The sequence below is a fragment of the Magnolia sinica genome, chromosome 19, assembly GCF_029962835.1.
Source record: "Magnolia sinica isolate HGM2019 chromosome 19, MsV1, whole genome shotgun sequence".
NCBI classification, from domain to species: Eukaryota; Viridiplantae; Streptophyta; class Magnoliopsida; order Magnoliales; family Magnoliaceae; genus Magnolia; species Magnolia sinica.
In genome coordinates this window covers 36,322,240-36,466,418 of record NC_080591.1, presented here as the reverse complement: position 1 = coordinate 36,466,418, position 144,179 = coordinate 36,322,240, and positions in this window count along the sequence as shown.

Here is a 144,179-nt window from a genome sequence, read left to right as displayed (position 1 = left end):
TTTACTAAGTTCCGATCTTGAAATCCTATAAGGAGGATTTTCAACATCAATTTGATTCATAATGAGCATAACCAAAGGCATAACCCACAAACAATAACCAAAAACTCCATCACATTTCCACTATGATAAAAAAAACTTATAAGTATAGTGCACATAAAGGGAAATACAATGATGATAGACAAAAGCTCCAAGATGATCTGTTATGCGCTCCTGCCTCGGTGCTGCAGTGATCCAATGTCACCTGCACACAATGGTCATGCATAAGCTTACGAAAAGCTTAGAGGGTGGTGAAAGTATGTACGCAATGTAGTAATACAATTATGCAACGTCAGAGTAATGCGGAGTATGATGATGAATCCATGAACATTATTGGCTGTACCAAGGCTGTGCAATGCAAGGCATAAATGATGTCGGCCATACTGAGGCCATGCAATACAAGATGCAACTTAAGCATACCAATCCTCATCTGAGTCCACATATCAATACAGCTTAACTCTGAAATATTACCATGGTCTAGTACACTCTAAACCAAATTGCCACCCCATCATGCACAATAAGGTGAGTGGAAGAGACCTAACTATCCACCTGCCAATTCAGGCTCGGCTTGACGATAGCGAACCCATTCCTCAAACTGGTCAAACTCATCCTAGCTTTGCTCCCTCCTCTCAGGCGAGTAAGGCCTTACCCCTTCCAACCGACCACGACATAGTGGAAAGCACAGCCTTTTGGTAATCGACACTCGGTGCTTATGCATCCACTCGGTCTAGACGTTAGAACAACCTCTTAGTACCATAAGGGTTTAGAAAATTTCACCCAGGGACATCTATAGCAACCCATGTAGAACAAGATTTTTAGTGTCTAATCTTACCAACCACGATATGCCTATGGAGGCTACGGCCCTGATGTTACTAGGGTGCACAGTAATCATGTCACACAATGCAAAATGCATGAATCATACTATCCAGTCATGCAGCAATCCTACGCATACCACGCCTCATGTGGGTAACTCCCCCCATCAGAGAGTCCCATAATTGTCTGCCTAATGGTATGTACTATGAACAATCACTCATCTCATTACAAGCATGCAAATGATGCGTATGGGCATGTATCATGATGCTATGTTGTCACATACTCATAATCGACACCAAAAATCAGCATCGATAATCGGCACCGACAATCAGCATCGATAATCGACACCGACAATCAACATATAAACAAGGCGGGGTCTATATATGGACAGTCGATCAACCATAATATAAAGATTAGCCCTCGGCCGTGGCTATATCAAATCCGATAGCACGGAGCCATCCATATGTGGCGAATGGGGCCCACTTATTTAGGTTAATCCATTAAGAGAATGATGAGAATGGGCCTAACAAGGCCTAGGGGAAGGTCATAACGTGGATATTCAACCATCATTGCCCATCAATGTAGTCATTTAACCAACATTGCTCCCAAGGAGTGGTCCACATAGAGCCATACGTATAGTGGACCCATTGCCTCACATAAGGGCCTGATATACATCACCCTGGGCCTCACTCATAGACCACATATGCATCACGTTGGGCCACGCCCATGGGCCTCGAATACATCACAATGGGCCTTGCTCATAGGCTTTGAATACACCATATTGGGCCTCGTCCATGGGCCTCGAATACATCACATTGGGCCTCGCCCATGGGCTTGAATACACCATAATGGGCCTCGCCCATGGGCCTTGAATACATCACAATGGGCCTCGCCCATGGGCTTTGAATACACCATATTGGGCCTTGAATATAAGGCAGGTGGGCACTATCACATGGGCGTTAAATATACATCATGATGGGCCTCATGGATGGGCCGCACCAATGGGCCTCAAGTGGGCTTGGACCACACCAAAAATCATTTCAATAGTTGTAAGTGTAACATGTGTATCACTGTACACTATCATTCCATGGGGCACATGGCCCATTAATGATGATCAGCACTGACCAAACATTGTCCAGATAAATCAGCACCATCCAAACATTTTCCATGCAAGTTAGCACCATCCAGACATTGTCCAGCATGTCTAAACATTGGACAGCACTGCCCAAACATTGTCCAGCACCGTCCAGCATAATCTGGACGGTGTGGATGAAATAAATACATCATGGTGGTGTCCACGTGGTGGCCCACCATAGATTTGAATCTGCCTCAGTTTTAGTCTCAATCCTTAAAACGAGCTTGCCAAATGGATGGACGGTTTGGATGGAACACACCCATCATAGGAGGTGGGTCCCATCAGCAGATATGGATGGACGAAGGGATACAAAACATACAACATGGTGCATCCCACGCACACTGTCCAGTGGCCCACCGTCCCATTCCTGCTGGACGAACAGCTGGATGAAAAACATATACATCTGGTGGGCCCTACACGTGTGGGGTGGGTCCCATGCAAATGGCTGGATGGTTTGATAAAATGCATATTTTTCATGGCAGGGCCCACAGCTTGGACGGTGACAATACAGCAGCCACCTTGTTACTGTAAGATGTACGGATGGCGCCGATGATATCTTGCATCAAGGTGGGCCACAAGCCATCACACAAAAAAAGAGAAAGAGAGAGAGAGAGAGAGAGAGAGAGAGAGAGAGAGAGAGAGGAAAGGGAACGTGTAGGGGAGGGACCCTGCCGCTATTGGGCCCTCCCTTGAACAATACATCCATCAAGTGGGTCCCAAAACAAGTGGGACCTTAAATCACAAAAAAAGTAAAAAAAAATGTGGGTCCGAGGTCACCAACTAATTGCTAATCTTCTTATTCCTTTAGCTTCTTGGCTTCTTCTTTAATGGAAGATGATGAAGTTTGAAGGGTTGAGACGGGAGATGAGAGGGTAGGAAGTGGGCCACACTAAAGCTTCTCCATGAGAGCTTGGGAAGTTCATACGTAGGAGCTTAGATTACTTGGAAGAGAAGTGAGAAATAAGAGAAAGAGGAGATGGGATGGAGTGATGGATGGGAGAGAGGGATGGGTTGTGTAAAGGATTGTTGACTTTTGAGGTTGTTGTGCAAGAGAGGTATGGGTTGTGATGGGGTGAGTGATGTGTTGGGTGATGTGTGTACTTGACATGTACTTGACCCCTGATGGGATTGATTGATTGATTGATGTGACATTAGGGTAGAGATTCTCTTTGGTTTTGCAATGCATGTCATTTTCCTCGAGCTGAACGCAGGCACACATCTCTTGACTTGGGTATTGCCTCGGCGAGCGAGATGCGGCATTGGAACCACGGCAACGGTGCGGTCGCTATGATACAAGTCTCAGGTTGAGTCAACTCAGATTGACAGGGTGCGACTCAGGTTCAGGCGCAAACACCGATTACAGGTCGCGGGTCATCGAAATTCAACAAGGAAGATCGCGGGAATCTACGGAATGGTGCGGACTAAGATACGGGTCTTACAGGAGTGATTACAACAATCCCATCACCCTCATATATACACAAGTAATCTTTTTGTTGTACAATCTGTAGAAACTGACACTTGACTATAATCAATCTATCACCGATTACAGGTCGCGAGTCATCGAAATTCAACAAGGAAGATCGCGGGAATTTACGGAATGGTGCGAACTAAGATACGGGTCTTACAGGGGTGATTACAACAATCCCATCACCCTCATATATACACAAGTAATCTTTTTGTTGTACAATCTGTAGAAACTGACACTTGACTATAATCAATCTATCTGCTTTTATGCCTGACCAAGATGATGGGGTGTCTATCACTTTGACATTCGATTGCCCGCAACCTCTACTAAAGAGCGGCATTTATAGACACGCACTCTGATGAACCTAGCATGGAACCGAATCGTAAACCAAAGACAACCTAAACCCAACAAGTTTTAGAAAACAAATAGCCAAAAAACTTCATTTAAGCATCTGTTTACCCCTAAAAGTCCACCAAACAACCCCATAACCCAATCGAAATTAACCCAAGACTTCTTTAGAACCATTTGAACAATAAAAAGTGGTCAAAATGATCATTATCTACAAACGAAAATCCAAAAAAATTTGGCACCTTTCGATCAATCAAAAGTTGTCAAGGGGCATTTGGGACCATAACAAAACAAGTCATGTATAAAAGTGAGTGTAGCTAAAGTGTGAAAATCTAAGTTCTGTTGCCCTAGCAAAAGTCAACCAAGCTTCTAGAATGTTGTGTGTGGATCCATACGCTAGGTGCATTGAAATTCAAGCACCTTTAAGCATTAATTTTCATTGGATGCCTAGATCACTTTTTACCATTGATTCCTAGTAAAATTAAAAGTTTTACTACCTTCCTAGCTAATCAATCGGTGTCATGTGTCCAACATCCAATCAAACCATGCCACGTGGCATTTTTTCCCTTAAACTTTTCATTATTTGCAAAAATGTCGTTAGCCAACATATAAATTGTTGAGACTCAAATATTGCATATTTGTCCCTTAAATTACATTAGTTTTCCTAGCATTTAATTAATAATTTGATTTAATTATATATGTTTTTGTCATGTAAGGTGATTCGAAAGCTTATGATGAATATGCGCTTAAAATGATGGATTTAGAGCTTAAAAGAATATAGTGAAGAATTGAAGATTTGGAAGTCATTAATGAAGAATTCACATGCAAAGATCCAAGGAAACCAAGTGAGGAATGAAGAGAATCGAAGATTTTAAGTGAAGAAAAAGAATCTTGATAATTGACCTGAAAAAAGATATTCTGAAATTCTAGGGCCAGAAAAACATAATTATGAAATAATTCCAAAATAGACTTCGATTCCATCGAACGAACTTTGATGGTATCGAAGTAAGTTATCGATGCAATCGAGAATTTCAAGATTTTTCAAGCCAAACTTGTTGGACGGTTCTGGACCAATTTTCAATGGTATCGAAGGTGCAATCGAAGAATTTTGATGGCATCGAAGTTTGCCATCAAACGTACGCAAAGTGGGTAAATTCGAGGCAGTTTGTGAATTTTTTCAAGGTGGTACGAAAGTTTGAGTTGGAAAAATATTTAAAGGAGTCCCCAAGCTACTCCAAATCATCTTCTAGGGTTTAGAAAGGGAGAGAAGGCCTATGTGGAGCGCCGACAACATTCTTCCACTTCGATTTCTTCACTGGTTCTCATCGATCTTTTTATTTTTCTTCTAAGATGTTAGTCTTGTTAGGCTAATCTCTTACGTAAGGCTAAGGGATGAAACCTATAGTTTATTTTGATGTTTATCTTACTTTGATTCAAGTTTATGTTGAACTTCATTGATTTCTAGTTTGATTTGAGGAATATTTTCAGTTTTCTATGATTTATTGTGACTTCAATTACAGTAGATTCTGTGGAGGCTTTTGATATCTTCTTAATCTATTTGGAGTTCTAGAAATTGGTAAATCCTGCTATTTACCATTGTCTCCTGGGCATGGTAAGATGATGGAATTCCTTCCAATCAATGCAATGGATCTTCATGTGTGAACTAATCCAATGAAAGTTTAGATTTTGTTTTAACCACTCTAACATCCAATTGGATAAAATAAGACTTCGATTCCAATTGAGTTATCATTGAATCAAGTGGATTGAATATTGAGATTGCTATAGGTAGATTCCTCGATCCTTAGTCTTTTATCTTTATTATTTCAAAACCTTTTTTTCTAAATCGCTGGATTAAAAACCCAGACAAACCAAGTTAGATTTAGATTAGTTTTAAACCGTGTTCTCCATTCCCTGTGGATTTGACCTCGTTCTCATTCTTGGGACATCAACACCCCTGAGAAAAACAGAAACAGCCATAACAATGACACTATAGATAGGACATATATATATATATATATATATATATATATATATATATATATATATATATATATATATATATATATATATATATATATGTAGAGAGAGAGAAGAAGAAGAAGAAGAAGAAGAAAGTGCGGAGCACCCATTCTAGCCAAGTCATCCACCACATTTTAACCATCAAGCTTACATAAGACATTAAAACTAACTATCAATGGTTCAACTCATCAGGAGTAGGGTTGATTTCTAAGATACATGGTTATCTTATATAAGGAGTGTCACGAGTCTTATTTTTCTTCTCAAATCTCCCATGTGCACACATGCTTGGAGTAGTTCTTATAGCTTATTTACATGTTGTAATAATTTTCCTCTCATACACCTCCCTTACTTATCTATGAATGATTAATTAAGTGTATGCTCTATGTTTTGCCAAGTCCTCAAATCTTAACATATTAGAAACCAATAATCTTCTAGTTTTGTGCATTCCTTTAAGTAATCATCTCCTATGTCATGGTTGATGGGAGTAAACCATCACCACGATGGTAGTTGTTGATGTAGAAAATTGGTTAGCCTTCCCTAGACTTTTGAGTGCCTGCACATGAAACGGACAAAGGAGACCCTGGCTTAAACAGGGGACCCTCCAATGCTAAAGTTAGGCCAAGGAATCTGGGTCTAGTCAAAGAAAGGGTTTTTTGGCTATTTATAGTTGAGGAGAAGCAGTGACGTAGAGGGGATCTCCCAATTTAATAGGTGTTTATTGTAGAGTAATTCGGATCCTGAATGAGTGAGAGAATTTTTCGAGATTCTTGGAGAAGATCTCGGGATCCCAAGCATGTCGTGGATACCTTCCGAGTTCTTTGGAGAAGATCTCGGGTGGATCTTTGATCGTTCGGAATCACTGGAGATATGCAATAGGAGACCAATATGGTCTTGGCTAACTGAGCTGGGGGGATGCCAACCTGAGATCCGACCTGATCCTTTCGGCATGTGCTTGGGCTTCCTTTGATATTGTGTAGATCGGCCTATTTTCCGACCTGCTGACGAGAGGCCGAGCTTGAGCCCGGTTGCTGCTTTGTCCAGAGTCAAGTGGTAGATTTCTCATTTAGGTTCGTTGTTGCCCGACTTGGTTAAGTGCACGAGGGTCCGACCTGACCTTAAATTATTGGTTGGCCTATTTTCCCCATAACAGTAGCCATAGCGAGTTTTATTAGTATCTTTTATTTTCCTTTTGGTAATCTTAGTTTCCTTGTTCATCGCCAAAGTTGAGCCATCACATTCTTCTATACTGTGATAAGAATAGTGCTTTTAGTTTTTATTTAGCTTCGGACCATGTCTGCAACCGGGCAAGCAAAAAGACATCTAGAACCTTAAAATCTCCTAAATGCTAAGATTCCACAAAGTAGAGACCGTACTTGGAGAAGTGTATCTAGTCCATTCCTCCTTCCATCACCGGGGTCTTACTTGGAATCTCCAATCATAGACCAATCATAAAAGTCATACAATTCAAGGAGTCTTTGATTCCCTCACGAATTATAATTTTACAGGGTCTAGCCCAACGTAAATTTCAATATTAACGGCTACTACCGGCAACTCCAAGTTAAGCATTATTATTCACGTGCCATTTATCCAACCCACAATTAATCCATCCTACAATTAAACAAAGATATTAAGCTGAAAGAAATCTCCCCTACAATTAAACAAAGATATTAAGCTGAAAGAAAGATTGCGAGTGATTGCGCCGCCTCCCACGAGCTTATCCATACCTTCACGGAATGGTTGCTTAAATCTTCTAAGAAAGTAATAATAATAATAACCAAAAAAAAAAAAAAAAACTAAAAAACTAAAAAACAAAGAACTGGTTATCTAAATGAAATCAAATAACTGTTGAGATCAAAGAACAAATGCCCATTAATCAGAGTTAGAGTTTTAGGATCATCTGATTAATCTACCTTCATTCAATACTCCATTAAAATTGTACACCTAGAATTTAAACCGTTTGATCGAATTACATAGATTCTCCATGTAATATGTGTAAATGTGCCTATATCACAATACTATAGTGTCAACGTTTTTGTCCACATAAAAACTACAGGTAGTGTGTCAGGTCACTGACCATGACACCATGATCAAGCAAAAGAGCAAAGGCCCCACTTCGTCCCATTTTAAGGGCCCGCCTCTCTCTACTCCTTTGGCTTTTTTCTTCGAGAACCAAGGCATAAACCTATTTTATCGCCTCAGCCAGACTCAGGGCTGACCTCATCAAACATAGACGCACAAAGGACTTACCTACTCCCAGCTAACTTACAGTCTTCTAATTGAAATGGACCAGAAATAGAATAATGTTCACATCCATCTCAATCTCAATGGGCCACAGTATTACCATCGGTGAGCCCGTACATCCATTAAAAGGGTAAGCCCCACCTTGAAGATCATGTCGCAGATACCTGTTAAAAGATGGACGACCGGTGGATTTACGTAATCAACGGATCGGCCTGATTTTTGGATTAAACATTCTTCAAGGTAGGCCCTACCTTTTCAGCGGTTTGGATGTTGTACACAGGTTGCATGTTAGTTGTATGCGCTTAACGGATAAACTTTATGGTACAATGATGTGTATGTAAACAATGGGTGAGACTGGGGTTTCAATGGGCCGGGTTCGGGCCCGAAAAATCAGAATTTTGAATAAGGCCGACCGACAGCGCAGCCTGAAACAGTTCAAAACCCAGGCCGAGACCTACTACAGGCCCGGCCCATTGACAGCCCTAAAAGAGATTGCTGCTCGTACCTAGTCAAACCATAGAACTGTTTTTCCATTTATTGTTCATTGCTTTCGGCCAGAACAAAGAATGTAATATGGCCAAGCCAATTATTACAAGGCATCTAGCCTTTATTTTCGAAATGCCCAATATGGTTTAGGTTCCTCCATTGGATAGTACACGTGTAAGAGATCTGGGCTACTCATCATACAGACTACAATGTGAACATCCCCTGTCCCAAAAATAGTGTTGGTCTGCCTATCAGACAGGTCACTCTTTATGGAAACTATAGGGGGTTATGAAAAGAAAGCCAACAGTCTATATTGAATGCACACGTGTGGCTCACTTGATAAGCATACTACACTGGTTTGTGGTACATGGAATGTTTATAGTGCATACTACTTAACGAATGGATCCGATTTATGACATGTGTGCTTTCTAATGGTGGGAACCAGGTTCCATGTGGGGCTCGCATTCTATTGAAATCCAGTGATACAGTGAGGACGTACACACATCATCATGTAAAAGAAGCCTTTTTCAGTTGATAACCTTGGAATTTGGAAATAGGTGCAATGCAAAGTGCACTGCTACCATCGCGCTTCTAAACTGCACTCCCCTCACCACACGTGATAATAAGAAACACTTGTGTAAGGTCGGATCCGCTCATTTGTTGTTCCAATTCCATCCCTTAAGAATCAGGTTGATATGATTATTAGCTTGTCCATACTACAGAAAACAAATGAACGGTTAATAGAAGTCAGTCGACGATGCATGTTAACAGAAACACGTATTGCCAACCTGGTGATAATATCACCCTGAATTTCTTTATACATTACATTAAATATCAGGTTGTGACATAATCAACGGATTGGATCTTGAATATACGTTTCTTGTTTCTCTTTGTAAGGCATTCATCTTTCAAGCGCCCAAAGTGGTAGAGGAAGTCCATTTAGCATTTGAACTATGCAACATGGATAAGAATACATGCATTCAGGAACTTTGAGGCAGCGAGACGGTGAACCACAGAAGGCGTTCTTTTGTACCTTTTTCTCTTTATTTGAGCTTTGTTTTTTGTGCTCTCCATCACCCAAGTAGTGCTTGTTTGGTGGGCCATCATCACTACCACCGTTAATAGATCCAAAGGAATGTTAATGCCCCTACCTTGGTGGAAATGTTAGCAGAGCTTTAAAATGACACATGAAAATATGGAACTGCTACTCATTGATCTTGATTGGTCTTTTGTTGGTGAGACCAGAGGTGAGAATGGTGAAAAGACTAGGCCCAGTGCTGACCGGACAGTCCTAACCATCCAATAAATAAATAAATAAACATCTATTCAACAGTCTATACATGCTAATTGTTTAAAAAAGAGACTTGGTTGGATGATTTAACCATTCCAATTTTCATAAGAAAAATGCAGGCCATGATCTTTTTGCAATATACCTATCTCATTATCCAGAGATCTATAAATAGATGTCAAACATTTAATCAGCCATCCCATGTGGCAGTTAAAGCTTTAGGACTTTGCTTGGTGTTAGTATATTCTTTATTTACATGCATGGAAATCACTTGGGTTTAAGCCTTAAATCTAAATAATTAAGTGTTGATCAAAAATGATATTTTCCATCGAAAATATAGGGCATTGTCTTAAGTGTCCCACGCATTACTAGGAAATGTCTATCTATCAGAGGATCAACCTTGGAGATTGAGTTGGCCTATCCCATGTGTCAATTAAAAGCTTTGGGACCTTGTTTGCTGTCAACACTTTTCTCCATATCTACATGTGTGGAAATTACCTGGGTTTAAGACTCAAATCTAAATAATTAAGTGTTGCCCAAAAATGATATTTCCAAGGAAAATGTATAGCATTCTCTTAAGTGTCCCATGAATTACTAGGCGATGTCTATCTATCAAAGGATTTAAAAAAAATAAAAATAAAAATTTACACATGTACACACCCCCACACACTCACGTCGTAGTGGGATTTCACCACCTATGGTTACTCGAACCCTTGACTGGGTGTTGAAACTCCTGAGAGTCTACCACCGAAGCAGAGTAAGGATCCACCTTGGAGATTAAGTTGACCCATCCAATTGTCAATTAAAAGCTTTGGGACCTTGCTTGTTGTCAACCCTTTTCTCTGTATCTAAATGCATGGAAATCACTTGGGTTTAAGCCTCAAATCTAAATAATTAAGTGTTGATTAAAAATGATATTTTTCAGCGAAAATGTACGGCATTGTCTTAAATGTCCCGTGAATTACTAGGAGATATCAGCCTCTCGAAGGATCAACCTTGGAGATTGAGTTGACCCATCCCATGTGTCAATTAAAAGCTTTGGGACCTTGCTTGCTGTCAACACTTTTCTCTATATCTACATGCATGGAAATTACTTGGGTTTAAGACTCAAATCTAAATAATAAGTGTTGCCCAAAAATGATATTTTCCAAGGAAAATGTACGGCATGTCTTAAGTGTCCCATGAATTACTAGGCGATGTCCATATGTCGGAGGATCAACCTTGGAGATTGAGTTGACCCATCCCATGTGTCAATTAAAAGCTTTCAGACCTTGTTTATGGTCAACACTTTTCTCCATATCTACATGCATGGAAATCACTTGAGTTTAAGCCTCAAATCTTAATAATTAAGTGTTAACCAAAAATGATATTCCCAAGCCAAAAGGCACAAGCATTGTGGTAGGCATCCCATGAATCACGTAGGCAATGTCTATCAAGGATCAATCTTTGAAATCAAGATGACCCATCCCTATGTCCATTAAGAGCTTTGAGACCTTGGTATTGGCATTTTCTAAGTTTACATGCATGGAAATCACTTGAATTTAAGCCTTAAATCCAGATAATGAAGTGTTGACCAAAAATGAGTTTAAGCCTCAAATCTAGATAATTAAGTGTTGACCAAAAATGATATTCCCTAGCCGAAATGCACCAACAATATTTGATGTATCCCATGAAATCACTAAGGGAGCGTTTGGATTGCAAGTTGCTTAAGATAAGTTACTTATGTCACAAGTAACGTATTTTACTTTCTACTTATCAAGCTAAGTACGTTTGGCAAATGACATACTCATCAGCATCTCCTCTCTTTCATCACTCCTATCCCTCTATTCACCAACTTATGAAAAGTAGAAAAGCTAAAACTTTTAACGGAAGTGATCAAATACTTTTTAAGTAAAAAAATAAATTACTTATATAATTATAAACCAAACTTACTTAATTGTAATAAATTGCTTATCTACTACTGTAAGGAGAAAAAGTAACTTATCCGAAAGCACCCTAAGCAACATCTGTCAGAGGATCAATCTGGGAAATCAAGTCAACTCATCCAATGTGTCAATTAAAAACTTTGGGACTTTGCTTGGTGTTATCATTTTCTGTACTTATAAATATAAAAATCACTTGGGTTTAAGCCTCAAGTCCAAATAATTAAGTGTTGAACAAAAATGATATTCCTCAGCTAAAATGCACAAGGCATTATCTGATGTTTCCCCATGCAAGGTCTGCAGGCGCTACTTAAGATTTGGTCTCCCTTGCTATAGAAAAACCAGTTTGATCATCTAGTGGGCTCCATCTAAGATCAACCATACTTCCAAGCCATCAAGTATGCTGGGCCCCACACACACCTATAAAATGTGACTTCTGTATAGATTAACATATTTTATGGTTCTCTCTCCCACCCCTCAAGTCATTTCACATGCCAATAAAATAATACATGGAGAAGGGTTGGTTAACCAACCAAATCACACCCCCTAATATTTTCAATATTCTGAACTGGTATCTTTTGTTTACTTAACCATCCTTCTTGAAAGTTCACCACCATCTTGAAATTGGCAATGACCCGTCCTTCTTGCATATGGCACTCATGCACGGCTATCCAGACGATTCAACTTGTGAGCTTGTTATTGATATGACCATATCTCGAAATCCATACTGATCAAGTAATCCTAACCGTCCAATTAATTGTTTTCAAATGGGTGCTCAGAGTAAAGTTGTGAGCCGGTGTACTTTTTGTTATGCTCCATTCGTGCGTCAACGATTGGACCGTCTGAATAGTTCTGCAACTATGCCATTTGAATATTAAGAATCACAGCCATTTTAAAGATGGTGTTGAAATATCACAGGATAATGTTTTACTAAATTCCATCTATAGGCCGGCCAGAGAGAGATAGAGATGAACTACCACAACAAGTGTGTACTATACTGCAAGTGCAGACATATTGGCCAGAGAGGGAGATGGACTACCACAGCAAGGGAAGCGGCTTCGGTCCATCCCTGACTGTGGGGCCCACCATGATTTATGTGTGGTATATCCACACTGTTCATCCACTTTTTCAGATTACTTTAAGGCATGGGTCCAAAAATGAAGCAGATCCATCATATCTCATGTTGACCACCAATAAAAAAGAATGTTGATTGCTTATTAAAAACATTTTGGAGACCACAAATGCTTTGGATCAAGCTGAAAGTTACTTTTTCTACTTATAGTAATAGATATGTAACATAATTTAGATAAATTTGGTTTGTAATTGGTTATAAGTAACTTTTTTACTTACATTCACTTGATCACTTCATCTAGTTTTTAAGTTGCTCAAGATATGAAGCAAGGGGCCAAAGAGAAGAGAATAATATGTTAGTTACTAAAACATACTTATTTACTTAATAAGTTGACAATAAGATAAGTAACTTACGATCCAAATGCCCCTTCATCCATATCTTTGTGACCTTATCAACAACTTGGATGGCAGATGAACATTCCGGTGGCGTCCAAGAAGTTCTTAATGGTGGGCATTAATCATCACCGCTTCCTGTAATGTGGTCCACTTGAGATTTGGATCTACTGCATTTTTAGGCTTATGCCCTAAAATGAGCTAGCAAAACAGATGGACAACATGGACATAAGACATATTCATCATGGTGGGCCCCAAACTCAGGGTCGATCCACCAAAGCTGCCTCCCACAGCAAGTGTGTAACATAAATCTAATTCACAATTATTGGCATGGCCAGAGAGAGAGAGAGATGAACTACCATAGCACGTGTGTACCATATATTTAGTGCACACTTATTAGCATGGAGAGAGAGAGAGAGAGAGAGAGAGAGAGAGAGATACACAACAAGTGATGTGTACCATACATCTAGTGGGCACTTATTGGAAAGGTGAGAAACAGATATATGAACTACCACAGCAAGTGTATTCCATATATCCATTACACACTCAAGTACATGGGCTCTCTTGTCCACATCTCCAATTTCCTTTCTCTCGTCTAAGCTAAAAGCAAAAAGATTCCCCACCATTTACAAACCTATCTTTAATCCACTCAAAATTAATTAACACTAATCACATTGTTACTCTCCTCGCTTTGCCATACCATCTTTCCACATCACAAGTATCTGGGTTATGTATGATCAATCAGAAACGCCCAACTACTGGGCCCTATCATCTACGAGTAACAAATTCACAAAACCCACACCCATTAGACAATCCCATCCATCAGATTTCTTCAATTTGCCATGATGAGTATTTCACTACTAAACTTTTTGTTTTGCACTGTCTATTTGAAGGACACGAATAAGATGACTAGAATAATCCAATATGAGTATATTTTTACCAGTTTAATTACTATCCATATCAGGGGCAACTAGATGGACGGTATCGATCAATACATAATCGGATCAGATTGATTTTTAAGAAGGATGATTTTTCATGGCGGTTCTACCTTTTTTCATGCTTTAAAACGTACACGTGGCTTTCCGGCCGTAAAGACGTATAGTTCCCTTAGTAGAATCGTAGTCACCTTAAGTATCATGATATTTGTTGCAACTAAAAGAACTCTTTGAGAAATAAATAAATAAATAAATCTCAGCTCAGAATATCACTACATTAATATATATTTCCATATTTGCTGATCATACATGCACCCATATAAATACATATGTGGCACACGTGTGGAAGATCCAACCTGTTCCCTAGAAAGGACTCATCTGTTTTGTACCACTGCGCACTGGTCGCGCCTGATCAACTCAGCAGGTGGGCCACATCTATACTTTATTGCACCATCAGCCATCCATTTTTATATACAAATGACCACATGATTGAGAGAACTGGATCGGATTTTAGGATAGGTGTACATGCATGATGGGGCCCGCCCTTATGATTGGCTTGATTTTCACATAGATATGCCATTTGGCACGTGCGACAGCCGCCCTCACGTAGACATGCAAAAGAAGTAGTCAACAACGATAATTCCGCTGCCGCATAATCTTCATTAGAGGATTTATACCGATAGAGTGCGACTATCCGTACGTGTGAATATAGCAACCGTACACATGGCAATCCTGTAAATCAATCTGAACCGTCAAAATTGTGGATTCCACTGTATCAACGGCAGAGACACAAAATGATATTAATCGTTCATTCCAGTCATCTAATTAATTGATACTTATTTGAATTAGGCTGGTTGTCTTCCACCTGTAACCGTGCATTTGATGACCACCTCCAATCAGAAAGATCGATCATCTATTCAATATAAATTTTTTGGTAATGCCCGTTTTACACTAGGAATGAATGAAGTACACGTCTGACATGTATAGTAGTCATGTGCATGAATGTGGATGAACGTTCTCTGCCCGCACATCTGTCCTTCAGGAAATGAAAGCATTTCGAGAAACACAACCTTCGGGACGTGGACTGGTTATGGGCTCAGTCAAGATCCCTCACCCTGTAATTTGATTGGATGTTAGGATTGACGTTGTCAGAGATGAGCTCCTTTGAAAACATGTTTGAAACGTTATCAGCTTGTGTACTTGATTGGGTTTGTATTCCGCAGCAGTCTATGATCCAATCAAATAGAAATAATACCTAATTTCACCACCACCTCACTTCTCCAAAAGTCAAAACAAGTTGGATTTATGAGTTGCCCATCACAATATATGAGTTTATCCACACCTTCGAGCCACCTTGCCTTATTATTTTAAGGTATAAACTAAAAGATAAAGCTTTTCTAAGGATTAAGCAGACCACGCTATACGAAACAGTGGTCCACTAAACCTTTTCATGAGATTAAGTAGACTTGTATGAAAGCAAAATACAAATATCATCTTAATCCAAAATTAATGCTGGTCTTATGAAATTTTTAATAGTCGACATTTAATCTCCTGTGTAGTCTTACTTGAGACATGTCCATATTTTAACTTTTTAACCTATACATTAAAATGGTATGAAAAAATGTACAGACGGTGTCGATAAATCCATCCATAACAGGGGTCCCCCGGAGCGCTCCAACCCGTTCTGAGCTTGAGACAGGAAAAGATAGTACCTTAAAATCTAGCATTATTTAAGACAGAGGTTTGATGGTTCCACGTGCCTTCAAGAGCCTTTCCTAACACATCTGCTTGATCAGAGCTTTCCATCAGGTGGGCCACAGTATTTAGATTTCTGGCAAAAAATCGCAGCCATTTCCGACGGCCAGAAAATTTGTTTTCTGTTTACTTAGTACATCGTGGCCCACCTGACGAGTGAGATGATCTAAAACGTTTTAGGAATAAGATCTAAGCATTATTTCCCCCCATAAGGAAAGCTCAGATCTCGCACACATGTTCCATATTGGCAAATAGAACCCGTGTGAAATTAGCAAAAGCACAGTATTACGTGACACGTGAGCAAATTACCAAATTACCATCACAGCAATATTTTTCACGTTGTAGAAGATAATTGCTAAATCCGGTTTTCGAATCTTACTCAGTAATTGAAATTATATATTAGCATGAAAGGTAAATGCTAAAATCTTACCGGGCTACAGCCTTATCTTTTTGCGAAAGTATCACATTTGTAGCGCATCTGAGCCATTGAAAAGGTCAGCCCCATCAAGAAGATAGACTGGCATGAAAATCAGCTGATGGGATGGATCAACACCATCTAAATCAAATGGACGGGCAGTGATTTGACCCATCTGAAGATGCTAACCTCTTAGATGGGTCACTTTCGAATTTCCTGAATCGCCGCCTACAATATCTCTCAACTAGACTTCTTGTTTCAAGCCTTTTGGCTGAAATTGTATTATCCGTTCAATTGATAGATTTTGTAGGTTACTTTTTCTCAATCAATTTGGGTTATGAACAATGGTCTATTCAACAAGAGGCAGTTTAATGAACGGACCAGATCAATGAGCACATTCGATGATGAATGTCTATTAAGGGTGGTGAAGGTTAACGCACTTCACCCACACGGTGAGGGTTAGCAAACCCCATCTTTATCTTACTTACCTTCCCAACTAACCTTTCCCCCATTTTTTGCGATTTTATTATGTCAATAGATTAGATATTTTTTTGAACTTTTCTTGAAGAGGAAAAAAGATCGATAGCTTGGTCACCCATGTGAATTGGTACTCATGCAACGTTTATAGTGAGGAACACCTAATGGAGACTAATATGGATGGAACATGACCCAAAGGCCAAAACAATTCGAAGATCCTAACCATCAAATCATCACGTTGGACATTCATACCGACCCATGAAATTACACATGGATGTATGATCAGCGAATCCAGATCTTCCATCTTTGGGAATTTTATTTTTGGCAAAAGATAAAATAGGAAAGGGTAACGGCTTATATATTAAAAGGAGAAAAGTTTCTTTGGAAAGCCAAGATAATTGAATCGGTGTGGTTTTTCGTCTAGCCTCGGTGAGGTATCACCAATTCAAATAATCCTTCAACTACAGAAGCGAAGAGAAAATATCGGCAGGTGGCCGATGCGTTCCTTTCGGGAGCATCAAATTTCAATGCGGGGATAGCCGTGGTTGGTTGCGCAAGGTACGCCCAATCACGTGACTCTCAGCTGCCTTCAAACGTACGCGGACTGGTACTATCCCGCCATGACTTGGCTAGACACGGACGGTCCTGGCAGGGGTTCCGTGGGACCCACCGCGATGTATGTGCTTTATCCACGCCTTCCATACATTTTTAGATATCATTTTGTATCAAAAGGCCGAAAAGGAGGCAGATTGAAGGCTCAACTAGACCACACCACAGGAAGAAGTGTTAACAATGATTTTCACCGTTGAAAATTTTCTTTGGCGCACCTTGATGTTTATTTTCCATCGAATCTGTTCATGAGGTCACATATACATGGATGAAGGGAAAAGATAACTGTTAGCTTGATTCACAACTTCTTTAGCCTTTCAACGGTAGGCTTTCAATCTCCACTGCTTCCTTCGGTGTGGACCACTTGAGCCGTCCATGAATCTGCCTCCTTTAATGCTCATTTGATAAAATAATCCTTAAAAATGGAAGGACTGCGTGGATAAAATACATACATCAGTGTGGGCCCCACAAAGCTCCTACCGTCATGCTCTAGCTAGGTCCTGGAGGGGATGGTACCTAATCCACGTCTCCTTCAAACGCATGGGTACATACGTAATAATAGACTAATTTTGAGGGCATTTCCGTCACTTGAGAAAAGAAGTACGGCATCTGATACAAAGAATCTTTCGGATGCCCGAAGAAAAAGGAAACTACCTAGCGCCATTAACATAACAAACGCAACTCACGAGCGATGTGCATGTGCCAGATAGAAACACTCGTATCGAATCTGGACTATTAATCAGGTTCACCAAAACCATACCGTTATATCAGCCGTTCAGATCATACTTCTAAAGTAAACCTACACATTTGGCATAGTATCGTAATTAAGCGTGACTACGGAAGGGTTTTAAGGCGATAGTTGTTTTGTTTTTATCTAGGGAATGTGATCGGTGATACGCGAGCCATTCAAATTTCAGATCGTTCACACATGTTCCACGTCCGCATGTGTGGGGGCGTTAGCTCATGGGCGCTTGAAAGTGCAATCCTCTCGGTGGAAACTGGAAAGAAAACAACACCCTATCCAAGTGTCAGAGAAGCTTTATTAGCGCATTTGGAGGACAGGAGTTTACCAGCCAAACGCGCGAAATTACAATACGGTAACAATAAAAGCTAAACATAAAGAGGATGAGTTGCGGAGCCGTATGCATCATGAGTTAAATGGGTCCTGATAAAATAAATGGAATTCGTGATGTGATGATCTATACTGTTAATTTTGTGGACCCAACTTCAGATGTGAAGTTACAAATATAAAATTCCAACATACTTTTCATAATAACTCACAATATCTGATACATCTTTTACTGTTGATGTATTTATATTTAACCGTCTATTTCCTTGTCAGATGATTGAAGTTTCATAAACATTTATTTAAAGTATATTTATTTTAATCCTCAAACTGAATTAGAATCCATTAATTCATCAGTTTGGATTACTGAAAAGTGGACCGATTTATAAATCAAATGCACCAGGAGATTGATCACGCGTGACCTACCAGGAGTCTATAGAGAGGAGAGAGGTAAAGCAAGATTCCATCACGTGTCGTAGGCTCGTTTGGAGGGCATACGGTTGTGGGAGACGTGTATGTTTTGTACGTTAGGCGCATGGTTCCAAAACCTCTGACTTTGAGTCAACTCGCTGGTTTTGGAAACCATGAACCTGGCGAGTTGAATCAGTGACTCGAATGCCACACCTGTGGAGATGAATAATCTGACTCGGGAGACGCGTCTTGCTACAGTATGCGCGCGTTCGCGATTCTGATGTGTGGGTCCCAGAGTTCGGTGATCCATTCCTTTCGTGCATTGTAGCCCATCGTGGATAGACCATACCCTTTCAAAGTTGTACCATATTTTGGGGAGCGGATTAGGTGAGACCAAGGATCCACTAAGGTGAGTGGGACCCCTTACCGTTAGGCTCATTGTGATATATGTGCCTTAAATCCACACCGTCCAAACGTTTTGAAAGCTCATTTTAGGCAATTATCCCAAAAATATAGCAGATCAACATCTTATGTGGACTATACCACAAGAAACAGTAGTACTTGGATTCCCACCATTAAAATCATCATGTGGGCCACCCAACTGTTTATTTTCCATCAAACCTGTTAATAAAGTCATAAAGATCATATCAGCTTGATCCAGAACTTTTTTGGCCACTAGAAATTTTTAATGGTCGATTACCACTGTTTCTTATATTATGATCCACTTGAGAATTGGATCTGCTTCCTTTTTTGGATCATGCCCTAAAATGATTTTTCAAAACGGATGGACGGCGTGGATGTAGTCACTTACATCACAGTGGGCCACACAGTCTGGGCGCCACCCACCACAGCGGATCCAAGGTATTACCAAATCCGCTCCCGATATTTTGGGAGATACTAGCGAACGCCGATTGCTTGTGCCCCCGGCTACCGGAAGTTCCTGTCGGTGGACGCTACGTGGGGCCCACAGAGATTCGATGATAAATCTACTACATTAATCAGTCTCTAAAAATCACAATAGGACAGGAACCTAAAAATCAGATAGATCCATAACTCAGGTGGGCCTCACATCATGAAACAGCAGGGATTGAACACCCACCACTGGAAACATTGTGGGGGCACAGGCAATTCGTGTGCGATCCTAGCCACCGATTTGGGGCTTTTTCAGCCTAGTGTCGGCCGTTGGTGCATTTCTCTTCTTAACCATCTATCAACGAATCAAACAGAAAGGACTGCCCTAACAAGCAGATATTCGGGGCAAGTTCTCCAGAACATGGGTCCAGTTATCAGATTTGAATACCCACACGTATGGGTAGGAAGACACAGTCACGTGGACGTAGACATGTAGAGATCCAGACCGTTCATCAAATAGGCTCTACACTTATGAGATGCCTCAAAATCGGTTGGGACAATCTTGGTCAACGTCTAAAGGGCTTGGCCCCATTGCATGTGGACCATGGATTGTACTTTTGTTCTGATTTTGTACTTGTGATCTCAGAAGTCCTAAAATAACTGGTCAGGATAGCACCACCATGTGATATGTCAGAACTAATTTCATATAAACGTGCCCGAGGACCCACGACCTACGGTGGTAGTAATTTTCGGTTTCAGTTTTTACACATGCATGGGTTGGTGGCCCCACTTTGGATGGACCATGTGACGCAGGGTAGAACGTGATGACGTTGATCATTGATCATTGTCTTCCCTAAAGAAAAACTATTTCGAATACACAGAGCTTCTCTGGGCTTCTCACGGTGAAAAGATTAAGAAAGAGATACTAAGGGTCAAAGAAGTTTCGGAATTAAACTACAATTAAAACTCTGATAAGTGACTTACCACAAATAATAAATAGTCATGATTTTGTTGACTTCACATACCCATGTACCAGGTTGGGTGGCTAAAGTAGCTCGTCTTGCCGAAAAACACATCGAATAACTCATTTCAGTTTGTGATCATAGGTAACACATCGAATGACTCGTTTCAGTTTGTGAGATGTCTACGTTTTAATGTCTGGACGGTCCCGATCACTTCTACTTTCAATCGGGCCTTTTCTAATCCATCTTGGCCACAAAATTGTCCACGACCCACTCTACATCACCATGCCAGGAAAATCCCTCCACAAGAGAATCCTAGATGTCCACTTGTTGCTACCAAATATATGATTCAGAAGAGAAGTACATAAATGAATTGATGGATAAGATCTTCAAATGTTGAAGATTTTGAAGGATAACCCTCCATAAAGGGTCCTGGTGGACAGATGATCAGCACCACTCAACGTTTGGCCCCACTTGTATGCACATACAGGCCGACAGACGGCATATCGTGGAGGATATAGTTCCTTGGGTTTGAAAAGTTTCACCCCCTAAAATAGATTGTTCCAACTACACAATAGTTGATTAAAAGCGATTCTCAGCACCAAGTTGTACTAAAGCCTTCCCATGCACCTAGCTGTATTTGAATCAGTTGGCATTCACAACACCTATCCAAACCGTTCACTAGGTCGCCTTTAAAAACCCTAATGATGGGATGATCCAGCTCATCTAATCCGTGGCATGCAAAATGGACAGATAAGATTGCCCATGGAAGACATGTCCAGTCATGGATGTTTGGCATCATCTGATTGCTGTGATTTTTGGAGGGTGGTAATCGAGAGAGAGAGAGAGAGAGAGAGAGAGAGAGAGAGAGGAAAAAGCCATATAACCTAAGGGGGTGTTTGGCGCATGGAATTAGATGCTATTAAGTGGGATGGAATGGCCTTTTGCGGTAAGTGCACTAGTTGGTGGATTGTCACTTAATGCCATGGGAGTCCGCCTATTCACTTCGCTGTTAGGATAATGTAGGATGTATGACCTAAATACATGTTTTGATTCATATAGTGTTTGGTTGTATATAGAAAACAGCTATCAATCTCGAAAATTGTGTTTGAAAATTACAATAAGAAGTAAGGTGGGGCTCACCTTGTTGTTTGTGAGTAATCTGCCTCGTCCATCCATTTTGTGAGATCATTTTAGGATATGCTACCAAAGGTCAAGCAAATCCAAAACTCAAGTGGGCCATGCGAGAGTAAAGAGTGGGGAAAGAATTTCCTACCGTTGAAACCTTCTTGAGCTCCACCTTGATGTTTCTATGTCATCCCGACCGTTTATAAGTTCATTCCTGCTGGGATGAACTGACAACATAGAAAACTTTTTCATTATACAAAACTTTTGTGGCCATATGAATGTTTCAATGGTGGTCACTCAATTCCCACTGTTTTCTCTTGTGTGGCCACTTGAGTTTTAAATCTACCTCATTTTTGGTCGCATACACTAACATGATCTTGTAAATTAAATAGATGGATGGGATGGATTCCTCACAAATATCAAGGTGGGCCCCACCTCCCTTCCCAGCATAAGAACTTTCTATAGCTCATGCTTTTAGGAGGAAATCCGATGGATTCTACAAATCCGGGTGTTGGAAACCTATGATGAACTAAAAATGGATAAATTTTCAAACCAAAAAATTTAAAGTTCCATCTCACTTAATACCATCTAATTACATGCCCCAAACACCCCCTAAAGGATAGTTTAGATAGGTGATAAGGAAGCCCACATGTCTAAAAGTAATAAAATATAACTAGTGCATGAAAATGTTTCATGTGGATTAGGAACAGGGGAAAGGCATGCATGCCTCATGTTATGCACCCACAGGGCCACTTTGAAATTATAGTTTAAAATCTCTAAATTCACATGGAATTGCTAACATAGCTTTGGAATGGAATTATTTGGGAGTAATTCTTTCATCCTCCTAATGTGGCACACATGGATGAATTAGAGGCCTCATATAAAACTAATGGTAAGCGTCCCATCTTAACTTTTTCTAGTGTGGCCTACCTAAGTCGTGAATGGTTATGCTTTTTCGATTCCAAGGTAAACATAAGGTAGTATACCTGATGGTTAGGGTGAATCTCAAAAAGTTCCACCAACCCAGTGGTCTCTGTGCACAAGGTACTTGACACATAAAGGGAGAAAGATTTTTGAGAAAGGTAAACAGTAGAGGAGAAAACAAATAGAAAAAAATAAAATGAGAGAGTGTATATATATTAAAATCTAAGCCTTTGAAGGCATTTTGTGGATAAAATCTAAGCCATTGATCTAACAACAATTATATTTTTTGATTCCTAATTCGTGTGTTTAAAATTATTTTTTTTTAATCTCCTCTCCTTTAAATATTCTATTTTCCACAAAACTACATTCTCTAGTGCAAAAATGTCCTAAACCTACTCTTGTTGTGTATAGTACCATCTTTATTTTATAGTAATAATCTATATTATATAATACGAGGGGGGTGAGGTAGATGCAATACAGTGAAAAGGTAAGAAAGAGAAATTATGTATAGAGAAATTTGGAGGGTTTTACCAAGGTCTGGTGGCCTAGTGCCAAAGTATGGTACATTGGTTGGTTTTTTCCTGTGTTGTATTTGCGCCCCGATACCTAGGTAAGAAGATGCCGATCTGCGTTTATTCCGAGAAACACCGCGTGTTGCGGATTTCGAGGGAATCTCTAGACAATTAGTCCCATCAGTTAACCATAAATGCAACCATACCTCAAGTACTTCATCCATTCCCTCTTTTTCCAAAAGTCCACCATCTTTCCACCTCACCATTCCTCTTTTTCTCATTTTCAACCACAACCATCTCTCTTCTCCACCAATTTCAAACTAAACCATACCTCTCATCACTCCTTTCTTACAACCATCACTCCACCCATCCCTCCATCCATTATTTCTATCTCTCCCTCTCATTCTCTAGCAATTTTTCCAAATCCCATGAGAAATTTCACACATCCAACACACTCTCTCAACTTCAAGTGTGGCCCACCCTCTCATCTCCAATCTCAACCATTCATCTTTCATCAACCTCCATTAAAAGTGAAGGTAAGGAGCTAAGGAGTCCAAGGGAGCAAGGAGAAGGAAGATAAGGTGGGTGATTTTTCATTATTTTAAATTTTAGGGCCCACTTGTTGGTGGGACCCATTTGGATGTATGTGATTTAATCAAGAGGGCCCATAGTGGCGGGGTTCCTCTATCTCACCGTATATCTCTCTCTATCTCTCTCTCTTCCTTTGTAATGGTGTGGATCCCACCAATATGTGCTACATCTGCCCCGTCCATCTACATCAGACGGTGTGGCCCACTCTATTATAGGTGATGATCCACACCATCCACTGTTTGGATGGGCCCAATGCATTTTTTTGTATATATATATATGTTATATTTTATATAATATATATAACATAATGTGTATTATATATATAATATGATATATATATATATATTATAGTATATATATATATATAGTATATATATATATATATATATATATATATATATATATATATATATATATTTGGTGGGCCACGTCCATGTGGGACCCAACACAAGGTATGTGTTTATCCACACTGCCCATCCATTCGGGCGAGCCCCTTTGTGTATTTTATAAAAGAAAAAGAAAAAGAAGGGAGAGGTGGGCCACTCATGCAGCCCCACCTTGATGCTTTCATGCAATCCAAGCCGACCACCCTATTTCTCGATCATTTTAGGCGTTGAGCCAAAAATGATGCTGATCCAAATTTCGGGCCATAGCATAGCGAACGAGTTTCTTACCTTTGATTTACTCCCTAATGCTCCTGTATATCTGAAACAGCCCAATATTGGACTCGATGGGATTATATCGAGCCACAGGGACCAATGGCTGGGATGGATTCGTCTGTAGTGGGCCCATTTTTCAAAAAAATAAAATAAAATGGAATCAGATGCAGCAGCATCTGCTGCTGCCGCTGTCAGAGGACGGGCGGACGGACCGAGCAGGCCCTCACGGCCCAACTGTGGGCCCCACCTTGATGCCTTTCGACCATTCAAACCGTGCATTTGATGGGTCCCCATAGACTGACCGTCCATCCCAAAAATCTGCCTTATACGGAACTCATGTGGGCCATACCATTTAAAATCATGTGAAGACATGCCAAAACATATAAAATTACTTGGTGGGGCCTACCTGAGTTTTGGATGTCGTTGAACTCATATTGGATTCAGACTCTAATTTTAAAAATATCTCCGACTTTACTTCGATCAACGTGATTTCCAATAGAGAACGGAGATCTTAGGGGGTAATACGACGATGATTCTTCTTTCTATTCCGAGGCTGATGCAGGGGAGGACGTGAGGTCGAGCACCGTCTTCCTCAAGAGGATAACTATTCCGAATCCACGGAACTTCTCTGGACTCCTCACAGAGACTTCTCGAATCCACGAGGAAAGAAAGCAGAAAATAGAAATAAATTCTAATAAATTCGAAATTGATTAATGAATGAATAAAAACGAGTTCACAACCCTTTAAATAGGGGTACCAAGCAATGGGAAAGAAATCAGAATCAAACTACAACTAAAACTCCTAGAATTCGCAACTTACTATAAATAGTAAACTTACTATTTATAGACGGTCGTGATGTCTACTAGTGCGCAAGGTTTTCGGCCAAAAATAGTAAGTGTCCTGTTTAGCTTCACCAAACCGTTCTCCTAATTATTCTAAGATCTTTTCGCGTTGGGCGCAACTCCTAAAGCCCGACGGATGAAGAGTTATAATCAAACTAAAACTTACTATTTATAGTAAAAACGAAATTAAAACAGGGAAACGACCATCGATCAAGGGGTTTTTTGCAATTCTAGGATGCATAACCTAGCGTGGCTGGTTTAGTTGGCTAAAGTAGCTCGTTCTACCCCAAAATCATATATTTTACGTCAGATAACTCATTCCAGATTGCGAGACACGCCCAATCTAAGGTCCGATGGTCTGGATCACTGCTGTTGTCGATCGGGCCTTTTCTGATCCATCTTGGCCATGAAACTGTCCCGACCTGCTCTACATCAGAGGCTAAGATCAGCATTCGAGGTCAAGGTTGGTGGTACCTGAGGCTGAGATTAGAATCCGAGGCTGACCTTCAAGATCGATGTCATCTTTTGAGGTCGACAAACAAGGCCGACCTCCAAAGTCATTGGTTAACACCTGAGGTCGGGTTGATACTCCACCATTCTCTGAGGTTTCCTATTATCCATCTGGTTTATTCTTAGTCATTGAGCTAGTTTGATTTTACCTATAACAGTTACCCCCTTACTTCTGAGCCCTATCTCTAAGGGCTCTGGAAGTAAGTAGGTTTGGACTGATGTGAGCTTAACCTGTCGTACGAGTAAGAGGCTTCAAGTATGCGGGAGGTTTGGCATATAGATTTATAGTTGATAATTGAGTGCAGTGATAAGTTGTGCACGGTAGAATCAATAGGTCGACAATGTAGTAGTAGGCCAAGCACTTGGTAGATGAACTTTCTTCTCTTAAATTAAGAGAAGTCCTTATGGTCCGTCATATAGCTCGGATAGTCGGGATAATAATGTTAAAAGAAATTCCCTTCCCCTGACCAACAAAAGTTCTTTCATTGTAAAATTCATAAGAAAAATGATAGTAGTATCACGAGCACATTTTTTCCTTTTACAAAGGTAGGTTACTCACAACCAAACATGTAGATAAAAACGGTAGATAAAACAATGGAAATAAAGGGGAGAACCTTCTTCTGTTTAACTAAGGGAGGTTTCTCATAGTCGAACATGGGTAGCTTCTAATGAGGCGATCAGTTGAGCATAGTCATTTCACTCGTTGGAGTTCCTCATTAGTAATATATCTTTAGATGATGTTCTCGTTCCATAAGTGAGCTTACCCTCCATGTCTTTTAGTCGATATGTCCCTCAGTACTTGAGGTCGAGATTGGGCTTGGTCGATGAGCCTTATTACCAAGCTTGGTTGACTACTTTAACTCGGTTATCAGGTTTCCTTGTTTAGCCTGGCTTCCTTAAGTATATGCTTCAGCTTGGTGTTTAAGGGAGTCTATTGATGGAAGTGACTTTCCAAATGTCGGTTGGTACACTGGCCTCAGTTTTAGTCGTCCTTCTTCTTTCTTTTGGTGTTAGCGGTAGGGGGCTCTCCTTTTTTCCATTCGCTTCTCATCCTTAGCCGAATTGTTTTCTCCTTGAGTAGCTTTTCGTGAACTAAAGATCTCCTCAACATTGGAATATTTTTGAGCTCGGTTAAGTAGGTCGGTGAGGGTAGTTAGGTTTTTTTTTAAAACCAATAGAGAAGATGAACTTTACTTGTTTAAGGCCGACTACCATGGTGGTTAGAGCTATCTGGTCAGAGTAATCATCAACCTGCATTGCTTCCACGTTGAATCAAATGATATAATTCCTTAATAGCTCGTCCTCCCTTTGTGCGATTGTGAGAAGATGAGTTGATGGATTTATTTTGTCTTTCCCACAGATGAACTGTATGATGAAGACTTTGCTAAGTTGACTGAAGGAGCTAATGGACTTCAGCTTTAATTAACTATACCATTTTCGTGTAGTCCTCAACAAAGTCAGGAAAAATGCTATGCACATCATGGACTCTGAGGTGTTGTGAAGTTCCATCCAAGATTTGAAGGATTTCAGGTGTTCGGCTAGGTCCCCAGATCCAGAGTAAGGGGTGCGATCTGGGACATCTGGAACCTAGATGATACCTGCTATTTCATGATTTCATCAGAAAATGGGGGCTTGACTTCCTTGAGCATGGCTTCGACAGAGGATCGAGCTTTTACTCAGCCTACCTGTTGGATGTCGTAGAGTTGATGTCAGATCTCTTTTATCTCTACCGCTCACAGGACCTCGCTATTTGTGACGACCTCATGAGTCTTTCCACACCTTCTCTTCTCTAGAGTGTGGCGTAGGTCAGACTCGCCGAGCTCGGTTATTCTCATTATTTGTGTGGGGACTCGCATACATCATGCTAGTCAGTCCTTTACCGCATGCGAACTGTGAGGTACCTGTTGAGGTTGAGATTGCTCGGTTGTTACCTCCACTTCCATGCCTTGGTCGGAAAATGTTTGTTGTCTCTCCAATATCCATGTTATTCGATCCACATTGTTGGTTAGGGCCTCAACTTGATTATCTAGGGAGATGAGTCGACCATCTTTGTTGTGGGGCCTACCTGAGGCCATCACTGGAATGGGTTCAGTATGATGTTCTGAAGGCATTCTTCAGGTTGCTCATCTGGTGTGGGGATTGGCGCAGTAATGGCAGCCAAAGCCCATTTTTTTCTTTAACCATTGCAGGGTAGATGGAGACATGATAAGTGATGACTTCACTATCGCTTCCCACAGACGGTGCCAAATTATTGATGTTTAAATCTATTCGATGCCCGCATTCTACCTACAATTTAATGGAGAATAAGAGAAGTCATGCCTCACTCTTGCGAGTTGCTAAGTACTTGCAATTTAATGGAGGTACAAGAGAATGCACTGGGGGAGTCGATTAAGGCCGAAGACCCTTCAATGATTAAGTCAGGCGTATGAACTCACAATAGGCATAGTAGAATTAGTGTATTTATGTATACCTTTACCCATGGCAAGGGGTATATTTATAGGCTTTCTAGGCGGTCTGCATATCTAAGTTTATTTAAGGGGCCCGTATTGGAGTTGGACTCTAATTCTAAGAATATCTTCGACTTTATTTTGATTAGCGTGATTTTCGGTGGAGATCTCAAGAGGTAATCCTACCTGTATACAGAGAGGATGGTACCCGAGGTCGACCTCCGAGGTTGAGGTCTATGGTCGAAGTCATCTTTTAAGGTCGGCGAACAAGGCCGACCTCCAAAGTCATTAGTCAATACTTGAGGTCAGGTCGATACTCCGCCCTTCTTTGGGGTTTCATATAATCTCTTTGTTTTATTCTTGGTCATCGAGTCAATCCAATTTTACCTATAACACCGGTGATTTTGTATGAAGCTTAATAATTTATATTCAAATAAAAGATTTGAAGGTTAGGATAATTCATTAAGCATGATTATAAGAGCATAGCTTTTTTAATACCATGTTATAGTGATATTGAGATCATGAATGGTTCAAATCAATGTAAGGATGCAATCTAAGGGTGTAAAGCCACTACTCTACTATGGTACGATGCCACCATACCATAGCAAAATTGCACATACCATAGCAAAACTGCACAATAGGCTTTTGTTCAAAAAATCAAGCCCGCTCCTTGTCTTTGTGGATGAAATATAAATCATTCATCATGCAACAACCATATTTTTCATTACTCAAAATACCCCTACATTTTTAGAAATGTTTTTTTTTTTTTTTGTCCATTGAGTATTTAAGTTCCGGCTCTAAAAAAACTAATTGTGAGGAGAAAATGTCTAAAGGTTATTGCATTATATATAGTACAGATTATAAAGATTTGCAAAGACCAGAAGTGTGTATGAGACAAGTCATGCACACACCACACAAGGGTACATGTGCATGGATGCCCTCACCTAAGAATCATGTCAATCCACTAGTCAAGAGGGTGTAATTTATACAAAGGCAGTTGTGAAAAACTTGAATAGTTTTCTAACCCATTAACCTATATCTATTATCATGACACACTTGCCAAATAGACTAAGGGCCTGTTTGTTAAATCTGAAATCCGAAGTCTGAATGTGAATTTTGAATTTGAAGTCGGAAAACTAATAGTAATCTAGAATAACTTGTTTGTTAACTAATGTCTAAAATGTTTGAAATATATTAATTTAACACATTTATCCATATGAAACAATTGTGATTGAATCCCTACCTTTAAAAACTCCATGAATTTCACTAAAATGTTTATTTGTCATCCAACCTATTGAAAAGGTCACAAATAGCTAGATGAAGAGATGACACAAATATCATCATGATCCAAAGATTTAAAGCTAATTTATTTTTTGGATTATGCCCTAAAATAAGCTTTCAATATAAATGGATGGTATGGATGTAGTCACATATATCATAGTAGGTCCCACAGTCAAGGTCCCACCCACTTCGATGGATCTGGGTCGCACCAAATCCACTCCCCCAGATTGGGGAGGCAGATTGGCTAATTACCCTACCACTAGCTAATGACTATGGATCAGTGTTTTGTGGGGTCCACAATGATGTATTCATTTCATCCGCTCTGTCCCTCCATGTTTACAGGTCATTTTATGGCATGATCCCAAAAAATGAGGTATATCCAAATCTCAAGTAGATCACATTATAGGAAAAAGTGTTGATTGATTGCCAACTGTTAAAAACTTATTAGGCTCACAAAAGTCAAGTTGATATTTATTTTTTCCCTTCAATCCAGGTTTGTATGACCTAATCAACAGGTTTGAGGTCAAATAAACATTATAGTGGTCACTAAGAGATTTTTGATGGTGGGTGCTTAATCACTATTGTTTTCCTTTGCTGTGGTCCACCTGAGATTTATATATGCCTCATTTTTTATATCAATGATCTATTAAATGATCTGGACAATTAGATGAATGGCGTAGATGAAACACATACATCATGGTGGGCCCACAAAGCACTGACGACACCATCACTGGCCAAACCACATCCCTAGGAGTGAGCCGGATTTCATGGGAAAGCCTTTCCCAGCAAGTCCACTGTTGTAAATCTAGGTGGGGCCCACCGTGATGTTTTTGTGAAATCCACCCTGTCCATCCATTTTGTGAGATCATTTTAGGACATAGTGTTAAAAATGAGCCGTATCCAATAGTCAAATGAGCCAAAAAATGTGAGGATTAGACACTCATAATTAAAATATTCGTGGGGCCACAAAAGTTTTCAATCATGCTAATATTTGTGGTTTAATTTCATCTCATTAGGAATGATAGTATGAATGGTATTGATGGCATGTAAACATATTATCGACCCCAGGGAGGTTTCATCGATAGGAATTTTCCTACTCACATTTTCCTTTAATGCAGCCCACCTAAGTCTTGTATCCTCCTCATTTTTTGTTTTGAGTTCTAAAATGATCTCAAAACACGGATGGATAGATTAGATTTATACAAACATAATAGTGGGCTTCACCTAAGATTCCAGCATAGGAACTTTAGAGAAATGCATTTGCACATAATTCGCAACCTAAATCTGGGAGGGGATTGTGTATTACCAAACCAAGATCTACCTAAATATGGATAATTAAGGGCTTTGTGGGGCATACCATGTTATATATGTTTTATCCATACCGTCCATTCAGCTTTTCATATTATTTTAGAAATTAAGATAAAAAAACAAGGCAAATCTAAGGCTTAAGTTGTCATAGGGTAAGTTGCTTAACAATGGATCTATATCAGGATGCGCGTTTTGGTACAATCGGATAAGCTAATTAATCGTGGAGGACCCGTGTCAGATCAACGATCGTATTTACTCAATCGGAGCCACAAATATACGGATATGGGTAGGGAAATTTTCTTTTCTTATAGGTGAAGTTTGGTTAGAAACTGACAGTCTGAAATCCTCAATTTCACGTATGAGCGAATGACCTGATTCACTTAAGTTTCATTTCATTTTCTAAAGATATTCGCGTTTCTTACACACTTCACTTGAGGCTCAAGTTGTGCGTTTCTGGACACCATCTGGGCTTGATTTCCGTGATGGTTGTCAAGCCCAGTAAGACAGACATAATTCTATAATTTCGCGGTCATCAGACTCTCGACGTGCGGTCCAAGTCTAATACGGGGTTTCAATGTACTCCCGAGAGCGATAGACTCTTAGGATTTCTCTTAGGTTTTTAAGGGACGTTGAGTCAATGGTATTAATGGTTTTGGGTCTCGCCATTTGTGAAAATGGTGGTTCGAGTTAAATCCATCATTTATTTAGTTTAGTACTTAACTAAATTTCATCTTAATTTTGACAGGATACGGTCCTTAGGTATTTCTGCTTGAGGTGATATTCGGATCTTTGTACGGATTTTTCTGAGACGTTATATAATTGTTTTCCTGTGGTGTTGTCCACCTAAGATTTTTATCCCTATCATTGTTTCTATCAATCCCTAAAATGATCTGTAAAAATGGATGAACGGAAGGGATGAAACACATACATCATAGTGGGGCCCACAGGGCACTGACCATCAGCCACGGGGCTGGTGTCAGGGGGAGTCGCCAATCCGTCTCCAATCCGTTCGACCAATAGTATGGATTACCGAGCTATGGGGCCCACGGTAGGCTCAGGAAAACATGGCAAAAGATCAAGTTGTAACAATGGTGACTAAGGCCAATGCAGTAGAATCCGATAGTGGATGGTAGCCGAACACTAAGTGGGCTACACTAAAAGAAACCGTGGAAATTGGGTGCCTATCATTGAAAACTTCTTGGGGCCACATAAGGCTCTGATCAAGCTGATTTTTGTATATTTCCTCAATTCAGGTCTATGTGATCTTATAAAGAGATTTGATAGCAATTAAGCTTCACGGTGGACATCAGAAAGGTTTTAACGGTAGTCGTTACTGTCCCACTATTTTATGTGGTGTGATTGACTTGAGCTTTGGATGTGCATCTTTTTTCGGATTATGCTTTAGAATGATATAGAAAAGTTGATAGACGATGTGGATCTAACACATAAATCATGGTGGGATCAAAAAAGTGCCCCATGTTAAAAGTTGGGATGTGTATAACACAAGAGAGAAAATCTTTGTCATAAAAGATAATTTTGGATTTTAAAAAAAAAAATCACGGAGTGCATTCTTGATTCCCCATTAAACTAGACTCTTATCACTGAAAATTTTTGGCGGAAAATGGTGGAATGCTTTCCTTCTTCTACGTTAACAAACACCACTAAATATGGAACATTTTTCAAATTCCACATTAAGTGTAAAAATTTTGTGTTAACAAACAGGCCCTAACTTTACTTTTGAAGAACATCTCCATTAGATGGTTTGGATATTTATACAAGAAATATTGAAATAGTGGGGATGAGAGAAGCTTAAAGCATCTTTCAAACCGAAAGAACCCTAGAATATCCAATCAATGGTCATATTTGCTGTGTTTTTCCTAAGAAAAAATATATTAAAAAGTAGAATATCTTATAAGTTATAAATATTTCATGTTTTGCACGCATTGTTTCAAGGAGCTTGGTTTGATTCAGCCTGTCCTGGTTGAGAAGAGATTCTAATAGAGACTACTACCATCCGGAAATAGATATCTATGTTAACTAGCAAGGGCGGACTTTCATATGGTAGTCCTGCTGCGGCCTGCACTGGAAAAGAATAGGGGTTGATCTATTCTACAGTGAAGCATCCGGAGCATGACTACACACTGACACGGTCTTTGCCGAGAGATGGGAGTATTCACAGCGCATCTACTAAGAAGCTCCCGGCGAATTATATTTTTCAGAAGTGGTTTGGACAACAGACTTGCATAAGGGCCTAATAGAATCTACTGAATGTGTACGGATAGAGTAGCAGGTCTGCCAATGCTGTGGTTTGGGCGCCTGACATGTGCTTGTAGACATGGCCTCGGTGAAACATGCCACACATGCACCGACATTAATTTAATCAGATTTTGATGGTAGTTACATATGTTGCCGTGCAGCAGCATTTTTTATTGTCATGTCAAATGTCTCTATCTAAAGGGTGAGAATTAGGTGCCAACGGAGACTCACCCATGTGCGGCCCTTACTAAGGGGCCCACCTTGATGTTTATATTATGCATCCACGCTGTTCATCTGTTTTTGTAGATTCTTTTAGGTCCTTATATAAAAAATGAAGCAGATCCGATTACCAGGTGGACCATACCATATGAAATAGTGATGATTGACTATTAATGGGTCACAAACATTTTGGATCAAGCTGATATATTTGTTTTTTTTTTTTTTTTTTCCTCCGTTCAAGCTTATGTGAACTTATCAACGGATTAGATGGAAAATAAATACTACTGAAACATTAAAATAGCCTTAAGAAGTTATTAATATTAGGATGTCCAATCACAATTGTTTTCTACCACAAGGTACATCTAATAATTAGGCTTGCTTATTTTTCGGAATAATGCTCTAAAATGATCTTTAAAAATAGCGGACAACAATGATATAGAACACATACATCAAAATGAGATCTACTGTAAAGGCTGCACTGACTTGGGTGAGGCCTCTGTCTCACCTAATCAACGCCCTCTAGAAGAGACAAATGACATGAAAAGTCATTGCCTTTTATAACGGTTTTTTTAAAGGAGTACGGTGTCTTGAACAGGCACCTAGTGTCGGTACGGAAAAGACAACATTTCCTGGCAACTTTTATGTCTCATGCATTTTAGGTTGGAAAAACATCCGGGGCTCTTTTGACATCCCTACTCTACTATATTAAGCAGCTTTTCAAATAAGAGCTACTTTAATAAGTTGTTTTTATTTAAGTTTTTATTTTAAACAAGTTTAATTAGTAAAATTAAATTTCAAAGTAAAAAAAAAAAGCTCCTATTTGAAATAAGCATGTTTGGTAAACTTTCAAATAAGAGCATTTTTAAGGGTAATTATGTCATTTTTAAAGATTATAATAGCTCACTATAAGAGTAATCTAGAGTGTTAGTTTTGGTGGAACTCACCATTGATGGATCGTGGAACAAATGACAAAAGAATGGATTGCTACAATCTTCATATTTTAAGACATTTGAGTCATCCATTATGTCGGACAATAGATGTTGATTGCCCATCATGCGGAGCCCACTTTTGATGTGGACTGTGCATTATTTGAGTATGCAAGGCCCGTCTTGGATGTTGACCATTCATCATTAGGGGTTGACCTTAGATGTGGACTATCCATTATGTGGGGTCCATCTTGATGTTGGTCATCCATCATGTGAGGCCCACCATCAATACTAATTGTCCTTTATGTGGGCTTCAGAATGTTTACTACCCATCACGTGGAGTCCACATTTGATGTTTACATTGTGTGGGCCCTACCTTTAGAGTGGGTTGTCGATCATGTGTGGCCTACTTTTGATGTTCACCATCCATTGTGTGGGGGACACCTTCTCTGTGGAACATCCATCTTGTTGACCCAATTTGGATATGGGTCATCCATCATGCGAGACCTGGGATGTGTACTGTCCATTAGGTGGGGCCCACTTGATGTAGATTGTCCATCATAAGGGGCCACACTTTGATCCAGACATCCATCATCCATTATGTGGGCTTACCTTGATGTGGACCATCATTATGTGAGGCCCACCTTCAATAAGGGTTGTTCATCATGTGAGCTCACCTTTGATGTTGGTTGTCCATCATGTGGGCCCACCTTTAATGTCCATCATCCATCATATGGATCTCATCTTTCATTTAGACTGTCCATCAAGTGGGGCCCACTTGATGTGGATGGTCCATCATTTTGGGCCACACTTTGATGTGGGTCATCCATCATGTGGGGCCCAACTTTAATGCGAACTGTGCATTATGTTGGCCCACCTTGATGTGGACCATTCATCATATGGGGCCTACCTTTAATATGTGTCGTTCATCATGCGGGCCCACCTTTGATGTCCACCATCCATCATTTACGTCCCACCTTTGCTATGGACCGTCCATCATGTGGGGCCAATTTGATTTGGATAGTCCATCATGCAAGGCCACATTTTAATGCGAGCGACCATCATGTAGGACCCATCTTTAATGTCTAGCATCCATCATGTGGGTCCCACCTTTGCTGTGGACCATCCATCTTATGGGGCCCAACCTTCAATATGGGTCGTTCATCATGTGGGCCCACCTTTGATGTCAACATTCCATCATGTGGTCCCACCTTCAATATTTACCATCCACATATGGTCCCACCTTCAATGTTCACCATCCATCATGTGGTCCAACCTTTTATGTGGACCATTTATCATGTGGGGCTCTACCTTCAATATGGGTTGTTTATCATGTGGAGCCCTACCTTCAATATGGGTTACTCATCATGTGGGCCTGCCTCACAGAGATGATAGAGAAAAGATGATGGAAATTATTAAAAATTTTTAAGGACAAACGGACCAAAAAATTAAACAAAGATGTCTACTCACTTATGGCAAAAAAAAAAAAAAAAAAAAATTTCTTAAAAAATAAACGACCTCTTCATCCCTTATTTTTAACTGCTTTTGTTCAAGTTTCTAAAAAGTTAAATGATAAAATTAGAATTTAACCAAACAACATATTTTCAAAATAAGAGTGTAATTTTTTAGAATAAGCAAATAAGCTCTTACAAGTAAAGGTGCCAAGTGACTTCTTTATATTCTCATATCAAGTCATTTATATCCAAGTACTCTAATCTCTACCTCCATTTCTCGTCCATTTGATAGCATTTTGTAAGGCATATGAGCAATAATTCTTGAAGATTGATTGAACACTAAGAAATGTAAATCTTTGTGGTGAAATTCAAATATGTTAGTTCATTGTATCATAAATGTAGTTTATTATTTTCCTTATTTCACACTTATTGAAATATTTTGAAAAAAATGGCAATAAATTTTTCTTGAGATATTGCTATTCAACTAAAGATTTGAACTCTCATTTCTATCACTTTTACATTTCAAATTTTCTTTATTTCTTTCATGGTATGCTACACTTTTTTTTTTTTTCCCAACATTATCTCTATATGGTTTCAACAAATTTCTCCAAACTATTCTCTTGTAGGCCATTGAATGAAAATTGAGAGAGATTTGCACTTCCTGCTGCATAGGGGAGCTCGTTAGATCAACGGTCTAAGTCAAGGGACCATGGGTTCCACTCACATGGACTGTTGAGTAAGGAAACCATTCACATTCTAATGGAAAGGATCATCTTACTACAGGAATAATTCTTTAAGAATCAAGTATTTAAACATAATATCATAACACAGCAAACTTATATCTAATACTTTCTAATAATTTGAATTTTTCTTTTCAACACAAAATAGTTATGGGGGTCCAATGTCTCTTAGCTTCATTTTCGCTTTCTAATGAAGTTAAACATAACATGCAGCTTTCTATTGCATTGAAAATGGAAAAACGTATAAAGTTGGCTTAAACTCTACTTTAAATGTAAAAAGTGGTCCAGTTCTCTCGTGACAATTTGTATCCCAGCCCACTCCTTTTGTGGCCACAAATCAAAGAAGATTTAAGATTTAAGAGATGAAAAGGCTTGCCAGATCAAAAAGGTCTCAGTATGCTTTAACAGGCCTATACAAGCAGACCAAACTAGTGAATTGAAAATGTTGAAGCCCAAAAGGAGCAAATATGCCAATGTTGCACATGTGTATGGGACCACGGTGTTTATAGAGTGGTCCAAATGGGCAATATACTCAGCCGAAAATTCAAGCAGGTCCACTCATAGGTGGACCACATACATCCAAAGAAATGGAGATTTGGAAAATTGGTTAAGTGTTGATCTACATAAAATATTTTAATGTTGCTCAACATTTTATAGACAATTAATAACAAGCTTAGAATTGTTTGATTAGTGAAACTTTTACATGATGGCCCATGAAATGTATGCTATACCTAAGGGATGGTCATAGTGATCATTGGACTGTCCAAGTGTCTCCCAAGGCATTATAATTTACTATGGATATGGCTCGGGCAACACACGTGGAGAGATGACTGATAAAGAGAGTAAAGGTTCGGAGATTTGGAGGGGAGAGAAAAAAGAGAGGCTGAGGGAAAGGGACTACACTGAAGTGCTTACATCCTAACGCTGCCGACTCCATAAATGTATGGAGTAGATGTCACGTAGTTATCAATGGTAGCTTGATAAAGCTTTTGTTGTATGATCTTCTTAAATAAATGTTTCACAAAGGATACATGCAGAGAAGAAGAAAAGATGGTGTGCACTAAATGCATTAAAATTGAAAGGAAGCATGTTTGACCTAGAACCTTCATGGCACCTTGTGGTAAAATCTAAACAATCTCTTGTCAAGAAACTATATACTTTTAATAATACCTTTAATTTCTAATAAGCAAAGTTCTTAAGAGTAATTGCAATGGCAAAGTATTCAAAACTATATATAGATACAGATATAGAGCTTTGCTAAGTCACACATGTATACAATAAGGCTCGTATATGTACATGCCACACTTGTGTAGGAATGGAACGGTAGGTTCGAGATCCAATCCATCCAAAGGCACCTTTATTTTGATCCCCTGGCCCAGGAATGAGGTTGTCCCACTAGTTAAGTGGGCCATATTTTGCAAAGCAAATGTATGGCTTAAATTTTTTTGCTGAAGCTCCATAACCGATTCACCTGTTTCTAATATTGGGTCCCAGATGCTAAGTGGACCGAATTTACTCCTGGGAAAACATGCAGAGGGGGCGTGTACATGAGCTTTATTGTATAGCTTGTGTGCAGTTAGCAAAGCTCTATAGCATATATAATTATATAATAAACTTGAGAGCTCTTGTAAGCATTGCATAAGCAGTGGGGGCCAAATCACCCTTTTTCGTTTTAGAGCACATTTTTGACCCGTTGACCCCTATAATATTGATGTGTAGGGTCCGCCTTGTCCATTGGTGGCCCCTACAAATGCACTTGTTGATGCTGTTTTCGGCTCACCCCTTTGTCGGCACTTGAGCATCTGGTGCTTGCACAAGAAGAGGACAAAAGAGACCCTGGCTAGTTCAGGGGACCCTTCAATGCCTAAGTTAGGCTTGGAATCTGGGTCTAATGGTAAAGATTCAGGGGTGAGAAGTGGATGTATCGACGTACCTTTCATTGTAGATAGGTCCTCTATTTTGTAATGACTCGGAAAATTTTGTGCTAAGACCCAAGTACTACCTCTGTTTTCTTTAGAAGCTTTTTGGGGTAATTAATGCTAAACTCGATTGCTTATGAAATTTGCATCAATCACTTTAAATTGGATCTGCATGACTCTAAACCTGTAGAATAGTTGGCGCTAGGTTACTCTGAAATCTGGGATTCATCGCTAAATCCAGTTGTTCTTGAAAATTTTTGGAAGTTCTGGATCGGACCTGGATCGCGCGTCGAAAGTCCGATAGTGATGATCTTAGGCTGTTGCATTCACCATGTTGGACTTGACCATCACCTCAAAAATTAAGTCCAGATGATGTTCTGGGTCGGTTTGATTGAGTTCGGAGTGAAGAGTGTGAGAATGGTTGGAAATTAAATATGATTTTATGAAATCTGAGTCGTGTCGCTTGCGCGATGATTTTAAGCAATCTGACCGTTGGATTCTGACCCAATTTCACCCTCTGATCAGGGAAGGTGGCCCACGCATGTCCTAGTGCTTGTGGACCTGATCGAGATTCGGTGACTGTTGAATTGGGTGTGGTCTGCCACGGCTAATCTGAAGATCCGATCGGTACGAAAACTCAGCTTGACCTAGAACCATGGTCAGTGAGCTTAAGTCCGACCTGTCGTGCTAATAGGCCCACCGGAAGTGCTTCGTTGGATCGAGAGAGGCTTGTTTTGGTTATACCCTAAGTATACCTTGGCCCTGGGGTTATTTTCAATAATGTTAGGCCTATTTATAGACCTTAAAACCCTAGCTCTCTTTTCCATACGAATTTCCTAACCCTAGCTAAGAAAGAGAGAGGAAAAGAGAGAGAAAGTGAGAGAGAAGTTGGTGAATCATCTTAGATTCTTTCCTGTTCTTCTTCATCCTTAAACCTTCACAATAAAATTGTTATTCCGGCGATTCTGAGTTCATCTTTGGGTAAGTTAACCTAACCCCAATCTGTTTTAGATCTTAGAATAGTCTTTGTGTGTTGTAGCTCATTTCTATTCTTGCCTTAGGTTATCCTGTCGCCGTTGACGAAGACATATCGTTTGAAATCAGTTCGGTGTTCTATTCTGGTTTAAGGTGCGGACTTTAATCATATAGGTTATGGTTTTCAAGGCTTTCAATGCCAGTGAATGGTTTATTCTTGCTATGGATGAGATTTCACATGCCAAATGTTATGTTTATTTTGTGTTCCTGATATGCATGTGTTACATTAACATTTATGTACTCTAGGTGTATGTATAAAGTACTGTATGCGTATAAAATATGAACATATGATTGCCATGATTATTTGTCGTGTACTTATGCTTATTGTATGTGCGGCAACTCCCTAGTAAAAGGAATTGTCCAAATGTGTGTATTTCAACATACATCATGTATGTTGTATTATGTATTCTAAGTGTTTATAGAAATGTCTGAATGATCTAAAGTATGATATATCAACCTAGTATGGGCGTTAAGAAGCGATCCTCAACTCTCCCACTAGTGTGTGTGATTTCCTTCATGCAAGTTACATTCCTTGTTGTTTAAATTCAAGTATTACTTATGCTTAAATCCATGTTAAGTTGATATTCTTCAGATGCTTACATACTATATGATTTGAGTTGTTGTTCCATTACTATTCTAAATTGTGGATATGAATATCTGTTGTAATGGAATGTGTGTGGGACTATGAGTTAGTCCAGAAAATCGGTAATCGACCCTAAGTTCGTGGCTGAGGTTGCTTTCGCCACGTAGGACGTGATTAGACGAATCCGAGTTGTATTAGAGTTGTCGGCAGTGGTTTGGCCACGCGGAGTGTTTGCGCACTCTATGTCGTTCAACCCAACGTGCGCTCGTGCTAGTCGAGTTCGTCAAGTAACCCGATTGTCCGATGTATGTTCACCATGTATGGACGCTACTGTTTGAATCTAGGGTACCAAAATTTTTGATGAAATCCTATTAACCATGGTACCTTGATCCGCTAAGACTCATGAGCCGGACATGGTGGTATGGGACACCATGGTCGAGCTGTCAGCCTACACTGGGGTGACGAGCCTCTCCATAGTGACCAGTGAGCAACTAAACTCGTGAGCCGATTATGGTGGTATGAGACACTATATTCGTGCTATCAGCCTACATTGATTGGTGACGAGCCCTTTGTAGTGACCTCGAGCATACCTGGATACTGCATTGAGGTGACGAGCCTTATTGTAGTAACACAGGTATGATAGGCGTGCATTGATTGGTGACGAGTCCTTTGCAACGACCTGAAAACATATGATCGTATGAGATTGTCTAGGACTGACGACCCTAGAATGGATCCCTGTTTGGATGGTGATATGAGGAAGGTACCTTAGCTTCCCAATCCTGCTGTATGAAAAGGACTAATAACAACTTGGTAATCATGTTCATGCACCGCATTTGCATGTGCTTTGTAGACGTGGCGCACTTTGAGGCGATGTCATGCGTAACGTAAGATGAAGACGCTGAGGGTGTACGCGTGAGGGCACGCATCATTCTTCATACATCCTTGCATTAACAAGAGTACTTAGGACATGTTTAATTATTCTGCTTTATCATTATAGCTTGATTGAACTGATAACATGTTAACCTTTGTTTTATTGTTCCACTGAGTTGATCACTCACTCCCACGTTCTGGGGCGGTGTTAAACACCCACCAGACTCTGTCTTAGTTGCTAATGTTGCAGATGTTGAGGCGACTTCTGAGGCAGAGCGGGAGATTGATGATGATGAGGCTGCTTTCTCTTTATGCAGTTTTCAGACGGGTTCTAGTGAGCCTTGTTCTGATGCGAGGGATGCTGGGATTTCTTTTGGGAATTAAATGATGTAATATAATTTTGATAGCAACACTTTAAATATGACCTGGTATGTATATGTACTTCAGGGATTTGCACATGTACTCACATATTTCTTTAAGTCTTCCGCTTGCTTTCTTCACTTATCCCTGAATTATATTTGCTATTTGGCTTAATCTATTCCATGTTTTATGCGCTAATACATACAACATACATCCATCATTCAATACTTGGGAGCTGAGCTATGCTCGACCCTCGAATTTCAGGGCATTACAAGTTGGTATCAAAGCATGATTTAGATTAAACCAGACCTGGGTTATGGTCACACACCGCACGCTGTCGCCACTTTAGTGTATTTGGGTGCACGTTTATCGTAGGTTGTGTGTTTGTGTTCCGTTGCTTCTATCGGCTAAAGTTTATTGAAAACGATCACCGAGATCGAGTCTGTGCTCTTTCCTGATCACATACAGCAACCTGAAACCTCTCCTAGACTATCTATTAATGAGTATAGATGGTCTATCTGCCCATTTCAACCCTTCAATCTTTAAGAAATCTCTGTTTGTATCAGATTTCTGCCCGAATGGACCGGTAGGCGTCGAACCAAGCAAAGCGGCCGATCGAGGCATTTTCAGTGGGGCCAAGGGGGGGACCCACATCATTTTGAGCATAAGGGACTAAGAGGACCTCGCCCAAACGGTGAGCCATCGCCGGTCGGTCCAGAGACCGGCGATGTCATCGCCGGTTCGGCGAGGGCTCGCCGATTAGCGGGCCAGGCCGGGAGGGCAGGCTCGGGCCGACGAGTTTTTGTCTTAGTGTGGCCCACCCTTCCACGGTTTGTTGATTAAAACCCTTTCTATACCCTACTTCCTTCACAACTCACCCTTCCAAGCTCTCTTTTCCTTCAAGTTCTTCTCCAAACTTCTTCAAATCCTCCCCAAATCTTCTTCTTCTTCCATTTTCGTGCTCACCCTACCTGCCCATCTCAAAACCTCACCTCCCATTGCTGTTTACCTTTCCTTTTCTTCTCATTTGAGCTCTCACATTCTCCTTTAGGATCTCTAGTGTGTGGGAGCTTCTCCTTTTCTTCCTATTTCTCTCTTTCTCTCATTTCTTATGGCCCTCTTTGAGTTAATCACAGCCATCTTTTCCATTTCCTCCCTTCTTTCTTTGATGGGGAAGAAGAGAGCGCCCGTGGATAAAGCCGGGCCTAGCCGCCCAACCCGTGCACGGAGGCAGAGAGGTACCGCCGCGAGCACAACCGCCGCTCGTGAATTCCAGACCAAGCGGGACCTCGATCCTCGAGCTCCCATTGGTAGAACCTTGTTGGCGGAGTTGTCGCATGGAGTCTATAAAGGCCGTAGGGTCTTTTTTGAGGCTCATCTTGATCCGCGGCTATTTGGCGAGTTTTTGTTGTTGGAGCGTCTGGAAGGGGTGGTTGGTGTCCCTTGTTTGAGGGCGAGTATCGCGTGAATGCAAGTATTGTTTGAGCTTTTTATGCCAGTATTCGTGATCCTTCGCTAGAGCCTCTGCAGTTCAAGATTCCTTGTGGCAGCGGTCGAGAGACTACGGTCAACGTCGCTTTGATATCCCGACTTCTGAATGTGCCACTTAGTGAGGTGCATGCCAGTGAGAAGAATTTGAATAGTATGCGCGAGAGGGACCGTCGCACCCGGTTCTTGTGTGGTCGTCTGGTCGAATGGCAGCCTAATAGGAGTCTTTTGGCTACCAACATGACGGACGACTTCCGCTTGCTTCACCACATGTGTACGTTCAATATATATCCAAGGTGGAGCAACCGCAGCGAGTGTACACGCCTGATGGTAAATTTTCTGTATCAGGTGGGGCAAGAAGCGAAGTTGTGTGTGCCGACGTACATTTTACGTCAGATTATCCTTATCGCTTGTTCGACTAGGAGGACCGAATCGCTTCCTTTTGGCCGACTCATTTGTAAACTTGCTCATGAGTTTGGCTATAGGCTTGGAGCAGAGAAGCCGGTTCCTGTTCGTTATCTTAATCTGACGACCCTTAAGCAGATGGAGATTGGTCCTCGTCGTCAGGCCTCAGAGAGTGAGGATGAGTCAGAGAGTGATGAGGATGAGAGTTATGCTGAAGTTGGTGCTGAGATTGAAGAAAAAATAGAGCAGGACGAGGAAGAGGTTGAGGCATAGGATACGAGTGAGAGCTCTCCTCCTGTGGCACTAGAGCAGAGCGCAGATCAGGCTGTCAGGGATGCCCGTATTGCTCGGCTTGAGGAAGGGCAGGCTGTTCTACGCCAGGATATCATGGATCTTCGAGGCCTTATGAAGCATAAGTTTAAGAAGGTGACTCGAACTCTGAAGTCTATCCTGTGTTGCTTGTAGGATAAGGGTGCCCCGCCTCCATCTCCTGATTCCGACGAGTAGTTGTCGTTGTGGTCGTCCTTTGCTTTGTTTGTCGTTTCTTTCTGTGTGTAGCCGTTGTTGGCTTTGTAGTTGGAGTTGTTTGAAGCTGTTTGTTGTTGTTGTTTGAAGTGTTAGATGTTGTAGTTCACATGCTTTCCCTGTCGTGATTCATGTAATGCTGCACTAATTGTATTGCGACGATTTTGTTTAATGGAATGCATGTTGTTTATCTTTGAAGTTGTGCTGTGAATGCTGTGTGGATGGATTATGTGGACGTAGAATCTTACAGGTTGTATCCTCTGTGAATGTAGGGTATGCCTCCTAAGGGTTTGAAGTCTTCGGCCCATCTCTCCTTGGTTGAGTCGCTTGCTGGGGTTCCTCCCTTGAGCGATAGCCAGACGGATCCACAGACTGGCCCGTCTCATGCCGGTGTTGGGCCGACACCTATGGCTCCTCCAGTCACACCTTCGGTTCCTAAGCCGAGCCGTGCATCTTTGTCTGCTTCGCCTACTGATAGGTTTGAGCAGATGATGCTGTTGATGCAGCAGCAGCAGATTTAGCAGCAGTAGCACCAGCAGCAGCAGCAACAGTTCCTATCTTCCATGGCTGGCATCTTTGCTCAGTCAGTGGGGGCGACTCCTCCTGCTTCACCTATGCCCCCATCTGGGAGCGCCAGTGCGAGCGGCACTTTTGAGCGATTCCAACGCTTACGACCTCCTACATTTACGGGTTCTCATAGACCCGAGGAGGCCGAGTATTGGATCGATCGCATCTCTAAGATGATGAGACCGCTGCACTGCTCTGAGGTTGAGCAGGTCGAGCTTGCCTCCTTCATGTTTGAGAAGGAGGCCAGTCTATGGTGGGACAGTGTTCTTCGCACTGTCGAGGAAGGATTTGAGTGGTCGTGGCAGGCATTTGAGGCATGCTTCCACGAGAAGTATTTTCCGGTTACGTACCGACATGAGAAGGAGAGTGAGTTCCTTCGCCTCCGCCAGGGAGGGCTGTCGGTGACGGAGTATGAGAACCAGTTCACTGAGCTAGGTCGGTATGTGCCTTTGATTTTGGACGATCAGCCGATGAGGATGCGGTGCTTTTCTGAGGGATTGAGGCCTGAGATCCGATCGAAGATATGCTATGCTAGCATTTCTTCCTATGCGGAGTTGGTGAGCATGTCCTTGTGAGCAGAGCAGGACGGGGACAGGTCGTCCCGTATGCGAGCACCGATGGTTCCTAGGTCGCGACCGGACTTTCAGGGTCCACCTTTTCTCGGTAAGAGGCCGTGAGTAGATTCTCCTCCTAGGCGTTCAGCGCTGCCCGCTCAGCAGATGAGAGTTGATCTTCGCTGTTCGTATTGTGGGGAGATGGGGCATTTGGATCGTTTTTTCTTTTCGCGTATGCGGGCCAGTGGTTTTACTCCACCGCAGAGGATTAGCCGTCCGATGCCTCAGGTTATTTCACCTTCACCTCTTCGTTCAGCGTCAGCTCATCCATCCTTCAGACCTACAGTACCTAGCTTCAGGCCACCTCAGCGGCCCATGGTTCCTCCGCCGAATCGTCAGCAGTAGGCTCAAGTTCATGCGCTCTCAGCTGAAGCGCCTATGTCTGACTTGGTGCCGAGATCCTTCGAGGTTACAGTGCACATTAAAGGTATTTCTGTTTCTATGTTGGTGGATATAGGGTCCACTACCTCTCTTATATCATATGCGCAGTTAGGCGTTTGGGTTTGAGCACTGTTTCTATGCAAGGGTGACGCTTACTACCGTTATGGGGATTTCCTCTGCTATGAACAAGCGTTGTATGGATTGTTTGGTTGATCTAGGAAGTTGATTGATCTGGGTTGATTTCTTTATCGCACCTCTTTATCATTACGATGTTATTATGGGTATGGATTGGCTCACGAGGATGCGAGCTGAGATTGATTGTGAAGCAAGGTCGGTGACCATCCATGGACTTGAGGGTGAGACAGTTACTTTCCCAGTTCAGGTCAGTTACCCTCTTCGTCTTGATTATTATACTTCTCTGTTGGAGAGTATGGCTGATTCGGCGTTTGTTAGCACGCCGGTAGTTTGGGAGTTTGAAGATGTGTTTGAGTCGTTTCCTGGATTACCTCCTCAGCGCGAGATTGATTTTACTATCGATCTCATGCCTGGTGCGGCGCCCATTTCTTTGCCCACCTATCGTATGCCTCCGAGTGAAATGAAGGAGTTGAGGAAGCAGATATATGGTTTGCTGAATTTGGGTTTTATTCGGCCTAGTGTGTCTCCGTGGGGAGCACCTGTCTTGTTTGTGAAGAAGAAAGATGGTTCCTTGCGATTACGTATTGATTATCGCAGGTTGAATCTGGTAACTGTGAAGAATAAGTACCCTTTGCCCAGGATTGATGATCTGTTTGATCAGTTGAAGGGGGCACGGTACTTTTCGAAGGTTGATCTGCAGTTAGGATATCATCAGTTGTGTGTCAAGGATGAAGACGTGAAGAAGACTGCTTTCAGGACTAGCTTCGGTCACTATGAGTTCCTTGTGATGTCGTTCGGTCTTACGAACGCACCGGCCGTGTTCATGGATCTGATGAACAGGGTGTTTCGACCATTCTTGTTCCGATTCGTCATTGTTTTTATCGATGACATCTTGATATATTCTACGAGTCGGGAAGAACACGAGGAGCACTTAAGAGCGGTTTTGGATACTCTTAGGAAGAATCAGCTTTTTGCGCAGTTCAAGAAGTGTGATTTCTGGAAAGAGGAAGTCAAGTTCCTGAGACATGTGGTGTCCAAGGAAGGGATAGCTGTCGATCTTGCCAAGGTAGCTGCAGTGCAGGATTGGAAGCAGCCTGGTTCAGTTACTGAGGTAAGGAGCTTTCTGGGTCTTGCAGGCTATTATTGACGCTTCATTCAAGACTTCTCGAAGATTGCCAGACCGTTGTCGCAGTTGACACGGAAAGATTTGAAGTTTGCTTGGAATGAGAGGGCGAAAGAAGCTTTTCAAGAGCTGAAGGACAAGTTGACGTCCGCCCCTGTACTAGTATTGCCAAAACATATTATATATACTGACGCCTCTCGCGTTGGTCTGGGTTGTGTCCTTATGCAGAAGGACAGGGTGATTGCTTATGCTTCGCATCAGTTGAGAAAACACGAAGAGAATTACCCTACGCATGACCTGGAGTTAGCAGCTGTCATTTTTGCATTAAAGCTCTGGAGACATTACCTCTATGGTGAGGAGTTCGAGCTCTTTTGCGACCACAAGAACCTTAAGTATATTTTCACGCAGCGTGACTTGAATATGAGGCAGCGCCGATGGATGGAAACATTGAAAGACTTTAAGTTCGATGTTTCTTACCATCCGGGCAAGGCGAACCTTGTGGCAGATGCGTTGAGTCGCAAGAAGGCTATTGAGTTTACGGCTCCGCTGATGATAGCAGAGTGGGATATGTTGGAGTTTGTGCGGGACTTTGAGTAGAAGCTTACGATGGAAGAGCCGTATGAGGTTATTGCACACGTTCGTGTACAGCCCCTTATCGATGAGAAGATCGTTGTAGCTCAGGCAGATGATGAGCTTTTGGTGAAGATGAGAAAGCGAGTTGGTACAGATGAGAACTCCGACTGGAGTGTTAGTTCTAAAGGGGGCCTACGATTTCGTGGCCAGTTATGTGTTCCTGACATCCCTGACTTGAGACGGGAGGTTCTCGAGTTAGCCTATAGTTCTAAGCTTGCGATGCATCTAGGTAGCACGAAGATGTATCAGGATATGAGGAGATCTTATTGGTGGGACAATATGAAGGTCCACATTGCTGAGTTTGTCTCTCGTTGTTTCACGTGCCAGCAGGTCAAGGCAGAGCATCGCCGATCTCCTGGGTTACTGCAGCCCATGCCCATAGCAGAATGGAAGTGGGACTTCATCTCTATGGATTTTATTTCTGGGTTTCTGAGAACGAGGAAGGGATATGACTCTATTTGGGTGATCGTCGACCGATTGACGAAGTCGGCGCATTTCTTACCGATCAAAGTCACAAACTCTGCAGACGAGTTGGCTAGGCTGTATATCAAGGAGATTGTACATCTGCATGGAGTTCCCTTGGAGATTATGTCTGATAGAGACATGCGTTTCACATCTATCTTCTGAACTCGTATTCAGGAAGCGATGGGTGTAAAATTGAAGTTCAGCACCGCGTTTCATCCGCAAACGGATGGGCAGACGGAACGCGTGAATCAGATCCTGGAAGACATGTTGCGAGCTTGTGTTTTGGATTTCAAGGACAGTTGGGATGATTGTCTCCAGTATGCAGAGTTCGCGTATAATAACAGTTTCCAGGCGAGTATCGGCATGGCTCCCTATGAGGCATTGTATGGTCGCCCGTGCAGAGCACCGCATTGCTGGGCAGAAGTTGGCGAGCGTAGTTTGCTTGGCCCGGAGTTGGTGTAGGTGACTTCAGAGAAAGTTGACGTTATTCGACGTCGACTTTGGACAACCCAGAGTAGGCAAAAGAGTTATGCTGATACGAGGCGGCGACCGCTTGAGTTTGAGGTTGGAGACCATGTATTTCTAAAGGTCTCTCCTATGAAGGGAGTTCTGCGGTTCGGTAAGAAGGGAAAGCTTTCGCCGAGATTTATTGGTCCATTTCAATTTCTGGATCGAGTGGGAGCGGTAGCATACCACCTTGCTTTGCCCACACCTCTTGCGGGCGTGTATAACGTATTTCATGTTTTTATGCTGAAGAAGTACGTTCCTGATCCTTCACATATTATCAGTTGGGAGCAGGTGCAGTTGAGTGAGGATGCCACTTATGTACTGCGACCGACGCGTATTCTCGACAGGAAGGAGCAGGTATTGTGTAGCAAGGTCATCCCTCTTGTGAAGGTGCTATGGACGCATCATAGTGAGGAAGAGGCTACTTAGGAATCTGAAGCTGAGGTCAGGAAGAGCTACCCTCAGATCCATGAGGAATATGAGAAGGTATGAATTTCGAGGATGAAATTTTCTTTAAGGGGGGTAGATTGTAATGACCCGAAAAATTTTGTGCCAAGACCCGAGTACTACCTTTGTTTTCCTTAGAAGCTTTTTGGGGTAATTAGCGCTAAACTCGATTGCTTGTGAATTTGCATCAATCACTTTAAATTGGATCTGCATGACCTTAAACCTGTAGAATAATTGACGCTAGGTTACTCTGAGATCTGGGATTCATCGCTAATTCCAGTTGTTCTTGGGTAATTTTTGGAAGTTCTGGATCGGACCTGGACCGCGCGTCGAAAGTCCGATAGTGATGATCTTAGGCTGTTGCGTTCACCATGTTGGACTTGGCCATCACCTCAAAAATCAAGTCCAGATGATGTTCTGGGTCGGTTTGATTGAGTTCGGAGTGAAGAGTGTGAGAACGGTTGGAAATTAAATAAGATTTTATGAAATTTGAGTCGTGTCGCTTGCGCGATGATTTTAAGCAATCTGACCGTTGGATTCTGACCCAATTTCACCCTCTGATGAGGGAAGGTGGCCCATGCGTGTCCTAGTGCTTGTGGACCTGATCGAGATTCGGTGACCGTTGAATTGGGTGTGGTCCGCCACGGCTGATCTGAAGATCCGGTCGGTACGAAAACTCATCTTCACCTAGATCCATGGTCAATGAGCTTAAGTCCGACCTTTCGTGGTAATAGGCCCACCGGAAGTGCTTCGTTGGATCGAGAGAGGCTTGTTTTGGTTATACCCTAAGTATACCTTGGCCCTGGGGTTATTTTCATCAATGTTAGGCCTATTTATAGACCTTAAAATCCTAGCTCTCTTTTCCATACGAATTTCCTAACCCTAGCTAAGAAAGAGAGAGGAAAAGAGAGAAAGTGAGAGAGAAGTTGGTGAATCATCTTAGATTCTTTCCTCCTCTTCTTCATCCTTAAACCTTCACTTTAGAATCGTTATTCCGGCGATTCTGAGTTCATCTTTGGGTAAGTTAACCTAACCCCAATCTGTTTTAGATCTTAGAATAGTGTTTGTGTGTTGTAGCTCATTTCTATTCTTGCCTTAGGTTATCCTGTCGCCGTTGACGAAGACATATCGTCTGAAATCAGTTCGGTGTTCTATTCTGGTTTAAGGTGCGGACTTTAATCGTATAGGTTATGGTTTTCAAGGCTTTCAATGCCAGTGAATGGTTTATTCTTGCTATGGATGAGATTTCACATGCCAAATGTTATGTTTATTTTGTGTTCCTGATATGCATGTGTTACATTAACATTTATGTATTCTAGGTGTATGTATAAAGAACCGTATGCGTATAAAATATGAACATGTGATTGCCATGATTATTTGTCGTGTACTTATGCTTATTGTATATGCGGCAACTCCTTGGTAAAAGGAATTGTCCAAATGTGTGTATTTTGTCATGTATGTTGTATTATGTATTCTAAGTGTTTATAGAAATGTCTGAATGATCTAAAGTATGATATATCAACCTAGTATGGGCGTTGAGAAGCGATCCTCAACTCTCCCACTAGTGTGTGTGATTTCCTTCATGCAAGTTACATTCCTTGTTGTTTAAATTTAAGTATTACTTAGCTTAAATCCATGTTAAGTTGATATTCTTCAGATGCTTACATACCTTATGATTTGAGTTGTTATTCCATTACTATTCTAAATTGTGGATATGAATATCTGTTGTAGTGGAATGTGTGTGGGACTATGAGTTAGTCCAGGAAATCGGTAATCGACCCTAAGTTCGTGGCTGAGGTTGCTTTCGCCACGTAGGACGTGATTAGACGAACCCAAGTCGTATTAGAGTTATTGGCAGTGGTTTGGCCACGCGGAGTGTTTGCGCACTCTATGTCGTTCAACCCAATGTGCGCTCATGCTAGTCGAGTTCGTCAAGTAACCCGATTGTCCGATGTATGTTCACCATGTATGGACGCTACTGTTTGAATCTTGGGTACCAAACTTACCGATGAAATCCTATTAACCATGGTACCTTGATCCGCTAAGACTCATGAGCCGGACATGGTGGTATGGGACACTATGGTCGAGCTGTGAGCCTACGCTGGGGTGACGAGCCTTCCCGTAGTGACCAGTGAGCAACTAAACTCGTGAGCCGATTATGGTGGTATGGGACACTATATTCATGCTGTCGGCCTACATTGATTGGTGACGAGCCCTTTGTAGTGACCTCGAGCATACCTAGATACCGTATTGAGGTGACGAGCCTTATTGTAGTAACAAAGGTATGATAGGCGTGCATTGATTGGTAACGAGCCCTTTGCAACGACCTGAAAATATATGATCGTATGAGATTGTCTAGGACTGACGACCCTAGAATGGGTCCCTGTTTGGATGGTGATATGAGGAAGGTACCTTAGCTTCCTAATCCTGCTGTATGAAAAGGACTAATAACAACTTGGTAATCATGTTCATGCACCGCATTTGCATGTGCTTTGTAGACGTGGCGCACTTTGAGGCGATGTCATGCGTAACGTAAGATGAAGACGCTGAGGGTGTACGCGTAAGGGCATGCATCATTCTTTATACATCCTTGCATTAACAAGAGTACTTAGGACATGTTTAATTGTTCTACTTTATCATTACTGCTTGATTGAACTGATAACATGTTAACCTTTGCTTTATTGTTCCACTGAGTTGATCACTCACTCCTATGTTCTGGGGCGGTGTTAAACACCCACCAGACTTTGTCTTAGTTGCTGATGTTGCAGATGTTGAGGCAGAGCGGGAGATTGATGATGATGAGGCTGCTTTCTCTTTATGCAGTTTTCAGACGGGTTCTAGTGAGCCTTGTTCTGATGCGAGGGATGCCGGGATTTCTTTTGGGAATTAAATGATGTAATTTGATACTTATAATTTTGATAGCAACACTTGAAACACAACCTGGTATGTATATGTACTTCAGGGATTTACACATGTACTCACATATTTCTTTAAGTCTTCCGCTTGCTTTCTTCACTTATCCCTGAATTATATTTGCTATTTGGCTTAATCTATTCCATGTTTTATGCGCTAATACAGATAACATACATCCATCATTCAATATGTTGCATAAGTGATGTTTTGGAACTCGGGAGCTGAGCTATGTTCGACCCCCGAATTTTAGGGCGTTGCATATTTATAGAGGAGATGTGATCCCGTAGTTTCGGGATCTTTCCCTGGAGGGGATTGGTCGTTATCCAAGAAGATCCCGATATCTTTGATCTCCTAGATTTCCGAAATCGAAAGTTACTTTTCGAGGATCTCGGAAGAGGATCTTGATATCGTGCTAACTCCTTCGCTCAGCTCTAAGCATCTAGATGGGAACGACTGACGGAGCTCGGCCGATCGTCAACCAATTTCGGAGTATCGGTATGTTCGGATGGCTTATGCTAGTCGACTCATTCTCCATCAAGCTGTGGTTGACTGTGGATGGCTGGCCTTCGATCGACTATTAGCTGAGGTATGGTTGATCCATAATTGACCTATCGCTGACTGACGGCCGACCCATGGCCAACCGAGAGGATAGGTCGGACTGAGGTTAAGCTAAGGTCTGGTTAGCCTGTACTTGATTAATAGCCGACCCATGAACTGGGTTGGTATGAAGTGGCCTTTGAAGGACGCGTTGAGTGTCCTTAAAGGTGTATCAGCCTCCTTAGAGCTCTTGCCTTGGGGCTCTGGACATGTGGGCCTTGGCCAGACTTGGCGCCTAGTGAGTTCGGGCCATGTTAGTAAAGTTGGTCCATTCCATAAGCCGACTTATTGACTTGTCATATTTTCCCCCTAACAACACCCATGGCTTGCATGGCTCAATCAAACATAACTACACTATTTGGGCAAAGGAATGACCATCGATTGAGTAACATGGTTGATTATCCAAAATTCAAGTTTGATCTCCATCGTAATCATCTGATCATTTTCAAAATTAATTTGTTTTAATGTCAAATAAAAACAAATTCCAATCACGACCATCCGAACATAAAGTGATGGTCGGATTGATTTGAAAAAATCAAACAAAAATGGTAAAAAAATGATTACGTCAATAAAAAAATTTAATGCTGATTGCGACCATTTGATTACAAAACAACAGATTGGATTATTTTAAAAAAAAATCTTTAAAAAATCTAATAAAAATCAATTTTCATCATAACTTTTTGATCGCAAAATGACAGATCATTTTTAGAAAATTAAAAAACAAAATGTGTTAATAAAAACAATCCCAATCACAACCATCCGGTAAAGACATAAGTGATTAGATCATTTTCAAAAAATTGAAAAAAAAATATCTTAATAAAATTTGATCTTAATCACGGCCGTTCAATTACAAAATGATATACCAAATCATTGCAAAAATTCAAAATCACAAAATAAAAGGTTGAATAAAAACTACACGGCCACACCTTTGAGCAAAATTAGATGAATCTCTTCAAAATAAATAGATTGAAAAAATCTTTAAAAAAATATTTTGCAATAATATATATATATATATATATATATATATATATATATAAACTTTTAAAAGTAAAAATACACAATGCGCACCGTGTCCAAGGAACTGAGAAGTCTTCTATACTCCTAGTGGATGTTGACGTAAGATCAATAATTGATTTTAGAATCTTCCTAAGTTCTATATATATATATATATATGTATATATATATATATATATATATATATATATATATATATATATATATATATATATATATATATATATATTCCAAAATCATAAGTGGAATATGCGGCGAGTGGCTTGAACTCTCAGTGTTAGTATGATCACTTTAGAATGCAAGCATGTGTCTAACCAGGTCTGGGTAATTGAATTTCAAACCATGGAAAAAGTTTAAATTGAATGCAAAAGAACAACCCCGGTGGCTCTAGTTAGGGATACCCGTCAAGCCTAATTGGTTGCAATGTGGTAATTGTTCCCCATAAGGCCACAAAAAGTGTAGGGCAACTACTCAGGTCAAATGACCAGTCTTATATGCAATCCTAAGGGATTGTGCAACATCGAAAACTAATTTTCTAGAACTAAGTGTATTAAGGGGATCCCCATACGCCTATATAAATTGCAAGGGCATTAACCCACTAAAATCTAGACTTGCAGGAAAACTCAATACAAAATGCCAATCACAATGTGAAAAGGTTATGATTTTAATACTTGTAATGCTGTAAAAAGCATAGGGAGGAATCAAAATATTTTCCTTACCTTGGGAGAAATCAAAGTTTCTCTTCAGCTAGGCAAGCTTTTTGATAATAACACTCTGGATGGAATAGACCAAACCATATTTATGCTTGATTAGGATGGTAGGGTGTCCACTCTCTTTGGCATACGATTGCATGCAACCTTGACTAAAGAGGGGCTGTAGACACCTCTCACACAATGAGAGAAAATACTTCATGGATTTATTTTTATTTTTTTAATTTTTTATATCGAACATTAGAATTAGCCTCTAATTGACCCAAAAAATGTCGTAATTCCAAATGGGTAAAAAAAAAGAAGACCCTTACAACCTATTAAAACCCACCAATGACTGGGATTGACAGAAAGACACTAGATGAAATCCAGTTCTACCCGATCATCCTAGCTCACTAGAACCATCAATCGATATTGCACAAATTAGTGAATAGATCTGCCTCAAAAAACATGTAAAAAACACTGGCAGAAATTTTATTCTCATTGGTGCCAAAAGGTATCCTGGTAAGCACACATTGCACCTATCAACCGAAAAACACTTATCATCTGCGAAAAAAAATACTAGCAGGAATTCAATTCCTGCTATTGCAGTCTATATAATTCTTCTCATTACATTTGTTCTAGAGCTAGTGAGAGGTAAAGGGGAGGTGGTTGTAGAGAGCAAGGGAGGTATTAGAGGGCTAGAGAGAAGTGAGAAAGCCTATAACGGCAAGAAATCATTTTAGAGGGTTGAGAGGCTACCTGATTCAAGAGAGAAAAAGAGAAAAAATTTCAACAGAAGAAGCTTATTGAAATCTAGAGTACGGTTGGGATCGAAAATATCTAATTATCTCTTTTCCTACAAGAGTGTCTGGTTCGTCCTTTTTCTTATCATATTTTAATCTAATTTGAATTTAACTCCACACAATCCATCTTGCACTACCACTACTTCCTACTTTCTTTTCCTCATTCTTTAGTTCAATTGGATAGACTATTATCGAGCAAAGTGTCTCTATAGACTGATCTCGAATTTAGTATTTCTAAAACTTAACTGAATCCCTAAAAATCTTGAAATCCCATACAGTAGAGACCACACATAGTACATGTGAAAAATGGTGCATAACCCCTTCATTTTTCATCAACAAGACCCTTAACTAGAATATGTAGTTTCTAACCGACCATAGATTCTAAGCATCATTTAGCTAGTGATGACTCCCAATTATATGTATTATTACATCTAAGCCGATACCACGCCACATTAGCATGCACCAACCTGAAAATAGAAACAACTAAGGAATTGGGCCCATCCCGCTCATACGGAAGTGTTCACATTATAACTTATAATCCCCAACACCAAAAAACCTAGCAATCATTCAACCTTACAACTTGAAATAAAACCCCTAGAATCAGCCCTACAAAACTTGTCTAGATCTATAACAACTAACTAGAAACTCTCCTGACCTAATCCGAGCCAACCCAAGGTCCTAACAAAACTATCTGAACACCGAGAAAGAGCTAAATTATCCCTTGTAGATGAGCAAAAATCTAATTCTTGCCCACCCACTTTGGAACAATCAGGACTACCGTGTAGCACTCTAGAGCTCACCAGAGCATCTTCGACTAAAAAAATGAGGGCGATATGGTAGGAAAATTTTGGATTTTTGCCCACCTAGAGAGTGGATCCCTTCGAAGTATGAGTACAAGTGCAATTACATCTAGAGGGGGGGGGGGGGGGGGGGGGGAGTCACAAGCGAAAATTGGATTTCCTCCACAATTGACTACCCCCACACTTCCACCAAATTATATAATGTACCACTCTCACAACCATTGAGAAGGTGTCGATGTCCCTATGGGTGCCAACAACCAATCAATGCTTACCACATGACATTTTGGCCCTCACCTACTCACTTATTACAAGAAAGCCGTTGGCTTCACCTTCTCATTTCACACAACACAACCAAAGGAAGAAGCTAGCACTTTCTATAATAAGGAGAGAAATAGAGGGAAAAAGAGGGGAATGTCTTATAAAAGGTGAGAGAAAAGAATGAGAGAGCATCTAAGCCACCCAAGCCACTCATCCATTCCATATAAGCCACTCATTCATCCCATCCATCCTAACTAGGTGAATCCAACCTGTCCAAAGTTATCATACACCTAACACAAGTGATCGTAATGGTTTGAATTTTATAGAATAGAGTTGGGATCTAAGAAATTTGACCATATCTTCTACAAAGAGTGTCGGGATTCTTCTTCCCTTTGTCTTAGCTCCATTCATCAATCACCTCGTTCGACATCATTTATGCTTTATTTTAGTTGAATTGTAATTATTAATAATATTTTCCTTTCATACACTCACATGCGTTCTAAAAAAAAATATATTGGCATATGCTTTATGCCTTTCTGAATCTTCAAACGCTGAAAAATTAGAAACCTAGAGTTGCTTAATGTTTTCTTCTATTTTAATCACCCACTTCACGGTTATGGTTGATGTGAACAAGCCATCTCCACAATCATAACTGAGTTGAGTGTTATTAGCATCTTTTTACAATTTGTTAAGCATTACGTCTCCAATTAAGCCATTACAGTTTCCTAGTTGGTGGTTGGAGTATAACCTTTAGTCTTTTATTCGATTTCAGATCTTGTGCATAACCGATTAGGTAATAAAATTTATAGTAGAGTTTAAAATCTCAAAAAGTAGAAACTACACATTTGTGCGGGCAGAGAAGGGTGCCTAACACCTTCCTCCGTGATCGAGGCCCCTTACCTAAGATTTTCAATTGTAGACTAACCACATGAGTCATCCTAGTTGGAGTGTCTAGTTAAGCACAAATCTTAAGATTCACTAGTTCGTGGAGACTCCAAGTCAAACTAATATATTCTTGAGTCAATACCACACCCACTACAAACCATAAAAGAGTTAAGAGGGAGAGGGGGAGAGAGAGAGAGAGAGAGGGCGGTGGGCTCATCACACACATAGAGGGCGTGCACAAAACCTAACAATATTTGTGACCTTTCTTATGCCTATGGTTTTTAAGGAATGAGAATGTCTTTCTATAGTTGTTTCTTTTCTTCTTTTGCTTGTTTGTGCTGTAGTGTAATTGTGTTTGCTACAATAACTATTTAGTGTAGACTGATAGATAATTCTCATGCGATGGTGTTAACTGCAATCACATAACATTAAATATTAGGGTGATGGTTGATCACTATATGATGTCGGGTACAACGCTTGGTTGCGATGGTGTGATGCTTACTCATGGCATACTATATCACAAGAACATCATAACTGTTGAGTCTTTTGATGTTAGAGACGTGACCTTAATCGTACCTTAGCAGGACCTAAGATACAAGAGTACGTCTAAAATAAACTCAAAATTTATAAAGAAAAACATAAAAATCTTCTCATTTCTCGAGAATTACCGCATACATGAAAGTGTAAAAGCATCTGTTTGGGGTTGTGGCCTAGCCCTTGAGTAATGGAGTTGTATGCCCTCTTGCATCCGATGGCCATGTGCTTGGTGATTGTCGAAAGGGACCTTGGAGATGTTGAAATTTGCAAGTGATATGTATTTATCTCATGTGGGAAACTAAGATATCCTCTTTGGAGAGCACTAGGGATTAGCTAGGGGTGGTTATAGGTGCCTCTTCTCTGCAACTCACAAGGGAGTGACGGTGGAGATCGTGACTGGCTAAGGTGAGGCTAAGATGATGTCGCTAATATACAATGAGGAATTCAATGAGCACCCAACCACTAGAGAGTAAAATAATGACATGATGATAATTATATTCTCGAACAGACAATAATGACATGACGATGGTTATATTCTCCAACAGTTTAGCTCGTGTAAGGCTTTGGAACATAACATCTATATAAGGGAGCAATGAAAGGTTCTCTGGAGGTCAAGTAATGACTAGGGTGTTGTTAAAGTAGGCGTGTGTATAACTTTGGAGTGTGATGCTATTACATATTTTAGGCTTATAAATTACTAAAGCATACACAATTTAGGCTTGTAAGTTGTTGAAGGATAAACTATTTATTTTTATACATGGTTGAGTACATCATAATTTAGGCTCATAAATTATTGAGTGCATGTAGTTTATTCTCATATGTTGCGGGAGTACATCGCATTTTAGGCTCATAAGTTGTTAGAGCACATGACACTCATAGATAACATCTTTTGAGGAACCATCTGTTGATCGGGAAGTAAACACCAATATCATCTTAGTCAATGGCTTTGTAGCATCTGTTGCAATATACCTCTCGAACCACGAATGGTCAAACCCATTTGGTATTAAATTTTCCACCCATTTTGTGAGTAACAACAATCAGTCGTTTGACTGTGAGTACCATGTCACCCTTCTAAAAGAGGCAGTATCGTATCTCCTTCTTGAAAGTTATGGATACACGAGCTTAGTTTAGGTCAAGGCACCACTTAATGATCCTAAATGTCTATTGAATCGAGGAAGTGTCGGGCTTTGTTGGAAGGTGAATCATGAAAGGCTTTGCCCCTAGACCCCTTATGTTGATCTATCTTCATATATTGGATGTTCTGTCTGAGCTAATTACCCCTAATGGAACCTTGATGCCAGTACCACAGTTCAAACTAATGGATTTTTTTTTTTTTTTTTTGCAGTCACACCCCATCTTCTCCATCATGTACTTACTAATAGGGGTGTAGTACTCGAGTTCAAAGGGATAAAGATCTCCTTAAAAAGTATAGTCATTACTCACAAGAGGCAGTGAGTGATTCTCATAAAAAAGATGGGCCTTTAAGTGTACATTCTTAAAGGCAGACTGAAAGTCTGTGGTATTACTTGGAATGGTTAGATATTTCAAGCTTGTGAAATGGGATCATGAAGTTCATTTACAGAATTTTTAATGTCATTAGTGATATTGGGGCTAGTGGAGGTTGTCATGGTTGTTAGTTTTTAAGAGTGGGGTTAGACTAGAATGACATGCAGTTTCATTATCCCATTCCCAAGCTTTACACATGATCTAAATAGTCGGAAAATCAAATAGCAAGTTTTCCACAATGATTATTGTAACAATTATTTTGAAAGCAATCACATATTTCATATTTTTTAGATCTTTGTCTATAATTAATTCATGTTTTAAAAGTATTAACAATCGTCTACAAGATGTATACCTAAACGTGGATGGATTTGCTAGATCTTTGCCATTGGTGATCTCTCAATGTGAAGAGTATCTCACATATCTATCACAAGTTTAAGAGATGTGAAGAAGTTGATTCCTTTTGGTCGGGGTTAAGGATCAATTAAAGCCATAAGAAAAAGAGGACCACACACCTAGGGCTCGTACACATGGAGAAGGATTATGCAGGATGCTTATACTCTTGTTTCGAACAAGAAACAAATGCATTCGATTTGGGAGATTATCTTATTCAAATATTACAGAGAAAGATTACATTAAGAGCAATCATTGTATTATTAATACTGAGTTCATTTACATCCTCGAGTGTCCCTTGATTCTAAGATAAATTATCTAGAATACGAAAATTGACAAAGTTCAAATGTCGAATCCGGATGTCAAATTCAGCATGACTTCGACTCGTGATTTGATCATCTCTTTAAGAGGAATATTGTGCAGATCCGATCAGTTGTTTTCTCTTCTTGAAGCTTGGACAGAGGAAGAACTAAAGCCTTATCATTTCGACAGCATTTCGACCTCTTGTCATTACTAACTGCATGGCAGTTTGGTTGCGCGGACCCACACAACCGACATGGTTTGCACGGGTCAGTGCAAACCCTGAACTTCTCTGTATTCCTACCTTCAGTCTTCTCTGCTACTCTGCACTTTTTCCAAAATCTTCAATCCTCCCAAATGAGAGGGAGAGGGGGGTATTTATAGACCTCCATACGTGTGAAACCTCGATCTTGGTGCCAAGGGACCCACCTTTCATCGATTATGATCATTCATGGACAATAAGTCCTGAAACCAGTTGCGCGACCCTGCGCAACTGATGTTATTGGTTGCGCGAACCCGCGCAATCAATATGGTTTGCGCGGACTCGCGCAAACCCCCTTAAAGATACTTTTTCTTCTTCATCTTCTGTTTCCTTTAATCTTTTTCACATTTATCTTTTTATTCTTCAATTCTTTCTTCTCTTTTTTACACCTTAACAGATGCCCCCTTGATCCTTTCTTTGTTTCTCCAAAATCAAAGAATCAGGATCAATTCTTTCTCTAAAAGGGTTTGTACGGACCTGTGCAACCGGCGCCCGTGTACTGTACTTGGCCACACGCACTATAAATACCTGGAACTATACTCTTTCTCCACTTGCTTGAGTTTGTAACGAACCTTTGCCTCTCCTCCGAATCCACGCGCAACCACTTTTGCTTGTGCGAAACCATACAACCACTTTTGCTTGCACGAACCTACACAACAGGTCTCCTGTTCATCAAGGCTTTTGGCGAATGCGCTGCCCCACGCAAAGGACTTTGATTACCTGAATCGCGCAACTAGGACTTAGAAAAATTTTCAGTTTTGAACTTTTCTTCTTCAAATACCCTTCAGTCTTTAACCCTTTTCCACCATGGCCCATATTAAGCGAACTTTTCGTGCCATTGATCCACCTACTGCACAGCCCTCTCACCAAGATTTGCCAAACCCATCTTCTTGTCATCGTTCTCCCCCCTCTGACCAGCAACAACCAAAAGCACAAAAACCACCACCCGTCATCCTACTTACTTCAAGGAGCTCGTGCTCCCAACCTTTGATTTTATTGATCGCATTTCTTCACTACCGTCTCCTATTCATCAGACAATTTCAATGGGAGATGTAGAACGACCTCCGAAGCATGGTCGTGAATACGACTAGGATGAGTGGCTGAAATTGATCGCCCACATTCACACCGACAACCAAAGACCTCCTACCCAAGAGGATACACCCCCCACCTCTCGATCAAAGAAAACTCACCGCAATAAGGCAAAAGAATTTGAAGAGAAGATTAATGATCATAATAAAAAGAAGCTTCAAAACTCTTGGGAGATGGTCAAAGTGATTGAAGGCATCCTGAAGTTTGACAACCCGCACTCGAAGGGTATGATTGTGATTCCTCTCAGTCTTCATCACCATCAATCCATGCCTGACTGTGAACCAAGAGATCATATAGATGGAGAGAGGCTGATGTATACTTCTTCTTGAACGTCGAAAGAACCGCCCATTTTCGAGGGGATCTTATTAGCGTACAAGACCTGACAACGCATCGGTGAGGTCTACCCAATGAATTTCCTCATCCCTTCTCACAATCTCCACAACCTATTCCCCACATACTTCTACGAGATGGTCCAACAATGTTTCCAAGACCGTGAGCCGATTTGGGGACCAGAGGAATTTTGGACGAGAGGTCTCTTAACTTCACGTTGTTATTACTCAGATTGGGCAGAAGCCATCTTGACCAAACACGCAAAGATGCTTATCAAGATAGGCTTGTATAATGTCATAGAAGTTTTGTGCCATTGCTTCTACAGAGAGCTGACTGTGATAAAAGGCTTCATCAACTACTGGTCTCCCACCGCCAACTCTTTTCATTTGCCAGTGGGTGAGATGAGCATTACGCTCTAGGATCTTCACCGAATTATGCGCCTTCCATTAATAGGGAAATTCTACGATGAATTTGTCCCGAGTAATAAGGAATTGGCGTTCGTCTCTTCACCTGATCGGAAGCCTTTGATTTCAAAAACCACCATCGAACTTTTTAGGGAAATGTCAAAATTCCCGAACATTCACAAGATTTCTCCTCTACAATGGCTCGCACACTTTTTCAGGGCCCTCAGGTAGTTTTAAGTCCATAAATCAACTGTTTTCTTCAATTGCACCTTTTCTCACCCATTTTTATTTCTCCTGCAGATTTCGCGATTGCCATTCTCTAGAATTAACGGGGCTTCGCAACAACATCAAAGAGAGAGTAGAGTACAGCTTATATGGGAAGCTCACGGCCTTCTTAGCTTATTGGCTAAGCATTTTAGTGCTTCCTAGTTCAAAATGGGCAGATGCCATTCGCCCTACGGTCTTTGTCATTGTTGGTGCCTTGGCGGAAGGCCATAAGCATTCACTTGCACCTCCAGTGTTATGCTCTATTTATAGAGCCCTTGGGAAAATAGCCACTCATGTCAAGAACCCTACCATTAGGGCTTCCTCGACGTACACCCCATGGCATTATATTACTGGCTGGATGGGGGTCTACTTTCCTTGAACTTTTAAAGCCCCAGAGAAAGCATACGTTCATCCTTTGAACCTTCCACTCTGGTTTTTTCAACAAAGGGCATGGCAAAAAGATCATACAACTGGGTAGCTAACAAGATTCGGGACACTGATCAGGTTGATTTCTTTTAATTTCGTCTCTATAGCTACATCAAAGATACTGATATGGTAGACATCACGACACTCACTGTAGGAGAAAGGGCATTCTTTCTCTCCATACGCTCTTGTAGCTTGCCATTGCGGGAAGGAACAGAGTTTTGGAGAGAATCGTACTATCCCAGTCATTTTGCTCGTCAGTTTAGTTTCAATCAAGCCGTTCCAGAAGACTGTGGATTAGTTACTAGAAGAATGCACTCTTATGGCACTGGTCCTTACAATTGGGCCGTGGTATGGAAACAGCTACTAGGCGGTAGTGTTGATTCCATTTTCGTAATTCCAAGTTGTGATCGTATAGTTCGTGCTTCTTATAGTTGGATGCAATGGTGGGATCATCAATCATATTTGGTTAACAATCATTTACCAATAGATGAACCCATCTGGCTTCCCTCGCCCAGGCTAAGAGGTAGGAAGCTCGAAGACGGAATTGGCTATATATCGGAGAAGAGCCGCGCACTTTTCATGGTCAGATTTGCAAAAGAATATCTTTAGAAGATCTAATCCGTGAAAAGAAGGCCATCAATACTTTGGAAGGTTGGATTGCTCATGGGGTCATGGCAGAATTTGAAAAAGTCCCTCGTGACTTCATTGGTTGAGTTGCAGATGATGTTGAAGGAACATCTTCTCCCATTTTGGCAGACACTACTGCAGCTCAAGATGAACCGACTCCTTCTACACAGCCTACTCCTCCTAGTTCATCTTCTCACATGACTAGGTCTCGGGCGCGCTTACAAGTGTCGCTATCCATTCCTCAAGAAGGAGGTAGTCAGGCTTCTTCATCTCCTTCAATTCTAGTTAATAGAAACCCTCGATCAGGAGGTAGCCAAGCTTCTCCCTCTAAAGGGAAATAGTTTATGATCGAAGAAGTTGAAGAAGAAGATTTAGGGGATGAAAGTTTGGCCTCTTCATCGGAAGGTACCGCTTTTGCCAAATACGAAGATGATGAAGATGATGAAAATGATGAAAATGATGATGATTTCGAAGAAGGAGAAGTTGACATCAATGGCGAGGAAGATGTCATTGCAAAAGGTACTGACAAAGAGCATCCCCTACCGACCTCCGAGACTTTTCCTGGTATCAATATTCCTGCAAAATCCCCTGCAGTAATAGAGGAGGAAGAAGATGAGCCTTTGGATTATGGAGAATATAGATATTCACTAAGTAAGGAACTCTCTCTCTCTCTCTCTCTCTCTCTCTCTCTCTTTATTCCATATATGTGTGTGTGTGTGTGTGCGCGCGCATTTTGTAATAGTTATCTCATTATCATTGTTATATCTTTATTTCAGGTGCTCATATTGTTAATGATAGGACGGGTGATACTCCTCCCACCGATCCTTCTTCAACCGCACCGGTGATTTCACTAAGGGCTCCTCTGGTTCCTTTGGTAGCACCAAAAGTGGTAGCTCGTGAAATTATCTTTCAAGTAAAGACCACTGATCTACCACTCCAACTACTAGAGATTCGAGCACGGAGGCCAAAGCGCCTTCTTTTGCCGATATGTTAGGAGCTGGTCCTTCTTCGGTCCAGGAAGTTTCACCTCCTGTCAGTCGTACTTCTGCAGTAGGTATGTATATATATATATATATCTCAAAATTTTTGCATCCTCTAGTCTTGTTATCATTATCCTAACTTCTTTCTTCTTTATACTATAGGAACTCCTTGTAGTGGTGCGGTAAGCTTCGAATCTGTAGCCACTGCGTCTGAACTATTGTCTTTTATGAAGATTCCTACAATAAAATGCTTTTGATGAAGAATTATATGTTTGCAATAGTTCATATTTTCAAGGATCCTGAGTAATGGTTGGATTTGGACATCACCATCGAAATCCTGGAAAGTACTGCAAGGATGGCAAAGATTAACATTTCTGCCCTACCCGACTCTCTTTTTAGATTCTGTGATTCAATAATTTCTCTAGCATCAACGGAAAATGTCACCATTACACCTAAGATATTGGAATATGGGAAACAACTAGCTCTCTCCAAGGAAAAGGCTTCCCTCATCACTTTTGCTAATTCTGAATTCAATCAAGAACAATTGAAGGCTTGTGCTGATGAAAGGACAATTATTTAGAACCGCATTGCTATCCTAAAAGAAGAAATCTTGCAGCTGGAGTTGGAAGATCATTCAAAGGAATTAACCATGAAGGAAATCAAAGAAAAGATGTGAATCAATATCTAATCTGTTGATGCTGAGAAATCTCAATTACTTAGAAGTGAAGAGATAATAGCATCCTTGGAAAATAAGCTAGTTGGAATTCCTGATCAGGCTAAGATCATCCTTGAAGAAATATTAAAGCATGTCGCAGCTCAAATTTAGTTAAAGGAAGACTTGCAAAAACACATGGGGATATTAGGAATCATGGATGAGCTTTAAAGAAGTCATTTCATTTATATATATATATATATATTTTGAACATGTAATTTCTTTTGATTTTCAGCATATATCAATGAAGGCATGATGATATCTTTGAGATATTTTGCTCTTTCATAAATTTCTAAATCATAGATCATTTCAAGCAGGTTCATTTATGCAATAATTTTGACATGATATTTAATGAAGAATTGAGATAAAAACATCAACATATTATGATTGTCAGTATGAGATTTCTTATATGATTTTTTTGTTTGTTTTGATAGGCGGTACTAGATTTCAATTTAGTTAGATGATCACACATAGTTTAAGCTCTTGACTAGTGGAGCAACACAGTTTTTTAGACTCTTGAGTAGTGAAGTCGGGTCTTACGTGATAGTCTCTGTAACTCTCATGAGTTCATTGAACTTCTCACAACCTAGTGAAGCTACCGGGGCCATGAACTCGGTTGGATTTACACACAGGGTTAGTTGTAGTGACTCTTTAAAGTTCACGGGGCGCATAAGGCGACCTTTAGGGTACCAAATCCAGGGCTGTCAGTTCATCAATGAGTTGGTTTAAGCCCTTCCTCATGAGTTACTACTGAAATCAAGCCAACAATCTGGGGGGTCTTATACATGGTTGGCCTATCTATGGACAATGGCTAAAGAGTGCACATTGCAGCTCACGTTTTCTTCATTTGCAAGGTCGAACTCATTCACAGGAGGGCAATATCATCCATTCCCTGTGATGCTGTTAGAAAGATATACAGACAGCATGGGTGTTACGTGTGATTGGCCGTTGAGGATTTTTTGTCCTTTTAGGGCTTTCCATCACTGGCTCTATCCGTTGCCCGCATGGGTATGCTTATGATGACCTTCCTGGGCTTTTTAGGGCCATTGGCTTCTCACCGCTGCCTAAATGGCGATAGTGGTAGGCTTTATGCGTAGTTGGCCATATAGGCTTGGCTAGGCTGCCTTAAATGATGATAAACTGTCATCGTTGTCGTAGTAGTAATAGGTGTCTTGATCGATATATCACCACTGCTGATAATGTTGATGATATTCGCGCTATGCTCATAATAATATATATTAGCCTGGTGATGATACCAATTTCGAGGAGTTTTAGTGAAGCTTATTTGATAAAGACAACAATGGTTACTCTCTTTTAAGAAATCACTGATATGTAATCTTTGACGATACATTTGGAATTCCTCCTTTTTTCAATCATCTGACAAAGAATATATGAACATGACTTCACTTGTCTTTGCCCCCTTTTGATATAGAAGTATTATGGCGATAATCTTCTGGATCAAAATTGGAACCATCTTCAGGGATGATACTTCTTGATGAAGCATGCATTGATTGGTATACTGATACCCTGTCCATCTTGATCAACCACTCTGTATGCTCCTTTTGAATATACTTCTTTTATGATGTACGACCCATCCCATTTAGGCTCAAACTTGCCCCCTGTTCTGTGGGTCACCACTATTAGTCTTTTTAACATTAATACCATGTCCCCTTTCTTGAAAGAACGATATCTTACTCGTTTATCAAAGGCAGCCGATATTCTTGCCTGATACAACTGTAATCGCTGTGGGCTGCCAGACGCTTCTCATCAAGCAGGTCCAGTTCTTTCAATCTTATCTTTGCATTTTCATCATCTGTAATCGACTGATGCACTGCTATTCTGAGCGACATGACCTATGTTTTAATCTGAATGACCGCCTCTACATCGTAAACTAATGAATATGGTGTTGCGCTTGTTGTTGTTCAGTGAGTAGTCCTGTATGCCCATAATGCCTCTTGCAACCTTTCATCCGAGTCGCGCTTGTTTTTGGTCACCTTCTTCTTCAGTATTTTCACAATCAATTTGTTAAATGCCTGTGCTAATTCATTTTCCTGTGGATAGTAAGGTGTTGAAAATGAATGGTGGATACCGAACTTTTGACACAGTTTCTCCATGCCTCGGTTCTTAAAAGGGGTGCCTTTATCTGTAACAATCTTCTTTGGGATGCCATGGCAATATATTATCGCATGTCAAATGAAATTAAGGTGTTGAAAATGAATGGTGGATGTCAAACTTTTGACACAGTTTCTCCATGCCTCGGTTCTTAAAAGGGGTGCCTTTATCTGTAACAATCTTCTTTGGGATGCCATGGCGATATATTATCGCATGTCAAATGAAATTAACCACATCTTTCTCTTTGACATTGTGCAATGTGATCACTTTTATCCACTTAGAGAAGTAGTCTGTTGCTGCCAGAATATATTATTTTTCCTTAGATGAAGGCGGATTTATGGGCCCAATAACATCGAGTCCCCAATCGGTCAAGGGCCAAGAAGCAACCGTTTGATGAAGCTCTTCAGGGGGAATATGCATGATGTCTCCATGGATCTGACATTCATGACATCTTTTTGCATAATCCATTGCATCTTTGAATATTGTGGGCCAATTATACCCCATTTGATGTATCCAATGAAATAAATTTCGTCTAACTTGGTCTGCCACGTATTCCCCAAATGAGCTTCTCGTAGCATCTGACCTGCTTCTTGTTCATTAAGACAATGTAGCAGTATCCCATTATAAGATTTTCTGTAGAGTACTTCACTACAAATGATGAACTTGCTCGATCTCTGCCTCATTTGTTGCCTTTGTGCTGGATCTTTTGGCAAGATATCATATTTGAGGTAATCTACGAATGGTTGTCTCCAATCATCTGCTGTCACTTCTAAAAAAGATATAAGAAGCGCTTCAATGACTTCATTAATAACTTCGGAAGAGTGCAGGAATCTTCTCTCTTCTATAGTTACTTAGAGTGGACTTTGGTTCGGACAGGACAGGGCTGCTGATAGACTAGACGGAGCGTCTGCCTTTGCATTTTCAGATCGAGGTACATGCTTAATTTCGACATGGCAGAATTACTCCAGTAACTGTTGGGCTTTTTGACAATATGGCAAGAATCCTTGCTTTCTTATTTCAAACTCAGTCATAAGCTAATTTATAATTAGATTGGAATCTCCAAAAATCTACAACGTCTTTATTTTCATTTTTTGGACAATTTCCATTCCGATGATGTGAGTTCAATATTTGGCTTCATTATTCGTGCAAGCGGTGTCCAATGTGAAAGAATAGGGTAATAGATCACCCTGAGGAGTGATGAAAATAACTCTTGCCCCTGCTCCTGACGCTCGAGAAGCACCATCGAAATACATTTGCCATTGACCTTGTGACTCAATCATCATTACCTACTCATTGAGAAAATCATTGCTAATTGTTTCACTTTCCGTTACGGGATGTGCTGCTAAGAAATCTATCATTGCTTGTCCTTTACTGCTTTTGCCGGCTCATAGGTAATTATGTATTCCGAAAGTAACAACATCCATTTGCCAATCTTCCTGATAACATCGGCCTTGTCATTAAAAACTTTATCAGATTTGCCCTTGAAATCAAAATTATATCATGAGAGAGGTAATAATGTCTCAATTTCTGTAATGCAAATATTAGTGCCAGACATTCTTTCTCGATCGGAGAGTAGTTACATTCCGCACCTATCAGAGTTCGACTCAGATAATAAAGAGCAGTTTCTTTTCCATCTTCATTCACCTGTGCTAACAAGGCTCCCAACGAGTTTTTAGCTACAAATATGTACAAGATAAGTGGTTTACCTTTTATAGGAGCTGTCAATACTGGAGGCTATCTCAACAATTCTTTTATTAAATCGAACGCGTTCTGAAAGGCTTTATCCCACATGAACTCTGATCATTTCTTCATCAAATGGAAAAATGGCTGACATCTCCCTACCAATTTGAAATAAAATGGCAAATATACGCCAATTTCCCTTGCAAGCTCTTCAGTTCCTTTAATGTTTTCAGAGGCGGCATATCTTGAATGGCCTTGACTTTCCTTGGGTCAATTTCGATACCCCTATGCTTGATGATGAAGCTGAGAAACTTTCCTGACAGCACTCCAAAAGCATATTTAGCCGGGTTCATCTTTTGCTACTTCTTTCTGAGCTGGTGGAAGGCCGATACTAAATGCTCGTGATGTTCCGGATGATTACCCGACCTAACCACTAGGTCATCAACATAATATTCGACATGCTTGTGCATCATATCTTGAAAGATACTTTGCATCGCCCTTTGGTATGTTGCCCCAACATTCTTAAGACTGAACGGCATAACCTTGTAGCAGTAAATTCCTAACGAGGTTCTGAACGCTGTTGCTTCTTCATCTTCAGGAGCCATTCTAATTTGATTATAACTAGCATAGCCATCCATGAAAGACAAAACGACATATTGTGTTGTACTGTCAATCAGCAACTCCGTTATTGGGAGGGGAAAGTCATCCTTCGAGCAAGCCTCATTCAGATCCCTGAAATCTACACACACCCTGTTTGTCTACTTTTCTTTTTTATTGGGATAATATTTGATATCCACTTGGGATATTTGACCTCTTTGATAAATCCAACTTTGATCAGCTTATTCACTTCTTCTTCTATCGAGGGACCAAATCTGGATGAAATTGCCTTTGTGCTTGCTTAATCGGTCTTTTATCCTTAAAAATATTTAATTGATGTACTGCCACTGAGGGTTCCAAACCTGGCATTTCCGCATATGTCTAAGCAAAAACATCTTTATTTTCTTTTAGTAGTTGGATATATTCTTTAGCTTCTTGTTAAGGAAGACCAGCGCTTATGAATGTATTTCTAGGCTCTTCTTCTGTGTCCAAATTTACGTCTTACAAACTGTCAATTGTCGGATGCCTCCCATCTTCTATCTATTTCAGAGCTATCTCAGGATGTTTGACTATTTCGGGATCTGTCTCTAATAGTTGATCAACTATGACCATTTTCATTGAAGACTCTGCCCCCAATCCTTGAAAATTTTCTCTCCTCTTCTGCCCAACTCTGATAGGGACCTGAATTCCTTTCCCATGATTTAAACTAGTCAGTTCTTCATCATCAAAGCTCATTATTTTCATCATTTTCTACTTGTCGGACTATATTTCTTGAGATCACGATATGTCACCTTTTCGTGGTACACATTATTCTCAGCCCTTGCTTCTATCTTTACTTCCGAAGAGGCATAAAATTCAATCGGCTCTGGATATTTTGCATTGGCGTCAATATGAAATTTTCCCAGAACAACCGGGAATGGGTTGTTTCTTTCAGCGTATGGCAATGGTACTATATAATTTGATAGCAGGATTTTTAAATGTTCAGGCGATAGTAACGTTAAGGGCGATTGTCCTGACTGCCTTAGATGTCTCGGCACAAAATAGAACTTCTTTTCTTCTGAAGTTTTGGATGACCTTGCCTTTTCGAATTCCCCATTTATCGCTTTCACATGAGCATTTTTCAGGGTTTTGTTATCATAATTCTTTTTCTCTTCTCCTCTGGTAAATTCGTTGTAATAACTGACATCTGCAAAGAAGGCTTCGACTTATAATTATGGTCTTGCATCAGCCATTACTTTCTACTGTATTCCATCCCTACAGTATTTGAAGCATTGATGAAGGGTAGAAGATATAATACGGTACTGATGTATCCACAGTCTTCCCAAGAGAAGATTATATGTCGTGGCTACACTGATCACATGGTAAACAACATCAGTAGTTAATTCACCTATTTTCAATGTCATTGTAATTTTGCCGAGCACATGCTGCCCATCTTGATTAAAGACCTGTATCATCATTCCACTAGGGCACATATCGGAATGACGGTAACCCAATTTATTCAACATTGTTAACGGTAACAGGTTGACCGCATATTTGTTGTCAAGCATAATCCTTTTTACTTCTTTGCTGAGAATGTGGCCTGCTATCATTAATGGCCTATTATGCCCTGTATCGCAAGCTAGATCATCATCAGAGAAGGAAACGACTGGCATACAGTCCTCCTGCTCTTTACGCTCTTCATTTTCCATTTTCACCAACAACGTTTCTCTGACATTGTGGTCGGATAGCGCTTGAATTAGGCTTTGCCTGAAATCTTCTGATAACTTTAACGCGTCATAAACGCTTAACTGAGCTGGTATACCTTTCAAATGATTCATGACATCATAAGTCACCTTTATCGTTTCATCCTTCTCTTCTTTCTTGTCACTATCGTGCTGATCCTTGATGTTCTCTGTTCTTGTAGTTCTAACTTTCTGCCTTGGGGAACTTGCCATTCTTTTTCCTGATCGTAGCATAATTACCGCGGCCTTTCCTATCATCTTACGATTTTCTTTCTCTACTCTTTCATGTACACTTTCCCAAATTGTCAGTACGTTCACCGTCACCTTTGTGTCCTTTTCCTTTTCTTTTCCAATCACTATTTTGCCCTTGTTTATCATTCTTTATATTATGCACTTTAATGTGTAGCAATTTTTTGTCGGATGCCCTACTAGACGATGGTAGCGGCAAAAATCTCTTTCTATTGATCTTCCTGCATCTTTAGGGCGTTTGGACGTAGGTAATTCTATTGTACTAGCTTTCAACAACTGGTTCATCATAAGGATAACGTCTTCTCTATCGAATGCAAACCCTTCGTGAGAATTAAGCGATTTGGGTCTTTTTTCAGTGAACCTGCTTCTATGACGGCTTGATTCTTCCTTCTGTTCTGTCCTTTTTTCTCCCGAATCCCTTGTGTCCTAACTCCTTTTTTTGTGGTCTATAGCATTTGCGATTAACCTACTGGGTCCTCTTCTAGCAATTTCATAATGAAACGCTGACATTTTTCGGGTCATCAGTTCTAGGGCGTGGGTTTTGGTGGCCAAGTCATGGAAAGTCTTAATATCGGTGCTAGTGAGTCCAAACACAATTCTCTTTTCCATGGAATTTAAGCACATCTTGACTTGTTCTTTTTCTTCCGACAACTGCCTGCACAAGGCTCCTAATGTCTTCCATCTGTCTATAAACTTCTCCACCGGTTTTCCTTCTCTCTGCCGTATTGAAGCCAACTCTGTTATGCTGACATTGTGCTCTAAAGAGAAGAAATTTGACATAAAGGCATCTTGCATCTGCTCCCACGTGCGTATCAATGCTGGAGCCAGACTAGAATACCATCGGAATACTTTACTTGTCAGAGATGATCCGAACAAACATAGGCAGTACTATGGTATCGTTGAGAAATTCCCCATGCTGGTAATAAAGTGCATCAAATGTTCCTCCAGTGACCCCTCTCCATTAAACTTTTAAAAATCCGGGTGCTTGAAGTTAATTGGGAACAGGACGTCCTCTACTTCCCGTGGATATGGTGTCCGATATCTAAACCGACCAACATTCTTGAGTTCCCTTTCCACTCTGACGTCTTCCTCAACAACTTTCCATACTTCCTCTTGAGTTATGGTCCTCACTGCTAGAGCAGATTCGAGTGATCTTGCCCCTTGTGGCTAGAAACCTTTAGGTTGATGTTCTTGTCCGTTCATCGTGCCCATCATTGGAGGAGCTGCTATCTGGGCTATATTATGCGTGAGGGTTGCTAGAGCCTCTCTGAGATTTCTACATTCTTCCATTAATGTCTTCTATGCTTGTGCCATTTCATTCATGCGGTCCTCCGTGGTCAGCATAGTTCCCTGAGCTGTTCCGGCCATGTGTACTGTGGCTTCCCCACCTCCTGATAAAGCTATAGTCGGAGTGGGATAAGAATATGTTGATGTGATGGGGCTTACAAGGAGGGGAGTCCCGTTCGATTTTCCCATACTTCTACTGCAACTGATTGATCGAGATGATACAGAAGTAGGTGATCCTACAAGTAGCGCCTTTCCCTTTTGTTCTTTTGTCCATCGGACTCTTGGAGCAATCAAAGCCAGGAAGTCACGTGATGCTAACTGTAGAACCATTTGCCCAGGATTTATTGTAGGAGGGCCAGTTCAGGATTCTTTTTGGCGGCGTTCCGTGTTATTGGTCCCCTGGTTCGTGGTGAAGGTAGACTTATTTTGAAGCTCCATGCATTTCGAGCTCTCATCCTTCTAGATGTCACGACAGTCTAGTTCTCATCATCTTCTAGTGCCCAAGGAGAAGCAGACATGACTCCAACCGCTATTCGGGTTAAGTCGTTTTTGCTTATGAAAGACTGGGCTTCACACCTCAGAAGTTGATTCGGTGCATATTCCACTGCGAATCTAGTCGCAGTGAAATAAAAGTTTACTTTCATCACTGAGTTTGCCATTTGATCGTAGTTCACAAATTTATCTTTTTACCTTCAAAATGATACACAAAATTATAATTATTATTTAAATAACAATATAATTTATCTGAGAGATGAAGGGAAGGATGTTCCCACTGAGAGTCGCCATTTTGGCATCAGAAAGATGCCAAACTACAATGAAAGTCTTGTAACTATCTTAATGTTAACATTAAATAAGATAAAGTCCCCAGCAGAGTCGCTATTTTGTTTCGAACAAGAAACAAATGCATTCGATTTGGGAGATTATCTTATTCAAATATAACAAAGAAAGAGTATATTAAGAACAATCATCGTATTATTAATACTGAGTTCATTTACAACCTCAGGTGTCCCTTAATTTTAAGATAAATTATCTAGAATACAGAAATTGACATAGTTCAAATGTCAAATCTGGATGTCAAATTCGACAACACTTCAACTCGTGATTTGATCATCTCTTTAAGAGGAATATTTTGCGGATCTAATCATTTATTTTCTCTTCTCGAAGCTTGGACAGAGGAAGAACTGAAGACTGATAATTTCGACAGCATTTCAACCCCTTATCATTATTGACTGCATGATAGTTTGGTTGCGCGGACCCAGACAACTGACATGGTTTGGGCGGGTCCGCGTAAACCCTGGACTTCTCTGCATTACTACCTTCAGTCTTCTCTACTGCTCTGCACTTCTTCTAAAATCTTTAATCCTCCCAAATGAGAGGGGGAGGGGGGTATTTATAGACCTCCACACGTGCAAAACCTCGATCTTGGAGCCAAGGACCCACCTTTCATTGATTCTGACAATTCATGGACAACAGGTCTCGAAACCAGTTGTGTGACCCTGCGCAACTGATGTTACTGGTTGCATGAACCCGGGCAATTAATATGGTTTGTGTGGAACCGCGCAAACCCCCTTAAAGATACTTTTTCTTCTTCATCTTCTGTTTCCTTCCATCTTTTTCATATTTATCTTCTCATTCTTCAATTCTTTCTTCTCTTTTTTATGCCTCAACAACTCTTTTTCTGTCTTTTTTAATTGTTTCTCTCTTTTCCACTCTCTTCTTCTCTCTTAAAATGTGGACATCGGTTTAGATGTCCCTAGGTTTCTCTCTTTTTGTCTCTCTTGGATGGGATCTTAAGTAGGAGGTTAGGGTTTCAAGGGAGTACCATATTACGGTGGCTCACCATCTTTATTTTCTTTTAGTAGTTGGATATATTCTTTAGCTTCTTGTTAAGGAAGACCAGCGCTTATGAATGTATTTCTAGGCTCTTCTTCTGTGTCCAAATTTACGTCTTACAAACTGTCAATTGTCGGATGCCTCCCATCTTCTATCTATTTCAGAGCTATCTCAGGATGTTTGACTATTTCGGGATCTGTCTCTAATAGTTGATCAACTATGACCATTTTCATTGAAGACTCTGCCCCCAATCCTTGAAAATTTTCTCTCCTCTTCTGCCCAACTCTGATAGGGACCTGAATTCCTTTCCCATGATTTAAACTAGTCAGTTCTTCATCATCAAAGCTCATTATTTTCATCATTTTCTACTTGTCGGACTATATTTCTTGAGATCACGAGATGTCACCTTTTCGTGGTACACATTATTCTCAGCCCTTGCTTCTATCTTTACTTCCGAAGAGGCATAAAATTCAATCGGCTCTGGATATTTTGCATTGGCGTCAATATGAAATTTTCCCAGAACAACCGGGAATGGGTTGTTTCTTTCAGCGTATGGCAATGGTACTATATAATTTGATAGCAGGATTTTCAAATGTTCAGGCGATAGTAACGTTAAGGGCGGTTGTCCTGACTGCCTTAGATGTCTCGGCACAAAATAGAACTTCTTTTCTTCTGAAGTTTTGGATGACCTTGCCTTTTCGAATTCCCCATTTATCGCTTTCACATGAGCATTTTTCAGGGTTTTGTTATCATAATTCTTTTTCTCTTCTCCTCTGGTAAATTCGTTGTAATAACTGACATCTGCAAAGAAGGCTTCGACTTATAATTATGGTCTTGCATCAGCCATTACTTTCTACTGTATTCCATCCCTACAGTATTTGAAGCATTGATGAAGGGTAGAAGATATAATACCGTACTGATGTATCCACAGTCTTCCCAAGAGAAGATTATATGTCGTGGCTACACTGATCACATGGTAAACAACATCAGTAGTTAATTCACCTATTTTCAATGTCATTGTAATTTTGCCGAGCACATGCTGCCCATCTTGATTAAAGCCCTGTATCATCATTCCACTAGGGCACATATCGGAATGACGGTAACCCAATTTATTCAACATTGTTAACGGTAACAGGTTGACCGCATATTTGTTGTCAAGCATAATCCTTTTTACTTCTTTGCCGAGAATGTGGCCTGCTATCATTAATGGCCTATTATGCCCTGTATCGCAAGCTAGATCATCATCAGAGAAGGAAACTACTGGCATACAGTCCTCCTGCTCTTTACGCTCTTCATTTTCCATTTTCACCAACAACGTTTCTCTGACATTGTGGTCGGATAGCGCTTGAATTAGGCTTTGCCTGAAATCTTCTGATAACTTTAACGCGTCATAAACGCTTAACTGAGCTAGTATACCTTTCAAATGATTCATGACATCATAAGTCACCTTTATCGTTTCATCCTTCTCTTCTTTCTTGTCACTATCGTGCTGATCCTTGATGTTCTCTGTTCTTGTAGTTCTAACTTTCTGCCTTGGGGAACTTGCCATTCTTTTTCCTGATCGTAGCATAATTACCGCGGCCTTTCCTATCATCTTACGATTTTCTTTCTCTACTCTTTCATGTACACTTTCCCAAATTGTCAGTACGTTCACCGTCACCTTTGTGTCCTTTTCCTTTTCTTTTCCAATCACTATTTTGCCCTTGTTTATCATTCTTTATATTATGCACTTTAATGTGTAGCAATTTTTTGTCGGATGCCCTACTAGACGATGGTAGCGGCAAAAATCTCTTTCTATTGATCTTCCTGCATCTTTAGGGCGTTTGGACGTAGGTAATTCTATTGTACTAGCTTTCAACAACTGGTTCATCATAAGGATAACGTCTTCTCTATCGAATGCAAACCCTTCGTGAGAATTAAGCGATTTGGGTCTTTTTTCAGTGAACCTGCTTCTATGACGGCTTGATTCTTCCTTCTGTTCTATCCTTTTTTCTCCCGAATCCCTTGTGTCCTAACTCCTTTTTTTGTGGTCTATAGCATTTGCGATTAACCTACTGGGTCCTCTTCTAGCAATTTCATAATGAAACGCTGACATTTTTCGGGTCATCAGTTCTAGGGCGTGGGTTTTGGTGGCCAAGTCACGGAAAGTCTTAATATCGGTGCTAGTGAGTCCAAACACAATTCTCTTTTCCATGGAATTTAAGCACATCTTGACTTGTTCTTTTTCTTCCGACAACTGCCTGCACAAGGCTCCTAATGTCTTCCATCTGTCTATAAACTTCTCCACCGGTTTTCCTTCTCTCTGCCGTATTGAAGCCAACTCTGTTATGCTGACATTGTGCTCTAAAGAGAAGAAATTTGACATAAAGGCATCTTGCATCTGCTCCCACGTGCGTATCAATGCTGGAGCCAGACTAGAATACCATCGGAATACTTTACTTGTCAGAGATGATCCGAACAAACATAGGCAGTACTATGGTATCGTTGAGAAATTCCCCATGCTGGTAATAAAGTGCATCAAATGTTCCTCCAGTGACCCCTCTCCATTAAACTTTTAAAAATCCGGGTGCTTGAAGTTAATTGGGAACAGGACGTCCTCTACTTCCCGTGGATATGGTGTCCGATATCTAAACCGACCAACATTCTTGAGTTCCCTTTCCACTCTGACGTCTTCCTCAACAACTTTCCATACTTCCTCTTGAGTTATGGTCCTCACTGCTAGAGCAGATTCGAGTGATCTTGCCCCTTGTGGCTAGAAACCTTTAGGTTGATGTTCTTGTCCGTTCATCGTGCCCATCATTGGAGGAGCTGCTATCTGGGCTATATTATGCGTGAGGGTTGCTAGAGCCTCTCTGAGATTTCTACATTCTTCCATTAATGTCTTCTATGCTTGTGCCATTTCATTCATGCGGTCCTCCGTGGTCAGCATAGTTCCCTGAGCTGTTCCGGCCATGTGTACTGTGGCTTCCCCACCTCCTGATAAAGCTATAGTCGGAGTGGGATAAGAATATGTTGATGTGATGGGGCTTACAAGGAGGGGAGTCCCGTTCGATTTTCCCATACTTCTACTGCAACTGATTGATCGAGATGATACAGAAGTAGGTGATCCTACAAGTAGCGCCTTTCCCTTTTGTTCTTTTGTCCATCGGACTCTTGGAGCAATCAAAGCCAGGAAGTCACGTGATGCTAACTGTAGAACCATTTGCCCAGGATTTATTGTAGGAGGGCCAGTTCAGGATTCTTTTTGGCGGCGTTCCGTGTTATTGGTCCCCTGGTTCGTGGTGAAGGTAGACTTATTTTGAAGCTCCATGCATTTCGAGCTCTCATCCTTCTAGATGTCACGACAGTCTAGTTCTCATCATCTTCTAGTGCCCAAGGAGAAGCAGACATGACTCCAACCGCTATTCGGGTTAAGTCGTTTTTGCTTATGAAAGACTGGGCTTCACACCTCAGAAGTTGATTCGGTGCATATTCCACTGCGAATCTAGTCGCAGTGAAATAAAAGTTTACTTTCATCACTGAGTTTGCCATTTGATCGTAGTTCACAAATTTATCTTTTTACCTTCAAAATGATACACAAACTTATAATTATTATTTAAATAACAATATAATTTATCTGAGAGATGAAGGGAAGGATGTTCCCACTGAGAGTCGCCATTTTGGCATCAGAAAGATGCCAAAATACAATGAAAGTCTTGTAACTATCTTAATGTTAACATTAAATAAGATAAAGTCCCCAGCAGAGTCGCTATTTTGTTTCGAACAAGAAACAAATGCATTCGATTTGGGAGATTATCTTATTCAAATATAACAAAGAAAGAGTATATTAAGAATAATCATCGTATTATTAATACTGAGTTCATTTACAACCTCAGGTGTCCCTTAATTTTAAGATAAATTATCTAGAATACAGAAATTGACATAGTTCAAATGTCAAATCTGGATGTCAAATTCGACAACACTTCAACTCGTGATTTGATCATCTCTTTAAGAGGAATATTTTGCGGATCTAATCATTTATTTTCTCTTCTCGAAGCTTGGACAGAGGAAGAACTGAAGACTGATAATTTCGACAGCATTTCAACCCCTTATCATTATTGACTGCATGATAGTTTGGTTGCGCGGACCCAGACAACTGACATGGTTTGGGCGGGTCCGCGTAAACCCTGGACTTCTCTGCATTACTACCTTCAGTCTTCTCTACTGCTCTGCACTTCTTCTAAAATCTTTAATCCTCCCAAATGAGAGGGGGAGGGGGGTATTTATAGACCTCCACACGTGCAAAACCTCGATCTTGGAGCCAAGGACCCACCTTTCATTGATTCTGACAATTCATGGACAACAGGTCTCGAAACCAGTTGTGTGACCCTGCGCAACTGATGTTACTGGTTGCATGAACCCGGGCAATTAATATGGTTTGTGTGGAACCGCGCAAACCCCCTTAAAGATACTTTTTCTTCTTCATCTTCTGTTTCCTTCCATCTTTTTCATATTTATCTTCTCATTCTTCAATTCTTTCTTCTCTTTTTTATGCCTCAACAACTCTTTTTCTGTCTTTTTTAATTGTTTCTCTCTTTTCCACTCTCTTCTTCTCTCTTAAAATGTGGACATCGGTTTAGATGTCCCTAGGTTTCTCTCTTTTTGTCTCTCTTGGATGGGATCTTAAGTAGGAGGTTAGGGTTTCAAGGGAGTACCATATTACGGTGGCTCACCACCTTAAGGGACTTATGTGTACCATACTATAAATGAAGTCTCTACTTATCTTCCTAATCCATGCACCCCAACTGTCCATTTCCTTCCACCATCCCGGGCATCCAATCTCAATTGCTTCCCATGCTACCTTAAGGCCTAGATTATTAGATCCCAACTATTGAAATCCATAAGGTTTAACTTAAAGTAAATCAATGGTGGAAACTCAAAGTTATGGTTGAAAAAGTCAATTAATCAATTGAAAACCATAGACAACCTTTTAAATACCTTATGGATGTTTCAAATTATAAGATCAATCCATTAAACAATGTTCCATGCAAACTAAGTGGATCCAATGTTGGATCATGTGGTCCTTAATGAACTTGATGAAGATACCCATCATCACCCACTTTTAGTGGCTATGTAATAGCCACACAAAGTAAGCCAAAGCACCTACAGTCAACCCATCTCAACTTACATACCTCATGTCTAAGGATATGGTAAAACTAGTGCATGCCAAGGTACCATCAATGGCACACATACACTCTTGTGTGGGGTAGGGTGAAGGCAAACTGACAACAAGTCAGGATTGATTAAGAAGACTATTTATCTTGACACCAAGTCAATCTCCTCACACAAGACGATAATTTATTATCAATTAAAGGTAAGTCTTATCACCTTTATGGTCATGGACAAGGCTTTAAGATCCATGGACCACATCTATCCCATGGCATATGGCCAATATGTCTAATCTTTGAAGCACTTAAGGACTCAAAGGTGAAACCTCACAAATGCATATCAATAGTATACATGTCCACACACATTAACCATACCACTCGAATAATCAATTCATAAAGTAAGTTAAAGGCAACAAAGTCTAAAAGAGCAAACAAACTTTAGTTTTTTAGGATACAACCCCAATATCGGTTATCACGAATGTTGCGATATGAAGTGGAACTTCTTCTTTGGCCACTCAAACTTTCAGTTAAGACTCATATTCGTAGAAGAATTCAAAAGATTATAGACCCTGGTCTTACTTCTTTTGTGGCCTTAATACTCTTGGGTCTGTTGGTCTTCTTCTTGTTGATGATGACTTTGGCTTTAATCTTCACAATGTCAGAAGAATCATGTATCTTGGTGCCCTTCTCTTCGATAGAAATATACTCATCATAGTACGATCTTTAATGAAATAAGATTCCTTGATGGTGTACGGCTTCATGTCGGCTATGACCATTTTCTAGATACCACTGCCACAATAACCTCATGAAGGGACAATGTCATAGTGATGTATCCATGGGCGATAGAGTAATATGTTATATGTAGTTTCTCTATCGACGATTTGACCGGTGACCTTTATCACTAGTTCACCAATATAAAAAACAAGGCAATTTCCCTTATAACATATTATTTATTCTAATTGAAACCTTGTATCATAATACTATTGGTTTACAGGTTGTGGATCCCATGACATAACTTCTTTAGAATTTTAAGCACCATGAGGTTAAGTGAGGATCCACTATCCATGATGATCAGATTGATACTTACATCTTGAATGTGGACAATGACCATAAGAGGTTTGTTGTATTCCTTATTTTTTTCAAACATTAGATCTTCATCGGTGAAGGTAATGATAACGATGTATTTTGATAGCCTTGGACATTTTTATAGTGTCATTCTCATTAGGGGACTTAACATGATCATGGTCCTCATTTTTGAGCTTAATTAGGCACACATCTCAAGTATCATCATCTAAGAGAGCATGAACCAACACCTGATAGTAAGACTAGGAAAGGTGTAGGTTGTCATAAATACTCAACTTGGTAGGGATAATCTTGAGATGTGTCAGGATGTCATAAGTAATCGAAAGAGCTTCATGGAGAGGATATTTATCTTGAGTAAAAGTCTTATCCTTCATCCTACTGGACTGGTCGAATGTCTGGGCTTCATTGTATTTAGGATAGAGAGGGGTTTGGTTGGCGCTTGCCCCTGCTTGGTCAGGAAGCTTCTTTTAAGACTAGAGAGCTATTTGATCGGATTTGGTTTACACATCGGTGTCTGAATCCTCATCAAAGACTTCATCAACCATAGAGGTCATAACACAAGAAACTTAGAGAATTTGGTAGAGCCTTTTGAGGAAACGACTGAACATATCAAGGAAGGTGGCCTCCATCTAGAGTATCTCCTGCTTGAAGATCATAACAGATAGATACTCCTTGACCATTTCTACCTTAATTACTAGGAGAAGTTAATAGTGGTGGCAGACATTCCACCACTGCTGAACAAAATCGATGATGTCTTCACCATTGTATTAAGTGATCACTCACATACGATCTTTAGTCATCAAGACATCATAGTGGTGAAAATGCACAATGAATACCTCTTGTAGGTCCACCCATGACTGAAGGGAAGGTGTTGGCAAAGAGAGGTATCAGATCGTGCCATGGCTATGTATAGTGAGGGAGATAGGAATCCACTGAAGTAGGCATCCTTCCATCATATTTCCCAAAGTGTGGGTTTCCTTCTTGTAGTTGACAACATGGTCGATTGACGATGAGTCGCCCTCACAGAACAACTTTAAGAGTGACTAGGAGGGATCCTTATAGGCCTTAACCTATGGAAGGCTTTAAGACTATGGTGTAGCGATTAGTAGCCACCTTACATAATTGGCATGAGTTGTCATGTAATAGTAGACATGTGTATCAGACAAGCCAAAAGAGGATTTCTCAACAATTATCTTCTTTAGGAGTTTAAAGAAGGAATGTTAGTTGCTTTTGTCTGAATGTAAATCAGTACTTTATTTGCATACTTCTACCAGCTCATGCTTAGCATGTTTTGCTTGCCTTAGCAGTGTGAGAGCAATTACCCTCCATTTCAAGATGTAATGGTATTGTCTCTTATTGGGGAACCTATTCAAATGGACAAGCTCTTAAATGAAGGATTTGTGCTCTAGTAGAATGAAGTGCATTTGGAAAATGTCTCTCATGTCTTCCCAAGTGTGGACTCTTCTAATGGTGATAAAGTCACAAAATCTTAGGAGGGACCGGTGAGGGGTATAAGCTCTCGAAGAGGGAATGCGAGTCATGTTAGTTACTAGAACACTAATTTATACAATGGAGCAAGGGCTACAAGCATGAGACAACACTTATGAACTGCATAGAAACCTATCTAGGCCCCTTGCACATCCTGCGTCTCTTTGAAGATCATTGGACCTTTAGGCAAGATGAGTGAATGATTTCTCATAGAAGGTCATTGAAATAGTCACCAATGGATGATGGTTGGCAACTAAATAGGTTTACACGTTAGACGCCATTCAACATTAAAGTCTGATGTAATACGCGGTATTTTGGGAGCATTTGGTTTACGGGAAGGCATTACCCAATCACCATTCAACATTAAAGTGACATAATTTACAAGTGATGGTTTGTTTTTCAGAGTTTGACATCTTCTCTGACAATGTGGCGATTGGTATACCATCATCCACAACAACTATGTCCATCAATGCAAAAATAACGTGTAGTGTTATTGTGAATATCTCTTCAACAAATTTAATAAAGAATGTTAAATTCTCAAGTGAAACATACAAATAGAGGCATACATGCCCTGTATAATGGAGCGATAAGCCGTTCCACTCCAACTAAAGATGTGTTCCCATCCAACCTCGGAGAGAATAAGAACAAGACCAAACCTAGCAATGTGGTCTAATTTGACAATTTTTTCTATGATTATGTCTCTTGTGTGAAAGTCCCAAACATAATCTGGATCATTTTTTGAAAACTGTAGGGTCCGTACACCAAGAGGAGTTGATCTATAAGATGAACCGACATGATTCTTGCGAGTCGTTTTCTTGGTTCTATGCTTCATATCAGATTACACAAGAAAAATATCAAAGAAAAAGAGTAGATCAAATTTGAATCAAAACCCACAACAAAAAGGGTTTCAAATGATGAAAAATATACTTAAATATGATTATGTATCATGAGACCACTAAATACTATTGTTGAGGCAGAAAAATGAAGGATTAAGAATACATTAGAAAGAAGAATTAGAAGAAAAAGTATGAGAAGAGAATAAAGAAAATGAGGAAATTCATAGTGTTTGTACAGAATCGGGCAAAGGATCATGTTGATTGCGCGCACCTGCGTGGCACTATTTTCACCAGATCAAGTTGGATGGTTGAGAGCTGATGAAAGGTGGGCCCATGACACAGAGTGTCACGCCCCGAACTCGGAAACCAGGCTCACAAAATTCCCGATCGCCGAATCCGGCGCCGACAGCCTCCGTAGAACCCCATTCTCGGATCCCGGCACCCATTCACCAGGTTCCGATCCTGGAATACTACAAGGAGGATTTCGAGTCATCAGTCTGATTCATAATGAGCATAACAAAAGCATAACCCACAAACAATAACCACAAGAACACCACCACAAAATCCACTAAGATCAAAAACTTTTGAGTACAATGCGATGGAAAAGGAAAATACAATGTGATAAAAGAAACAAAACTCCAGAAGCTCGTCTGCACGGTCCAACTACGGCGAAACTATGGCTGCGACTGCGTCCTGGCGTCACCTGCACGCATCAATCGTGCATAAGCTTATGGAAAGCTTAGAGGGTGGTGTAAGTGTGTGCGCAATATAAACGTGCTCAAAATGCAAGGTCAGAGTGATGCGGAATCATGGTGATGAGCACATGAATGCAGTCATCAAGGCTATGCGGTGCACGATATGAATGCTATCGGCCATACAGACCATGCGATGCAAGATGCAACTCAAGCATGCCAATTCTCAACATGTATCAGTACAGTTCATTTGGATAATCATCAGGGTTCAATACACTCCAAATGGCACTGCCGCTCTCCTAGCCGCATCCCAAATGAGCGTAAGAAACCTCACTATCCGCCGACCAATATTTCGCCAATACCTATCCGGCACGTCGATAGCGGACCCATTCGCGAGCTGGTCAAACTCGGCCTAGTATTGCCCCCTACCCTCGGGCGAGTAAGGCCACACTCCTTCCAACCGACCACGACACAGGTGGAAGACGCGGCCTCCTGGTATTCGGCCCTCATGCGTTCGTATATCCACTCGGTCTCGACGTTGGAGTCATCCTCTGGTACCATCGGGTTTAGGGATTTTCACCCAGGGACATCTATGGTGCCCGTATGCTAGAATCGAATATTTCCGGTCTCCAATCCTGCCATCCACGATGTATCTGTGGAGGCTATGGCCCTGATGTCGCTAGGGCACATAGTAACTATAATCACACAAATGCAAGTGCATGAGTCACATTATCAGTCATGCAACAGTCTGTATGTACCATGCACTTATATGGGGCAACTCCGCCTATCAGGGAGCCCATAAACAGTCTGCCCAAAGGCATATGCTATGATCGGTCACTCCTCATGTCAGGCATACATATGATGCGAATGATCATGAACCATGGATCTATACTAAACATGCATATAGGGATGGGCTCTGCGTATCACAGAAATGGGCCTAGACGGCCTGCAGAGTATAAATATGAACCTATCAGTGGCCTTAAGGAGTGTGACAATGCGGACATTTAACCAACATTGTCCTTACAATGTGGACGTCAAACCAACATTGTTCCCAAGGCTTAGCCCGCCATAAAGCACCATTACACAAACCATAGGAAATCACACATTGCAATGGACTAATATACATCTCATTGGGCCTCGACCCATAGTTCTCAGATACATTAAATGGGCCATCTCCTATGGGCCTTATATAAATCAAGTGGGCCGCATTAGTGGGCCTTATGTACATTGCAATGGGTCATACTCCATGAGCCTTTGAAAACATCACAATGGGTCTCGTAACATGGCCCTTATATATATCAGAGTGGGCCTTGACATCGGGCCACCAATACGTCGAATGGGCCTACCTCATGGGCCTTATATATATATCAAGGTGGGCCTCCCCAATGGCCAGAAATACATCAATATGGCTCCACCACATGGGCCTAGGGCCCACCATAATATTTATTTGAAATCCAACCTATTCATAAGGTCACTTGGACCTTGGGTAAGGCCCACTGAAATGTTCATTTGAAATCCAACTTATTCATAAGGTCACACGGCAGGGTGAAGGGGAACAACAAATTTCAGCTTGATCTGGAACTTCTGTGGACCCAAAAGGGTTTCAATGGTAGAGTTCAATTCACACTGTTTCTTGTGATGTGGGCCGCCCGAGCTTTGGACCTGATATTTGAGGGGGCCCATGTCAAATGGTGGCCCACCAAATGGACGGTGTGGATACAAAATATACATCATGGTGGGGCCCACGGATGGAGCCGTGGGTCCCTGCCTCGTGCTGCTGCTGCTGCTGCTGTTTTGAAATTTTTATTTTTATTTTTTTTTATTTTTTGTTTCGGGGCCCACCGAGATGTGTTTCACAATCCAGCCCATCCAATATGTGAGTCCCATCTAAATGACCGTTCAGACCAAGTTTCAGATTCATCCAAATTTCGGACGGGTCCCACCAAGTGTTTTTATATGTTTAGGAATGTCTTTACATGATTTTTGATGGTATGGCCCGCCTGAGCTTTGTTTATGGCTGATTTTTGGGGTGGACGGCCAGTCCATGGGGAACCATCAAATGTACGGTGTTGATGGTCGAAAGGAATCACGGTTGTGCCCACAATTGGGGCCATAAACCCAGCCCAGCCGTCCGTCCGTGGCAGCGCAGGCGCTGCCTGCGTCTGTCGTCAGCGGCAGCGGCTGCTGCTGCTTCTTTCCTTTTTTTTTTTTTTTTTTTTTTAAATGGTTTTTCTACGGTTTTTCCTAGGTGGGGCCCGCTTTAGTACGATCCACTCCATCCATTGGTCTCTGTGGCTTGATACCAACCCATAGAGTCCAATATTGACCTTTTTCAGATGTACAGGAGCATCAGGGAGCAAATCAAAGGTAGGGATACTGTTTCCTATATCACGGCCCGTCAGAAAACCAAATCAATCTCATTTTTCGGTTCAACGCCTTAAGTGACCTGAGGAAGAGAATGGACGGTTTGGATTGTATAGAAACATTAAGGTGGGGCCTGCATGAGAGGCCCACCACTCCTTCTCTTCTTTTCTTCTTTTTTTTTTGTTCAAAGTTGCAACGTACAGCGTCCAGGGACGCTGGACGGTCTGTATATTTTCACAAAAATGTGGTGGGTCCCACGTGAATGTGGCCCACCAATATATATATATATATACAGATACATTTAATATTTATCTTATATTGTATATATATATAAGTACATATTATATTATATATTATATACATATATATACATATATTATATAAAATATATCATACATATATATATATATATACACATATAAAAGATGCATTGGGCCCATCCCAACAGTGGATGGTGTGGATCATCACCTGTGATAGAGTGGGCCACGCCGTCTGGTGTAGATGGACGGGGTAGACGTAGCACATATTGGTGGGATCCACACCATTACAAAGAGAGAGAAAGAGAGAGATAAAGGGAGGTATACGGTGAGATAGAGGAACCCCGCCACTATGGGCCCTCTTGATTAGATCACATACATCCAAATGGGTCCCACCAACAAGTGGGCCCTGAGATTCAAATTAATGACAAAGCACCCACCTTATCTTCCTTTTCCTTGCTCCCTTGGACTCCTTAGCTCCTAACCTTCACTTTTAATGGAGATTGATGAAGGATGAATGGTTGAGATTGGAGATGAGAGGGTGGGCCACACTTGAAGTTGAGAGGGAGTGTTGGATGAGTGAAATTTCTCATGGGATTTGGAAAATTTGCTAGAGAATGAGAGGGAGAGATAGAAATAATGGATGGAGGGATGGGTGGAGTGGTGGTTGTAAGAAAGAAGTGATGAGGGGTATGGCTTAGTTTGAAATTGGTGGAGAAGAGGGATGGTTGAAGTTGAAAATGAGAAAAAGAGGAATGGTGAGGTGGAAAGATGGTGGACTTTTGGAAAAAGAGGGAATGGGTGAGGTACTTTGAGGTATGGTTGCATTTATGTTTAATTAGTGGGACTAATTGTGTAGAGATTCCCTCGAAATCCGCAACGCGCGGTGTTTCTTCGGAATAAACGCTGATCGGCATCTTCTTACCTGGGTATCGGTTCGGTGCGCAAGTCACGGCGTTAGAACCGCGGCGACGACGCGATCACCAAGACATAAGTTTCGGATCGAGCCGACGTCGGTGTGCGGGACCTTGCTTAAGATCGTGCGCAAACACCAAATACGGTGCGAAGGTTGCCGGAATTTGACCGGAAGGACCGCGGAAGCTAACAGAATGGTACGGATTAGGACATGGGTCTTACAGCTCTCCCCACCAAATAAAAATTTCGTCCTCGAAATTTAAACAATCATCACAAGAAAACATAAATCATAATAGAAGAGGAAGCAAGGCATCGCCATATAAATACCAGAGACAACCTATAACATACAACATACAATCAATCATCAAAGAGATGAGGATAGCGCTCTCGAATCTCAGCCTCGCGCTCCCAAGATGCCTCATCCACGGAATGGTGACCCCACTGAACCTTCACCAAGGGGATGACCTTGGTCCGGAGGACCTGCTCCTTCCGATCAAGGATACGAACTGGCTGCTCAATGTAAGAAGCGTCCTCACGAACCTCCAACGGCTGCCAATCAATAACAGGAACTATGTCTGACCCACACTTCCTCAGCATAGAGACGTGGAAAACATTGTGGACGCCAGACAACTGAGATGGTAAGGCAAGCCGATAGGCCACAGCGCCAATGCGCTCAGTGATCTCGAAAGGTCCTATGAATCTCGGGGCAAGCTTGCCCTTTGCTCCAAATCTAACTACGCCCTTCATAGGCGAGACCTTGAGATACACATGGTCCCCTACATCAAACTCTAAGGGACGACGCCGGCGATCAGCAACACTCTTCTGCCGGCTCTGAGCTGTGCGCATCATATCAATAACCTTTCTGATGTCTCCCGCACAAGCTCGGGACCTAGGAGACGCCGCTCTCCAACCTCGGTCCAACAACTCGGAGATCTGCACGGTCGCCATATAATGCCTCAAAAGGAGCCATGCAATGGTTTCTTGATGCGAACTCACCCAATCGCAGATGCTCATCCCGCTACCACCGAAGTCAATCACGCAGTTCGAAGCATATCCTCAAGGATCTGGTTGACCCTTTGGTCTGCCCATTGGTCTATGGATGATACGACTGAGCTGCAAATCGGTGCCCATAGCTCTCTGAAAGCTTCAAAACTGAGATGTGAATCTCGGATCTCGGTCAAATACGATCGAGACTGGCCGTGCAGCCTCACAATCTCCTCAATGAACAACCTTGCAAGCCGGTCCAAGGGCCAAGTCGCACGAATCGCAAGAAAATGTGCCGACTTTGTCAGACGACGATACCCGAGATGGCGTCATGACCGCATGCCGAGTCCTCGGCAAACCCATAATAAAATCGTGGATACGTGCTCCCACTTCCACATCGGACACTCAATGGCCGCAATAGACCAGGGGTCTCCGATGATCGGCCTTGACACGCCGGCAAGTGTGAGCAGTGCCACAAAGCCAATCTCAGGCGTTCACTCCACCTGAATACCGCCTCCTCATATCACGGTACATCTTCGTCGAGCCGGGTGGATAGAAAATCGCGATCGATGTGCCTCGGTCATAAGATCTCTGCGCAACTCGGAATATCCGGACACACAATCGGCCTCTAAAGCGAAGTCCACCATCGCACCCATCCGCAACTTCGACTCTCAGATGCCGCATCTGCTCGGTAATCCTGTAACGACTCATCTGTCTGCTGAGCCTCGATTACCCTTGCGACAAGAGAGGGTTGAATCGACAGGCTCGATAACTGAACGATAGAAGACTGCAGACCAAAATCAAAGTCGTACTCTGCTATATCCTCGAGCATCTTCCATTCCTGAATCATCATATGTGCCACCAGGCCTCGTGGCTGACGGCTAAGGGCATCCGCCACCACATTCGCCTTGCCTGGGTGGTACTGGAGGTCAAAATCATAATCCTTTAGAAGCTCCATCCAGCGTCTCTGTCTCATGTTCAGCTCAGACTGAGAAAATAGGTACTTCAAGCTCTTGTGGTCAGAGAAGAGCTCGAACCTAACCCCATAGAGATAGTGTCTCCACACCTTCGACTGCTGCCAGCTCCAAATCGTGCGTGGGGTAGTTCAGCTCATGAACCTTGAGCTGACGAGACGCAAATGCTACAGGTCTACCGTGCTGCATCAGGACAGCACCCAATCCAATACGCGAAGCATCGGTAAATACCACGAATCCATCACTCCCAGAGGGAAGAGTGAGGACAGGAGCGGACGTCAGACGGTCCTTCAGCTCCATAAATGCTCGCTCACAGGCATCACTCCAAATAAACTCTGCGCCCTTCCGAGTCAACCTGGTCAACGGGGCTGCAATACGGGAGAAGCCCTCAATGAAACGCCGATAATATCCCGCTAAACCAAGGAAACTGCGGATCTCGGACGCAGTCGTGGGCTGACCCCACTGACGCACTGCCTCAACCTTCGAGGGGTCCACCGCGACACCCTCCCTCGTCACCACGTGGCCGAGGAATCTCACCTCCTCTGCCCGAACTCACACTTCTCCAGCTGCATAGCGGGTGGGCACGGAGGGTCTGCAAGGCGATCTCCGATGCCGCATATGGTCCTCACGGGTCCTCGAATATATCGAATGTCATCGATGAAGACCACAACAAACGATCGAGATATGGACGAAAGACCTCATTCATCAATCGCATGAAGACCGCGGGTGCATTGGTCACCTGAAACATGACCCGAAACTCAAAATGACCATAACGCGTCGAAAGTGTCTTCGGGATGTCCTCCTCTCGGACACGAATCGATGATAACCAACGCAGTCAATCTTCGAAAAGAACTGTGCACCTGCAGCTAATTAAATCGTCTATCCTCGAGAGCGGGTACTTGTTCTTAATTGTGACCCGGTTAAGCTCGCGGTAATCCACGCAGAGCCTCAACGAGCCATCCTTCTTCCTAACGAAGAGTATTGGCGCTCCCCATGGAGAACTGCTAGGATGAATAAATCCCAACTCACGCAACTCGTCCAACTGATGCTGCAGCTCACGCAACTCCATGGGTGCCATACGGTACGGGGCCTTCGAGATAGGCGCAGTACCGGGCACAAGATCGATCTGAAACTCGATATGACGGCGAGGTGGCAATCCTGGAATCTCCTGGAATACGTCGGGGAAGTCGCAAACAACCGGCAACCGATCAATACAAATGGCCATAGGCTCCTCGACTGCACAGGACATCAAGCAAGACATCGGCTCTCCTCTAGGCTCGGCGAACTGAAACTACGTCAAGCCTGGTATGGAGAATGTGACTGTCCTCGCAGCATCCAAGATAGCGTGATACTCGAAGCCAATCCATGCCCAAGATAACGTCGAAATCCATCGGCAAGACAAACAAGTCGGGCAAAAAGATATCACCGACAAGAACCGGCAAGATGGACAGAAACGGCCCAATATTGCGGTCCTCCCCAAGGGCGTCGATACGATCAATCCCTCACTAGTAGACTCTGTCGGCAATCAGTCGATCGGCAGAAACCCTCGGACATGAATGAGTGAGAAGCGCCGAGAATCAAATAATACTCGGGCGATGCATGAAGAGACGGGAAGTATACCTTCGACGACTCCTCCTGATGCCTGATCTGAGCCGCGTAGAACCTAGCTTGAGCTGGCTGGATGTCTGTCTCCTCTGAGGTCCCTGGTGCTGCTGCCGCCTCTGCGGCGGCCTATACTGCTCTTCTGCTGCTGGGGCCTCGGTGGTGAGGTGGGTGGTCGCCGCGATGGGTCTTGTCTTTGGAGGCGCCGAGCATTCTTTGTCTTTGGAGGCGCGTGGTCCTCTCGACGGATGTAGGTGAGGCTGCTGTGATCCTCTCGATTGCTGCAGATGAGGCGAGGGCACTCAGACAAGCGATGCCCTGTCCCACCACATCCAAAACAAGTCCCTGGGGGCTGCCGGTGCTCTAGCAGGTGGGTGGCTCCTGTACCTCTGTGGTCGACGCTGCCGGGAGCTACCGGAGGGGGTCTCGCCTCTTCGACCCCTCCTCGATCTCTGTCGGCTGCGCGCCCCCACTCGCCTCATAAACCGAGCCCTCCGCACTACACAAAGGTCAAGCTCGTGCCCAATCACACGGCCTCGAAGACCGTAACGTAGGCCGCTCTCGAAACGGCGGGCCTTCCGCCCCTCATCATCAATCATATATGGCGCAAACTCGACGCCACGAAACGAGCCCTCGAGCCACGGTCATGTCTCCCGCACCAAAGTCTCAAACTCTAGTGCTCTCTGACGTCGAATATGTCAGGGAAGTACTGTTCCTCGAATCGATCTATAAAATCATCCCATGTCCGGACATAGTCCTGCGACGCGGGTAACCGAGGTCCACCGGTGCTCGGCCTCGCCCGGAAAAAGAAACACCGCAATCGAACTCGCTGCTCGGCCGTACATGACATGGTATCGAAGATCTTCTCCACATCGGAGCGCCACCTCTCAGCTGCGGTCGGATCTGGCTCGCGGAGGGTCAAACTGTCGGAACTCTCGAAGTAGGGCACTCGCGCGCTCCTGCTCTGCCTGGGCCGGTGAAACAACCGGGTGTCTGCTCTGCCCCTGGAGTGCGGCCGTCACAGCCTGCAGCATCTGCTGCAACTGAGATGCACTCACGGATACGGTCGGGTCCGCACCGGTCTCTGGTGGAGGTGTAGTATCCTCAGGATGGACAGTATGAATCTCTGGTAAAGGGGCGACATCCTCAGGCTGAGCGGTAGGAATCTCTGGTGGCGGAGCAGGTGTCGTAGGTGGTAGTGCGGGAGCCGCAGGTGGTGGAGCTGAAGTCTCAGGTGGTGCGGGAGTCGATCGGGTCACTCTCCTACGCGCCATGTCCTACAGGAAAGAGCGAAGGTGCCTATCAACTTAAAGGCTCTCGAAGGCACGCACGTTAAGGGTCTGTAATAAGAGATCGCTAGGCTATCCGAACTTAGGACTTAAATCATTCATAGCAGACATGTGATGTTGTTCGTGGTTATTCCCGAGTTATGCTCTGATACCAACTTCTGTCACGCCCCGAACTCGGAAACCAGGCTCACAAAATTCCCGATCGCCGACAGCCTCCGTAGAACCCCATTTTCGGATCCCGGCACCCATTCACCAGGTTCCGATCCTGGAATACTACAAGGAGGATTTCAAGTCATCAGTCTGATTCATAATGAGCATAACAAAAGCATAACCCACAAACAATAACCACAAGAACACCACCACAAAATCCACTAAGATCAAAAACTTTTGAGTACAATGCGATGGAAAAGGAAAATACAATGTGATAAAAGAAACAAAACTCCAGAAGCTCGTCTGCACGGTCCAACTACGGCGAAACTATGGCTGCGACTGCGTCCTGGCGTCACCTGCACGCATCAATCGTGCATAAGCTTATGGAAAGCTTAGAGGGTGGTGTAAGTGTGTGCGCAATATAAACGTGCTCAAAATGCAAGGTCAGAGTGATGCGGAATCATGGTGATGAGCACATGAATGCGGACCCATTCGCGAGCTGGTCAAACTCAGCCTAGTATTGCCCCCTACCCTCGATGCAAGATGCAACTCAAGCATGCCAATCCTCAACATGTATCAGTACAGTTCTCATTCTGGATAATCACCGGGGTTCAATACACTCCAAATGGCACTGTCGCTCTCCTAGCCGCACAGTCCAAATGAGCGTAAGAAACCTCACTATCCGCCTGACCAATAGTCTGCCAATACCTATCCGGCACGTCGATAGCGGACCCATTCGCGAGCTGGTCAAACTCAGCCTAGTATTGCCCCCTACCCTCGGGCGAGTAAGGCCACACTCCTTTCCAACCGACCACGACACAGTGGGAGACGCGGCCTCCTGGTATTCGGCCCTCATGCGTTCGTATATCCACTCGGTCTCGACGTTGGAGTCATCCTCTGGTACCATCGGGTTTAGGGATTTTCACCCAGGGACATCTATAGCGCCCGTATGTTAGAACCAAGTATTTCCGTCCAATCCTGCCATCCACGATGTATCTGTGGAGGCTATGGCCCTGATGTCGCTAGGGCACATAGTAACTATAATCACACAAATGCAAGTGCATGAGTCACATTATCAGTCATGCAACAGTCTGTATGTACCATGCACTTATATGGGGCAACTCCGCCTATCAGGGAGCCCATCTGCCCAATGGCATATGCTATGATCGGTCACTCCTCATGTCAGGCATACATATGATGCGAATGATCATGAACCATGGATCTATACTAAACATGCATATAGGGATGGGCTCTGCGTATCACAGAAATGGGCCTAGACGGCCTGCAGAGTATAAATATGAACCTATCAGTGGCCTTAAGGAGTGTGACAATGCGGACATTTAACCAACATTGTCCTTACAATGTGGACGTCAAACCAACATTGTTCCCAAGGCTTAGCCCGCCATAAAGCACCATTACACAAACCATAGGAAATCACACATTGCAATGGACTAATATACATCTCATTGGGCCTCGACCCATAGTTTTCAGATACATTAAATGGGCCATCTCCTATGGGCCTTATATAAATCAAGTGGGCCGCATTAGTGGGCCTTATGTACATTGCAATGGGTCATACTCCATGAGCCTTTGAAAACATCACAATGGGTCTCGTAACATGGCCCTTATATATATCAGAGTGGGCCTTGACATCGGGCCACCAATACGTCGAATGGGCCTACCTCATGGGCCTTATATATATATCAAGGTGGGCCTCCCCAATGGCCAGAAATACATCAATATGGCTCCACCACATGGGCCTAGGGCCCACCATAATATTTATTTGAAATCCAACCTATTCATAAGGTCACTTGGACCTTGGGTAAGGCCCACTGAAATTTTTATTTGGAATCCAACTTATTCATAAGGTCACACAGGCAAGGGAGGAGGGGAACAACAATTTTCAGCTTGATCTGAAACTTCTGTGGACCCAGAAAGGGTTTCAATGGTAGAGTTCAATTCACACTGTTTCTTGTGATGTGGGCCGCCCGAGCGCTGGATTGGCCTGATTTTTGAGGGGGGTCCATGTCAAATGGTGGCCCACCAAATGGACGGTGTGGATACAAAATATACATCATGGTGGGGCCCACGGATGGAGCCGTGGGTCCCTGCCTCGTGGCCGCCCGTCAATGCAGCAGCAGCAGCGCTGCTGCTGCTGTTTTGAAATTTTTATTTTAAATTTTTTTCACAATCCAGCCCATCCAATATGTGAGTCCCATCTAAATGACCGTTCAGACCAAGTTTCAGATTCATCCAAATTTCGGACGGGTCCCACCAAGTGTTTTTATATGTTTAGGAATGTCTTTACATGATTTTTGATGGTATGGCCCGCCTGAGCTTTGTTTATGGCTGATTTTTGGGGTGGACGGCCAGCACCAGGAAGGCCTATAGTGGCTCCAAACAGTCCAGTGATTTTCGATGTGAGCTTGGAATACATACCAGGCCTTCTTTCTTTTTTTTTTAACACTTCAGGTTTTTCTACGGTTTTTCCTAGGTGGGGCCCGCTTTAGTACGATCCACTCCATCCATTGGTCTCTGTGGCTTGATACCAACCCATAGAGTCCAATATTGACCTTTTTCAGATGTACAGGAGCATCAGGGAGCAAATCAAAGGTAGAGATACTGTTTCCTATATCACGGCCCGTCAGAAAACCAAATCAATCTCATTTTTCGGTTCAACGCCTTAAGTGACCTGAGGAAGAGAATGGACGGTTTGGATTGTATAGAAACATTAAGGTGGGGCCTGCATGAGTGGCCCACATCTCCCTTCCCTTTTTTCTTTTTTTTTTTTTATAAAGTCCATTGTTGTAACGGACGCTGGACGGTCTGTATATTTTCACAAAAATGTGGTGGGTCCCACGTGAATGTGGCCCACCAATATATATATATATATATATACATATACATTTAATATTTATCATATATTGTATATATATATAAGTACATATTATATTATATATTATATACATATATATACATATATTATATAAAATATATCATACATATATATATATATATATATACACATATAAAAGATGCGTTGGGCCCATCCCAACAGTGGATGGTGTGGATCATCACCTGTGATAGAGTGGGCCACGCCGTCTGGTGTAGATGGACGGGGTAGACGTAGCACATATTGGTGGGATCCACACCATTACAAAGAGAGAGAAAGAGAGAGATAAAGGGAGGTATACGGTGAGATAGAGGAACCCCGCCACTATGGGCCCTCTTGATTAGATCACATACATCCAAATGGGTCCCACCAACAAGTGGGCCCGGAGATTCAAATTAATGACAAAGCACCCACCTTATCTTCCTTTTCCTTGCTCCCTTGGACTCCTTAGCTCCTAACCTTCACTTTTAATGGAGATTGATGAAGGATGAATGGTTGAGATTGGAGATGAGAGGGTGGGCCACACTTGAAGTTGAGAGGGAGTGTTGGATGAGTGAAATTTCTCATGGGATTTGGAAAATTTGCTAGAGAATGAGAGGGAGAGATAGAAATAATGGATGGAGGGATGGGTGGAGTGGTGGTTGTAAGAAAGAAGTGATGAGGGGTATGGCTTAGTTTGAAATTGGTGGAGAAGAGGGATGGTTGAAGTTGAAAATGAGAAAAAGAGGAATGGTGAGGTGGAAAGATGGTGGACTTTTGGAAAAAGAGGGAATGGGTGAGGTACTTTGAGGTATGGTTGCATTTATGTTTAATTAGTGGGACTAATTGTGTAGAGATTCCCTCGAAATCCGCAACGCGCGGTGTTTCTTCGGAATAAACGCTGATCGGCATCTTCTTACCTCGGTATCGGTTCGGTGCGCAAGTCACGGCGTTGGAACCGCGGCGACGACGCGATCACCAAGACATAAGTTTCGGATCGAGCCGACGTCGGTGTGCGGGACCTGGCTTAAGATCGTGCGCAAACACCAAATACGGTGCGAAGGTTGCCGGAATTTGACCGGAAGGACCGCGGAAGCTAACAGAATGGTACGGATTAGGACATGGGTCTTACACAGAGATTGAGGGTTCGCATGTGTGGAGGCCTATAAATACCTCACCCCCTCTCTCATTTGGACACATTGAAGATTCTGGAAGAGATCAGAGCTCCAGAGAAGAAGAGAAGTCTAAAGGTATCAAGAGGAGAAGAGAAGAGAAAGAGAGAGGAGGCTTTGTGTAGGGCCGCACAACAGCATGGTGTTGCGTGGGCCCGTGCAACACCATGATGTTGTGCAGAAATGAATATTTGAAAGTTAGAATTCTGCCGAAATGAATGAAGTGCAATCTGCAGCAATCTTCAATCTTCCTTTTGTTTAAGAACATGAGTTCAAGAAAGAAAGATCAGATCATCAGATCTGCACAACATTCCTCTCAATCTCAAATCTGAACTTCCATTGACCAAATTCTCAATGAAGGAGAACCATGATAATTAGCAGGGATTCCATCACCAAACTATGCCCAAGAGACAATGGCAAACAATAGGATTTACCAATCCCATAATCTCAAAGTAGGAGAATTATGAAGATTAGGAAGGTTTCCATCACCCTACCATGCCCAAGGGACAATGGTGAACAACAGGACTTACTAATTTCACAATCTCAAATTAGGAAAAGAATATACTTAAAGCTATTGCAGATCTACTGTAAATTGAGTCACAATAAACCATTAAAAACTGAAAGTATTCCTTAAATATCAAATTAGAATCAAAGAAGGTTCAACATAAACATGAATCAAAGTAATAAAAATATCCCACCATGCTAAAACCTTCACCCCTTAGCCCTAACTAAGAGGTTTAGCCAACCATAGACATGATTGGACCAAAGTCTTTTAAGAAAATCATGAAAACAACTAAGGAAGAAGAAGAGAAACTCTTGGCAACGGCTTCTCCACCCTTTTGTTCTACTCCTTAAATCCTAGAAGATGCCTAGGAATATCCTAGAAAGTCCCATTTATAGTTGTGGAACTCCAACTTTCGTACCTAGTTGGAAAACTCTAGAAACCGCCTCAAATTTACACAGTTTGCTACAATAGACTCACTCTGTGCACTTTTCCAAAATAGACTTCACTCTGCGCAATTTTACAAAATGACCAAGAATTTCAGAATATGCTTTTTCAGGATGATTTCAGAATTCCTTTTCTTCACTTTAAATCTTTGATTTTCTTCATTCCTCACTTGGTTTTCTTGGATCTTTGGCATATGAATTCTTTAATTTTGGTCTCCTAAGATCCATCTCTTGCCTTGGTGATTCTTGAGCATAAAATTCATGCTTTTAGCACCCTTTTCAATCCACGCTCTTAAATTCACCTTGCAACATAAACTTGAGTAAAATAGAACATTAAGCATTATCATGTTCATAAAACTAAGATATAAATGGGGGATAATATGCAATATTTGACCCTCAACAGCCTTCCTAAATGGTGTACTTAGGAAGAAGTATATGTAGAACAACCAAAGAGATTTGTTGATCCCAAATATCCTCATCGAGTATACAGATTGAGGAAATCAGTTTATAGTTTTAAACAAGCTCCTCATGCATGGTATAAACGATTAAATCAAATCTTGATCAACCACAAGTTCTCTAGGGGGAGTGTGGATAAAAACTCTTTATTCAAAAGTCTAGGGATTTCATTCTTATTGCTCAGATTTATGTGGATGATATAATATGTGGTTTCACATGTGAGAAAATGGCTCATCAATTTGCCCATTTTTTTGCAATTAGAAATTAAAATGAATATGGTGGGAGAAATGAATTTCTTCTTAGGATTATAAGTCAAGAAGCTCTAGAATAGCATTTTTGTGAGCCAGACCTAGTATGCAAAAGAATTGATAAAACATTTTGGGCTTAGTTTGGTCATACCCATCACACGCCTATGATCACTACGCTGATGTTATCTAAGGATATATCCAAAAAAATTATGGATCAACACTTGTATCGAAGCATGCTAGGTAGCCTCCTCAATCTCACAGCTAGTTGGCTTGATAGAGCATTTAGTGTAGAAGCATGTGCTCGATTTCAGGCTAACCCTAAAGAGTTATAGATAAGTGTTATGAAAAGAATCATTCAATATGTGGCTAGGATTACAGATTTTGACCTCTAGTATCTATTTGACACCTCAATAACAATTGTTAGTACTCAAATGCTATTTGGGGTGAAAATATGGAAGATAGGAAATCGACTAGTGGCGAGTGTTTGTACATTTGAAACTGCTTAGTATCTTGTGTAAGTGCTATGGTTTCTAGCTCATATAATTGTCAAATTTTGTAGTGCCAAAACATCTTGGAATTTGTGTCTTGTATAGCGCATCTACATAATGAAGACTGTACATTACTCAAGAACAAAGGTCTTTACTTCAGGAAATGCAAGATTACATGGTCATGTTCAAGTACAACATCAAGTAAGTGTTCACTATTCAAGATTCATAATTTAAGCTCCAAGTCAAGAAAAAGTTCTTTACATTGAACCTCGAGCTCAAGATTCAAGATATTTCAAGTTTAAGCTTCTTAAGGTTACAAATTTAAGTTTGAATATACTTCAAAAGGTCTCAAGCTCAAGCTTCATCATGTGTAATGATCTCAAGCTTCACAAACTTCAAAGAACAACTATCATTTGAAGGAAAAGAAGTTTCAATGTTCATACATCATGTATAAGGTATGAATGACCTTAGATTGACAATTGGGTAGGTCATTTTGAATACATAATTCAATTAGATCATTTTATAAGTGAACAGAATATTTCTCGACTAGTCTTGGACTATGTTCAATTAGTCCTAGCACTGGCTTGGCCAATCCAAGAAATTTCTTGACCAGTCCTAAGTTTGTTACATATTTTTAAATTTTTTTGTTAATCCTCGACTAGTCCTGGAGACTGCTCAACCGGTCGTATGAACAGTGCTCAACTCGTGCTCGACCAGTCCTGCAGCCTTGACTTAAAGTCCAACAACTAAATCAGGTTCCACACGACCAGTCGTGGACAGGTCACGATCAGTTGTGGAGGCCACTCAATCAGTCGTGCAGGTCTTACGACCAGTAGTGGAACAACTTTATCCTATCACGCTCAAAAATTCAAAAATCTGTTGGTCTTATGACCAGTCATGGAGACCTTAGGACCAGTCGAGAGTTCGATTTCTTCACTTATAAATAGAGCATGAATTTCAGAGTTTGGTATTCTATTTAAGCTAAATTAATACGCTACTCTAAGAGATAAGTTAGTCATCTTTTTAAGCTATATTGTGCTCATTTAATATTCTCTTAATTTAGCTTTATTATATTTGATTTTGTATTATTTATTCCAATCATATTTGAAGAAAGGATTGAGACTTGCCCTTTTCTTGGAATCAAAATCAAATAGAGTTAACCCAACTTGATGTAATTTAAAATCAATTTAGAACCTAGAACCATTTCATAAGTGAGTGTGGACATTGAACTTCTACATTATACTTCTACTTTGATTTGGTTCTTCCAGACTACATTAAAAAGAGAATATCTAGGGATTTTACATTATTGTAAATTTTTGTGTTTTGGTTTCATTGAGATTGTGCCAGAAAAATCTCTCTATTTTGGTTTGTCTGAGGTGATCCAGAAAACATAGTGTGGGGTTTTTTGAATTGTGTAAGCCCACTTGAAAGACACAATTGTGAGGCTTTTAGGTGAACCTTGAAAAACCTATTTTCATAGTGAACGCTAATATCCATTGTGTGAGGATATTAGGAGTGGAGTAGTTGTGTGGCTGTTTTTTAAACAGTTGGTGTGCACACAAGCGAACCACTATAATTCTTTGTGTTTTGTGGATTTGTGGTTTATTTACTTTATCTTTTTGTGAATTAAGATTGTGGGATGCATTTGTGGATGTGAATGTTGTAATCTTTGATATTCAGCATTATGTGGTGAATGTTGTAATAGCTTAGTTATTTCCTTTGCTATTCATTTCTCTCATACCCTCTTTAGTTTGAGTTTTTAATACTCACCCACGTTCTAGTAAGGTTGTCCTGCCATAAGCCTTTGGTTTTTAGATGTCAGGTTGTCCTTAGAACTAAGTTTGTATCAACCTCTCAATTCTAGATTTTTGAGATAGTTATACATTCCGCATTGTGGATTGTTTAAGTCCTATCTTTTCTTTATTTGTTTAAATTTCATTGTTAATTATTTTAATTTGGCATAGTCCTATTCACCCCCCCTCTAGGACATATAGCTCAGCCTTTTCAAGTGGTATTAAAGCCTAATAACTCACTTTTAATTATTCTTATTGGATTTATTTCCTTAGCTAATCGATCTGAGCTATTTGACATGTTAAATTTTGATAGCCTCTCAATCACTAGGCCTCCACCATTTGATGACTCCAATTATGCCTATTGGAAAGCCAGAATGAAGATTTTCTTAAAATCCATGGATGAGAGTGTGTGGCAAGCCACAGTGACTGAATGGACCCCTCCTACCACTAAAGTAACTGGTATCGATGGATCCAAATCTATGAAAGTCACACCTTATTTTTCTTGGACTACTCTTCAGAAAAATGGGAGTAGTGCCAATGCAAAGGCTTTAAATGCCATAACTTGTGCACTATCACTGGATGAATTCAAAAGAATTATATCTTGTGATATTGCAAAGCAAACCTGAGATATTTTAGAAATGACACACGAGGGAACGACAATAGTCAAGAAATCTAAAGTCCAAATCCTCACAACCAAATTTGAGGAAATACGAATGAAAGAAAATGAAACCTTCATGGACTTCTATACAAGATTGAATGACATTATGAACTCTATGTGGGGTCTCAGTGATAAAATCCTAGAAAGTAAAGTCTGTGCAAAGATACTACGCTCACTTCTTGAACTGTTCAATTCAAAGGTGACTGCGATCCAGGAACTTTGTGATACAGATAATATGAGGATAGAAGAATTAGTTAGCTCTTTACAAACCTATGAGTTAACTTTTAAAGCTCTTAAAAGTAAATCTATCACTCTTAAATCTTCAAAATGTATTTCTCAGGAAAATAGTAGTAATTCTGATTTAGAAAATTTGAAGATGATATGGCCCTTTTAGCTAAAAAGTTTTATAACATTTTCAAAAGTGAAAAGAGGGTTGATTTTCAAAAACCTAATGAAAAGAAAAGATCTAAATCTAAAACTTAGAAATCTTTAAAAGATAGTCAATGTTACAACTGTCATGAATATGGGCATTAAGCGAACAAGTGTCCTAAAAAGGACAAACCTAAAAAGAAAGGTATGTTGGCTACTTGGGATGCATCTTCTGGCTCTGAAGTCTCTCCTGAATCAGAAGATTCTGAAACTGAGTTGGGTAATGAAGTTAAAGCCCTTATGACTCTAGGCAAGTTCACTTTTTTAGATCATGATGATACAACTAGTGAAGAAAATCTGAATAGTGATCATGAAAATGAAGAAGATCTTTAAGATGCGTATAATGTCCTTTACAAGGAGAGTTGTAAAATTGTCATAAAACTAAAACTTTAAAAAGAGAAATTTTCAAAACTTAAAGAAAATTTTGATTCTCTTATTTTAGAAAAATCTCACATTTCAGACTGTTTTGAAAAAACTAAGTGAGACTTAGGTTTCAAAACCTCCCAAGTTGAAAACTTAAAATCTGAAAATGAAAATCTAATACTTTAAGTCTCTTCACTTTTGAGTTTAAAGGACACATGGAAGTATGCCCAAGGTGATCCTAAGTTAGAAAAACTATTATCCGGATCCAGAAAATGTGGCGACCGATCTGTTTTGAGCTACGACAAAAATATTCTGCCTAAACATAAGAATAATCCTCCTAAGTTTGTAAAAGGAGAGTCTTCAAACTCAAAAGGGAAAAGTCTAAATCAAAATTTTCCTAAAAATGCTAAAACTTTTCAATGCTTAAAACCTAAAAGTAATCATATCAACTATAAAAATCAGAATCATAATCCTTTAGTTGAGAAAATTTTTAATTTACTTAAGGAGCTCTTAAAATCTAACTCAGCAGGTTAGTCTTATATCAACTAAAAACATAAGAAGACCAACTATACTCCTAAACCCAAGACTGTAATGAAATGGGTTCCTAAGGTTACTTGCTTGGTTGCCCACACCGCTTTGAAAGCTTCAAGCCATTCAAAGTGGTACCTAGACAGTGGTTGCTCCAGGCACATGACTGGAGACAAAGGTCTATTCACCAATCTTAATGGTTCAGTCACATTTGGTGATGGTAGTAACTCAGGATTATTGGTCAAGGTACGGTTCAACTTCTTAACCTCCCTTTATTTGAGAATGTTTTATATGTAGAAGGTTTAAAATAGAACTTATTAAGCATTTCTCAAATATGCGATAAAAATCATAGCATAAAATTTTCTAACCTAGGGTGTGAAATTTTAAATAAAAAAGGTTCTGTAATATTAACTGGTCGCAGAACTTCTGAAAACTACACTCTGTAAGTGATTCAAGCTCATCTACTTTATCATGTTATATGGTCCATACCGATGAGACCGAGTTATGGCATAAACACCTTGGACATGTATACTATCGCAACTTGTATAGATTGAGCAAAAGAGAGTTAGTAAGAGGCTTACCCAAAATACAAAAAATAGATAAAATATGTGTAAGTGCTATGGCCTCATGCTCCTTTGGTTGTCAAATTTTGTAGTGCCAAAACATCTATATGTGTCTTATGTAGTTTGTTATTGTATGGATGTTCAAGACACTGCATCAATGCTTCAAGTCAAGTACGGTGATCTACTTCAAGAAATGCAAGGGCATGTACTTGATCCTCTTCTGTAAGCTTCAATGTTCAGAACTACGTCAAGCAGAAGAGTGCTTGTTCAAGTCTAAAGATGATGTTAAAAAATGAAGTACATTCTAAGAAGAAAAATTCAAGCTGTAGAAGATCTCAAGATCAAGCTACATCAAGTAGAGATCTCAAGCTTCATAAGGTTCAAAGGTCAACCTTCATCTGATTGAATGAAGTTTTAATGTTCATACTTCATGTCTCAGGTATGATAGACCTTATATTGACCTTAAGGTAGGTCATTTTGAATATAAAATTGATATTAAATCACTTTATAAGTATTTGCTCTGTTTTAAGACTAGTCCTGGATTTTGTTCGACTAGTCCTAGCACTGGTTCGACCAGTCCTAGAAAATTCAGGACCAGTCCTAAGTTTGTTGCAATCGTTCAGAATTTTCTGTTCATCTACGACCAATCCTGAACTCTATTCGACCGGTCATGTGAATAGTGTCGATAGTCATTCGACTAGTCCTAGTTCTTCGACTCAAACTACAGCAACGAATCCTTAAGTCCTATGACCAGTCGTGGGTTTTCTACGACCAGTCGTAGAGGTCTAATGACTAGTCGTAGACACCCTACGACCGGTCGTGTAACCGTTTGTTTCAATCCCACTTGAAAATTCAAAAAATTGTTTCATCTACGACTAGTCGTGGAGTACTCAAGACCAGTCGTAGGCGTGATTTTTGTATCTATAAATAAACGACAAATTTCAGAGATTGATAACTCAATTCAAGTAAAATCAAGGCATCACTCTGAGATAAGTTTGTGTTTATTTTTAAGCTACATTGTGCTTATTTAATATTCTCTTTTGTTAGCTTATTTTATTTGATTTTGTTTCCATATTCCAATCTAAATTGAAAAGAGGAATTGTTGTATTCCTTCTTCTTGGAATCAAAATCAAATATAGCTAGCCCAACTAGTTTAATTTAAAATCAATTAGAACTTAGAACCATATCAAAGTGAGTATTGGACATTGAACTTTACATTCCAACTTCTACTCCGATTGGTTCTTCCGGGCTTTTACATTAATTGTAAATTCAATGACTTTACCAAATATACTTGCGTAGTCTTCTTAAGAGACATATCAAAAACTCTCGATGAAGTTAAAAGGGTACTTAGACGTATCCAAACTGAAAAAGAGTCTCAAGTCTGTAAGATCCGTAGTGATCATTGATCAGAATTTGAAAATTGCAATTTTGAAAAGTATTGTAGTGATTAGGGAATATCACATGAATTCCAGTGCCCAAAACACCACAACAAAATGGTATAGTAGAAAGAAAAAATAAAGTGCTTCAAGCAATGACAAATGTAATGTTAAATAGTATGAAGCTCCCTAAAAATTTCTGGGCTAAAGTCATAAATACTACATGTTATATAATTAACCACATCTATACTAGAAAATTAAATAATAAAATGGCTTACGAAATGTGGTTTGAGAAAAAGCCTACTGTCAAATACTTTCGAGTTTTTGGCAGCAAGTGCTATATTTTACGTGACTGAGAAAATTTTGGTAAGTTTGACACCAAAAGTGATGAAGAAGTATTTTTAGGGTATGCTCTGAATAGTCGAGTGTATCGGGTTCTTAATAAGAAGACTGGTGTTATTCAAGAGTCCATTAATGTGGTCATTGACGATCACTTGAATACACCTGTCTCCTGTTCAGAAAATGTTCTTCTAATTGATAAACTAGTACTTCATCAAGTCAAAATAACTTTGAACTGAGGACTGTTAAAAATCATCCAACTAATCAGATTCTTGGAAACCCTCTCACTAGTGTGCGTACTTGTAGACAACTTGAAGATATGTGTAATTACGTGTGTTTTACATCTCAGATAGAACCAGCTAACGTAAAAGAAGCTCTTACTGACGAAAACTAAATAGTTGCGATGCAAGAAGAGCTTAATCAATTTATTAGAAATTATGTTTGGTACTTAGTTCTTACACTAAAAGATAAACATGTTATCGGAACTAAGTGGATTTTCAAAAATAAGTCTGATGAACTTGGTAATATAATTAGAAACAAGGCTAGGCTGGTTGTACAAGGGTACACACAAATTGAAGGAATCGATTATGATGAAACCTTTACCCCAGTAGCTCGTCTTGAATCAATCAGACTATTTATATCCATTACATGCTTTAAAAAATTCAAAATATACCAAATGGATATAAAGAGTGCTTTTTTAAATGGTGATTTACATGAAGAAGTGTATGTTGAACAACCAATGGGTTTTGAAGACCCCAAGAATATTGATCATGTCTATTGTCTAAAAATGGCTCTCTACGGTTTAAAACAAGCTCTTAGGGCGTGGTACGAAAAGTTGATTAAGTTTCTACTAAGTCATAACTTTATAATGGGAAGTGTTGATAAGACATTATTTGTAAAGAAACATAATGATTACATTTTAATAGTGCAAATTTATGTTGATGATATTATTTATGGATCTACCTGTGCTAACATGACTATTGAGTTTGCAAATCTTATGAAATCTAAGTTCGAAATGAGCATGGTTGGGAAATTGAATTATTTCTTAGGGTTGCAAGTTAAACAACAACCTGATGGTTTCTTTATTTCTCAAATCAAATATGCTCTGAACTTAGTTAAAAAGTTCAGATTTGAGAATGTGAAATTTTTTGATACTCCTATGAGTACGACCTTAAAACTCTCAAAGGACTCTACAGGTAAGAGAGTTAATCCTAAATTGTATCTCAGTATGATAGGTAGTTTGCTCTATTTAACTGCAAGTTGTCTTGATATTGCATTTAGCGTAGGGATTTGCGCTACATATCAATCTGACCCTAAAGAGTCACATTTATCTGTTGTTAAGTGGATTATGTGATATGTCACAAGTTCAGCTAATATGTTCTTTGGTATCCACATGATACTAGTGTTCAATTAGCTGGTTACACGGATGCTAATTGGGTTGGTAACATTGACAATAGGAAATCAACCAGTGGTTTTTGTTTCTATGTTAGGAACTGTTTAGTTTCTTGGCAAAGTAAGAAATAAAGTTCCGTATCGCTTTTAACTGCTGAAGCGGAATACGTTGTGGTAGTTAATGCATGTACTTAGCTTGTATGGATGAAAAGAATGCTAAGCGATTACGGAACTGCACAGGATTCTATGGTTTTATATTGCGATAATTCTAGTGTAATTAATATATCTAAAAATCCAATCCAGTATTCACGAACCAAGCACATTGACATTAGATATCACTACATTTGTGAATTAGTGGAAGAAAAGTCAATTTCTTTGGAATATATATCAACCGAGACTCAACTTGCTGACATATTTACAAAATCGCTCGATAAAATCAGGTTTTCTAAATTGAAATTTGATCTTAGTATGTGCAATTTGAATTGAATATTCATGCATTTCTGTATTATAATGTATATATTTGTTAATTTAAATGTTTAAATTTCAAAATTATATGAAAATTGCATATTTTGGGTTATGCATGACTAGTCTAGTACGTACTCGACCAGTCGTGGCATGACCGATCGAGCATGTACATGACCAATCGTGTAGAGTAGGTTTGACCTTTATTTGGAGGAAAAATCCCTTTTTCTTCATTGTGGGTTTCTTCTTCAACGAGTCCTAGCACGACCGGTCAAACCCATCTTCGTAGTTCTTCAAGGTTAGTGCTTCATTTATAAATTCCTTGTAGATTCAAGTTCATATCACTCCTTTTTCATGTTTAGTGTGATTTATTTCTTGTTTCATTGAGGTTTTTAGAGTTTTCTTCTTCAAAATCTGATCTTGAGAAAACCCACTATACTTCTCTTCCAACCTCATGCTTCCTTGATTTTCTAATTACAAATGGAAGGTAGAGGTAAAAAAGAAAAGTTCTCATGGTGCTTCATCTTCCAGATCGACACTTATCATAGTGCGCCACCTTCGGTCACCCGAAGATGATCCCCCTTATGTGCGGAATATAAGGTTGTGCAATGTAATAGTTAAACGACTTGTTCATGTTGAACATCTTGCTCCTTTTGAAATCTTTCCTCTTCTCCAATTTGAAGGATGAGATAACATTCTACATTGAGGTGGTGCGGCATACTGGTCTATTACGCAAGCCATGTTTGCATGTATTTTAGATTTTTCTGCTAAAAATCTTACATTTATTATTGCAACTAGAGAAGGTCCATTTGAAGTAGACCGACATCTGATCTCTGGTCTAATGGACATACTTGTCAATGATGAAGGTATTCCCATTAGCACTCTAGTAGGTAAACCATCAGAATCTAAAAAATGAATGCTTACTAGAGAATTGTGCAATATAGATGCGCAATGGAGTACTAATGGCGATGCACTTGCTTCAAAGTATTTGTTACCCAGATACAGGGTCCTTCACAGGATATTCATTTCTAATGTGTATCCCCGTTCTGGTAACAAAATCGAGCTCACTACTTTCATGGTTCGGATTCTTAATTTCGTTGCTTCTGGAACCAATATATGTCTTCCTTTTTTAATCTGTCATTGCATTATTCAATTCCATCTCCATCCTGGACACAGTGGTATCCCTTTCGCTTTCCTTATGACTGTGTTGGCTACCCATATGTTAGTGGCTATGCATGTTGGAGAGGCTCCCATTCAACACCTCATCTTCAACAACTCCAATATAAATAAAATGAATCTGAGGTTGGCCACAGGCCAAATCAATGTGGGTGTTGGTGGAGCTGAAGCAGTAAATGAAGAAGAAGGTGATTTACCTCCAGAAGACATTAACATGGACGATATCTTTGATTAGATTAAATCAGATTCTGAAGTTGACCCTGATTATCAGCCTTCTGATTTCGCTGAGAGGTTGCATACTCTTGAGGAATAGGTAGCTTAGATTCGTGTAACCCAGGATTCTCAATTTGTTTATATGCGTAAATATATGAGGCGCATTAATAAGGGTTTACATCAAATTGATCCATCTACTCCTGCTCCCTCTTCAGGATCTGATTAGTATTTTCTAATCTTGGTTTGTAATAACTTTAATGATGCTTGGATTTCTTTTGTCTTATGAGGTTGTACTTGGCTTATTTTAGCTTAACTTGGTTGTACTTTGTTTAATTTTGGTTATTCTTGAACATGACTTACCTATGGATTTATTATCTTATTATCTTGCTCCATTATTCCTCATCTTTCTTCTTATTTTTCCTTATATATCTATTTCCACTTCTATTTATTGGTTCCTTCCTTTGTCATATTGTGATAAAAAGGGGGAGAAATTTGTCATTGTGTTATATGACATGTGGATTGTGGATGGATTGGTTTAGATGGATTATGGATAGGTTGCCATCATCCATTTTTTTTTGTACAGGGGAGTAAGTAAGGGGGAGTATATTATTGTTGGTGTTGATGCGAATTGATTTGATTTGACCTATTTATAACTAGGGCATGATTCTTTAACCAGGTTGACTGGTTTATATTGATAACCGGTGCATGATTCTTTGTTGTATAATACTTATGAAGTGTGTTTTGTCACAAATTTAACAAAGGGGGAGATTGTAAGTGCTATGGTTTCGAGCTCCTATAATTGTCAAATTTTGTAGTGCTAAAACATCTTGGAATCTGTGTCTTGTGTAGCGCATCTACATAATGAAGACTATGCATCAGTCAAGAAAAAAGGTCTTTACTTTAAGAAATGCAAGATTACATGGTCATGTTCGAGTACAACATCGAGTGTTCAATGTTTAACATTCATAATTTAAGCTCAAAGTCAAGACAAAGTTCTTTACTTTGAACCTCAAGCTCAAGATTCAAGATATTTCAAGTTCAATCTTCTTAAGGTTACAAATTCAAGTTTGAATATACTTCAAAAGGTCTTAAGCTCAAGCTTCATCATGTGTAATGATCTCAAGCTTCGTGAACTTCAAAGAACAACTATCATCCGAAGGAAAAGAAGTTTCAATGTTTATACATCATGTATAAGGTACGAATGACCCTAGATTAACCATAGGGTAGGTAATTTTGAATACATAATTCAATTAGATCATTTTATAAGTGGATAGACTGTATCTCGACTAGTCATAGACTATGTTCGACTAGTCGTAGCACTGGCTCGACCAATCCAAGAAATTCCTTGACCAGTCCTAAGTTTGTTATATATTTTCAGAATTTTTTATTAATCATCGACCAGTCCTAAGTTTGTTATATATTTTCAGAATTTTTTATTAATCATCGACCAGTCCTGGAGACTGCTCGACTAGTCGTATGAACAGTGCTCAACTCGTGCTTGACCAGTCCTGCAGCCTTGACTCAAAGTCCAGTAACTAAATCAGGTTCCACACGACTAGTCGTGGATAGGTCACGACCATTTGTGGAGGCTACTCGATCGGTCATACAGGTCCTACGACCAGTCGTGGAACAACTTTATCCTATCGCGCTAAAAAATTCAAAAATCTGTTGGTCCTACGACTAGTCGTGGAGACCTTAGGACCAGTCGAGAGTGCGATTTCTTCACTTATAAATAGAGCACAAATTTCAGAGTTTGGTATTCAATTCAAGCTAAATTAATATGCTACTTTGAGAGATAAGTTAGTCATCTTTTTAAGTTATATTGTGCTCATTTAATATTCTCTTAATTTAGCTTTATTATATTTAATTTTGTATTCTTTATTCTAATTATATTTGAAGAAAGGATTGAGACTTGCCCTTTTCTTAGAATCAAAATCAAATAGAGTTAGCCCAACTTGATTTAATTTAAAATCAATTTAGAACCTAGAACCATTTCATAAGTGAGTGTGGACATTGAACTTCTATGTTGTACTTCTACTTTGATTTGGTTCTTCTGGACTGCATCAAAAAGAGAATATTTAGGTATTTTACGTTATTGTAAATTTTTGTGTTTTGGTTTCATTGAGATTGTGCCAGAAAAATCTCTCTGTTTTGGTTTGTCTGAGGTGATCTAGAAAACATAGAGTGTGGGGTTTTTGAATTGTGTAAGCCTACTTGAAAGACACAATTGTGAAGCTTTTCGGTGAACCTTGAAAAACCTATTTTCATAGTGAATGCTAATATCCATTGTGTGAGGATATTAGGAGTGGAGTAGTTGTGTGGTTTTTTTTCTAAACAGTTGGTGTATACACAAGCGAACCACTATAATTCTTTGTGTTTTGTGGATTTGTGGTTTATTTACTTTATCTTTTGTGAATTAAGATTGTGGGATGTATTTGTGGATGTGAATGTCGTAATCTTTGATATTCAGCATTATGTGGTGAATGTTGTAATAGCTTAGTTAGTTCCTTTGCTATTCAATTCTTTCATACCCTATTTAGTTTATGTTTTTGATACTCACCCACGTTCTAGTAAGGTTGTCCTGCCATAAGCCTTTTGTTTTTGGTGTCAGGTTGTCCTTAGAACCAAGTTTGTATGAACCTCTCAATACTAGATTTTTGAGATAGTTTTACATTTCCACATTGTGGATTGTTTAAGTGCTATCTTTTCTTTATTTGTTTAAATTCCGCTGTTAGTTATTTTAATTTAGCATAGTCCTATTCACCCCCCCCCCCCTCGCTAGGACATATAGCTCAGCCTTTTCATCTTGGCATAGTAAAAAAGAAAAACTCTATCTCTTTATCCAATGTCGAATCCCAATACATTGCAGTAGGTAGTTGTTGTGCCCAACTTATATGGATGAAACAAATGTTAATGGATTACAGAATTGAACACACTACCATGACACTATTTTGTGATAATATAGTGCCATTAATATATCTAAAAATCCGGTTCAACATTCTAGGACGAAACACATAGATATTTGGCACCTTTTCATTCGTGAGCTTGTTGAGGAGCATATCATCTCGCTGGATTATGTGCCCATTGAAAGGCAATTAACTGATATATTAACTAAACCCGTGTACGCAAATCGATTTGGAAATCTCCAAAAGTCTAACGAGGTATGTGCATCATAGGTATTTATTAGCTTTTTGAGTATTATTGGTAAATTTGATGGTTCAAATCCTCAATTTTTGTATTTATTTTATTTTATTTTATTTTTTTGAACTTGATTGTGTATTTGTGGATCATGAATTCTAAATTTTGTATACACTTCTCAACAAAATTGTGTTTAAGAAGATGCACCTTCCCACATCGACAATAGAGAACCCTAACGCTAACATAGCTGTACTCGAGGAAGGAGGACCAGAGTAGATGAGCATTGGCGCTGCATAAACTCATGAGCCCTCACTGCAAGCCACTCCCGATGCTGCCACATCGAGGCACTCTGTTCGATAGTAGGATCGCATCGTGCAGCTGCTTGTGGCACAATCTGAGATTAAATCAGAGCAGACTCCCCATAGAGAGCGACTGACCCACATCGAGCAAATGGTGCACAGATTGTAGTAAACTGCCGAGGAGATCTTCTCCTTCCTGATGTGTACAACAACGATGTCTCTGGAACCACGTAGGGGGAGTATAGTCATAAGGGTCTAGTTGGGTCAGTTGTTCATGTATATCTAACCATCTAGTTCAGATCTTTATTTTTGGTTGACTTGATGGTGGATGCGTGTTTCCTGTCATACATGTACATTTTGGACATTATGTAGTGGTTTTATGACTTGCACAGTTCATGTTATGATATTATATAGGTTTTATGATTGCTTGATTTCCTATGTTCTCTCATGTTAATGATTTGACATATTTTTCGTGCTTAACTAGTATATACTCATACATCTATTTCCTTTCTATGATAGCTTCCAATGCCTTAAATGCTCTATTTTATGTATATGGATTTATTATATTGATTCCTTTGCCAATCACTGATAAAATCGGGGAGAACATACCTCCCACCAAAGTGCGTGTCTCATTGTGGTTACACTTTAGGTACAAGGATTTAGGGGGAGCAACGAAGTTGTGTAAAGTTTTCAGTCAAGCTGTAATTACATATCTTGTGAAAAAAATTTAAGGTCTTATAAAGTTATAGTATATTTTGAGTTGTATAGGTTTTGTCACATAATTGACAAAGTGGGAGATTGTAAGTGCTCTATTTTTTCAATTAACGTGAATTGTGAGTCATCAAGTCTAGAGAGCCCCATGGAAGATTGAAGACTGAAGACTTGAAGATCATAAGCATCCAAGCATTGAATATCGAGGAAATAATGTAGTGCCATGATCTCTTCAAAACCTATACTTAACCTATAAACTTGACCTTCAAACTAGCATAAACCCAATAGGAAAAACTACTCTAATATGAGCTAGTAATAGTCATGAGAAGAAATAAGTTTAAAAGAAAGCTAAAAAATACAGGCTATTTCGATTCCATTGACCACCCATCAAGGGGTCTGCAATGGCATCGAAGACCGCTTGATGACTTCTTGTAAGTAGAGCAAATATATCTAGCAAGCTCAAGTTAAATTTTTGTATTTTCTCAATGACATCGAAGGGTCACCTCAATGGCATCGAAGACCACTCGATGACATCGAGTGGATACTTCAAACTGTCCAACAAGCTCAAGTTAAAATCCTAAATTTTCTCGATGGAATTGAGGGAACTTCGATGGCATCAAAGGGTCACCTCAATGGCATCGAAGACTACTCAATGATATCGAGTGGATACTTTAAACTGCCTAGCAAGCTAATAGAAAAATATCCTGGATTTTTGCGATGTCATCGAAGGGTCACCTCAATGGCATCAAAGACCACTCGATGGCCTCAAGCAGAGATCTTAAATTGTCCAGCAACCTTTCAAGATAAAATCATATTTTCTCAATGTCATCGAAGGAGACTTCATGCCATTAAAGATGACAGATTTCTGCCTTTTTTTTTTTACCGTTACAAACTCCTCTACTTAAACGAAAGATGGGTTTCTTTACAAACAGGTGAGTAATAAAGAGAGCCTTGTGAGTGTGTGAAACCGTAGCTAAAAACCTTCTCCCAAGCTCTCTTCACTCATGGAGTTCATCATTCAATCCTTATGTTAAAGACATTCATTAAGCATTTAAAGCTCGGATTGAATAATGAACTGCATCATTCATTAATACTCTATCAACCATCTTTAATGGAAAATCTATTATGCTAGAAAAGCATTGAATTCCCACCCTTAGGAAGCTTACCCCTAAACATAAAGACTTATCATTAGAAAGTTAGGATTCATCTACCCTTGACCCATACCTTAGCATATCCTAAGGCATATCATTATTATGGTTGCAATTCAAGGGAGCTGAGGATGCTTTTATGATTTAAGAAGACCTTCATCAAAGGTGCTTCAACGAGGCTCATCCACTTTAGGAAAGAAATTTAATTTGAGTTTATTATGGCTAGAAACCAATCCTTGTATAGGATTGGGTTTTAGAGTTTGAAATTCTGAACTCATCAAGTCCTTGTATATGCCTCTGATGAGAGAGTATGTTTCTCGTCCTTGTGTAGGACTTCATGTTTGAATTTGAGATGCAAACTCACTAAGACCCACTATAAGCCATCGACGGATGCAAATCATGTAGACCTTATGTAGGTTCTAAAGGTTTATAGTGAACCCAATTTAAAACCATTTGGATAGTGAAACCCGACACACTCTAGGAAAGAGTGAGTCAACCGGGAGTGGAGTAGGCATGTAACCGAGCCACTATACATCATGTGTAATGGGTTGAATGATTTATCCTTTTATTTATTCTATTTTACTGAATAATATAAATGATTCTCTTTATTGCAGCAAACATGTTTGATAGAATGCCTGAATGATGTTTTCACTATAATAAAGTTGATAGATCAACTTCTTCTTATTTCTATTTATGTGTATGAATAATTAGAAGTGAGTGATTGTTGTCTATCTAGTTAAAATTTTAAAAATTTATATTCAACCCCCTCTTGGACATTAGTCATATATTCAAGCTTCGCTTGTATCAATAAGACTGTAATTTCAAAATATACTACAAAAGATGTGGTAATCAAGCAACTAGTCTATAGTTTACATGTGTTTGTGGGATGTGCTACCTATCAATACTTAACATTCATCTAAACAATCACATAAGTATAAATAAATACGTGCTCAAATAACTTTTCCAAACACAAGCATGTATAATGATTTGGTTTCCCTACTCCACTCCTGATAGATGCACTTAACCCATGAGTGTACTAGATTTTACTATCAGAGGTTTTAAATCAAGTTTACCTCTAACCTTTGCAATCCTACACAAGGACTAACTCCCTCGGAGACTTACATAATTTTCTATAGGCTCGTCATAAACCTTAGTCTTAGTCTAAGGACCTACGTTTGCTCTTGCTGGAGACTCCCCTAAACACACACACCTATGTCCAGTGGCCTAAACAAGGAATTTGATTTATGTCCTGCATAAGAACCTAATTGAGTTTGGCAATTCAAACTCTACACTCAATCCTACATAAGGAATGAGTGTACATGAACTCTTACAAATGACAACTTGTCATATTAAGCCTCTTTTATAGTACCTTCTTGGGTTACGTAATCGATGCTCTCACTTGCTTCAATTAGCTCCCCTTGCTCCTCCGATCATGATGTCAATGCATCACAAATGCTTCAACTCCAAGATCAAACATGAAAAGGCGAACCTAAGAAGTCTTAGAGAGGGGGTGAATAGAACTATGCCAAATAAAAATTAAAGTGCTAAAATAATAAATAAATCCAAAAACTCAATTGCACTAGTATTGAAAAATTGATTCAAACTAGTTCGTAGGACAACCTACACCTAAAAAAAAGTTTAGGTAGGACAATCTTATTTCCCAAATGATTGTAAGAATCAAGATCTCAAACCAAGTAAGAGAAAATAAAGCTATCTATTACAAATATACACTACTTTTGTATAAATAAAATTACAACCATTCTCCACACATGCAAAAAGTAAATGTTCACAACCCCATGTGTAGGGTCGTGATGTAGTAATAATCTCGGTGAGACTAAGGTTGAATCCATAGGGACTGACTTGTTCGTATCTTCTGTATTTAACTTGTACTAGAACTAGATGAAGAACTAAAACTAAATCTGAATACTTGAAAAGAGTAATTGTGTAACACCTTGAATTTCGGGGGTCGAGCAAAGCTCAACTCTCGAGATCCAACGTATCACTTATGCAACATAGATAATGATGTTTAAATGTTGTCCATATTAGTGCATTTAACATGAGTGAGATTATACTAAAACAACATATCATACTCCAGAGATAATGTAATTTAGCAAGTGGAAGACTGAAATATATGTATTGAGATAAGTAAGAGGTTATCTGCCTCCAGAGTATGATAATGTAACAGGGTTGAATACATACATATTTTGTTTCAAAATATACAAAATGTCAAAATGTAAAGTGTCCGACTAAATCATATATCCCTGTGATCCTGTCGAAGCAGCACGAGGCTACATAGACCCGCTTGAGAGCTGGACATAGGAGAATTTCTCCTCCTCATCCATATAGTCTTGCTCCATAGTATAGACTCCATCATCACCTGTATTTAAACCAGAGTCTGGTTGGTGTTTTAAAACACCATCCTAGGTGGGAATCAGTAGCTAATTCAGTGGAACTATAAAGCAAAGGTTAACATGTTATCAATTCAATCAAGCAGTAATGATAAAGCAATACAACAATCATGTCCAAAGTACTCTTGTTAATGCTGGAATGATATGCTGAAATGATGCATGCCCTCGCACAAAGCTTCGTCACGTGACTTCCTCAACCATTCGCGCATGGTAAACTCCCTAAACGTGCACTTCCACGCCAAAGCACATGCAATGCGGTGCATCATCGTGTTAGCCAAGTAATTGATTAGTCTTATTCATACAGTAGATTCGGGAAGCTAAAGTACCTCCCTTTTCATCATTAACCCAAATGGGGATCCATATAGGGTAGTCAATCCTAGTTAGTCACATATAATAGGCAAGTTGTAGGGCATCACCCTTAATGAAAAACAGTCGATAGAAAAATTTAAAAGTTTATACTCGAGGTCACTCCACCAATGCCCTACCAATTGGAGCACTATTTTTAAAGGGGGTCTAGATCAGACGGTTCACCCCAACCCACACTGGGACCACAGCTAGGCTGCGCCGGTGTAGGTCGACAGCTAGAACACAGTGTTCCATACCACCATGCCCGGCTCACAAGTTTAGGTTACTCATTGGTCACTACGGGGAGGCTCGTTACCCCAGCATAGGCCAACAGCTCGACCACAGTGTCTTATACCACCATGTCTAGCTCATGAGTCTTAGCGAATCTTGGTACCATGGTTGAAACGGGTCTTTACATTAGTAAAGGGTACCTTAGATTCAAGCAGTAGTGTCCATACATGGTGAACATATAATATGCCAATCGGTTTATTAGGGAAGTTCGATTGGTACGGGCACACACTGATTTAATCGATGTGGCGTGCATAAGCACCCCGTGTGGCCTAACCACTATTGATAATCTTCGTACAACCCGAATTCATCAGATTTTCCCAAATGTGGTGTGACTAATTCAGCTACCCGAATAGGAAAAGTTACCGATTGCTTGAGCTACGCAGTAGCCCTAATCTTACTCAGATGCAGCAAATAAATACATGTGATAGGCATTTCAGTATTTGATAAACAATCCAAGTAAATACTTCATTTGAGCATTTTATCAAACACCTTGAACATGTTAACAAACACTTGCATTTTATCCATAAATTTCATAGAGGCAAATATGATTACATGAAATAAATTATACATACGTACAAGGTAATGAAAAATATTTTCTTAATACTCGTAATAAGTACAAATCATCAACAATTTCTCATTCAGACAATTCAACAAATACTTAGACTACACTATACCAAATACATAGACTAGGTTAGTTACAACATATATTTTATCAATTCCTTATACGGAGAGAGTAACGTATATGTGACCATGATTAACCCTAGATCAGTAATCATGGCAAGCTCAAATCACATTCAAATGCTCATTCAAACATTTCAACAAACACATGAAATGCATCTTTTATCTAACACAGTTCATACATGTATATTATACAGGAATAGGCGTATTTACAACAATAAGGCAGCAATTAAGTCAGACATAAATCATTAGCTGACATTGAAAGCATTAAAAACCATAACCTAAACGTTTATAGTCCATACCTTTTGTCAGATTGCTCGTTTTGAACTCGGTTCGAATCCTACGCTCTCGTCTTCAGAACAATGGTTACCTAAATTATGAAATAGGTTAGCTATTTCGTCGATTCCTCTATTTGGATTCCTAAAACAAGATTAGGGTTAGGATTTCTTACCTAAATCGAAGTTGGAATGACTCGTGTAGAGATGGTGGGAAGGTGATTCGGTACGTGGAGTAGTGGGAGTGAATCCCAGCAACGATCTCCCGAACTCTCACTGTACTCCTCACTTTTTTCTCTCTTCTCTCACCTAGGGTTTGAGAAATTCGTATAAGAGAGGGGTGGGGTGGTTTAAGGGCCTTATATAGGCTCAGAAGTGATGTAAATGGCCCCAGGGTCATGGTATACTTGGGTTATAGCCAAAGGGCGACTGTTTCTGACAAATGGGTCTCATCTGGAGGACCATTACCTGTCTATGTCACGGAGTAAGTTCCTTGACAATGGATCTAGGCCAGGTTTTGATTTTGGTACTATCAGATTAGTGGATCGACCGTAGAGGACCCGTATCAGATCAACAGTCGTTATCACTCGATCAGGGCCACAAGTATACGAATAAGAGTAAGGAAATTTCCCTGATCCATGGGTGAAGTTTGGTCAGAATCTGACGGTCTGAAGTCTTCAATTTCGTTCGCAAGTGTACGGTCTAATTTACTTAAGTTCTGGTTCACTTTCTAAAGATATTCGTGTTTCTCACACACTTTGCTCAAGGCTCAAGTTGTCTATTTTTTGATATTATTTGGGCTCGATTCCCATGATAGTTGTCAAGCCTAATAAGGCAGTCATAACCTTATAGTTTCATGGCTTTCGACGTGCAGTCCAAGTCTGATATGGAGTTTCAATGTACTCCTGAGAGCAACTGGGTTTTGGGATTTCTCTTAGGTTTGTAAGGGACATTGAGTCAATGGTATTAATGATTTTGGGTCTTGCCATTTATGAAAATGGTAGTTTGAGTTAAATCCACCGCTTATTTAGTTTAGTACTTAACTAAAATTTTCCTAATTACGATAGAATAAGGTCTTAGGGTAGTTCTATGTCCCTTTTTGGCACTTTTAGTTAATATATTATTTTAATTATTTTTTTAGTAGTTCTTCATCAAGTCTACTTTATCTCCACCAAATTTTATTAGATTTCGTATTCTAGAAAAATATTAAAAATTCTAGAAGTAACAGCTGTCCGAACTAATAATTTTTGGATATTTGTCACATCAACCTAGATTCAACTATATTAAATTTTTTATTTTATTTTTCACTTATTTTTATATGAAACTAAACTTATCAAACTTCAATTTAGCTTTTGAATCACCTAAATTGGATTATATTGAGGGAGATATGACTTTTTAAAGTCGGTCGAAAAGTGTAGAAAATTACAATGAGGGTCCACCAAAATTCGGTGCACTGGCGGTGTGCCGCCGATCGGGCGGTGGCGCCACGCCCCGCTATGCTGTCTGGTGGTGGTTTTGCCACATGACTTTTGAAATGAGCATATCTTGCAAACCAAAATGAGTTATTTGATGTGCAATATATGATTTTGGGGTAGGAGAAGCTGTTCTATCAAAATAACCTATTTATTTCATGAGATTCCATAAGTTTAATGGTAAAAAGCCTATTTTATTTATATATTTACTATTTGTAGTAAATTTTAGTTTAAGTATTATCCTTCATCATTTAAACTTTAGGATTAGTGTCTAATATGAAAGTACTTAGAAAAAGTTAAAGAACAAGGTGGTGAAAGGTGAGATTTTTGAAGGATATGGGTTGAAAGGGGATTTGAGACTTTGAGATTGAGTTCTGAGAAGTCAATAAGGTGTTATGATTGACCCATTGCCTAAGGATGTCCATCACCAAGTTGAAAAAAATCCAGGACGTTGTAAATTGTGATTTAAGTAATTAAAACTTATAAATTTAAAGGTGGGAACTAGGGTGTTAAGGATCCACTTATAGCAATTGAGATGCTTAATTCAAGAGATCCAACTAGATTCGGAGTCTTATCCTATCTAGTTGGAAGAAGAGATGGTCAAATCTCTGAACTTCTCATTGATGTAGCCTCAAAGAAGGGGAATTGTGGTGAATTGGAAGGGATTCCATCACCCAACCATGCCTAGGAGACTGTGGCAAACAATGGGATTTACCAAATCTGCAATCTCAAAAGAAAAGAAGATATTTAAAGCTATTTCAGACTTATTGTAATTTGAGTCACAACAAACCATTAAAAACCAGAAAATATTCCTTAGAATCGATTATAATTTCATAAAATTCAAACGTAAATATGAATTAAAGCAAAGTAAACATCCCAATCATACTACAAGCTTCGCCCCTTAGCCCTAGCTAAAAGGTTTAGCCAACCATCAACATGATTGAAATAAAATCTCTTAAGAAAAGCATAAAAGCAACTAAGGAAGAAGAAGAAAGACTCTTGGCGACGGCTCTCCACGCTTTTGCTCCTCTCCTTAAACCTTAGATGATGCCTAGGAACATCTTAGGGACTCCTATTTATATTTGTGAATCACCCTCTTATGCATCGAATTGAAATTTTTGGAAACTGCTTGCGAAAGGCCTCAATTTGCGCAATCCACAGTGGCCCCGCGTAACAACTCTGCACGAATTCGGTGGCATCAAAGTTGGTTTGGTGGCACCGAAATCATATCAACATCTGAAATTGTATGAGCAGAGTACTTAGGTGGCACCGAATTAAGCTTAGCTGGCACTAAATTAAGTTATTTTCTAATTAGACTATTTTGTGCACTTTAGGTGGCATCAAAATTGGCTGTTTTTCTGCTGTTTAACTTATGCTTTTGCCAATATTTTCTCCATCATTTGTACTTGGTTTCCTTAGATATTTGGCATAAAAAGTCTCTATTCTTGGTCTCCTTTGCCTTGGTATTTTTTAGCACTAAATTCATGCTTTTAACATCCTTTTCAATCCAAGCTCTCAGACTCACCTTGCAACGCAAATATGCATAAAACATAACATTAAGCATTATCATGTTCATAAAACCAAGACATGAATAGGGGATAATATGCAATATTTGACCCTCAGCACAATCCCCAACCAACATTTTGCTAGTCCTGAGCAAAGTATGCATGAAATAAACCTCAATGCTCAATGTCCAAAACCTCTTTAGGAAAATAATCTCTTTTGTACTCAAGTATGAATGAGTAGACTCAAGACTTGTGGTATTTTGAAAACCTAGAGCCAAATCACATAAGCAATCAATCAAATATGTTCTTTATCATTTAGCTCAGAGCATAAGTTCATATTCTAAGTTTTTCCAATGAATGTTAACTTACTTCCCATGGGAATACTATTCTTTCATAATGTTAGCCATGTTCATCATATCAAAATTAGTGAAAAACTCAAGTACTGATGCCGAATAGATCCCCCTTTTTCTTCTTTTTCCAGTTTCTGATTTTATATCGACGACTACTCTTATTCATTCTTTTTCCCTACAATTCATCCTTTTTAGAGACCTTTTTCATTCTCCTCAGAGATGTTGTCATTTTTCATTCTTTTGATGGCCTTTTTGTCGATCTCCTATTTTTTTAAACTGATATTTCATCTTTTAAGGTAAATAAAATTCTCTAGACTTAATTCTTAACATTTATCAATGATTAACATACTAACCATTAGTAATCAAAGCACATCCCAATGAAGAAACTTGAACGTGTTTTGTGATTAAAATTAACATGATATACAAATTTCCTCCTAATCATTCGAGAATCTTACGTGATGGTTTACTCGGGTGATCAAACTCCAACAATTCAAGATCCAATCTTCATCTTATTATCCCACTTAAATCATTCTTAAGTACACAAATTTTTATTTCCAAACAAATTCCAATTTGTAACATTGAAATTTTTTACTCAAAATTGAGAAAACACTGTTTAGTTTACCTAATCCCCCATCCCCAACCTAAAATCTACATTGTCCTTGTAAAAGAAATAAGCATGTAATACATATGAGGCAACGAAAAGAAAGGGAATAGTGAGGGAAAGATAATATTTAGAGGAAGAAAATTTGAAGCTTTTCCACGGATCTCATCATAAAATGGGTTAGCACAAAACAAAACTCAATATAGTATAAGTAAACTTTACTGAATTCTCTTCCAGCATCGTATGAGTCATTCAAGGATAGAATGTGCACCATAAATAAAATCCTGAGTATCGACGCCGTTATCTCAGCCCTTCCAGGGAAGGCCATGAGAAAGCTAAACGGTGACGCAGGGACATCTTCTGATGTACTGATTATGAGAGGCAGGAATTCTGAGCGAGATATAGGATCTTCAAGACCTAGATCCAAATCCAAGGGTAAGGGCAAAGGAAAACTAAAGTGCTAGAACTATGGGATGTTTGGACACATGAAGAAGGATTATACTAATCTTAAAGAAAAGAAAGAGAATTCAGCGACTTCTTCAAAGGAGGCCAATGTCGTTGCATCTGATGAAGGGACAAGTGGTGGTTATGTATTATCTGTGTCTATGATTGGACACTTACATGACAATTATAGAGATGAGTGGATCCTCGTCACAGGAGCGTCATATCACATGACTCCTTATCGGAGTTGGTTCACTAGTTATAGATAATGCGATGGTGGACAGGGTTTTATGGGCAATGACAATGCCTGTAATATTGTGGCTATGGTACAGTGATCATCAAGATGTTTGATGGGATGGAGTGTACCTTGACTGACGTCAGGCATGTTCCTGATATGAAGAAAAGTCTAATTTTTCTTGGTGCACTCGAGGCTATAGGGTGCAAATTCACTGGTATTGATGGTGTCCTTAAAGTGTCAAAAGGGGTACTCATGGTTATGAGAGCGCAAAGGCACGAAAACCTTTACAGGTTGATCGGGAACACTTCGGCAGGTGTAGCGGTAGCAACTGTTACAGATTCCACGTCTTTACATATGTGGCATGCTCGTATGGGCCACATGAGTGAGCAGGGCATGAAGGTACTATCTGATTATTGTTTGATTCTAGCTTTTAAAAAATATGATTTAGATATATGTGAGCATTGTATATATGGTAAACAATCTAGATTATCTTTTAAATCTAGAAAACATGTATGTAAGGGAGTTCTTGATTATGTGCACTCTGGTGTATGAGGGCCATTGCTAGAAGTTTTCATTAGAGGATCGTCATGGTTTATTTCATTCATTGACGACTACTCCAAGAAAGTTTGGGTTTACTTCATGAAACGTAAATATGAAGTTTTCACCATATTCCAACAATGGAAGGCAATGGTGAAAAAATAGTCAGGGTAAAAAATAAAGGTTTTAAGGACTGACAATGGTGAAGAATTTACTTCTACTGAGTTCAATGATTATTACAAGGATGGAGGGATCATTAGGCACAACATAGTGTGCCACATGCTTGAACAAAATAGTGTGGCTGAGCAAATGAATCCGACTCTCCTAAGAGGGCCAGATGTTGTTAAGTAATGCAGCATTGGACAAAGACCTTTGGACAGAGGCTGTTAACATGGACTGTTATTTGGTGAACCGGTCTCCTTCAATGGCAATTGAATGTAAAATCTCAGATGAAGTATGGAGTGGTTAGAGAATCGACTACTCAGATCTACGCATATTTGGTTGTGAGGCTTACTCTCATGTACCATCAGTTGAGAGAGATAAGCTAGACCATAGAGCTAAAAAGTACATCTTTGTTAGTTATGACATTAGTGTGAAAGTTACAAGTTATTCAACAAGGTCACATGTAAGGTCATCGCTAGCTGTGACATCAGATTCGATGAAAGCTCTATATTTCATAAGAATGATCAGGAGTAGCAAAAGGAACTTGAAAGGTTAATCATAGACGTCCAAATTGACACAGATGATAATCATGCAGAGACAGATGCATAGACAGAGGTATATGATCAGGTGGAGTAACCACCTGTGAGAAGGAACCCACCACATGATAGTATGTTATCGGTAAGATATAGGGATGAGTCTAATATTGCATATGCCCTCATTATAGATGAAGGGGACCCATCTACTATTCAGGAGGCTCTTAGTGAGCCTAATGTAGAAAAGTAGAAGATAGTTATGGACGATGCGATGGACTCGTTGCACAAAAATCACACATGGGAGCTGGTGGAGCTTCCAGTGGGCCGAAAAGAGATCGGATACAAGTGGTTATTCAAAAGAAAACAAGATAGATACGAAGCTAGATTGGTAGGGAAGGGTTATGCTCAAAGAGAAGGAATCGGCTTCACAGAGATATTCACGTCGGTGGTTAAGTAGGTGTCTATCATATTCATGTTAGCACTGGTTGCCCAAAACGATCTCGAGCTGGAATAGATGGATGTCAAGACTGCATTCCTGCACGGGGAGTTAGAAGAGTAGATCTACATGAAGCAACCAGAGGGTTACGAAGTTAAAGGGGTAGAGAAAAAAGTTTACAGCTTAATAAGGTCTTTGTACGGTATTGAGGGTCAAATATTGCATATTGGACCCCATTTAATACTTACTTTTATGAGCATGATAATGCTTAATGTTCTATTTTAATCATGTTTGTGTTGTAAGGTGAATTTAAAGCTTAGATTAAAAAGGATGCTAAAAACATGGATTGAACGCTCAAAGATCACCAAAGCCAAGGATGGATCTTAGAAAACCAAGAATGAAGAATTCATATGCCAAAGATCCAAGAAAACTAAGTCAAGATAAAGAAAATCAAAGTTTTGGAGTGAATCCTTGACTAGTCTTGGCTCTTGCTCGACTAGTCGAGGCTCCTGCTCGACCTGTCACGCCCTAAATCTAGGGACGGATAGCTTCCATGATGCCTCGAATCCGGCAGTCGACTTCCATACACCAAGTCTCGAGTTCAGCGCACCACAAGGAAGATTTTTGACTGAATTTTATATATATATATATATATATATATATATATATATATATAATACCTGAGCATGAAGATCCATGATCAAAATACCATGAGTCACTCTCCATTATAAATCCTGATGGTTACAAGTACAATGCTTTTCAAAAGGTACACAATGTTAACATTGCTAAATCGAAAAATAGATACAATGCATCGAGAAAGCAAAGTCTTTCAAGCTACTCTGCCCTGAAAAAAAGAGAAATAGGAAGCTTAAGCAAAAAGCCTAGTGAGTACACACATGTGTGCAGTGTGTCCTATTTGCAAGAAAGATAAATATGCCACGAAGAAATCATGTATGGTGAAAGGCGTGTAGTACGTAAGGTATGATGTCAATGCCAGTGCATTACATATGCATCATAGTAATACTCGGAGTCAATGCTATCAGCATCACCAAGTCATATTTTCATTTATCCTATACCACAGCCATAACCGTATTACACGCATTCATAATCACATCATCATCACCATATTGTCATGTCATATCATAACTGTATATCTCGAAAAAACACCGTGGTAGACACCCATGCACCAGAAACCAGCAATCGACCTCGCTACCCATCAATGGGGTTATAACCTCCATTTTGTATACTAATAGCGTACCTCGTTTGCGCTTCTCCTCACCGACGGGTCAGGCCGGTCCCTGTTTGCACCTCAGTCCTTAAGCAGGTTGGACCCACCTCTTCTCAACCTGACCTCGTCAGTGGGAGTTAAATCCATGACCCGTGTATCCACTAGGCTCAATGGTGAGGCATCCCTAGCTAGCATCAGGGTTTAGGGACTTTCAACCCAAGGGGCACATCATCCCCTACTATTTCCACACTTCCGGTGTCTCGTTTATTTTCAGGGTTAACCCAGGTCATCATCATAGATGTACATTTTATTGTCAAGATCCAACTCATCTTATACGGCATGACTGTGGTATTTTGATCATCATGTATGTCATGATTATGCATGAATTCAAGCAATTATGATAAGGCATATGTTCAAGTGCATGTGGTATGCATATAATGCCATGAGTTTAAGGTCTGCGTAACCTTTAAGCCAAAAATGACATAAAATCATCATGTGCCACTATCAACTATATCAATCCATGGTCATGTGGCTAAACTGAAGAGGACATATCTTACACATGAACAAATGTATTGAACTACACTGGCACATACCATCATTCCATGGTGCATGAGTATGATCAACATCAACATGATTAAGTAAATGAATTTAGTATGCTATGAAGTGGAACAACATTAATCAAGATATTAAATCACATACTTCTATTAATCATAATCACTAACATCACTAATATCATCCATAGCTATCATAATCACAAGCATTAATTGTATTCAGAATTACACCATATACTTCGTAAGATAGATATTCCATTAGCGGCTTTGGCCCGACATGATTTTCTTCTATTGGGACCACATGGTTATACCCTAACTAGGCCTTATGGTTAATGAGTGGTGGTGACACAAGGTACACGCACTAAGTGGTTATGAGATGAAAGGCATAGATATAACATATAGTAAATGAGCCACAGGGTGGATGGTGCTAGTGAAACTCATATGATGTAGTAGGCTTCACCTTCAAGTGCGCTATTAGTAGGTTAGATTGCAAATAATTATCATAGTAGTTCTACAATGGTTTGGAAGGCATAGGTAAACCTCATAAGATACAGTGAGTCCTAAGTTGAACGACTTGGGTATATAATATACACATAAGAATTAGTCAAGGTTAGATGATGTGGGTTTTCTCATACAACGTAGTGGGTCCTACTTCTAAGTGGTCTTGCAAGCAGATGGGTCCACATATAAACACTACGGTGGGTCCCAATAAGTAGATAGTATACGTAACTCACATACATTAAGGTAGTACAAGGAAGAATATTTCAGATGCACAAGGCACACGTCAGTGGGCTCCATGATTGAACTGTTTGGTTGGCAAAACAATTGACTAGTGCGGATAAAACATGTACATTGAGTGGGTTCATAAGTGTTCGAAAGTTATACGTTCAATTAACACTATTTCATATCGTCTGACTTATTGAGGAATTAGATATAGGTCATTTTGGAATCACGTTCTAGAATTAGCTAGCCTAATGGATAAATGGTGAAATATGCAATACTTATATTAAAGTAGGGTCTATAATCAATTTGACACACGTCCTAAGTTCACATACCGAGGAGGTTACACCATTAGCATAGTCCACGACTCAGAGTAATCACGTAATTCTCATATGCCCACATGGTCTTATGGCCACTCCATTTTTAGAAATCCATATTGTTGAGTGGCCACACAAATGTCACTCTACTTGCCACAATAAAGGATTTAAGGTCACATGGTTACTTATTTTTACTACACCATAACTCATACATATATGGGCAACCACTTTATTAAGTTCCCACATGGTCAGGTTGTCGATGCCATAATTTCACTTGGTTGAGTGGTCATACAATTAGTATCATGGTCTAGTGATAGCATTCATGGTACAATCACAAGCATACCTACCATTCCTAGTTACACTACGTTACACTAACTCTTAAACCGCCCCATACTTCATACGGAGAATGACTTAGGTTTGGTGTCACATGATCAAGAGGTCAAGAACTAACTTCCATCACATAGATATAGTTTAGTAGTCCCCGCATCTGCCTCACCTATGAGCATAATGTAAGGGTTGTATATATGTTGCATGACACTGAATTGAAGGCCACTCCATTATCAAGTTGTATAATCCAACCCATATCATAATTCTCATATCTACGAAATTCTACACATATAACCCAATTGTTCCCAGTTTAGGTGACTATGGTTATGGCCATAAGCAGGTGGTCATATCATTGGGTGGTCATTAATGCCACATGATTTCATGTAGTAGGTTGGCCTTATATGCATTTCGCAATCATACAGTTAGACGACTACAAATACTCCACAATTACATATGATTAGGTGGCCACACATACTGTAAGGCCCATATCCTGGACCGTGCCATTCCATAGTCTTTCGCGGTCCCGATCAAATTTTTGCAACCCTCGACCTGTATCCGACGTTTGCGCGCGATCCTAAGCCGAGCCTAGCATATCAGAGTCAACACGACTTGAAACTTGGACCTTAGTGACCGCGCCGTTGTTGAGGTTCTAACATCGTGACTCATGCACCGAACCGATACCCAGGCTAGGAGATGTGGGACCGCGTTCATTCTGAAGAAACACCGTGCATTATAAATTTTGAGGGAATCTCTACAACATGTCCCATCAAATCAAGTCAAATACATCACCTTACCTCAATGCCACCTCACCCTACAACAAGTATACATGACCTCTCTCTCTTTTCCCACAAGTTAACACTTCCCTCCCCTAACCATTCCTCTTTCACATCATTTTTAACTAAGGTCATACCTCCCATCACCTTTCCTTACACCCACCACTCCAACCATCCCTTTTATCATTCTCTCTCTCTCCAATTCCATCTCTTCACTCCCAAGCAACAAGCATCATACGTCCAAGTCTCTCCAAGCTTTCCTAAACAAAAGTGTGGCCCACCCTATCATCTCTCATCCCCACCATCAAAACTCCATCATCCACCATTAAAAGTTGAGGCAAGGAGCATAGGAGTCCAAGGGACCAAGGAGAAGGCCTAAAGGTTGGAGATCCACTGTTAAATTCTTATTTTTGGGCCTACTTGTTGGTGGGACCCATTTGATGTATGTAATGTAACCATGAGGGGCCCATAGTGGCGGGGTCCCTCTATCACTATCTTTCTCTTTTTGTCTCTCTCCTTCTCTCTCTTTATCTATCATGAGTGATGTGGGCCCCACCGATTCATGTTAAATCTACTCCATCCATCAGACGATGTGGCCCACAGCATTTCAGGGGAGATCCGCCGCCTATAGAGTGTATAGAGTATATTATATATATATATTATATTAATATATATATATATATTAATATGTATATATACATGCATGGTGGGCCACGTTCATGTGGGAACCACCATGATACTTGTGTGGTATCTAAAGGATCCAACGTCCCTGGACACTAGATGTGGCTCCTCCGTGATGTGTGACGTTGGGGTGTACTAACTAGCTAAGTTTGGGGTGGGCTGCTCATGCAGGCCCCACCTTAATGTATGGATTTAATCCATGCCATTTATTCCGCTCCCTAACTCATTTTAGGCGTTAAGCTAAAAAATGATGTTAATCTGGCTTTCTAGTGGGCCATAGCATAGAGAGTAGTATTTTTACTATTGAAATACACCCTGATGTTGTTATACCCCAAAATCCATTGAATATTGGGCTTGATAGGTTTGTAATGAGCCATAAAAACCAATGGCCGGGTCAGATTTCTCTGATGTGGGCCCCACCTAAGAAAAACCTCAATAAAATAAAATAAAAATACATGCATGCAGCAGGTGTTGCCGCTGACGCCAGAGGACGTGCAGCAGTGTCCTGCTGCTGTGTGACGGGGAAGAGAGGTAGGGCCCCATCGTCATGTGCGTCCGACCGTGATGTGCGTGGAACATCAGCACCGTGCATTAGGTGGCCCCCCTTCTAGCTGTGGGCTACCCCAAAAATTTGTCGTGTAGCAGATTCAGGTGGCTCACATCACTTGAAACAGTGAGGGTTGCACATCTGCCAATGAAATCCTTTTTGAATTCGCAGAAGTTTGGGATCATTATAAAATTTATTTTTCCTCTTCATCTGGGTCTACGTGACATGTCAACAGATTGGGTGGAAAATAAACATTATGGTGGGCCACACATGACACCCACTGATGTATGTAGTGTATCCACACCTTTCATCAATGTGGACCCCCACCATGAGGTACATGCTTTATCTATGCCGTCCATCCCTATGGGACCCACCATGATGCATGTGTTGCATCCAAGCCATCTAACCATTGTGAAAGATCATTTTAAGGCTTGAGTTCAAAAATGAGACAGATCCAATATCAAGTGGGCCACACTGCCATAACAGTGGTGCGAGGATTGAACGTCCAGTATTGGAACCTTTGGGTCACAGAAGTTCTGGACCAAAATGAAGTTTGTTATTCCTCCTATTTAGGTCTTTATGACCATATGAACAACCTGGATGGAAAATAAAAGTTTTGATGGTCCCTACAAAATTTTCTAACAGCAAAAATCACTATCTCACTCCTATTTGTGATGCGGTCCAAATGATATTCTGATCATTATCACTACTGTTAAGTATGGTATGGTCCAGATGATCCTTGGATATGATTCATAATATTTTTTTATAATGTCTTAAAATGATCTTTAATAAGGGATGTATGGAGCATTTGATCGGCCCAATTGATTAGGCCCATTTTGATGTATTTGTGGCCCGTTGTTGAGGTCCACTTTGATATATATGAAGCCCATCTGATTAGACCCATCTTGATGTATTTGTGGCCATTGTTGAGGCCCACTTTGATGTATATTAGGCCCATGTGATTAAGCCCATCTTGATTGTGGACCATTGTTGAGGCCCACCTTAATATATATACGAGACCCATGTTATGAGGCCATTTGATGTATTGGAGGCCCATGGGTCGAGGCCCAATAGGACATACATAAGGCCCATTGTAGTGTGATTCCACCATGGTATGTGTTAACCTTTATAACGGACTATGCCTTGGGAGCAATGATGGTTTGACGTCCACATTGTAAGGACGATGTTGGTAAAATGTCCGCATTGTCACTCTCCTTAGGGCCCATTGTTAGGCCCATACTTGTAGTGTGTAGGCCTTCTAGGCCCATCTTTGTTATGAATAGAGCTCATCACCACATAACATGTTTAATATAGATCCATGATTCATGATCATACGCATCATATGTATGCCTGATATGAGGAGTGACTGATCATAGCATATGCCTTCGGGCAGATTGTTTATGGGCTCCCTGATAGGTGGAGTTGCTCTACATGAGCGCGCGGTACGCGCAAGATTATTGCATCTCTGGTAGAGTGATTCATGCACTTGCATGTGTGTGATTATGATTATTGTATACCCTAGTGACATTAGGGCCATTGCCTCCATAAACACATCGAGGGTGGCCGGATTAGGTACTAGAAATACTGTTTCTAACATCGGGGTGCCATAAATGTCCCTGGGTGAAAATCCCTAAACCCGATGGTACTAGAGGATGACTCCAATGTCAAGACTGAGTGGATATATGAGCGCACGAGGGCTGAATACCATGAGGTCGCATCTCTTAGTGTTGTGGTCGGTTGGAAAGAGGTGTGGCCTTTCTCGCCCGAGGGTAGGGGGCATTACCAGGATGAGTTTGACCAGCTCGTAAATTGGTCCACCATCGATGTGTCGGAAAGGTATCGACAGACTATTGGCCAGGTGGATAGTGAGGTTTCTTACGCTTACTTGGACTATGCAGCTGGGAGAGGGGCAGTGCCATTTGGAGTGTACTAAACCCCGGTGATTATCCAAAATGAGAATTGTACTGATATCTGATGAGTTGTATGTGGATTTGGATGAGGATTGGTATGCTTGAGTTGTATCATGCATCGCATGGTCTTAATATGGCCGATAGATTCATATCTTGCACCGCATAGCCTTGGTACGGCTACTTGCATTCATGTACTCATCAGTATGATTTCGCATTACTCTGACCTTGCATTCTGAGCACGCTCGTATTGCACACACACTTACACCACCCTCTAAGGTTTCTATAAGCTTATACAAGATTGATGCATGCTAGTGACGCCAGAACGCAGCCATGGCCTCGTCGTAGTTGGAGTGTGCAGCAGAGCTTTTGGTATTTTTTGTTACTTTCATTATATTATATTTCCCTTTCATACGCATTGTACTTAAAGTTTTTTATCATAGTGGATTTTGTGATGGTGTTCTTATGGTTATTGTTCATGGGTTATGCTTATTATGAATCAAATTGACATTAGAAATCCTCCTTGTAGTTTCCCAGGATCGGAATTTGGTAAATGGGTGCAACGAGCTGAGAATGGGGTTCTATAGAGGCTGTCATGCCGGATTCAGCGATCAGAAATTTTATGAGCCCAGTTTTTGAGTTTGGGGCGTGACAGAAGTTGGTATCAGAGCATAATTTGAGAACAACTCAGAACAACATCACATGTCTTGTATGAGTTTAGGTCAATTAGATTCCTAGTGCATAGCCTTCTGATTTAGTCCCCTAACTTGCCTTCGGGAGTTTTCAAGGATTGATAAGTGCCTTTGTTCTTTTCTATAGGACATACCATGTAGGAGAGTGATCCGATTGACTCCCGCTCCACTACCTGATGCTCCCGCTTTACCACTTTCGGCTCCCGTTCCACCCCAAGAGATCCCTGTTCCCCAGCCTGAGGATGTCGTTCCTCTACCTGAGACTAGAGCAGATCCGACTATACTTGTGAGTGCCTCTTAGTTACAGCAGATGTTACAGGCTATGACAGCTACACTTCAGGGACAGGGTAGGCAACCAGTTGTTTCGCTAGCTTAGGTCGAGCAGGAGCGCGCGAGCACCTTTCTTCGAGAGTTTAGATAGCTTGATCCTTCGCATTTCCAGGGTGAGCTAGATCCGACTGCAGCTGAGAGGTGGCGCTTCAATGTGGAGAAGATTTTTGATACTATGGCATGTTCGACCCAGCAACGAGTTCGATTGGCTGTGTTTCTTCTCTAAGGAGAGGCCAAGCACTGGTGGACCTCTATTACCCATGTTACAGGGCCTAATTATGTCTGGACATAGGAGGATTTCATTGACCGATTTGAGTAGCGGTACTTTCTCAACCACATTCGTCATCAGAGAGCATTAGAGTTTGAGACTCTGGTGCAGGGGGACATGTCTGTGGCATAGTACGTGGCCCATTTTGTGGCACTATCGAGGTTTACGCCGTATCTGGTTGATGATAAGGGGCCGAAGGCCCGCCGTTTCAAGAACAACTTGCGTCACGGTCTTTAAGGCCGTGTTATTGGGCATGAACTCCCGACCTTTCAGGCGGTAGTACGGAGGGCTTAGATTTACAAGACTGAGTGGGTCGGCTCACAGACCGATCGAGATCAGAGAAGAGGCCGAAAGAGGTAGGCACCCTCCAGTAGCTCTCATCAGCATTGACGAACGTAGAGATACATTAGTCACTCATTCGCCAGAGCACCATCGGCACCTTTGGCCACACCACCTCAGAGACAGCTTTCTGATACCTGCTATGGATGCAGTGGGATAGGACACCATAGGTGGGAGTGTCCCTGACCTAAGCAGCAACAGCTGAGAGCACCACAGCAGCCTCCAGCACAACAGCGACCCCATTAGTAGCGACCGCAACCACCTCAGCCGCCGAGGCCCTAGCATCAGCAGAGACAGTAGTACAGGCCGCCGCAGAGGCAGCAGCAACACCAGGGACATCAGAGGGGACAAACACCTCCCCAGCTAGCTCAGGTTAGATTTTATGCGGCTGAGCAGGACCCGCAGACCTCCTAAGGAGTTGTTGAGGTTATACTTCCTGTCTCTTCATGTATCGCCCGAGTATTATTTGATTCCGGTACTTCTCACTCATTCATGTTTGAGGATTTTTGCCAATCGAATGGATTGCTGACAGAGTCTTCTAGTGAGGGATTGACTGTATCGACGCCCTTAGGGAAGACCACAATATTAGGCTGTTTTTGTTCATCTTGTCCTATTCTGGTCGGTGATATCTTTTTATCCGCTGACTTATTCGTGCTGCCGATGTCAGATTTCGACGTTATCTTAGGCATGGATTGACTTGCCGAGTACCACGCCATCTTAGACTGTTCTGCGAAGACAGTCACATTGTGTATGCTAGGCTTTTGGCTGTTTCAGTTCGTTGCAGATCCCGGAGAGAGTCGTTGTCTTGCCTCATGTCCTACGCAATTGAGGAGCCCATTACCTTGTGTATCGATTAGTTGCTGGTGGTCTGTGATTTTCCTGATGTGTTCCAGGAGATTCCAGGATTACCGCTGCATCGGCATATTAAGTTCCAGATCAATCTTATGCCCGATACCGCGCCTATATTGAAGGCCCCGTACTGTATGGCACTGATGGAGTTACATGAGTTACAGCAAAAGTTGGACGAGTTGCGTGAGTTGGGATTCATTCTCTGAGCAGTTCTCCATGGGGAGCGCTGGTAATCTTCATTAGGAAGAAGGATGTCTCGTTGAGGCTCTATGTGGATTACCTTGAGCTCAACCGAGTCACGATTAAGAACAAGTATCCACTCTCGAGGATATATGATTTGTTTGATCAGCTACAGGGTGTACAGTTCTTTTCGAGGATTGACATGTGTTCCAGTTATCATCAGATTCGAGTCCGAGAGGAGGCCATCCTGAAGAGAGCTTTCAGGACGCGCTATGGTCATTTTGAGTTTTAGGTCATGTCCTTTGGACTGACCAATGCGCCCGCGGTCTTCATGCAATTGATGAATGAGGTCTTCCGTTTATATCTCAATCAATTTATTGTGATCTTCATCGATAATATTATGATATATTCGAGGACTCGTGAGGACCATATGCAGCATCTAGAGATCGCGTTGCAGACCCTCTGTGCCCACCAGCTGTATGCGAAGCTGGAGAAGTGCGAGTTTTGGCAGGAGGAGGTGAAATTCCTCAGTCACGTGGTGATGAGGGTTCATGTCATAGTGGACCCCTTGAAGGTTGAGGCAGTGCGTAAGTGGGGCCAGCCCATGACTGCATCCGAGATCCACAGTTTCCTTGGTTTAGCGGGATACTATTAGCGTTTCATTGAAGGCTTCTCCTGTATTGTAGCCCTGTTGACCAAGTTAACTCGGAAGGGTGCAGAGTTTATTTGGAGCGACGCCTGTGAGTGAGCATTTATAGAGTTAAAGGACCGCCTCACATCTGCTCCTGTCCTCACTCTTCCCTCTAGGAGTGATGGATTTGTTATATTTACTAATGTTTCGCGTATTGGCTTGGGTGCTGTCCTGATGCAGCACGGGAAACCAGTGGCTTATGCATCTTGCAGCTCAAGGTCCATGTGCTGAACTACCCCACTCATGATTTGGAGCTGGCAGTAGTCGTCTTCGCACTGAAGGTGTGGAGGCACTACCTTTATGGGGTTAGATTCAAGCTCTTCTCTGACCATAAGAGCTTGAAGTATCTATTTTCTCAGTTTGAGCTAAACATGAGGCAGAGGTGTTGGATGAAGCTCTTGAAGGACTATGATTTTGATCTTCAGTACCACCTAGGCAAGGCGAATGTGGTGGCGGATGCCCTCAGCCATCAGCCACGAGGCCTGGTGGCACACATGATGATTCACGAGAGGATGATGCTTGAGAATATAGCAGAGTATGACTTTGATTTTAGTCTGTAGTCTTCTATCATTCAGCTAGCGAGCCTTTCAATTCAACCCTCTCTTGTCGCAAGGGTGAACTAGGCTCAATAGACAGATGAGTCGTTATAAGATTATCGAGCAGAGGTAGCATCTGAGAGTTAGACAGATTGACAGATTGGTGCTGATGGTGGACTTCGCTTTAGAGGCCGATTATGTGTCCCGAATATTTCTAAGTTGCGTAGAGACCTTATGACCGAGGCACATCGATCACGTTTTTTTATTCACCTCAGCTCGATGAAGATGTATCGTGATATGAGGTGATAGTATTTTTGGGCGGGGATGAAGCGTCAGATCGCTAGTTTTGTGGCCGAGTGTGATACATGCTAGCGTGTCAAGGCCGATCATCAGAGACCCCCTGGTCCATTACAACCATTGAGTGTCCCGGCATGAAAGTGGGAGCACGTGTCAAAATATTTTATTATGGGCTTGCCAATGACTTAGTGCGGTCATGACACCATCTGGGTCATCGTTAATCATTTGACGAAGTTAACACATTTTCTTGCGATTCGTGTGACTTGGCCTTTGGACCGACTTGCGACGTTATTCATCAAAGAGATTGTGAGACTACACAGCATTCCAGTCTCGATCATTTCTGACCGAGACCCGAGGTTTACATCTCAGTTTTGGAGAAGCTTTCAGAGAGCGATGGGGTCTATTTTGCAGCTCAGCACTACGTACTATCTGTAGATCGATGGCCAGACCGAGAGGGTCAATCAGATCCTTGAGGACATGCTTCGGGCTTACGTGATTGACTTCGGGGGTAGCTAGATGAGCATCTGCGATTGGCTGAGTTTGCATACAACAACAGCTATCAGGCGACCATTGACATGACTCCTTTTGAGGCATTATATGGCAGACCATGCAGATCTCTGAGTTATTAGACCGAGGTCAGAGAGCGGCATCTCCTAGGTCCCGAGCTTGTGCAGCAGATGACAAAGGCTATCGATATCATCAGGTAGAGGATGCACATAGCTTAGAGCTGGCAAAAGAGTTTTGCTGATCACCGGCATTGTCCCTTGGAGTTTGATGTAGGGGACCATGTGTATCTCAAGGTCTCGCCCATGAATGGCATAGTTTGATTTGGAGAGAAGGGCAAGCTTGCCTCGAGATTCATAAGACGTTTTAAGATCACTAAGCGCATTGGCACCGTGGCCTATCGGCTTGCCTTACCATCTCAGTTGTCTGACATGCATAACATTTTCTATATCTCTATGTTGAGGAAGTGTGGGTTAGACATCGTAACTGTTATTGATTGCCAGCCATTGGAGGTTCATGAGGATGCTTCTTACATTGAGTAGCCAGTTCGTATCCTTGATCGAAAGGGGCAGGTCCTCCGAACCAAGGTCATTCCCTTGGTGAAGGTTTAGTGGGGTCACCATTCTGTTGATGAGGCGTCTTAGGAGTGCGAGGCTGAGATTCGAGAGCGCTATCCCCATCTCTTTAATGATTGATTGTATGTTGTATCTTGTATGCTGTCTCCGATTTATATGATGATGCTATGCTTCCTCTTTCCTTATGAGTTATGTCTAGTTGCATTGATTGTGTAAATTTTGAGGATGAAATTTTTATTTAGAGAGGCGAGCTGTCAGGCCCGTATTCTAGACCATACCGTTCCGTAATCTTCTGCGGTCCTCCCAGTCGAATTTTGGTAACCCTCGACCCGTATCCGAGATTTGTGCGTGATCCTAAGTCGAGTCCCACATATTAGAGTCGACACGACTCGAAACTTGTACCTTTGTGACCGTGATTTCGCCATGGTTCTAACGTCGCGACTCGTGCACCGAACCGATACCCAGGCCAGGAGATGTGGGACTGCATTCATTCTGAAGAAAATCGCGCGTTACGAATCTCGAGGGAATCTCTATAACATGTCCCATTAAATCAAGTATATCACCTTACCTCAATGCCACCTCACTCTATAACAAGTACACATGACCTCTCTCTCTTTTCCCACAAGTCAACACTTTCCTCCCCTAACCATCCCTTTTTCACACCATTTTCAACTAAGGCCATACCTCCCATCACCTTTCCTTACACCCACCACTCCAACCATCCCTTTTATTATTCTCTCTCTTTCATTCCATCTCTTCACTCCCAAGCAACAAGCTTCATACGTCCAAACTTTCACAAACAACAAGTGTGGCCCACCCTCTCATCTCTCATCCCCACCATCAAAACTCCATCATCCATCGTTAAAAGTTGAGATAAGGAGCATTTGAGTCCAAGGGCCAAGGAGAAGGCCTAGAGATGGGTGATCCACCGTTAAATTCTTATTTTTGGGCCTACTTGTTGGTCGGACCCATTTTGATGTATGTAATGTAACCACGAGGGGCCCATAGTGGCGGGGTCCCTCTATCACCGTCTTTCTCTCTCTCTCTCTATCATGAGTGAAGTGGGCCCCACCGATTCATGTTAAATCTACTCCATCCATCAAATGGTGAGGCCCACCGCATTTCAGGGGAGATCCGCTGCCTATATAGTGTATAAAGTATATTAATTAATATATATATATATTAATATGTATATATACATGCATGGTGGGCCATGTCCACGTGGGACCCACCATGATACTTGTGTGGTATCTAAACGGTCCAGCATCCTTAGACACTGGACGTGGCTCCACCGTGATGTGTGAACTGACGTTGGGGTGTACTAACTAGCTAAGTTTGGGGTGGGCTACTCATGCAGGCCCACCTTGATGTATGGATTTAATCCACGCCGTCTATCCTGCTCCCCAACTCATTTTAGATGTTGAGCAAAAAAATGATGCTAATCCGGCTTTCTGGTGGGCCATAGCATAGAGAGTAGTATTTTTACCGTTGAAATACACCCTGATGTTGTTGTTGTACCCCAAAACCCATCGAATATTGGGCTTGATAGGTTTGTATTAAGCCATGGAAACCAATGGCTGGGTTAGATTTCTCTACTGTGGGCCCCACCTAAGAAAAAGTCCAATAAAACCTTAAAAAATACATGCATGCAGCAGGCACTGCCGCTGACGCCAGAGGACGCGCAGCAGCGTCCTGTTGCTGCGTGACGGGGAAGAGAGGCAGGGCCCCATCGTGATGTGCGTGGAACATCAGCATCGTGCATTGGGTGGCCCCCCTTCTAGCTGTGGGCTACCTCAAAAATCAGCCGTGTAGCGAATTCAGGTGGCCCACATCACATGAAACAGTGAGGGTTGCACGTCTGCCATTGAAATCCTTTTTGGATTCAGAGAAGTTTGGGATCATTATAAAATTTATTTTTCCTCTTCATCTGGGTCTACGTGACCTGTCAACAAATTAGGTGGAAAATAAACATTATGGTGGGCCCCACATGGGATCCACTGATGTATGTAATGTATCCACACCTTTCATCAATGTGGACCCTCACCATGAGGTACGTGCTTTATCTATGCCGTCCATCCCTATGGGACCCACCATGATGCATGTGTTGCATCCAAGCCGTCCAACCATTGTGAAAGCTCATTTTAAGGCTTGAGTTCAAAAATGAGACAGATCCAGCATCAAGTGGACCACACTGACAGAACAGTAGGGTGAGGATTGAACGTCCAGTACTGGAACCCTTGGGTCATAGAAGTTCTGGACCAAAATGAAGTTTGTCCTTCCTCCTATTTAGGTCTTTATGACCATATGAACAACCTGGATGGAAAATAAATATTATGATGGTCCCTATGAAATTTTCTAACAGCAGAAATCACTATCTCACTTCTATTTGTGATGCGGTCCAAATGATATTCTGATCATTATCACTACTGTTAAGTATGGTATGGTCTAGATGATCCTTGGATATGATTCATAATATTTTTTTTATAATGTCCTAAAATGATCTTTAATAAGGGATTTATGGAGCATTTGATTAGCCCAATTGACTAGGCCCATCTTGATGTATTTGTGGCCCGTTGTTGAGGCCCACTTTGATATATATGAGGCCCATGTGATTAGGCCCATCTTGATGTATTTGTGGCCCATTGTTGAGGCTCACTTTGATATATATGAGGCCCATGTGATTAGGCCCATCTTGAGTGTGGACCGTTGTTGAGGCCCACCTTGATATATATACGAGACCCATGTTATGAGGCCATTTAATGTATTGGAGGCCCATGGGTCGAGGCCCAATAGGACGTACATAAGGCCCATTGTAGTGTGATTCCACCATGGTATATGTGTTGACCTTTGTAGCGGACTATGCCTTGGGAGCAATGATGGTTTGACGTCCACATTGTAAGGATGATGTTGGTAAAATGTCAGCACTGTCACTCTCAATAGGGCCCATTATTAGGCCCATTCTTGTAGTGTGTAGGCCGTCTAGGCCCATCTTTGTTATGAACAGAGCTCATCACCACATAACATGTTTAATATAGATCCATGATTCATGATCATATGCATCATATGTATGCCTGATATGAGGAGTGACTGATCATAGCATATGCCTTCGGGCAGATTGTTTATGGGCTCCCTGATAGGCGGAGTTGCCCTACATGAGCGCGCAGTACGCGCAAGATTGTTGCATGTCTGGTAGAGTGATTCATGCACTTGCATGTCTGTGATTATGATTATTGTATGCCCTAGCGACATCAGGGCCATTGCCTCACAGACACATCGTGGGTGGCTGGATTAGATACCGAAAATACTGTTTCTAGCATCGGGGCGCCATAGATGTCCCTAGGTAAAAATCTCTAAACCCGATGGTACCAGAGGATGACTCCAACGTCGAGACCGAGTAGATATATGAGCGCACGAGGGCCAAATACTAGGAGGCCGCGTATCCCACTATGTCGTGGTCGGTTGGAAAGGGATGTGGCCATACTCGCCCAAGGGTTGGGGCATTACTAGGATGAGTTTGACTAGCTCATAAATCGGTCCGCTATCGACGTGCCGGATAGGTATTGGCAGACTATTGGCCAGGCGGATAGTGAGGTTTCTTACGCTCACTTGGACTGTGCAGCTGGGAGCGGGGCAGTGCCATTTGTAGTGTACTAAACCCCGGTGATTATCCAGAATGAGAACTGTACTGATGTCTGATGAGCTATATGTGGATTTGGATGAGGATTGGTATGCTTGAGTTGCATCATGGATCGCATGGTCTTGATATGGCCGATAACATTCATATCTTACATCGCATAGCCTTGGTACGGCTGCTTGCATTCATGTACTCATCAGCATGATTCCGCATTACTCTGACCTTGCATTCTGAGCACGCTCATATTGCGTATACACTTACACCACCCTCCAAACTTTCTATAAGCTTATGCATGATTGATGCGTGCAGGTGACGCCAAGACACAGCCATAGCCTCGCCGCAGTTGGAGTGTACAACCGAGCTTCTGGAGTTTTTTGTTACTTTCATTAGATTGTATTTTCCTTTCATACGCATTGTACTCAAAGTTTTTGAACAAAGTGGATTTTGTGATGGTGTTCTTGTGGTTATTGTTCATGGGTTATGCTTATGGTTATGCTCATTATGAATCAAATTGACATTAGAAATCCTCCTTATAGGATCTTAGGATCGGAACTTCGTAAATGGGTACCGAGAGCTGAGAATGGGGTTTTATGGAGGCTGTTGGCGCCGGATTCGGCGATCGAGAATTTTGTGAGCTCGGTTTTCGAGTTTAGGGCATGACACATACGTCACATGCCCACATGATTAAGGGGCCAAATACATATATCTCACCCTTACATTGGATTAAGTGGTCATTCACACATCTTACAAACATAAGATTAAAAGCCAAAATTTACCATTTTTGTACAAGCGAGTGGGCCGTACAAGATCACAAGGTCGCATAGGTAAGTGGGCTGCACAAAATCACCAGTTCATTGGTTTAAGTGGGCTAAGGAATTTCAACTCAAGCGATATCTTCATGTTTTTAGTTTATCTAATAGGCATGACTTTTGTATGGTTTGGATGATATATAAACATAACAGTGGGGCACACAACAGCTCCCGACAAACTTGGATGGCAAATAAACTCTATAGTGGGTCCCACATGCTGGTGGACCCACTCAGTTTTGGGTGATAAATAAACATTAAAGTGACTGTAAGAAGGTTGACAATGGTAGAGGGTCACCATCTGTGCAATACAAATGGACAGGTTGGATATCTCCTAAACATCATTGTGGATCATTGGAGGTTTCAACTATGGGCATTTTGGGCTTGTCCAAGTGGGTGGGTCCCACTAATGTGGCGGGGCCACAATTATAAGGTCTGCAAAAGCTGATAGATGGTGTGGATTTAATACAGATATTATGGTGAAATTCTAGGAGGTTTTAATGGCGGACATTACAACAACACTATTTCTTGTGCCGCTAAAATAGACAGATGGTTTGGGTGTAGCATATACATCAAATTGGGCCGCAGGCTTGGTGGGCCCTACATGGGTATCAAAAGAAGCACCAACTTATCCCCCTTAAAACATCATAATCATTTGTTGGGCCATCGAGCCGTGGTTCACAAATCCATGCCATCCATTATGTGTGTAACATCTCAAAAAAAATCTGTATAAAGACCCAATTACCAACTCAAGCAGAAATCTCTAAGGACCGTATTCTGTAGAAATTTAGGCAAAAATTAAATAAGTACTAAACTAAATTAATCAGTGGATTTAGCTCGAATCACCATTTACACAATGGAAAGACCCAAAACCATCACTGATAACTCAATACTACTTGAAAACTTAGGAGAAATCCCATAAGCCTGTCGCTCTTGGGAATATATTGAAACTCCATATCGGACCTGGACCGCGGGTCGAAGTCCGATAACCATGAAACTATGGGATTGTGTTTGTCCTACTAGGCTTGACAACTATCGCAAGAATCGAGCCCAGACTATGTCCAGAAATGCACAACTTGAGCCTTGAACAAAGTGTGTGAGAAACAAGAATATCTTTAGAAAATGTACTGAAACTTAAGTGAATTGGGCCATTTACGTACACCTGAAATTGAGGATTTCAGATTGTCAGTTTCTGACCAAACTTCACCCATGGATAAGGAAAATTTCGCTGCACGAATCTGTATACTTGTGGCCCTGATCAAGTAAGCATGATAGTTGATATGACACGGGTCCTCCACTATCGATCGGCCTATCCAATCATGCCAAAATCACATCTAGGTATAAATCCATCGTCAGGGAACTTAACCTGAGGTGTAGGTGAGTAAGGGAACCCCCGATGAGCTCTGTTCATCAGAAACAGGCACCCTTTGGTTATAAATTAAGTATACCATGGCCCTGGGGCCATTTACATCAGTTCGGGGCCTATAAAAAGCCCTCAAACCACCCCATTTCTATTCTATACGAATTTCTCTAACCCCAGGAGAGAAGAGAGACAAGAAGATAAAAGAGTAAGGAGAGAGGGGAAATCTTTGGAGATTGCTGCAGTGGTTCTCTCCCACTACTCCACGTACGGATTCACCCCCCATTTCGCTACACAATCGTTTCTAGTTACAATTTGGGTAAGAAATCCTAACCCTAATCTTGATTTAGAAATTCAGATTGAGTAATTGATAAACTAGCTAACCTATTTCATAGTTTAGGTACCCGTTGTTCTGTTTTCAGGAATGTACTATTTGAACCGAGTCCGAATCGAGTATTCCGACAGAAGGTACGGACTATAAACATTTAGGTTATGGTTTTCAATGCTTTCAATGTCAGCTAATGATTTATGTCGGACTTGAGCCGCTATATTGTGATAGAAACGACGTTTTCGATATATTATACATGTGTAAACTATGTGGAATATAAGATGCATCCCAAGTGTTTGTTGAAATGTTTGAATGAACATGCAATTGTGATTTGTGCATACCATGACTGTAAATCTAGGATTCATGTTTGTCGTATGCATGATGATCTCCTTGTGTAAGGAATTACCATAATATATGTTGTAACTAATCTAGTCTATGTATTTGGTGAAGTGTAACTTAGGTGTTTGATAAAATGTCCGAATAAGAAAATGTTGATGAAGTGTATTTATTCAGTGTATTAAGATAGGATTCTCACTTACCTTAATCATATGTATAGTTTCTTTCATGTAATCATATTTGCTGCTATACAACTTATGGATGAAATGCAAGTGTTGGTGACATGTTCAATGTGTTTGATGAAATGCTTGAATGAGAGATTTGTTTAGACTGATTGCCAAATGCTGGAATTATTGTTACATGAGTTTACTTGTTACATCTGAGTATGATTGGGGCTATGCTGTAGTCCAGGCAATCGGTAATAGTCCCCATTCAAGTAGTCAAATAAATTTTGTCACCTCAGATATATTCGACGAATCCGGGTCGCACGACGATTATCGACAGTGGTTAGGCCACAAGGGGTGCTTATGCACTCCATGTCGATTAAGTCGGCGTGTGCTCGTACCAATCGAACCTGTCTAATAAACTGATTGGCCTAATGTGTGTTTACCATGTACAGACACCACTGCCTGAATCTAAGGTACCCCTTCCGATGCAAAGACCCACCTTAACTATAGTACTACGATCCACCAAGACTTATAAGTCGAGCATGGTGGTATGGGACACTATGTTCGAGCTGTCAGCCTACGCCGAGGTGATCAACCACCCCCTAGTGACCAGTGAGCAAACGCAGACTCGTGAGTCGAGCATGGTGGTATGGGAAACTGTGTTAGAGCTATCGGCCTATGGCGAGGTGATTAGCCACCCTGTAGTGTCTGCGAGCACAAAATTATGAACTTTCCTATCCACTACTTTCAATCGGGAATGAAGTCCCTAGAACTTTCCTATCATATGTGCTTAACTCAGAGTGACGAACCTAGATGGATCTTTTGTTCGGGTCAATGATATAAAGGGAGGTACCCTAACTTCTCAAATCTTCTGTATGAATAAACTTAATTAATTATTGGGCTAACAAGACCATGCATAGCATTGCATTAATTAGGATGTGCTATAAAGGCGTGGAAGTCGCACCAGAGGTAGTGTTATCATATGCGATATGCTATCGGCATCGCTTGTTGAGGGAGCTTTTGATGTGAGGGCATGCATCATTAATTACACTCGATTACCACATTAACAAGAGTAGCTAGGAAGTGATTGTTATGCTGTTTTATCATTACTGCTTGATTGAATTGATAACATGTTAACCTTTGCCTTATAGTACCACTGAGTTGATCACTCACTCCCACTCTGGGACGGTGTTTTAAAACACCAACTAGACACTGGTTTAGATGCAGATGATGATAAGGTTTACGTGACGGATTGGGATTTCATGGACGAGGAGTTCTCCTACTGTCAGCTTTCTGGCAGGTCTATGTGGACCTTGAGCTGATTCATCGGGGTGCTGGGATACTGGGATACTTGTTTAGTTGGACATCTTACTTTTTCCCCATTTTGTTTATTTTGCAACTGATTTTGTATATATTAAACCCTATTACATTATTATACTTTGGAGGTTGAGAACTTGCTACTTATCTTAATTAATGACATTATCTCTAGAGTATGATATACTATTTTAGTATAATCCCACTTATATTAATGCATTGGTATGGATGACATATAAACATCATTCTCCATGTTGCATAAGTGATGTGCTGAATCTCGGGAGTAGAGCTTTGCATGACCCTCGAAATTCAGGACGTTACAAGTTGGTATCAGAGCATGATTTGGATTAAACTGGACCAGGGTGATAGGTAACACAATGCATTCTAAACGCAATCTGACTTAGGAAGGGGGCAATGGAATTTAGAAATAATTGTAGGATCAAAAGTTTTACCGACAAGCGAGGTTGAGTTCTATAGTGTAGCCCGTACTCGTTCAAAATCATGTGAATTGATCTCAGTCCCCTTTAGGCCGTCAATCAATGGGTTTGAACTATAATTCGGTGAATCCCAAACTTGAAACAAGCTAAAAGACGTGAATACGCGCGTGTTGGACCAAGAAACTGCCTTTTACAGGCATAGGGGCTCAGACCGTAAAATTTCGTGGGACCCATGGGATCCCCCACATGTATTCGGCAACCCGTGAGGGGGTGGCCACTGCCCTAGGGCAGAGCCACTGTCGGACACCCCAGGGGGGCATGGCGGCACCGTTCGGGCGGCGGGGCACCGCCCACCTCCACAGTGGGGGGCGACGGCACTGCGCGGGCGGCAGCATGCCACTGGCCAGCTGATCATGGGGGGCCCCTTTGTTAATTCCTTTTAACCCCTTAAAAGCCCCCTTTGCTCATTTCAACCTACTTCTAACCCTCAAACATCCCCAAATCTCTACAAATCCTCTTTCTCTCTCAAATTTCCTTTCCCATACACTTAAAGCTTCCATTTTCTTTCACATCTTACACCCATCCACCACCATTACCCTAAAACTACCTCTTGCAACTCTCCATCTTCCTTATTTCCACCTATTTGAGCACAAAAAAAAAATATCTTTTGTGTCTCATACTTCCCATATCCTCAAATCCCATTCTCAAGTTTCTCCAACTCCATGGTACTCTTTGAACTAGTCACTGCCATTTTCTCCATCTCAACACTCATTTCCCTTATAAGAAAGAAGAGATCGGCCTCGAATGAGGCCGGGCCTAGCCGTCTAAGCCGCTCTAGG